General features: G+C 45.0%; 1 long non-coding RNA gene and 1 pseudogene across 1 annotated transcript; both read left to right on the top strand.

The window, feature by feature from the left end:
• Nucleotides 1-47,984: 47,984 nt before the first annotated feature.
• On the top strand, nucleotides 47,985-50,618 carry LOC126991527 (uncharacterized; annotated as a pseudogene).
• A 96-nt stretch (nucleotides 50,619-50,714) lies between these two features.
• LOC126991529 (uncharacterized) lies at nucleotides 50,715-51,161 on the top strand. Its single transcript, XR_007745628.1, has 2 exons — nucleotides 50,715-50,896; nucleotides 51,129-51,161. It is a non-coding gene; the product is annotated as an uncharacterized LOC126991529 (long non-coding RNA).
• The last annotated feature ends 93,018 nt before the right edge of the window (nucleotides 51,162-144,179 follow it).

Raw genomic sequence — 144,179 nt, 5'->3', positions numbered from 1 at the left:
CGCGTTAGTTCTGGAGGATAGTGGCCATTTAGCAATAAATATTGCACAGGGCATATTTCATCCCTGTACTGCCGTAGCCTCTCCTCCAAAGACATTTCAGTGAGTTTTGACATGCTGGGGGCGCGGACGGATAGCTGTGTTGATAAACAATCCTTTGTTTACAAACACCAGCTTCTGGGCATGCGCACAGCGCGCGGGACCTCTCAAATACAGGGGGGCACGGACGGACACTACACCGGTGTTGGTCAGCTGACACGGGCATCTCGGAGTGTCCCGGGGCGTCCAGTGACTGTGTAACCTGCACGTTGATGGCGTGACACAGCAGCAGCCTTTGAACTCTAATGACACCTCGTGAGGCGACACACACACACACACACACACACACACACACACACACACACACACACACTGTGCCCATCTCCGCCACACTCTTCAAAACGGACGGAATAGTAATAACAATAATAACAGGAAGTATGCCTTCGAACAGCCTGTGCTTAAGAAGGGTGACCGCTTCAATCCCTCAAACTACCGTCCTATAGCTTTACTTTCTTGTCTATCTAAAGCTTTTGAATCAATCCTTAACCGGAAGATTAAAATGCACCATTCCACTTCTGACCTTCTATCTGATCGCCAGTATGGGTTCCGCAAGGGGTGTTCTACTGGTGATCTCCTTGCCTTCCTAACGGACTCTTGGTCATCCTCTGTATTCTCTGTTTATGCCTCTGTGGTCCACTAAACCTATTAACAGTGGTGTCCTCCTCTACTATTCCTTCCTATTCCCACCTCCCACATACCATCCCTCCTCATTGATGATCTTCTTTCCAAATAACTGTCCTATCACAGCACCCTTAGCTCCACTCTGTGTGTATTAACAATATATATATAATATATATATAATATATATATATATATATATATATATAATAACAATATATATATATATATATATATATATATATATATATATATATATATATATATATATATATATATAGTAATATATAGAGAGAGAGAGAGAGAGAGATTAGATGAAAGAGATTAGGAAAGTTTTGAGAAATGGAGAGAGGGAAAGAAGGAGGCGGAGGAGGAGATAGAGGGGAGGAGGAGGATGAGGAAAAGAAAGAGTAGGAGGAGGAGGAGGAGGAGGAGGTAGGAGCAAGGAGGTAAACTAAACATTTGTTTGTCTACTTGTCTTTGCTTCCGGACGTTTCCACTCTGTTGTTTATACACACACACACACACACACACACACACACACACACAAGCGCACGGCCCGGTAGCTCAGTGGATAGAGCGTCTGGTTCACAACCAGAAGGACTGGGGTTCGATTCCCCGGCCGGGAGATGATAAGTTGGGTTTATCTTCTTTCACGTGTAGCCCATGTTCATCTAGCAGTGAGTAGGTACGCGACGTCAGGCGAGTAATTGTGACCTCGCTTTAGCTGTGTGTTGTGTGTGAGTGGTCTCAGTCCTACCCAAAGATCGGTACTATGAGCTCTGTGCTTTTCCGTAGGGGACCGGCTGGCTTGGCCTGAGAGAGCCCTGCAGACCAAGAGGAGAATTATACACACACACACACACACACACACACACACACACACACACACACACACACACACACACACACACACACACACACACACACACACACACACACACACACACACACACACACACACACACGAGGGCCGCCATTCATCATCATAATATTGGTTCATAATGCGAGGTATATGGATTAATATGATGCTAATATGACGAGTGTTTTAATATTCTGAAAATGACTTACTGGGAAGGTTATAATGAAGAGGGCAATGATAGTGGGATTGACGATGATAGTGATGATGTTGATGCTGATAATGATGATGATGATGCTGGTGATGATGGCAGTAGTGTGAGTGGTGCATGTGATGCTGCTAGTAGTAACAACAGTAGTGGTAGTGATGGAGATGATGTGTCCAATTTCCAAGAAGGTTCGTGAAAGCTTTAACTTTTTCTTCTCTCTCATTTCCTGCCTCCCTCTTCCCTCTCTGTCTTCCTCCTCCACCCCTGTCCTACCCTCCTCCACCCCTGTCGTACCCACCACCCCCCCAGTCGTACCCTCCGCCTCCTTCAACAAATCCTTCCTGAACTTCCCACCCTCCCACATACCATCCTCCTCCTTCCTCCTTTCCTCCTACACTAACACACTAGTACACACAGCACCTTAGCTTCGTCGTGTGTGTAATAATAATAATAATAAAAATAATAATAATAATAATAACAATAACAATAACAATAATAATAATAATAACAATAACAATAACAATAACAACAACAACAACAACAACAACAGTAACAACAACAGTAATGATAGTAATAATAGTAATAATAGTAAAGTTTTATCCATGGAGCTCACAAGCAATGATGTACCCATGGAGCCAAGCTGTAATTTATCTCCACGTGACAGAAGGTCCACAAGGTACACCTTCATTTTATAAGTCACCTTCGACGTGGCTGGCGGGACGAAGTGGAGGTGCTAGAGCCTATTGCGAACCCAATGAGTGCCAGGACTCGAACCCGGGCCTTTGAGTAGGTCAGCAGCAAACCAACTACGCCACCGATGAGCTAAGAGATCACCGCGCCAGAAGCCACTTCTGCGGCCAATACCTGACGCCCCAGCCCCGCACTGTGGACATGAAGGTGACAGTGACGCCGCTCATTCTCGTGACTTGTTGGGAAACGCTTTAGAAATCAACCCAATATGGCATATAGGTGAACACTGAGTGCCAGATTCGAACCCGCCTTCTGGTTTGCTGCCCTGACTTTTGCTCAGAAGGGCCGGGTTCGAATCTGGCACTCAGTGCGGTGTTCATTATGGGACATTTTCACTGTGTTAATACAGTTTCTCAAAGGAGGTGCCACATCACCGACGCCACCTCTCTACCTCAAATTGTTAACTGTTAACTAATTGAATAGGCTCTAAAGACTCTGTACTTAACTATATGATACAGTCATGTAGTTCTATGACGGATTTTTTTTTTTTAGGACAAAAGAATGAATTTGTACACATCCCTATACACCCAGGCCACGGACCTGGACAGATATTCCTGGGTGGTGTGGGGAGTAGATCAAAGCATGATAATTTATAATGGAAAAACGTCGATTGAGTGAAGGAGGAAGGAGACAGGAGTGAGGAAAGGAGGGAGGGAGGGAGGAGGAGGATGAGGGTGAGCGAAAGAGGGAGGGAGGGAGGGAGTGATGAATGGGTGAGCGAAAGAGGAGGAGGGAGGATGAGAGGGTGAGCGAAAGAGGGAGGGAGGGAGGAGGAGGGAGGATGAGGAGGGTGAGCGAAAGAGGGAGGGAGGGAGGGAGGATGAGGGTGGAGGGAAAGAGGGAGGGAGGGAGGGAGGATGTGGGGTGAGAAGAGGGAGGAGGGGGAGGGAGGGAGGGAGGAGGATGAGGGGTGAGCGAAAGAGGGAGGGAGGGAGGAGGGAGGGAGGAGTGATGAGGGGTGAGGTGAAGGAGGGAGGGAGGGAGGAGGAGGAGGGAGGGAGGTGAGTGGGTGAGCGAAAGAGGGAGGGAGGGAGGAGGGAGGATGAGTGGGTGAGCGAAGGAGGGAGGGAGGGAGGAGAGTAAGAGCAAAGAGGAGGAGGGAGGATGAGGGTGGAGCGAAAGAGGGAGGGAGGGAGGGAGGGAGGGAGGATGAGGGGTGAGGGAAAGAGGGAGGGAGGGAGGGAGGATGAGGGGTGAGCGAGGGAGGGAGGGAGGGAGGGGAGGGATGAGGGGTGAGGAAGGAGGGAGGGAGGGAGGGAGGATGAGTGGGTGAGCGAAGGAGGGAGGGAGGGAGGGAGGAGGTGAGTAAGGGGGAAGGAGGAGGGAGGGGAGGGGAGGAGGAGGGTGAGGGAAAGAGGAGGGGAGGGAGGGAGGAGGAGGAGGGTGAGCGAAAGAGGGAGGGAGGGAGGGAGGAGGATGAGTGGGTGAGCGAAGGAGGGAGGGAGGGAGGGGAGGATGAGGGTGAGCGAAGGAGGGAGGGAGGGAGGGAGGAGGAGGGTGAGCGAAAGAGGGAGGAGGGAGGGAGGGAGGATGAGTGGGTGAGCGAAAGAGGGAGGGAGGGAGGAGGGAGGGTGGAGGAGGGGTGAGCGAAGGAGGGAGGGAGGGAGGGAGGATGAGGGGTGAGCGAAAGAGGGAGGGAGGGGAGGGAGGGAGTGATGAGGGTGAGCGAAAGAGGGAGGGAGGGAGGGAGGGAGGATGAGGGTGAGGGAAAGAGGGAGGGAGGGGAGGAGGGGTGAGTGAAGGAGGAGGATGAGTGGGTGAGGGAAGGAGGGAGGGAGGGAGGAGGGAGGAGGTGAGCGGAGGAGGGAGGGAGGAGGAGAGGGTGAGCGAAGGAGGGAGGGAGGGAGGAGGATGAGGGTGAGCGAAAGAGGGAGGGAGGAGGGAGGATGAGGGGTGAGCGAAGGAGGGAGGGAGGAGGGAGGAGGATGAGTGGGGTGAGCGAAGGAGGGAGGGAGGGAGGATGAGTGGGTGAGCGAAAGAGGGAGGGAGGGAGGGAGGAGGAGGATGAGGGAGAGGAGGGAGGGAGGGAGGAGGGAGGATGAGTGGTGAGCGAAGGAGGAGGGAGGGAGGGAGGGAGGATGAGTGGGTGAGCGAAGGAGGGAGGGAGGGAGGGAGGGAGGATGAGGGGTGAGCGAAGGAGGGAGGGAGGGAGGGAGGATGAGTGGGTGAGCGAAAGAGGGAGGGAGGGAGGGAGGATGAGGGTGAGCGGAGGGAGGGAGGAGGGAGGATGAGTGGGTGAGCAGGAGGGAGGGAGGGAGGGAGGATGAGGGTGAGCGAAAGAGGGAGGAGGAGGGAGGGAGGAGGATGAGGGTGAGCGAAGGAGGGAGGGAGGGAGGGGAGGATGAGGGTGAGCGAAAGAGGGAGGAGGGAGGGAGGGAGGATGAGGGTGAGCGAAAGAGGGAGGAGGGAGGGAGGGAGGATGAGGGTGAGCGAAGGAGGGAGGGAGGGAGGGAGGATGAGGAGGTGAGCGAAGGAGGGAGGGAGGAGGGAGGATGAGTGGGTGAGCGAAGGAGGAGGGAGGGAGGGAGGATGAGGGTGAGCGAGGGAGGGAGGGAGGGAGGGAGGATGAGGGTGAGCGAAAGAGGGAGGGAGGGAGGAGGGAGGGAGGAGGGAGGGAGGGAGGATGAGGGTGAGGAAGGAGGGAGGAGGGAGGGAGGATGAGTGGGTGAGCGAAGGGGAGGGAGGGAGGGAGGGAGGATGAGGGGTGAGCGAAAGAGGGAGGGAGGGAGGAGGGAGGATGAGTGAGCGAAAGAGGGAGGGAGGGAGGGAGTGATGAGGGGTGAGCGAAAGAGGGAGGGAGGGAGGATGAGGGTGAGCGAAGGAGGGAGGGAGGGAGGATGAGGGTGAGCGAAGAGGAGGGAGGGAGGAGTGATGAGGGTGAGCGAAGGAGGGAGGGAGGGAGGGAGGAGGAGGGTGAGCGAAGGAGGGAGGGAGGGAGGGAGGATGAGGGGTGAGCGAAGGAGGGAGGGAGGGAGGAGGATGAGGGTGAGCGAAAGAGGGAGGGAGGGAGGGTGTGATGAGGGGTGAGGAAGGAGGGAGGAGGGAGGGAGGGAGGAGGATGAGGGGTGAGGGAAGGAGGGAGGGAGGAGGGAGGTGAGGGTGAGCGAAAGAGGGAGGGAGGGAGGGAGGGAGTGATGAGGGGGAAGGGAAAGAGGGAGGGAGGGAGGGAGGGAGGGAGGGAGGATGAGGGGTGAGCGAAAGAGGGAGGGAGGGAGGGAGGGAGGATGAGTGGGTGAGCGAAAGAGGGAGGGAGGGAGGAGGGAGGATGAGTGGGTGAGCGAAAGAGGGAGGGAGGGAGGGAGGGAGGATGAGGGTGAGCGAAAGAGGGAGGGAGGGAGGGAGGGAGGATGAGTGAGCGAAAGAGGGAGGGAGGGAGGGAGGATGAGGGTGAGCAGGGAGGGAGGGAGGATGAGGGGTGAGGGAAGGGGAGGGAGGGAGGAGGAGGGGTGAGCGAAAGAGGGAGGGAGGGAGGGAGGATGAGGGTGAGGAAAGAGGGAGGGAGGGAGGAGGAGGGGTGAGCGAAAGAGGGAGGGAGGAGGGAGGATGAGGGGTGAGCGAAGGAGGGAGGGAGGGAGGATGAGGGTGAGCGAAGGAGGGGGGGCGGGAGGGAGTGATGAGTGGGTGAGGAAAGAGGAGGAGGAGGGAGTGATGAGGGTGAGCGAAGGAGGGAGGGAGGAGGGAGTGATGAGGGTGAGCGAAGGAGGGAGGGAGGGAGGAGGAGGATGAGGGGTGAGCGAAGGAGGGAGGGAGGGAGGGAGTGATGAGTGGGTGAGCGAAGGAGGGAGGGAGGGAGGAGGAGTGATGAGTGAGCAAGGAAAGAGGGAGGGAGGGAGGGAGGGAGGATGAGGGTGAGCAGAAGGAGGGAGGGAGGGAGGGAGGAGGAGGAGGATGAGTGGGTGAGCGAAAGAGGGAGGGAGGGAGGGAGGAGTGATGAGGGGTGAGCGAAGGAGGGAGGGAGGGAGGGAGGATGAGGGGTGAGCGAAGGAGGGAGGGAGGGAGGGAGTGATGAGGGGTGAGCGAAAGAGGGAGGGAGGAGGGAGGATGAGGGGTGAGCGATGGGGGGCGGGTGGGAGGGAGTGATGAGTGGGTGAGCGAAAGAGGGAGGGAGGGAGGGAGGGATGAGTGGGTGAGCGAAGGAGGGAGGGAGGGAGGGGAGGATGAGGGTGAGCGAAGGAGGGAGGGAGGGAGGGAGGATGAGGGGTGAGCGAAAGAGGGAGGGAGGGAGGGAGGATGAGGGTGAGCGAAGGAGGGAGGGAGGGAGGGAGGGAGGGAGGGAGAGTGGGTGAGCGAAGGAGGGAGGGAAGGAGGGAGGGAGGGAGGGAGTGATGAGTGGGTGAGCGAAAGAGGGAGGAGGGAGGAGGGAGGGAGGGAGGGAGGATGAGGGTGAGCGAAAGAGGGAGGGAGGGAGGGAGGAGGGATGAGGGGTGAGCGAAGGAGGGAGGGAGGGATTGATGAGTGGGTGAGCGAAAGAGGGAGGGAGGGAGGGAGGGAGGGAGGATGAGGGGTAAGCGAAAGAGGGAGGGAGGGAGGGAGGGAGGAGTGATGAGGGTGAGCGAAAGAGGGAGGGAGGGAGGGAGTTATTGATGAGTGTGAGAGCGAAAGAGGGAGGGAGGGAGGGAGGGAGGGAGGGAGGGATGAGTGGGTAAGCGAAAGAGGGAGGAGGGAGGGAGGAGGTGATGAGTGGGTGTGCGAAGGAGGGTGGGATGGAGGGAGGGAGGGAGGTATTGATGAGTGGGTGAGCGAAAGAGGGAGGGAGGGAGTGATGAGGGAGGGAAAGAGGGAGGGAGGGAGGAGGGAGGAGTGATGAGTGGGTGAGCGAAAGAGGGAGGGAGGGAGGGAGGGAGGTGATGAGGGGTGAGCGAAAGAGGGAGGGAGGGAGGGAGGTATTGATGAGTGGGTGAGCGAAAGAGGGAGGGAGGGAGGGAGGGAGGATGAGGTGAGCGAAAGAGGGAGGGAGGGAGGAGGGAGGATGAGTGGTGAGCGAAAGAGGGAGGGAGGGAGGGAGGGAGTGATGAGTGGGTGAGCGAAAGAGGGAGGGAGGGAGGGAGGATGAGTGGGTGAGCGAAAGAGGGAGGGAGGGAGGAGGGAGGATGAGTGGGTGAGCGAAAGAGGGAGGGAGGGAGGATGAGTGGGTGAGCGAAAGAGGGAGGGAGGGAGGGAGGAGGATGAGTGGGTAAGCGAAAGAGGGAGGGAGGGAGGGAGGGAGTGATGAGTGGGTAAGCGAAAGAGGGAGGGAGGGAGGGAGGGAGGGAGTGATGAGTGGGTGAGCGAAAGAGGGAGGGAGGGAGGGAGGGAGTGATGAGTGGGTGAGCGAAAGAGGGAGGGAGGGAGGGAGGGAGGGAGTGATGAGTGGGTGAGCGAAAGAGGGAGGGAGGGAGGGAGGGAGGGAGTGATGAGTGGGTGAGCGAAAGAGGGAGGGAGGGAGGGAGTGATGAGTGGGTAAGCGAAAGAGGGAGGGAGGGAGGGAGGGAGGGAGTGATGAGTGGGTAAGCGAAAGAGGGAGGGAGGGAGGGAGTGATGAGTGGGTGAGCGATTACAGAACAACTCCACGAAGGGGATATTGCAGATGAAACAAACATCGAATATAGGGAAAATACACTAAAAGAACATCAGAAAAAAGAACATAAGAACATAAGAACGCAGGAGTCTACAAGAGGCCGGTAGGCCTGTACGAGGCAGCTCCTTTGACCCTAAGCTCCCGTGTATCTAACCCCACCTAATATCGCTGTCCATGAATTTATCTAGTCTATTTTTGAATGTGACAATTGTATTGGCACTCACCACATGACTGCTAAGCCTATTCCACTCATCCACCACCCTGTTAGTAAACCAATTTTTGCCTATGTCCCTGTTGAATCTGAATTTATCCAGTTTAAACCCATTACTTCGTGTCCTTCCCGGCTCTCTTACCAACAAAACCTTATGCATCTCTCCCGTATTAAAGCCCTTCATCCATTTATAAACCTCGATCATGTCTCCACGTACTCTTCGCCTTTCTAGAGAATGCAAGTTTAAATGTTTGAGTCTTCCCTGGTATGGCAAGTTTCTCAACCCCTGAATCATCTTAGTCATCCTCCTCTGCACCGATTCTAACATTTTGATATCCATTCTATAGTAAGGTGACCAGAACTGAACCGCATAGTCAAGATGAGGTCTAACTAATGCTAAATATAGTTTGAGGAAGCCTTCGGGGCTTCTGTTGCTTACGCTCCTTGAAATAAATCCCAGTACCCTATTAGCTTGATTTCTAGCTTTAATGCATTGTGCCCTTGGACGGAGATCAGAGCTCACTAAGACCCCTAAATCCTCTCGCACCCAGACCTACTTATGAGAGTGTCATTTAAGCAATAGTTATGTGAGGGGTTGTTCCTACCACACTCAGAATACTGCACTTCTCACATTGAACTCCATCTGCCATTTATCCGCCCAGTCATACAATCTGTTGAGTTCACCTTGGAGAATACTAGCGTCCTGATCCGACTCGATTACTCTACCGATCTTGGTATCATCTGCAAATTTACTAACATCACTACTAATTCCTGTATCTAAGTCATTGATATAAATAATAAACAAAAGTGGACCTAATACCGAACCTTGTGGGACCCCACTGTAACACATCCCCAGTCAGATCTTTACCATTGATTTGCACTCTTTGCTTCCTATTGCTAAGCCACGCCTTGACCCAGCTCAAAACTTTACCCTCTACCCGTGAGCCTGTAATTTAAGCAACAGTCGTTGGTGAGGAACTTTGTCAAACGCTTTACTAAAATCAAGATAGAATACATCATAATTTTCTTCTCTGTCAACCGCCTCAAATACTTTATTGTAGAAGGACAAGAGATTGGTGAGGCATGACCTACCTTTGTGAACCCATGCTGCGAGTCGTGAATTAAGCTATGTTTCTAGATGCTCCTGAATGTTCCTGGCTATTATGGACTCCAGCATCTTGCCTATAACCGATGTTAAGCTAATTGGGCGATAGTTTGAAGCAACTGACCTGTCCCCTTTAAAAATCGGCGTCAGATTAGCTACTTTCCATAGGCTCGGCACATAGTTAGTATTTACCGACATCTTAAAGATGTCGGTTAGTGGGTTACTGAGTATATCGCTTAATTCCTTTAATACCCTCGGAAATATCCCGTCAGACCTGGCGACTTGTTCTTCTTAAGCTTATCTATCTCATCCTGAGCTACTTGCCTGGTAATGATTATATCCTCAATTTATCGCCATCCCCGCCCTCGTACACCTGAACTCTTTCCGGTATAGTCGCTCGATCCTCCTGTGTGAATACTGAAAGGAAGTAGTCGTTCAACAATGTGCTCATATTTTCGTAATTTTCTACTAGCTCCCCTGTGTTTGTTTTCAGCGGTCCAATTTTCTCCCGTGTTTTTGTTCTATACATCTGAAAGAAGCCCTTAGGATTACTTTTCGCCTCATTTGCTACTTTGATCTCATAGTTCCTTTTTGCTATCCTGGTGTTTTTCTTAACTAATCTAGATAGTTCGACGTACCGGCCCCTGAGCCCTGAGATAATGCAGGAGAGAAATTCCAGGAAATAGATAAGATGGAAGCACACCCTGAAAAAATGGGAAAAATGAGATAAAACATATACAAAAATCCAGCAAGAAGGCCTTTGGTGCCGTATATTGGTACGGGTGAGCCTTCTCTGGGGTGAAGGAGACTCAGCTGTGGCAAGATACGGCACCAGGTGGAGGCAATACAGGTGTTCTACACCACTCCAGCGCACTACAAAAATGACACCGGAGACAGGGTAATACAGAATAAAGAATACCAGGAAAAAGAAACACAACATCAACAAAGGGAAAACAACAGCAGTAACAATAATAACAACAACATCAAAATATATAAATAAACTAGCACCCAGGCGTCTGGTGTGGTATGTTGGTACGGGCGAGGCTTCTCTGGGGTGAAGGAGACTCGTCTGTAGCAGGGTACGGCATCACCAAGAGAAGCCGATATAGAAGCAACACCAGGTAAAGGAAAATGAAGAACGAGAACACAAGGGAAATACAGTAACAGGAACAGCAGGAAAAAGATAAGATGATAAACCAACATTTAAATAAGGAAATGGTCATCATCCTCATTTTCGGCTCCAAGTAACATCAAGAAAATGACGAGTCGTCTCTTGCGGGGTGAGACAGGCTCACCCGGACCAAAGGACATCACAAGAGGAGGATAGAAATAAGAACAGCAAGAGAAGAAAATTATATGAAAGCGGAAAAGAACTTTAAGAAAACATAAAAGAAGAAAAGAAATAGAAAAAAGGAATAGAATAGAAAGAAAAAAATTAGATAAAGTAATAAATAATTAAATAATTCAATTAATAAATAACCATACAACTAACTATTTAACCAGCTCCTTCACTAATTAACTTTTTGTCTCATTAAGGAGAAGAGAGCTGTAAGACCCAAAATTAAGAGGAAAGAGATAAAGTTTAACTAAAACACCTGAACATTTCATGAAGAACAGAAGGAAATGAATGTCACCCTAAACACACTGGCATGTTTCATGTTTTCTTATAATGCTTTGACCTTGACGACAGAAAACTCTCTCTCTCTCTCTCATTTATCTCTATATCACTTTCTCTGGCTCCATGTTTATATACGTAAAATGTATGTGCACTCCAGCATCTCGTTTTTCATGTAAACCTGTTTTTGTATGTGAACATTATTAAAGTAATATTTAGTAGTCCGCCCACACCCACACACACCTACACCCATACCCCACCCACATCCACCCACAAACCCACACCCATAACCCACCCATACCCACCCACAAACCCACACCCATAACCCACCCACACCCACCCACAAACCCACACCCATAACCCACCCACACCCCCACCCACACCCACCCACAAACCCACACCCATAACCCACACCCATCCACCTACACCCATAACCCACCCACACCCACACCCACACCCATAACCCTCACCCGATTTCCCATGGAATGGTTACTGCTTCCAGGAGAGAGACCCCTCTGTGTGTGCCCAGCGCATCACAGAGGTGATGTTTCTGGAATGGAGGCATACATTCCACGTTCTTTCTCTACTCCTCATGCTAAATAGCCTTAGTTTAATCATGCTTGTTCTCATGCTATTAAAGATAGAGAGGCAGCTCACAAAAGGTTCCAGAGCCTTCGAACTCCCGTTAACTATGACCTTTACATTTCAGCCCGGAATCGTGACAAATCCATTCTCCGATTTACCAAAACTTCTTTTATGAATAGAAAATGTCAACACCTTGCTTCTTCTAATTCTTTCCGTGACTTCTTACATCTAGCCAAAAATATCTTCAATTTCACATCTTCCTCTTTCCCTCCTCTCCTTAACCCTGACGGCAGCACTGCCGTCTCATTTTTTTTTTACAGCTACGGATACAGTTCAAGGGCGTAGTGAAAAAATAAAAAGAGGCCCACTACTTACTGCTCCCGAACAGAGGTTAAAGGAGTGTTCAAAATCAGAGGTCAATTTCGGAAGGAGAGGTGTCCTGATACCCTCCTCTTGAAAGAGTTCAAGTCATAGGCAGGAGGAAATACAGATGAAGGAAGATTGTTCCAGAGTTTACCAGCGTGAGGGATGAAAGAGTGAAGATGCTGGTTAACTCTTGCATAAGGGGTTTGGACAGTATAGGGATGAGCATGAGTAGAAAGTCTTGGGTAGCGGGGCCATGGGAGGGGAGGCATGCAGTTAGCAAGTTCAGAAGAGCAGTCAGCATGAAAATATCGATAGAAGATAGAAAGAGAAGCAACATGGCGGCGGAATTTGAGAGGTAGAAGACTATCAGTATGAGGAGGAGAGCTGATGAGACGAAGAGCCTTGATTCCACTCTGTCAAGGAGAGCTGTGTGAGTGGACCCCCCCCTACACACATGAGATGCATACTCCATACGAGGGCGGACAAGGCCCCTGTAAATGGACAGCAACTGTGGGGAGGAGAAGAACTGGTGGAGACGGTACAGAACGCCCAGCCTCGAGGAAACTGATTTAGTAAGAGATGAGATATGAAGTTTCCAGTTGAGATTTTGAGTTAAGGATATAGCGAGGATGTTTAGTGTTGAGGAAGGTGATAGCTGGGTGTTGTCAAAGAATAGGGGATATTTGTTTGGAAGATTGTGTCGAGTGGATAGGTGGAGAAACTGTGTTTTTGAGGCTTTGAAGGACACCAGGTTCCTCTTGTCCCTATCGGAAATAATAGTAAGGGCTGAGGCTCAGCGTTCTGCAGCCTCCAGCCTTGAGTCGTTAAGCTCCTGTGGGGTGGGTCTTCTATTAAAAGAAGTTGAGTAATGCAGAGGAATCATCGGCATAGGAATGTCAGGACAGTTCGTTTTGGAAAGAAGATCATCAATGAACAAAAGAAAGAGAGTGGGAAATAGGACAGAACCCTGTGGGACACCACTGTTGGTAGGTTTAGGGGAAGAACAGTGACCGTCTACCACCGCGGAGATAGAACGGCCGGAAAGGAAACTGGAGATAAAGGAGCAGAGAGAGGGATATAATCCGAAAGAGGACCGTTTAGAGAGCAAAAACTTGTGCCATACGCTATCGAAGGCTTTCGATATGTCTAGCGCAACAGAGAAAGTTTCACCGAAACGGCTAAGAGAGGATGACCAGGAGTCAGTTAAGAGAGCAAGAAGATCGCCAGTAGAACGCCCCTTGCGGAACCCATACTGGCGATCAGATAGAAGGTTAGAATTGGAAAGGTGCTTTTGAATCTTTCGGTTAAGGATTGATTCAAAAGCTTTAGATAGACAGGACAATAAAGCTATAGGACTATAGGGATTGGAACGGTCACCCTTCTTAGGCACAGGCTGTACAAAGGCATACATGCAGCAGGAAGAAAAGGTAGATGTTGATAGGCAGAGACGAGTTTGACCAGGCAGGGTGTCAGCACGGAAGCACAGTTTTTAAGGACAATAAGAGGCACTCCATCAGGTCCATAATCCTTCTGAGGATTGAGGCCAGAGAGGGCATAGAAAACATCATTTCGAAGAATCTTTATAACAGGCATAAAGGAGTCAGAGGGGGGATGAGTAGGAGGAATATGCCCAGAATCGTCCAGAGTGGAGTTTTTGGAAAAAAAGTTTGAGAGAAGAGTTCAGCCTTAGAGATAGATGAGACGGCAGTGTTGCCGTCAGGACTGAGGAGTGGAGGGAAAGATGAAGAAGTGAGGTTGGAGATATTTTTTACTAGATGCCAGAAGTCACGGGAAGAGTTAGAGAAAGCAAGGTTTTGGCATTTTCTATTAATAAAAGAGTTTTTGGTTAGTCGGATAATAGATTTGGCACGATTCCGGGCATAAATGTAAATTTCATAATTAGCATTAGTTTGAAGGCTCTGATACCTTTTGTGAGCTGCCTCTATCATTGACAGCACGAGAACAAGCGTGATTAAACCAAGGCTTTTTAGTGTGAGGAGTAGAAGAAGAACGAGGAATGTATGCCTCCATTCCAGAGCCAATCAGCTCTGTGATGCGCTGAGCACACACAGATGGGTCTCTATCCTGGTAGCAATAATCATTCCACGGGAAATCGGAAAAGTACATCCTCAGGTCGTCCCACCGGGGTGAAGCAAAATGCCAGATGCATCGCCTCTTCGGTGGGTCCAGAGGATGTACAGGAGCGATAGGACAGGATGCAGAAATAAGATTGTGATCGGAGGAGTCCAATGGAGAGAACAGTTTGACATAATAAGCAGAAGGGTTAAAGGTATGGAAGAGGTCTAGAATGTTGGGCCGGTCTCCAAGACGGTCGGGAATACGTGTAGGGTGCTGGACCAACTGCTCTAGGTCGTTGAGGATAGCAAAGTTGTAGGCTTGTTCACCAGGATGAAAGCCAAAGCTGGTGGTGAACATTGAAATCTCCTAGGATGGAGATTTCAGCGAAGGGAGAGTGGGTCAAGATGTGCTCCACTTTAGAGTTCAAATAGTCAAAGAATTTTACATAGTTAGTAGAGTTAGGTGAGAGATAAACAGCACTGATGTATTTAGCAATAGAATGACAATGAAGTCTTAGCCAGATGGTAGAAAATTCAGAAGAGTCAAGGTTGTGGGCACGAGAGCAAGTGATGTCGTTGCGCACGTAGGAGCAACATCCAGCTCTGGATTGAAATTTAGGATAGAGATAGTAGGAGGGAGCAGAGTAGAGATTGCTGCAAGTTCCCTCAGAAACCTGTGTTTCGGTAAGGAAGAGAAGGTGAAGTTTAGAGGAGGAGAGATAATGTTCCACAGAATGAAAATTAGAACGAAGACCGCGAATGTTGCAGAAATTGAGAAGAAAGAGGTTCGAGGAGTTAACAAGATACCTCTCGGGTCGGCAGCCAGAAGGGGAGTCCTCCCTGGGGGATTTTGTGGTCCCCCCCCCCTTCCAGGAAGGGACTCCGAGGCTTGATGTAAGTGCGACTTTTTGAAATTTGAATTTTGGGAAAAGGTGTAAATGTTGTGTGAATGTAGTGTGGTGTGGATAGAGAGAGGATCTGTCTTTAGAGATCATGCTGAACTACTCTCTGGTGTTGGTGAGACAATAAGGAAACGGTTAATGAGGACATGGGAAGGGTCTTTGGAGGGCTTCAGCTCCCTTCTCACCTCCCATATCTACCTCACCGGAAGTGGCTTCCGCCCATTCGGTAGGTGTCTTCCTACCTACTCCAGCCAAGTCATCTGTCTCTAAGGCTGAACCCTTCGCTCAGACTTTCCGTAGGAACTCCACCTTGGACGATTCTGGGCATATTCCTCCTACCCATCCCCCCTCTGACTCCTTTATGATTGTTATTAAGATTCTTCCAAATGATGTTTTCTATGCCCTCTCTTGCCAAAACTCTCAGAAGGCTTATGGACCTGATGGAATGCCTCTTATTGTATTTAAAAACTGTGGTTCCGTGCTGACACCCTGCTTGGTCAAACTCTTTCGTCTCTGCCTATCAACATCTACCTTTCCTTCCTGCTAGAAGTATGCCTTTGTACAGCCTGTGCCTAAGAAGGGTGACCGTTCCAATCCCTTAAACTACCGCCCTATAGCTTTACTTTCCTGTCTATCTAAAGCTTTTGAATCAATCCTTAACCAGAAGATTCAAAAGCACCTTTCCACTTCTAACCTTCTATCTGATCGCCAGTATGGGTTCCGCAGGGGGCGTTCTACTGGCGATCTTCTTGCTATCTTAACTGACTCCTGGTCATCCTCTCTCTGCCGTTTGGGTGATACTTTCTCTGTTGCGCTAGACAAATCGAAAGCCTTCGATAGAGTCTGGCACAAGTCTTTGCTTTCTAAACTGCCCTCTTTCGGATTCTATCCCTCTCGCTGTTCCTTTATCTCCAGTTTCCTTTCCGGCCGTTCTACCTCCGCTGTGGTAGACGGTCACTGGTCTTCCCTAAGCCTATCAACAGTAGTGTTCCACAGGGCTCTGTCCTATCACCCTCTCTCTTCCTGTTATTCATCAGTGATCTTCTTCCCGTAACAAACTGTCCTGTCCACTCATACGCCGACGACTCCACCGTGCATTATTCAACTTCTTTCAATAGAAGACCATTACAACAGGAAGTACACGACTACAGACTGGAGGCTGCAGAACGCTTAACCTCAGACCTTGCTATCATTTCCGATTGAGGCAGAAGGAACCTTGTGTCCTTCAATGCCTCAAAAACTCAATTTTTACACCTATCAACTCGACACAATCTTCCAAACACCTATCCCCTATTCTTAGACAACACTCAGCTATCACCTTCTTCAACACTAAACACCCTCGGTCTATCCTTTACTCAAATTCCCTACTGGAATCTTCACATCTCTCTCGGTAAATCAGCTTCCTCGAGATTGGGCGTTCTGTATCGTCTCCGCCAGTTCTTCTCCCCCGCGCAGTTGCTATCCATATACAGGGGCCTTGTCCACCTTTGTATGGAGTATGCATCTCACGTGTGGGGGGCTCCACTCACACAGCTCTTCTCGACAGAGTGGAGTCTAAGGCTCTTCGTCTCATCAGCTGTCCTCCTCCTACTGATAGTCTCCTATCTCTTAAATTCCGTCGCGATGTTGCCTCTCTTTCTATCTTCTATCGATATTCCCACGCTGACTGCTCTTCTGAACTTGCTAACTGCATGCCTCCCTTCCTCCCGCCGCCCCGCTGCACACGACTTTCTATTCATGCTCATCCCTATACTGTCCAAACCCCTTATGCAAGAGTTAACCAGCATCTTCACTCTTTCATCCCTCACCCTGGTAAACTCTAGAACAATCTTCCTTCATCTGTATTTCCTCCTGCCTACGACTTGAACTCTTTCAAGAGAAGGGTATCAGGACACCTCTCCCTCCCGAAATTGATCTCTCTTTCGGCCACCTCTTATGATTCTTTTTTTAGGAGCAGCGAGTAGCGTTTTTTATTTTTATTATCGTCTCCATTTTTTGTGCCCTTGAACTGCCTCCTTTGTTGTAAAATAAAAATAAAAACACACACACCCATTACCCACCCACACCCACACCCACACCCATAACCCACACCCACCCACATCCATAACCCCACCCACCCACCCACCCATAACCCACCCCACCCACCCAGACCCACACCCATCACCCCCACCCACCCACCCACCCACCCACACACACACACACACACATACATACATACATATATACATACATACATAAATACATATATACATACATACATACATACATATACACACAGAGAGAGAGAGATATTGATTTGATTTGATTGATTGATTGATTTATTTACCTCAAGGTTGTTACATATAATATTTTACATTGTCTTTAAGTAATAGTTATGTGAGGGGTTGTTGCTACCTACACTGAGAATACTGCACTTCCCTACATTGAACTCCATCTGCCATTTATCCGCCCAGTCAAACAATCTGTTTAGTTCATCCTGGAGAATACTAGCGTCCTGATCCGACTCAATTACTCTACCGATCAGGTCTGACGCGCTATTCCAGCTATTTCAATGAAACGACAGTTAATAGATGGCGCACAGTCGACAAATAAATTAAACATCTTTTATGTAAATGCCCGTAGCATCATTCAGAAGCGTAGCCATTTGATAATACATGCAATTACTGAAAAACCTGACTTCATTTAGATCACGGAAACATGGCTGAATATGCGCGATAAACATCACTTAGGTGAAGTAGCTCTAAATGGTTACAATGCGTTTGCTAAATGTCGTCTACACAAAAAAGGAGGAGGTGTAATAATATATGCGAAAAATAATTTAGAAGTCATTCAGATAAACATAGCCAAAACAGAGGCTTATGATTCATTGTATGTACAAGCAACGATCAATAATTAAAAGTATGTTCTGGGCGTAATTTACCGACCTCCTATATCAAATGAAGATATTGATGGAAATCTCTACGCAGAGATAAATAGTTATCAGAAATAAAAATGCAATAATTTGCGGTGACTTCAGTAACCCCTCCGTTAACTGGAATGCACTTTCTGGCGACAGAGAAGGAGAGATATTAATTAACTTTGCACAAAATTCATTTCCTAATCAAACAGTTACCATGCCGACACGCGGAAATAATATTCTTGATTTAATCCTCGCGACCGATAGTCATCTCATAACTGCCTGTGAGGTAGGCGAGCAATTTGCAAGCAGTGACCACAACATAATAGTATATGCTTTGAATATTGAAACAAAAGCACGAGCAAACTCACTCTTAATACCTAGTTATAGTAAAGCAAATTTTACCTTCGTAAAAAGAGAACTGGCTTCAGTAAATTGGAATCATTTGCTCAGCAACGTCACCGTTCAAGAAATGTATAATCGTTTTACTGCACGAATCACAGCGAGCGTTTTTCGATTCATTTTACTCAAGCCACGAAGGACTGATAATCAAAAACCGTTATGAATGAATAATTAGCTACAAAAAATCATCGTCGAAAAAAGAAAACCTTATAAGAAATATAAACTGACATAATTCACAAGATCATACTAATTACATCAATGTCAAGAGAGAGTGCGAAAGGAAAATCAGAAAACAGAAACACGAATATGAGATGAAAATATCACTTGATGCCAAGACAAATCCTAGGCTTTCAGTTACATAAGAAACAAACAAAAAATAATAATAATAACATCGGCCAACTACTATTAAGTGGCAATACGATTAGTGATGATAAAGACATGGCGTCGGTCCTAAATTCAACCTTTAGTAGCGTATTTACAAAAGAGAACATGACATCAATTCCAGCCCCGAAGAAAAATTTTCAAGGCCCTGAAGAACATAAGCTTGCATTGACTGAAATTAATATCAGCGAAGTGCGTGCGTACCTGCAGAAAATAGATCCAAATAAATCTCCGGGCCCCGATAATTTATCTCCTCGCGTGTTAAGAGAATGTAGTCAACAGCTAGAATTACCCAAAACATTAATATGCAACAAGTCATTAGCACAGGCCAGTGTGCCTCTCGAGTGGAAAAAAGGCCAATATTACCCCGATCTTTAAAAAAAGGGAGACTAAAAACAAGTCAGTAATTATCGTCCTATCAGCCTTACGTCTGTCCTAATTAAACTATTCGAAAAAATAATCAGGGATAAAATGATCACTTTCCTTGAAACAAATGAATTGATAACTGATAGTCAGCATGGACTTCGTAGTAATCGGTCTTGCCTTACCAACCTATTAACCTTTTCAACGATGTTTATACATGCTGGGACGCCTTGAAGCCCATATGACGTAATTTACCTACATTTTCAGAAAGCGTTTGATAAAGTTCCTCACGCTAGGCTTATTTCAAAACTGCGTTCCCACGGTATTAACGACCATCTATGTGCGTGGATTCATGACTGGCTCACCGACAGAAAACAACGTGTAGTTCTTAATGGTGGAGCATCGGATTTGCAGCCCGTCACCAGTGGCGTGCCCCAAGGTTCGGTCCTGGGGCCAACATTATTCATAATTTACGTGAACGACTTATAAACTGATATCCTATCAAAAGTAGCCAAATTCGCCGATGATACCAAATTAGGAGGTACGGTAATGATCAGTCAAAGTTGCGAGAACATTCAATCAGACTTAATAAGACTGGAGCGACAAATGGCAAATGAGTTTTAACGTAGATAAATGTAAAGTAATGCACATAGGTGAAAAAAAATCCTAACTTTAAATATCAGATTCAAGGACATGAGCTCAGCGAAGTAAAACAAGAAAAAGATCTTGGTGTCATTATCAGTAACACTCTTAAAATGAGTGATCAATGTTCTGCAGCGAGTAAAAAAGCCAATATGATGTTGGGATTCATCTCAAGAAACTTTGATTATAAATCACCCGAACTTATGAAGAGCTTATATCTAGCATTTGTAAGACCACACCTAGAATACGCCGTTCAGCTCTGGTCACCGAACGTCAAAGATCAAGTTTTGCTAGAAAAAGATACAGCGACGAGCAACCGAACAAATTCCAGCGCACCGAAACTTGCCATATGGCGAGCGTGTACAGCGTTTAGATATGTTTTCTCTAAAAAAGCGAAGGATAAGAGGAGACTTAACTGAAGTGTTCAAAATCCTTAATGGATTCGACAACATTAACCCAGATAGTCTATTTCAGAGAGACACCAACACAGGAACACGCAGCAACGGTATGAAGTTAAAGGGAAATCGATGTAACACATTGGTGCGCAGAAGTTTTTTTCAATAACAGAGTCGTCGATCACTGGAATAAACTACACCTCACCCATCGTGGGTATTAGGGGGGGTTGTGGGGCTGCCCTGTGTATGCCACTCGTACTCTTCCAGTCTCCCTGTATTTCTATGTTCTTATTTTCTTATGTAATGAAGTCATTTTCCCCCACAGCCTAGGTTACTAGTAGTGTAAGTTAAGGGTAGTAGTTTCCTCTTATTTCTCTCTTTACTGTAAAATTTCCTTGTCCCTTTCTTCCTTAAAGGTACATGGTATTCTCTTCTAACTATTTCCTGCCGGCACGTTGCCGGGGGGAGAGGTGGGTGGGGAGGAGTCTTCATCTTTTCTGTCCTGTCCTGCCACACGTAGCCTACTAGTAGTAGCGGTAGTAAACAGACACCCTCGCCATAGACCGATGGGTCTTCTCGTGTTTGCTCTTCCTATGTATATTCCTATGTGTATTCCTATGTATATTCCCCTTCCTCTTCCTCTTCCTCCGTCCACCTTCTCATTTATCTTTCTACTTCTTTTCATATTGTCTTTCTTCTCTTCTACCTCATCCTCCTCCTCCACCCACCCCTCCTCTGTCCACCCTCGCATTTACCTTTCTACTTCTTTTTCATATTGTCTTTCTTCTCTTCTCCCTCCTCCTCCTCCTCCTCCTCCTCCTCCTCCTCCCCTTCCTCCATCCACCTTCTCATCAATCTTTCTACTTCTTTTTCATATTGTCCATTTGAGGTTGTACCTCTTGGCTTCTATGTGGAGTTTCTGAAGGTTTTTCTTATACTCAAGGAATATTTCAGCTTTTTGGTCTCTCAGGAAGGGCGTCTGATACTCTCTAGAGTTGGTGCGAAACACCTGGTGACAGATGCCACTGGCCAAGCCTCGCAGCTCAGGCTCAGGACAAGCGATTGGTCCTTAAGGCGTTTTCAAGACCCTATGAGCAAACTCCCAGTGTTGGAGGCATCTAACACAGCAGTATCTAATTTCCATGTGTGTATTTTTCAAAAGGATTTGGTGTGTGTGTGTGTGTGTGTGTGTGAGAGAGAGAGAGAGAGAGAGAGAGATTTAGATTTACATAGAAAATTAGACCACACAGACCCCATGGTCCAGACTTGGTGGTCTGTCCTTAAACCTAAGTGATTTTACATTAATCAGAAGACTCCAAAACGTCGCATTTCTACTCTAGTTGATATTAAGTTGAAGGAAGTGACGGTCGAGCTTATTTTTGAAGGAGTCAATCGTGTTACACTGGACCACTGACGGTGGAAGCTTATTCCATTCTCGCACTACAACGTTGGTGAAGAAAAATTTGGTGCAGTCTGAATTTACTTGTCTCCATCGGTGGTTTACGCCATTGTTCCTCGTGCGCAAAGTGTCATCGATCATAAACAATGTTGATCTGTCTACATTCGTGAAACCATTAAGTATTTTAAAACATTCGATCAGTTTTCCTCAGGCGACGTTTCTCAAGAGAACATGTTTAGGGTAGAAAGCCTTTCTTCGTAGGATTTGTTGCGCAAGGAAGGGATCATTTTCGTTGCCCGACGCTGAACACCTTCTAATTTAGCAATATCCTTTGCATGGTGGGAGACCAAAACTGTACCGCATATTCCAAGTGGGGTCTGACTAAACTGTTGTAGAGCGGGAGTATTACATCTTTATTCTTGAATACAAAGTTTCTTTTAATGAAGCCTAACATTCTGTTCGCTTTATTTGCTGCATCGATGCATTGCTGTGAGAATTTGAGGTTTGACGCGATTTTGACCCCCAAGTCTTTGACGCATTGAACGCTTTTGAGTTTAACGCCGCGCATTTCGTATTCGAACTTCTTATTCCTCGTTCCAACTTGAAGGACCTGGCACTTGTCTACGTTAAGGGCATCTCCCATCTATCCGACCAAGCTGAAATTTTGTGCAAATCCTCTTGGAGGCTTTGCCTGTCTTCGTCAGTGAGAACCGAGTTGCCAATCTTTGTGTCGTCTGCAAATTTACTAATGCGGTTATTGAGTCCAACATCCACGTCGTTGATGTAAATAATGAAAGCACTGGGCCAAGGACCGAGCCCTGAGGGACGCCACTAGTGACAGGCGCCCACTCTGAGTTAAATCCGTCAATCACTACTCTTTGTTGTCTGTTGCTCAACCAATTCGCGATCCATTGGTTTACTTGACCGTCAATGCCTATTTGCTTTAATTTGTAAAGTAATTTATGATGCGGGACTTTATCAAACGCTTTCTGGAAATCAAGATAGACTACGTCCAGTGATTTGGTTACGTCATAAACAGTGAAGAGGTCGTTATAAAAGGTTAATAGGTTTGATAGGCAGGATCTTTTGTTACGGAAGCCATGTTGTGAGTCCCCAATCAATGAGTGGCTTTCAAGGTAATTCACAATTTTGTCTCTAATTATGCCCTCAAGTAGCTTACCTACAACCGAAGTTAGACTAATGGGCCTGTAATTACCTGGTACTTTTTTGTCTCCTTTCTTGAAAATCGGTGTCACGTTAGCCTTTTTCCAATCTGAAGGGACGATGCCTTGTCGCAAGGACATATTGAATACGGTTGTGAGGGAGGAAAGTATTTCGCTCTTTGTTTCTTTCAGCAGAGTTGGATATACTTTGTCAGGTCCAGGACTTTTATTTGTTTTAAGTGAATGGAGAGCTTTAAGGACTTCATCGGTTGTTATTTCAAAATTAGGCAATGCATGCTCGAGATTTACAATAGTACTGGTGTTGGTGGTAGCGAGAGGAAGACTGTTAGTATTAAACACCGAGGAAAAGTAATTGTTTAAGAGGTTTGCAATGTGTTGGCTGTCAGTCACTAGTGCACCGTCGCTGTTTGTTAAAGGTCCAATACCACTTTTGATCGCCTTTCTGTTGTTTATGTAACTGAAGAAAGATTTCGGATTATTTTTACAGTTGGCTGCAATATTTTCTTCGTATCTACGCTTTGCCTGACCTACTAGTCTTTTTACTCGTCGCCTGGCATCATTATAAAGTCTAATGTTTTCGGGCGTGCTTTGTTCTTTCTTTAACCTGTAAAACAATTTTCTCTCATTGACTGATTGTTTAATTTCGCTATTAAACCACGGTGGGCTTTTATTAGTGTTAATTCGCTTCTCGCACAAGGGACGAATGTGTTCTGCTGAGTGAGTAAGTGATTTTAAAACTTAGCCAGGCTTCCTCTACGTTGCCGTCATCTGATAGTTGTATTTCTGTTAGTTTTGTCGGTTTCTACAAAGTTAGCTCTTTTGAAATTGGGCACCTTTACTTTATTTTCAGTCACTGATGATTGAGCTTTAATGTCGACGCGCACTAATTTATGATCGCAAGAACCGAGGTGTTCTCCTACCGTGACACTACTGATTAGGTTATCTTGGGTCGTTATAACAAGGTCGAGTATATTATTTTGTCGAGTTGGCTCCAAAACCATTTGGCTTAGATAATTTTCTTCTAGAAATTCGATCATTCTATGTGACTCGCCTTCTGTACCTGACAGTGTCGCCCAGTCGATATGGGGGAGGTTAAAGTCTCCTAATATCAGTGAGTCGCTGTTATTAAGTGACTGCCTTAAGACGCTGTACATTTCAAGGTCGTCATCAGTGATTGCCAGGAGGTCTGTAGGTGACAGATATATTTAAGTTGACTTTTGTAATGTTTACTCGCACGCACAAATGTTCAACGTTACTGTTTCCCGGTGTTTTGTCAGTGGGTTGCAAATAGCTTTTGACATAAAGGGCGACGCCACCGCCTCTACGGTTTACACGATCTTTGTTGAAGAGTCTGTAGCCATCTATGTTGTATTCGGAACTTAAATCAATATTTGTGGTGTCGATAAATGTTTCGGTTATAGCAATTACGTCAAAATTTTCTGTTAAAGCAAGACATCTCAGTTCATCAAATTTGTTTCTTAGGCTACGCGCATTGAAACTAAGGATTTTTAATTTATCTAGAGTCTTAGTAATAGAGGTGGTGGTACTTGCGGGATCACGGTTACGGGTTTGTCGCGATGCACGGCGTCTATTTACACGGGTGGGGTGGAGGGACGTGGCCGTGACTCGTTTTTTGTTCGGATGACACGCACTGCTTCGTTGAGGAGCCTTCCGAGTCTGGCTGCCCCGATGGGAGAAAGGTGCAATCCGTCCCTGTGGAAGAGAGAGAGAGACAATGGTCTTGTCACGTGTTGGACTTGTAATTTCTAGCCAATTCCCTCATTTTGATCTTTGGGCTACAAATTCACTGATCTCTGGACATGGCTGGGATCTCACTGCAAACCCACGCACACTCTGAAGAGGCACAACCTCCTGATCTCCTGTCTGATAAGTATTAGAATGATCAGCACGTGAGATGGATTTCTGTGGTGCGAGAAGTCTTATGTGATTCGCGTTAGTCTTTTCGCTCCCAAAGTTCCTGCATCATTGATAAGGTCAAGAGGCAGCCACGTCTGCCTCAACAGTTGGGGTTACTGCCGCTCGACCTAACTTCCCGCAACTTTTCGCCAGCCAAGGCAGGCACAACCGTTGCCGAGATGTTGGGGGGAGAGCCGGGCGCGGTGTGTTGCAGAGGGTCACGCGACTTATTCTTATTGCTACAACTTGGGTACAAAAAGATAAAGCTCATATTTGTAAATGTGTTGCTATTCCTGGTTGATTTTGTTCCAGGAGCTCTGGACTTTTGTTTCCTTCAGACGCCTCCCACTTTCGAAAAAAAGAAATGTGGCTGATCAGGATTTCAGCGTCTTCAGGTAGTGGGAGGGGCTTGTGGACGTTTTCAGGTAGTGGGAGGGCTTGTGGACGTTTTCAGGTGGTGTGAGGGGCTTGTGGACGTTTTCAGGTAGTGTGAGAAGCTTGTGGACGTTTTCAGATGACACAGACTATACTAACTACGCCATTCCATGAAAAGGACTTTGGAGTAGTAGTAAGGCGCGCCATTCAACAAGGGATTCGCGCACTAAGTAAACTTTTAGGATGACCACAGCTCCTATTGCTTATGCTCCTTGAGATGAAACCCAGTGCCCTGTTTGCACGATTTTTAGCCTGAATGCATTGAGCTCTAGGACGGAGGTCAGCGCTCACTGGGACTCTCTCACACCCAGACCTGCTTAGAGGAGTGTCATTTAATTAGTAAGTTGTGGACCCAAATGTGGACCCTTAAGATAGAAAAAAAATAGCGCTGATGATGCGTGTGAGATAGATTCTAAGTACTAAGATCTCACCTGGATTAATTAAGCAGATTTGTTATACGGCCTGTCATATCCTGGATGGCGTATTGTAGAGAGGGCAAGTTAGGGTGTCTGCAGCTGTGTTTGAGATGGGAGCATATGTGTATTATTCAAAAGTGATTTAGGTGTGTGTGTGTGTGTGTGTGTGTGTGTGTGTGTGTGTGTGTGTGGTTTCATAGAGTACGTACATACAAAGTGGGACGCTTCAAAGATGGAGTAATTTTATTCAGTATGAAAAAAGGCTAAATCATCGGTATTTGCATTTCATTCATTAGCTTACGGTACGTGATTAAGGTGTTTAAGGAGTTTAAGGTTTTAGTCACAGGTGATACATAGGTGAAACGCTTATCGCAGAAAAGCAGCTTAGGGCGCTTAGTATACGGCAGGAAGTAGTGAAGTTCATGCCACGCAGCGCAGGTCATATTCTTAAACCTATTTTAGGGTCGTATTACAAGACGTATCGCCACCCAAGAACACATATTTGACAAGGCTTTCATAGTTGTGGGCATTTCCAGGGGTAGTTTTATGACCCTGGTGGTAGTGTTAGTCTTCTGTACCATGAACCTGCAGAAACACTCACTAGAACCCGACTGACCCCCTCTTTGACCTTTAGAGATAGGTGATGTGAGAAGCGAGAGTGTCTTATAATACCAACCTAAAAAAAAGAGTCGGTCATATTCCTAAACATTTCGGCGCGCAAGAACACATATTTTACTTGGCTTTCGTAGGAGTTTGGGGTATTTCCAAACGTTTCGGCTCCCAAGAACACATATTTTACTTGGCTTTCGTAGGAGTTTGGGGTATTTCCAAACGTTTCGGCTCCCAAGAACACATATTTTACTTGGCTTTCGTAGGAGTTTGGGGTATTTCCAAGGGTAGCTTTATGACCATTTTGGTAGTTTGACTCTTCTTCTGTACCGTGAACCTAAAAAAAGCAATCATTAGAACCCGACTGATCTCCTTTTCGGCCTTTGGGAATAGTTGATGTGAGGGGCGTGAGCGTCTGATAATACCGAGCTGGAAGCTGTTTTCATAGCGGTGGACAAATACAAGGATGAGGATGTTAGAAAGTATTGGACTACGGGAGATACAAGAGTAGATCAGTGATGCTTGTGTGGACAACTTATTATCGTAAAAGTGATAGAACATGTCGTAAAAGAAATCTTCACGTAAATTACCAAAGCTTATTCTCTCTCTCTCTCTCTCTCTCTCTCTCTCTCTCTCTCTCTCTCTCTCTCTCTCTCTCTCTCTCTCTCTCTCTCTCTCTCTCTCTCTCTCTCTCTCTCTCTCTCTCTCTCCACGATACAAAGGGAAGCAGTACAATATTTCATCCGTTTTCTGTCTCGTCTTAGCACCTCGTCTCCCATTTTCTGTGAAGCCTTTGACAGCTTCCCATTTTTTCTTCCATGCCGATAAATATTTTTTTAGGGGGACTGATGTATATTTTTGGCCAACAGTTTTCTTTGAGGTAGCTTCTTTGCGTTTTTACATGCTTCCTGGCTTTGGAGAAACTGTCACATTGGCTCATAGTTAACGTAGGCAAAGGGCAAATGATTATAGAAAATGAGGACCCATGTGTGAAGAGAGAATATCACCGTATTGTTTGTTTCATAAGACAGGAAGTAAGTGAAGGGAAGGAGAAGGAGGTGGAGAGAAATGGCTAAGAGAGGAGAGGGAGGAAAGGAGGAGGAGGAGGAGGTCAAGGTCATAAGGAAGGCATAAAGAGAAGGAAGACGGAAAGGGGAGAAAAATGAGGTGGCGGAGAGGAGGCGAAAGGGACGAGAAGGAGGAAGAAAGGAGAAAAGAGAGATAATTAAGGTGGAATTTTGAGAAGAGGATTAAATGTCTTGGTAAAGTTTCTAATAGTATCCGGGACGCTTCTGTTTATATTTTCTTTTTATCATTGTATATTTTTTCTATTTATCTTCTCTTAGTCTGAATGCCTTTTTTTTTTGTTTTTTGTTATATAGCACCCGTAGACTTTAATTATGAGGGCTGTTGATTTGCTCCAGGCTCGTTAGTGACGCAGGTAGGTTTAATATAGGTAAATGTAAAGCTTCCATCAAACTGCTCTCTCTCTCTCTCTCTCTCTCTCTCTCTCTCTCTCTCTCTCTCTCTCTCTCTCTCTCTCTCTCTCTCTCTCTCTCTCTCTCTCTCTCTCTCTCTCTCTCTCTCTCTCTCTCTCTCTCTCTCTCTCTCTCTCTCTCTCTCTCTCTCTCTCTCTCTCTCTCTCTCTCTCTCTCTCTCTCTCTCTCTCTCTCTCTCTCTCTCTCTCTCTCTCTCTCTCTCTCTCTCTCTCTCTCTCTCTCTCTCTCTCTCTCTCTCTCTCTCTCTCTCTCTCTCTCTCTCTCTCTCTCTCTCTCTCTTTCTCTCTATCTCTCTCTCTCTATCTCTCTCTCTCTCTCTCTCTCTCTCTCTCTCTCTCTCTCTCTCTCTCTCTCTCTCTCTCTCTCTCTCTCTCTCTCTCTCTCTCTCTCTCTCTCTCTCTCTCTCTCTCTCTCTCTCTCTCTCTCTCTCTCTCTCTCTCTCTCTCTCTCTCTCTCTCTCTCTCTCTCTCTCTCTCTCTCTCTCTCTCTCTCTCTCTCTCTCTCTCTCTCTCTCTCTCTCTCTCTCTCTCTCTCTCTCTCTCTCTCTCTCTCTCTCTCTCTCTCTCTCTCTCTCTCTCTCTCTCTCTCTCTCTCTCTCTCTCTCTCTCTCTCTCTCTCTCTCTCTCTCTCTCTCTCTCTCTCACGATTTCAACCTTATTTCTGTATTCCGTCCAATCGATCCTGTAGAATATTTGGACTCACGGAAGAGGCGGTGTTTCTGGCGTTATGCTTCAACTCGGTGGGATGACCTGAGAATATACTTTCCTATTTCTCTATGTAAATATATGAAATATACATATGAATGACCCTTCTGTGTGTCCCCAGCGCATTACAAAGGTACTCTCTCTGGAATGGGCACACATTTCACGTACTTTCTCTACTCCACACGCCAAAAAGTCCTGGGTCTGTCTGTCTTGTTCTCGTGCTGTAAAAACTAAAGAGGCAGCTCACAAAAAGTACCTGAGCCTTATATATATATATATATATATATATATATATATATATATATATATATATATATATATATATATATATATATATATATATATATATATATATATATATATATATATATATATATATATATATATATATATATATATATATATATATATATATATAACTCAACAAATCACAATCTTTATATTTCGGCGTCAAATCTCTTCCTCGACTCACCAAAAACTCCTTGATTAATAAAAAGCCCAAACCTTTTTTTTTTTTGAGAGAGAGACTTCCGGCACCTAGCCCAAAATATCTCTTAATTATACTTCCTCATCTTTCCCACCTCTCCGTAGTCGTGATGGCATCCCAGCTATCAAATCTGTTTCTAAAGCTGAACTGTTCGCTCGAACTTTCTCCGAAAATCCAACTGCTGATGATTGAGAGAATATTCCTCCTACTTATCCTCCGCTGACTCCACTAAGTCTACTGTTAAACCTCTTAAGAACGATCTTTTCTATGCCTTCTCTGGAAGCTTCTGAAAATCAAGGTTGTGAACACGTGAGGAAATGATGGGTCGTTGCGTACGCAGGTGTAGTTTCAGTTTTAGACTGAAATTTAATATAGATGTATAGTAGTAGGATGCAAATCCAGTGTTGGGGTGTGTGGGGTGCTTTTTCCAGAACACGGCGGGCTGTATGTTACGTATTTGTTTTTATGTATCAGTTAGCAGAGTAGTCAGCGTCTCAAATGCTAAAAAATATTTACAAACTGGCTTAAAAGTATACATCAATGGAACTGCTTATATTTCACAAATTGATAATAGCAAAGTCAGGTATGTATTTCGCGGTATCGTATTTTGGCAGCGGACCACAGGTCAGGCTATGTTAGGTTAGGTGATTGTATTTAGTTTGGTCAGCTTACTTAATTTGAGCTGTTTTCGATAAATACCTATTCTACGCCTCGTGCTGCGCCGCACCGTTATTGTCACTGACGGTCGGGGTCAGGCTACGTCAGGTTAGATAAATACTGTAACTAACTCACGGGGGGGGTCGAGGGGGGCGATCCTTGACGGGGATCCCGTGCATAGAGGCACTTAGGTCACTGCACAAAGAAAAGTGATTTCGATGCTGTGCCCGGCGGGGCGGGGCGCGCTGCGGGGAATATTTCCTCAACATAATTACCAAAAAAATAAGTTTTTGCGGATTTGGACAGAAAAAAATAACTCCACAGAAAATCATATTTTGGCCATGAAAAAAGTTAGTATCTTAAAAAGTAGCACGCCTGCTTGTGCTGCTTAATACCCACAAACCTGATTTTCTGAAAGAGAGCTGGTACTCCACAGAATGGAAATTAGAGCAAAGACCCGGAACGTTGCTGAGGTTAATGAAGAAACGTTGGAAATGCTGGCAGGACACTTCTTTGTGTCATTAGAAGTGGAGTCTGTCCCGGGTGCATCTAGTGCCCCCCCCCTCCCGAGTCTGTATTTTGATTAGCCATAAATTCTGATAAATATTGAGGAAATGGTGTGTGTGTGCCGCGTGAATGTAGTCTGTTGTGGAAAGTATGAAAATTTGTCTTTAGAGAACACGTGAGCTACTCACTGGTATCCAAAAAGTTGGAATAAGTAGCACAATTATTTTCAAGCTCCTGTTTTTCTTTGCCTCTCCATCAATAAAGTTAAAATAGATACCCCATTATTTCCAACTCCCTCTTCTTCTTACCTTCTCTATCCAAAGAGTTACAAGACCGTTAAACAAGGAACCACAAACCACTTCTTTTTCCAATTCCATCCCCCTCCTGCTTTCCATTCGCTTTTTTCCACTTCCCTTCCTCCAGCTCGCCATTCCCTTCCCTTCCTCCAGCTCTCCATTCCCTTCCCTTCCTCCAGCTCCCCATTCACTTCCCTTCCTCAACTCGCATTCACTTCCTTCCTCAGCTCTCCATTCCTTCCCTTCCTCCAGCTCATTCCATTCCCTTCCTCCAGCTCCCCATTCACTTCCCTTCCTCCAGCTCGCCATTCACTTCCCTTCCTCCAGCTCGCCATTCACTTCCCTTCCTCCAGCTCTCCATTCCCTTCCTTCCTCCAGCTCCCCATTCCTTCCTTCCTCCAGCTCCCCATTCCTTCCCTTCCTCCAGCTCCCCATTCACTTCCCTTCCTCCAGCTCGCCATTCCTTCCTTCCTCCAGCTCGCCATTCCCTTCCCTTCCTCCAGCTCGCCATTCCCTTCCCTTCCTCCAGCTCGCCATTCCCTTCCCTTCCTCCAGCTCGCCATTCACTTCCCTTCCTCCAGCTCCCCATTCCCTTCCCTTCCTCCAGGTCCCTATTCCCTTCCCTTCCTCCAGCTCGCCATTCACTTCCCTTCCTCCAGCTCGCCATTCCCTTCCCTTCCTCCAGCTCCCCATTCCCTTCCCTTCCTCCAGCTCGCCATTCACTTCCCTTCCTCCAGCTCGCCATTCCTTCCTTCCTCCAGCTCCCATTCCTTCCCTTCCTCCAGCTCCCATTCCTTCCCTTCCTCCAGCTCGCCATTCGCGTCCCTTCCTCCAGCTCGCCATTCCTTTCCCTTCCTCCAGCTCCCCATTCCTTCCCTTCCTCCAGCTCCCCATTCCTTCCCTTCCTCCAGCTCGCCATTCCTTCCCTTCCTCCAGCTCCCCATTCCTTCCCTTCCTCCAGCTCTCGCCATTCCTTCCTTCCTCCAGCTCCCCATTCCCTTCCCTTCCTCCAGCTCGCCATTCCCTTCCCTTCCTCCAGCTCCCCATTCCCTTCCCTTCCTCCAGCTCCCCATTCACTTCCCTTCCTCCAGCTCGCCATTCCCTTCCCTTCCTCCAGCTCTCCATTCACTTCCCTTCCTCCAGCTCCCCATTCACTTCCCTTCCTCCAGCTCGCCATTCCCTTCCCTTCCTCCAGCTCCCCATTCCCTTCCCTTCCTCGCCTGACCTCCTCAAAGGGACAGACGTTGACCTTGCTGCTGCTGCGGCATCAAACCTTAACCTTGCTTTTCACCTCGTCTGGTGAAACGACACTTGTTATTTTGTGTGTGAATCGACTCCGTGTGTTACATTTTAACGTCACAACTTTTGAAATCCGTTCATCCACGTTTTTAATTAACCGTTACTTAAATAGGCCCGTACGCCTTCTCAGAAATCGAACGACTAACTGTGCTTGTTTACTTTTCTGATTTAGCACCACTCAACTTAATTAATTAACGTCTAACTCAGTGCTGTGACGCGTCTAACTAGTGTTTGAAGTGTTGCGAGGATTACCTTACAGTGAGAGGACTTCCCTGCTGAGCTGAGCGGTTAAGTTATATATCGACTTTTTTTGTGTTTCCTGTCTTTCCTCAGTAGGATTACAACTACACGACCTAACACAGCACCCAGTGAAAGACAGTGAGCTTCTTGTGTCTAACTAACGTAGAAAATCTGTCACTAACGTAGAAGTACAAAGCTTGACCCGTATACCAGCACACCTGTTTTGAAAAGGAGGAAAAGTTTAATCCCCCAGAGAATTTTAATCCCGGAGGGAAAACACGTGTGGGCCCTCATAGACGCCACACCTCAAACTCTCCCGCGTGACTCGACCGATTTAAAGCCGCCTCCTTCCAGGTGTTGACCTTAGTCCACGCGGATACAAAATTCATCTTAACTGTAAAGCACACAATTATATCGTCTTGCAACAGTAAATAAAAATTTAAAAAAAGAAGTAATCATGCCGTCCAGCTATTTCAATTGCTGTAATTGTTCAAAGAAATATGCTGCGATTCATTACCAAACCAGCGACTCGATGTGTAGGTACTGTGTCTTAGACTTACGTATTCAGGCACTACAAACAACCAACGAGGATCTACAACGCTCCAATGCGTTGATCTGGGACACCATGATGGCCTTCCCTCAACTCCCTACTCCTCATTCTTCTTCTTCTTCTTCTTCTTTCCCCGCCCTTCCTACTCCAGCTTCCTCCTCCTCAAACTCATATTCTGACGTTCTGACCCAATTACATACCTCCTCCTCCTCCTCTGCCTCGCCTGAACCCGCCTCCATCCTTACTATTCCTTCCGCCCCATCCACCTCCCTTGCTACCTCATCCACTCCCACTCCCTCTTCTCCCTCCACCACCCTTGACTCCTCCCCTATCCTCATCACCACTCCATCTTCCCCTTCCACCTCCAACACGATCTCCTCTGCCTCGCCTCAACCACCCCACTCCTCTGCAACGCCTGATCCCGCCGCCACCCTTACCATTCCTTCTACTCCATCCACCTCCCTTCCTACCCCATCCACCTCCATCCACAGTACCACTCCCCTTTCTCCCTCTCCTTCCTCTCCCTCCCCCCCCCTTGACACCTCCCCTCTCCGCATCACCCCTCCAGCCTCCACTTCCACCTCCCACACGAACTCCACCTCCGCCTCCTCCTCCACTTCTGATACCACATCTCCCTCCATCCACACCTCACCCTCCACCCTTTCCCAACCACCCACTACTATCACCACCACCACTTCCAAACCCACCTTAGCCCGCGCTCCCTTGTACCTCGCGCCCTTCAGAAGAAATCACAAGACCATTCTACCAGCTGTCACTTGTACGAACCAGACGCTGTTTCCTGGTATGGGCAAACTAACTACTAGAGTCAATTTAGTTGGAGACAGTGTGGTGAGAGGCCAACTTACTGAGTTTTGTGGTCGGAATACGTTGACACGGCAGCGTTTCTGTATCCCCGGAGCCAAACTGGACGATATTGAATCAGCTGTCGATGCAGTTTCAGTAAATGAGAAGTACGACACAGTGTATCTGATCCATGCAGGAACCAACGACCTTCAGTCAACTCAAATTCAGGACCTGTTAGCAAAATACCGTCAAGTCATTCGGAAATACAAGACCAAGTCCCCTCACATCATCGTCTCTGGAATTCTACCGAGAGTCAATACGTTCGCCGGATACAACAACAGTAAAGCGTACGGCGTCAACACTAGTCTAAAGCAGTTATGTAACGATGAAGGCGTAGGGTTCACGAACGCATGGCATCATTTCAACCAGCGCCCAGATTTGTTTTGGGAGGACGGACTCCACTTGAACGAGGTTGGTTCGGCGCGGCTAGGAAGGCTCCTGAACGATGCGGTTGAAAGCTTCTCGAAAAGCTATTCAAAAACTGGAGGCGAGGGCAAGGCAAAGGCAACCCTTGATCAACCGAACCGTAGCGTCGATGCGGCTTGCAGAAACTGTGTAACCAACGACGCCTCCGACAAGCGAACTCATTCAACACGACGCGGCCAAACCAGTAGTCACATTTCCATTTTGTACACAAATGCACGCAGTCTATTACCCAAAAGGACGAAATTAGGGCGTATATTGCAACTGAGAAACCAGATGTGGTAGCCATCACAGAGACTTGGGCCAACTCTGCACATCTAGTATCTGAACTGTCATTTCCCGGGTAAAGCTTCCAAAAAATCGAATGCACAAGAAAGGAGGAGGTAATTTGCTACGTAAAAGTACGCTCCCTGCCATAAAAATAGACAAACAGGATGCAGAGAATTACGACTCCGTCTATGTGGAAATAACTGCGAATAATAAGAAACTAACACTTGCGACCGTATACAGGCCTCCAAAACAACAAGCAGCCGATGACACTGCCCTGTACGAAGAGCTTCACTCTTTAACACAAAGTAAACAAGCAATAATAATTGGGGACTTTAATTGCCCTAACATTGACTGGGGACAATTGACTGGAGATCAAGAGGGTAACAGGCTTATAGAAATGGTGGAGGATTCGTTCCTCACTCAAGTTGTAACTCAACCAACAAGAAAACAATCTGCTGGATCTGGTATTAGTAAGCGACCCCGACCTCATTCGCGACTGTGAAGTTGGTGAAAAAATTAACGGTTGCGATCACCACTTAATCCGTTTCAATGTCAACATAAGTCACAAACTCGTAGACAATCCGTCAGTGATACCAGACTACAAAAGCAAATTTCAACCTAGCCCGTGAGCTGCTTCCCTCTGCGACCTGGGACCAACTTCACCTAACCGACAATACAATCGACAACGTGTGGAACAACTTCAAAGATAAGCTTTTGGGAGTAGAAAAGGCTACAGTGCCGACGAAACCCAGGCGAGTAAATGGTGCCGTAGATCCACCGTGGATGACATGAGAAATAAAAGGGCGGTAAACTTAAAAAAGGAATTATAACCTAATGAAAGAGAATGACACGGCCGAAGCCCGTACTCAGTACCACAACAGCCTCAGAGCTTGTCGCACCCTTATTCGGAGTAGTAAACGCAACTACGAAAACAAATAGCGCGTGACATCAAGACAAACTCAAAAAATTCTTCACATACATCAGATCGAAAAGAAAGTAAAATCAATATTGGTCCCCTGACAGACGAGACTGGAGCTGCAACTCAGGACAGTAAACAGATGGCCAGAATCCTCAACAGTAACTTCACATCCGTATTCACAGTCTAGAACATCGAAACCATGCCCGAGAACCCTGACCCGCCGAGGGAATCACGCCCCTGAAAATTGACTCAATATGCGACCAAGAAGTGAAAGAGTATTTGGATAAACTCGACACGAACAAGTCAACAGGACCTGACGGTTTGTCCCGCGGTTATTAAAGAGCTTAAACAACAAATACTTCAGCCACTCACTAACATATTCAACCAGTCTGTTCAATTGAAAAAGGTCCCGGAAGACTGGAAGATGGCGAACGTAACACCAATTTTCAAAAAAGGAGACAAAAGCGTTGCATTAAACTACAGGCCCATAAGTTTGACATCAGTGGCAGGAAAAATACTCGAAAAGATTATTAGAGACAAACTTGTTAAGTTTCTAGAAGACAATAATGTAATCTCCGACACCCAGCATGGCTTCAGAAACAAGCGCTCCTGCCTAACGAATTTATTAGACTTCTTCCAAGGTATATATAAGAACTGGGATGCCCACATCCCCAGTGATGTTATAATTTATACCTGGACTTTCAGAAAGCCTTCGACAAGGTACCGCACGAGCGACTCCTTAAGAAACTGCACTCGGCGGGCATTGGAGCCAATCTGATCGCGTGGATAAGAGATTGGCTCACCGACAGAAAACAACGAGTACTACTCAACGGACAGCCTTCCGATTGGCTTCCAGTCACTAGTGGAGTGCCTCAAGGGTCAGTGCTGGGACCCATTCTCTTCATCATATATATCAACGACCTCGAATCAGGACTGAAATCCACAATATCGAAATTTGCTGATGACACTAAGGTGGTGGGAAAGGCCCTCACAAAGACCGACTGCGAAATCATTCAGAAAGACCTCAATCACATTATCGAATGGTCGGAAAAATGGCAAATGTCCTTTAATGTTGACAAATGCAAAGTCATGCACATTGGGTCCAGAAATAGTAACCACACATACATCATGAATGGGAGACCTCTGCAAGCGATGCAGGAGGAAAAGGATCTTGGAGTCACTATCAGCAGTGACCTGAAACACGAGAATCACTGTAAAAAAGCATACAACAAAGCCAACACTATGCTCGGGTTCATAGCGAGGAACTTCGAGTGTAAAACGCCAGACGTGATGCTATCCTTGTATAATTCCATGGTAAGACCGCACCTCGAGTATGCACTGCAGTACAGTTCTGGTCTCCTAATTACAGAAAGGACATTGATTTACTGGAAAGGATTCAACGACGCGCCACGAAAATGATACCAACCTTAAGGGCTCAACCGTACGAGGAACGACTCAAGCGACTCAATCTCTTTACATTAGAGAAAAGACGCCTACGAGGAGATATGATTCAAGTCTTCAAGTATCTAAAAAAATTCAATAACGTCGATTACTCCAATTTCTTTGAATTGCAAACCAACCTAAGAACTAGAAATAACGGTTTACCCATTCAGTCTAGTCGATGTAACACAGACATCGGAAGGAGTTTCTTTTCAAACCGAGTCATCCGTCACTGGAACAATCTTCCTTCAGAAGTAGTAAATGCGAATACTATCAACTCCTTCAAATATAGAATCGACCGTCACTTCGCTGCGTCGGGAGTAAACTGAATATTGAGTTGCTTTCATCTGCTCCTCAATATCGAGGCGCTTTCATCTGCTCCTCAATGTCGAGGTGCTTTCATCTGCTCCCCAGGCCCCAGGCTGTCGAGCAGATTAAATCACCAAAGCGGGCAACCTCGTAATGAGCCAATAGGCTTTATGTTGCCTGCGTTTCCATGTTTCCATGTTTCCATGTTTCCAGCTCCCCATTCCCTTCCCTTCCTCCAGCTCGCCATTCACTTCCCTTCCTCCAGCTCGCCATTCCCTTCCCTTCCTCCAGCTCCCCATTCACTTCCCTTCCTCCAGCTCCCCATTCACTTCCCTTCCTCCAGCTCCCCATTCACTTCCCTTCCTCCAGCTCTCCATCCCCTTCCCTTCCTCCAGCTCTCCATTCCCTTCCCTTCCTCCAGCTCCCCATTCACTTCCCTTCCTCCAGCTCCCCATTCACTTCCCTTCCTCCAGCTCTCCATCCCCTTCCCTTCCTCCAGCTCTCCATTCCTTCCTTCCTCCAGCTCCCATTCCTTCCCTTCCTCCAGCTCCCCATTCCTTCCCTTTCCTTCCTCAGCTCCCCATTCCTTCCCTTCCTCCAGCTCCCCATTCACTTCCCTTCCTCAGCTCCCCATTCCCTTCCTTCCTCCAGCTCCCCATTCCTTCCCTTCCTCCAGCTCCCATTCACTTCCCTTCCTCCAGCTCTCCATTCCTTCCCTTCCTCCAGCTCTCCATTCCTTCCTTCCTCCAGCTCTCCATTCACTTCCTTCCTCCAGCTCTCCATTCCTTCCCTTCCTCCAGCTCTCCATTCACTTCCTTCCTCCCGCTCTCCATTCCCTTCCCTTCCTCCAGCTCTCCATTCCCTTCCCTTCCTCCAGCTCCCCATTCCCTTCCCTTCCTCCTGCTCCCCATTCACTTCCTTCCTCCAGCTCCATTCCTTCCCTTCCTCCAGCTCCCATTCCTTCCTTCCTCCAGCTCCCCATTCCTTCCCTTCCTCCAGCTCCCCATTCCTTCCTTCCTCCAGCTCCCATTCCTTCCCTTCCTCCAGCTCCCATTCCTTCCTTCCTCCAGCTCCCATTCACTTCCCTTCCTCCAGCTCCCCATTCCTTCCCTTCCTCCAGCTCCCATTCCTTCCTTCCTCCAGCTCCCATTCCTTCCTTCCTCCAGCTCCCATTCCCTTCCCTTCCTCCAGCTCCCCATTCCTTCCTTCCTCCAGCTCCCATTCCTTCCTTCCTCCAGCTCTCCATTCCTTCCCTTCCTCCAGCTCTCCATTCATTCCTTCCTTCCTCCAGCTCCCCATTCCTTCCCTTCCTCCAGCTCCCATTCCTTCCTTCCTCAGCTCATTCCATTCACTTCCTTCCTCCAGCTCCCCATTCACTTCCCTTCCTCCAGCTCTCCATTCCTTCCCTTCCTCCAGCTCCCCATTCACTTCCTTCCTCCAGCTCCCCAGTCACTTCCCTTCCTCCAGCTCCCCATTCACTTCCTTCCTCCAGCTCTCCATTCCTTCCCTTCCTCCAGCTCCCCATTCCTTCCCTTCCTCCAGCTCCCATTCCTTCCCTTCCTCCAGCTCCCATTCCTTCCCTTCCTCCAGCTCCCCATTCACTTCCCTTCCTCCAGCTCCCATTCACTTCCCTTCCTTCCTCAGCTCTCCATTCCTTCCTTCAGCTCCCATTCCCTTCCTTCCTCAGCTCCCATTCCTTCCCTTCCTCCAGCTCCCCATTCCTTCCTTCCTCCAGCTCCCCATTCCTTCCCTTCCTCCAGCTCCCCATTCACTTCCCTTCCTCCAGCTCCCATTCCTTCCTTCCTTCCTCCAGCTCCCATTCCTTCCTTCCTCCAGCTCCCCATTCACTTCCCTTCCTCCAGCTCCCATTCCTTCCCTTCCTCCAGCTCCCCATTCCTTCCCTTCCTCCAGCTCTCCATTCACTTCCCTTCCTCCAGCTCCCATTCCTTCCTTCCTCCAGCTCCCATTCCTTCCCTTCCTCCAGCTCCCCATTCCTTCCTTCCTCCCTCCATTCACTTCCCTTCCTCCAGCTCCCATTCCTTCCCTTCCTCCAGCTCCCATTCCCTTCCCTTCCTCCAGCTCCCCATTCCCTTCCCTTCCTCCAGCTCCCCATTCCTTCCCTTCCTCCAGCTCTCCATTCCTTCCTTCCTCCAGCTCCCATTCCTTCCTTCCTCCAGCTCCCCATTCCTTCCCTTCCTCCAGCTCCCATTCCCTTCCCTTCCTCCAGCTCCCCATTCCTTCCCTTCCTCCAGCTCCCATTCCTTCCTTCCTCCAGCTCCCCATTCACTTCCCTTCCTCCAGCTCTCCATTCCTTCCCTTCCTCCAGCTCCCCATTCCTTCCTTCCTCCAGCTCCCATTCCTTCCCTTCCTCAACTCCCCATTCCTTCCCTTCCTCCAGCTCCCATTCCTTCCCTTCCTCCAGCTCCCCATTCACTTCCTTCCTCCAGCTCCCATTCCTTCCTTCCTCCAGCTCTCCATTCCTTCCCTTCCTCCAGCTCTCCCTTCCCTTCCCTTACTCCAGCTCCACATTCACTTCCTTCCTCCAGCTCCCCATTCACTTCCCTTCCTCCAGCTCCCCATTCCTTCCCTTCCTCCAGCTCTCCATTCCTTCCTTCCTCCAGCTCCCCATTCCTTCCCTTCCTCCAGCTCCCATTCCTTCCCTTCCTCCAGCTCTCCATTCACTTCCCTTCCTCCAGCTCCCCATTCCTTCCCTTCCTCCAGCTCCCATTCACTTCCCTTCCTTCCTCAGCTCTCCATTCACTTCCTTCCTCCAGCTCCCCATTCCTTCCCTTCCTCCAGCTCTCCATTCCTTCCCCTTCCTCCAGCTCCCATTCCCTTCCTTCCTTCCTCCAGCTCCCCATTCACTTCCTTCCTCCAGCTCCCATTCCTTCCTTCCTCCAGCTCCCATTCCTTCCCTTCCTCCAGCTCCCCATTCCTTCCTCCAGCTCCCATTCCTTCCCTTCCTCCAGCTCTCCATTCCCTTCCCTTCCTCCAGCTCCCCATTCCTTCCTTCCTCCAGCTCCCCATTCCCTTCCTCCAGCTCTCCATTCCTTCCCTTCCTCCAGCTCCCCATTCCTTCCTTCCTCCAGCTCTCCATTCCTTCCTTCCTCCAGCTCCCCATTCCTTCCCTTCCTCCAGCTCCCATTCCTTCCCTTCCTCCAGCTCCCATTCCTTCCCTTCCTCCAGCTCCATTCCTTCCTTCCTCCAGCTCCCATTCCTTCCTTCCTCCAGCTCCCCATTCCTTCCCTTCCTCCAGCTCCCCATTCCTTCCCTTCCTCCAGCTCTCCATTCCTTCCTTCCTCCAGCTCCCATTCCTTCCCTTCCTCCAGCTCCCCATTCCTTCCCTTCCTCCAGCTCCCCATTCCTTCCCTTCCTCCAGCTCCCATTCCTTCCCTTCCTCCAGCTCCCATTCCCTTCCTTCCTCCAGCTCCCCATTCACTTCCCTTCCTCCAGCTCTCCATTCCTTCCTTCCTCCAGCTCCATTCCTTCCCTTCCTCCAGCTCCCCATTCACTTCCCTTCCTCCAGCTCTCCATTCCTTCCTTCCTCAGCTCCCATTCCTTCCCTTCCTCCAGCTCCCATTCACTTCCCTTCCTCCAGCTCCCCATTCCTTCCCTTCCTCCAGCTCCATTCCCTTCCTTCCTCCAGCTCCCCATTCCTTCCTTCCTCCAGCTCTCCATTCCTTCCTTCCTCCAGCTCCCCATTCCTTCCTTCCTCCAGCTCCCCATTCCTTCCCTTCCTCCAGCTCTCCATTCCTTCCCTTCCTCCAGCTCCCATTCCCTTCCTTCCTCCAGCTCCCATTCCTTCCCTTCCTCCAGCTCCCCATTCCTTCCTTCCTCCAGCTCTCCATTCCTTCCCTTCCTCCAGCTCCCATTCACTTCCCTTCCTCCAGCTCCCCATTCCTTCCCTTCCTCCAGCTCCCCATTCCTTCCCTTCCTCCAGCTCTCCCATTCCCTTCCCTTCCTCCAGCTCCCCATTCCTTCCTTCCTCCAGCTCTCCATTCCTTCCCTTCCTCCAGCTCCCATTCCTTCCTTCCTCCAGCTCCCCATTCCCTTCCTCCAGCTCTCCATTCCTTCCCTTCCTCAGCTCCCATTCCTTCCTCCTCCATTCCTTCCCTTCCTCAGCTCCCATTCCTTCCTTCCTCCAGCTCTCCATTCCTTCCCTTCCTCCAGCTCCCATTCCTTCCCTTCCTCCAGCTCCCCATTCCTTCCCTTCCTCCAGCTCTCCATTCACTTCCCTTCCTCCAGCTCCCATTCCTTCCCTTCCTCCAGCTCTCCATTCCTTCCCTTCCTCCAGCTCCCATTCCTTCCCTTCCTCCAGCTCCCCATTCCTTCCCTTCCTCCAGCTCCCCATTCCTTCCCTTCCTCCAGCTCCCATTCCTTCCTTCCTCCAGCTCCCATTCCTTCCTTCCTCCAGCTCTCCATTCCTTCCCTTCCTCCAGCTCCCCATTCCCTTCCCTTCCTCCAGCTCCCCATTCCTTCCCTTCCTCCAGCTCATTCCTTCCCTTCCTTCCTCCAGCTCCATTCCTTCCTTCCCTTCCTCCAGCTCCCATTCCTTCCTTCCTCCAGCTCCCCATTCCTTCCTTCCTCCAGCTCTCCATTCCCTTCCTTCCTCCAGCTCCCCATTCCTTCCCTTCCTCCAGCTCCCCATTCCTTCCCTTCCTCCAGCTCTCCATTCCTTCCCTTCCTCCAGCTCTCCATTCCTTCCTTCCTCCAGCTCCCATTCCTTCCCTTCCTCCAGCTCCCATTCCCTTCCCTTCCTCCAGCTCTCCATTCCTTCCCTTCCTCCAGCTCCCCATTCCTTCCCTTCCTCCAGCTCCCATTCCCTTCCCTTCCTCCAGCTCCCCATTCCCTTCCCTTCCTCCAGCTCCCCATTCCCTTCCTTCCTCCAGCTCCCCATTCCTTCCTTCCTCCAGCTCCCATTCCTTCCTTCCTCCAGCTCTCCATTCCCTTCCCTTCCTCCAGCTCCCCATTCCTTCCTTCCTCAGCTCCCATTCCTTCCTCCAGCTCCCCATTCCTTCCTTCCTCCAGCTCCCCATTCCTTCCCTTCCTCCAGCTCCCATTCCTTCCCTTCCTCCAGCTCCCATTCCTTCCCTTCCTCCAGCTCCCATTCCCTTCCTTCCTCCAGCTCCCCATTCCTTCCTTCCTCCAGCTCCCATTCCCTTCCCTTCCTCCAGCTCCCCATTCCTTCCCTTCCTCCAGCTCCCATTCCTTCCCTTCCTCCAGCTCCCATTCCCTTCCTTCCTCCAGCTCTCCATTCCTTCCTTCCTCCAGCTCCCCATTCCCTTCCCTTCCTCCAGCTCCCCATTCCTTCCCTTCCTCCAGCTCCCCATTCCCTTCCCTTCCTCAGCTCCCCATTCCTTCCTTCCTCCAGCTCCCATTCCTTCCCTTCCTCCAGCTCCCATTCCTTCCCTTCCTCCAGCTCCCCATTCCTTCCCTTCCTCCAGCTCCCATTCCTTCCCTTCCTCCAGCTCCCCATTCCTTCCTTCCTCCAGCTCCCCATTCCTTCCTTCCTCCAGCTCCCATTCCCTTCCTTCCTCCAGCTCCCATTCCCTTCCCTTCCTCCAGCTCCCCATTCCTTCCTTCCTCCAGCTCTCCATTCCCCTTCCTCCAGCTCCCCATTCCCTTCCTTCCTCCAGCTCCCCATTCCTTCCCTTCCTCCAGCTCTCCATTCCCTTCCTTCCTCCAGCTCCCATTCCTTCCTTCCTCCAGCTCCCCATTCCTTCCCTTCCTCAGCTCTCCATTCCTTCCCTTCCTCCAGCTCCCCATTCCTTCCTTCCTCCAGCTCTCCATTCCTTCCTTCCTCAGCTCCCCATTCCTTCCCTTCCTCCAGCTCCCCATTCCTTCCTTCCTCCAGCTCCCCATTCCTTCCTTCCTCCAGCTCCCCATTCCTTCCTTCCTCCAGCTCCCATTCCCTTCCTTCCTCCAGCTCTCCATTCCTTCCCTTCCTCCAGCTCCCATTCCCTTCCTTCCTCCAGCTCCCATTCCTTCCCTTCCTCCAGCTCCCATTCCCTTCCCTTCCTCCAGCTCCCCATTCCTTCCCTTCCTCCAGCTCCCATTCCTTCCCTTCCTCCAGCTCCCCATTCCCTTCCCTTCCTCCAGCTCCCCATTCCCTTCCCTTCCTCCAGCTCCCCATTCCCTTCCCTTCCTCCAGCTCTCCATTCACTTCCCTTCCTCCTGCTCCCCATTCCTCTTCCTTTCCTTCACATTCCTCATCTCCCACTTGCTCCCCATTCACGTTCCTCTTTCTTCCAACCACCTTCTTCCTCTTCCATTTGCCCCCATCCACCTCCCTATAGGTACCCCATTTTTTCCAACTACCTTTTTTCTAACCTTTTCCATCCAAAAACTGAATAAGTATCGCTTTTTTTTCAAGACTTTTATTTTTTCACTCTTTCTCCATGACAAAAGTACCACTATTTATTTCCAAAGCCCATTTTTCTTTCCCGCTCCATCAGTAAACAGTAAAAACAGGCACGAGTCAAACACAATGATAAATAGCTATAAAAACAAGCTATATTTTTACCGGAAGGCACGACATACCTTGCCTTGGACCGACTGTCAGGATCTACTGGGAAGAACCTGCTGGCCCTACCTACCAGCGCAATTGGCCAAGACGTAAAAAAAAAAAAAAAAAGATATATATATATATATATATATATATATATATATATATATATATATATATATATAAATATATAAATATAAATATATATATATTTATATATATATATATATATATCTATATAAATTTATCTACTTTTTTTTGTTCATTTAACTACATTTTTATCTTATCTCCTTACAGTTCTATTTTCTTGGCAACTCTATCTCCATATAACTTTATCTTATCTTATCTTATCTCATCTCTATATTTATAAGTACTCATTTAACCTCCAGCCGATCAATCCTTAAACAATACATTAAATAAGTAATAAGATCATAGAACAAGAAAAGTAATAAAAATAGACTATGACAAATAAGTTAATGACGAGTAGGTACAGTATATAAGAACATAAGAACGTAAGGAGTCTGCAAGAGGCTGGTTGGCCTATACAAGGCAGCTCCTGTACACTCAACCCCACCTTACCTCACCATCCGTGGTTTTATCTAACCTCTTCCTGAATGTATCTACGGTATTGGCACCCACAACATGGCTCCCAGGCCTGTTCCATTCATCTACCACTCTTTTGGTGAACCAGTTCTTGCCTATGTCTTTGTTGAATCTGAATTTGTCTAACTTAAAACCATTGCTACGCTTCCTACCTGGCTCTTTTACTATCAAAATCTTATTGACATCCCTTTTATTAAAGCCCTTCATCCATTTATAGACTTCGATCAAGTCTCCTCGCAACCTTCGCCTTTCTAGAGAGTGTAGATTTAAATGCTTCAGCCTATCTTCATAAGGCAAGTTTCTCACCCCCTGAATCATCTTTGGCATCCTCCTCTGTACAGATTCTAACATCTTGATATCCATTCTATAGTAGGGGGACCAGAACTGAACTGCATAATCGAGATGAGGTCTAACTAATGCTAAGTAAAGTTTGAGGATGACTTCAGCGCTCCTATTGCTTACGCTCCTTGAGATGAAACCAAGTACTCTGTTTGCCCGATTTTTAGCCTGAATGCATTGAGCCCTAGGACGGAGGTCAGCGCTCACTAGTACTCCTAAGTCTCTCTCACGCCCAGACCAGCTTAGAGGAGTGTCATTTAAGGAGTAATTGTGTGAGGGATTATTCCTACCTACACTCAGAATGCTACACTTCCCGACATTGAATTCCATCTGCCATTTCCCCGCCCAATGATATAGTCTGTCAAGCTCATCCTGGAGAACGGTAGCGTCCCTGTCTGATTGGATTACTCTACCGATCTTGGTATCATATGCGAACTTACTGACATCACTACTAATTCCTGTGTCCAAGTCATTGATGTAAATAATAAAAAGCAGAGGACCCATCACCGACCCTTGAGGGACTCCAACATCTTTTCTACAACTGATGTAAATGTAAATGTAAATGTAAATTCCATTGATTGGGCACATACCCAGAATTTACCGACATATTAAAGATATTGGTAACTGGACCACTGAGGACCTCCTTGCACTCTTTCAGAATCCGTGGGAATACTTTGTCCTGCCCCGGCGATTTGTTTTCTTCAACCTACCAATCTCATCCTGGACTACTTGCCTAGTGATGATCACATCCCTCAACTTGTCGTTCTCTTCGCCCTCATAAACCTGAACTCTCTCTGGAATGGTTGTTAGATCTTCCTGCGTGAAAACTGAGAGGAAATAGTCATTCATCATTTGACTCATATCTTTTCCATTCTCAACGAGCTCACCTGTGTTTGTTTTCAACGGTCAAATCCTGTCCCTTGTTTTCGTTCTGTACCTCTGTAAGCTGAGATATAACAAAGAAAAATAATGTTATAGAAAGTAATGTTTGGGACAAATAGTATATACATAAACTTCGACAATGGTTCTTATTTAACAAGCAGCCAAGTCAAAAGTTGCTATAATGTTACTTGATTACTGAATTTGTTGAAGTACGTAGCAATATTTATGTAACTTTCTAAACTTAATGAACACCCCAAGAGACTCTAGTGAAACGAGAAAGTGTGTGTATGCCGTTTCATATCTTGTCCATGTAGGAGAGCACGTAACTTCTTGTAAAGCTTCTATATACGTATATCTTATGGACCATTAACCCGGTAGCAGCGACGGGACAAATTTGTGGCTTTACCGTGTAGCAGCGATTGTTATAGTAGGATATCAATGTATTATTATTATTATTATTTAGTATCACCACGAATTAGGCATACAATTGTCAATGGAAAAAACCCTCGACAGATAGATCACGCCACCTTATAGGAATGTCGTCCGTCAGTGTTTACCGTCTCAGTTTGTATACAAAGCATTTCATCAAGCTTGAGTCACCTTGACGTACGTGACCAATTGTAACAATTATTTTCCAACCTGTAACTCGTCACTCCTTCACGAGAGTCCGACTGACACACAACGGCAGTCGCTCTCGCTCCGACGCTCCTTGTACATAGGCTACGAATATATTCGCCTTAAGGAAGCTGAAGTCTTAATCAACGCCCTTTAAACGCCCCCGGTAACCCGTTACACGATAGGCCAAATTTCTGCCATGATATGAACCTCCCAAAATAGACGATGTATTCACTGATCACAAATGCGTTGATATATATTATGAAATGGCTTGTACTAATGATGTTTCTGTCTCATTATTTTGCTTAGATGGGACCTTTAACCTAACCTAACCTAACCTAAGAAACATGACCCCCGCAGCTACCGGGTTAAATGAAGTTTATACACTTAATTAAGTCAACAAAGCAGCAGTCTTACTCACCCATTGGTCCAGCACCCTCAGGCCCTCCACACAGCCGAGGCAGCTCACGGGCCGAATCGGAACGCACCCACGCCCTGGTCCTGGCCTGCTGCACGAGATCCACGGACGCCTGCATGTGGTCGGGGAACCTGGTCCAAGAAGCGATCTGAAGGACTTCACCGAGGTCATGGAAGAGCTACGGGTCATGGTAGACGGCCCTGCAGCGACCCCGGCAGGCAGCGTGTGTACCGAGCCATGCAGGGAGGGGGAGGACAGAGCGAGGCTGGATGGGGTGTCTGGAGGAGGCTGGAGGGATGGAAACGTGGGTCAAGGTCGTCGGGGAGTGTAGGAGGCCGGAAGGTGCACAAGGGGTATAAGGAGGGCCAGTACGGGGTCATGGAGACGGTGGAAAACTCAGGAAGACCAAACGAGGAAAAGGACTCGGAGGAAACAGCAGTGCCATCGAGAGCTTCAGCAGCAGGAGCGGTAGCAGATGCCTTCGTCTCGGCAGCACCAGTAGTAGTAATGCTGGAGGACGTCGTGAGGAAGGAGGTATACGGGTAGCGGGGGAGGGAGTGGACCCACGGTAGGGCCTTGGGTAGCCGACTTGCAGGACTCTGGTTATTCCGCGCCAGGGAAGGGGGCGCTCTAGTCCTCCTCCTCCACCGCCTCGCTTCCGCCGTCATCTATCGACTTCGCTGTGGAAAGAAGACGACGTTAGAATATTGGTATGAAGTGATAGTGACAGGTACACACGGAGCACACACTCACCCTGCAGCACACCTGCATGAACAAGCACACCAGCAGCGAGAGAGAGAGAGTCTAAATATTTGAATTAATGTCAGCCTATGTTATATTGTATAGATAAATATATAAAAACACACACAAACACACACACACACAAACACACACACACACACACACACATATATATATATATATATATATATATATATATATATATATATATATATATATATATATATATATATATATATATATATATATATATATATATATATATATATATATATATATATATATATATATATATATATATATATATATATATATATATATATATATATATATATATATATATATATATATATATATATATATATATATATATATATACATATACATATATATATATATATATATATATATAAATATATACATATTGGTCATTTGGGGGAAATGGGGATTTGGTCATTTTGGAGGTAAAAAATGATTTTGGCCTCAGGAGTGTTGGAATCACTATGGACAAAAATGAGTGCATAAACTATTAGAGCATTCATTTGCGGTCATTTCAGTGTGTGAATCGTTTTTCTACGTTAAAAAATGAATGTGTGACAGAATTGCTCCCAAAACCATGCAAAAAATGTTGCAAAAAACATTTGCAATGTTTCAGAAAATTTGTTATAATTCACCACACGGATAAATTTTGGGGGCAATTTGCGATGCTTGAAGAATTTGGGGCAATTGGCGATAGCTATCACTTCCATAGCATTTATATGCAAGTATTAAAGACACCACAGCATTCTGAAAGTGGGGCAGATTACGACTGGTGTGGGGGCAATTGAGGATCGCTACCCGATCGTTTATTGCCCCCACACCGATCGTAATATGCCCCATCCTGATTCTATTTACCCCATTATGATCGTCAATTCCCCCATGTTACTTAACCTTTTTTCTAGGTTTCAGAAGTTGTGAAAATGGTGCGAGATTATGTTAAGAAGGCTAAGCCATATAATGATGCCACCCTTAAACTCGCCCTGGAAGAAATTGCAAGTGGTGTTGCAATTAAGGAAGCATCGAGGAAGCACAAGATTGGGTATGGAAAGCTATGGAGTGAACATAAGAAGCACCAGGAATCTGAGGACTACCAACCTACAACGCACACAGGCAAAAGAGTGAGTACAAATATAATTTAGTACAATAAAGCCATTGTCACAGATGCATAAGATTCACGTTCGAGTCAGAGACGAATGCGAAATTACCATTTTTACACTGTTTAGTTTCAAAGTCTCTCATAAGTTTTGTTGTGTCTGTTTACCGTAGGAGTACATTTTCTGGGTTAGGCAGCAGTTTTTATAGTTTCTGCTCAATCAATTTTAAACTCAATAGCTTTAAAACTACATTGATTTCCATATTTTGTTTTTCTTTGTTTGCAGGGAAGGAAGGTTGCACTGTCCGCTGAGATGGAGGCAGAAATATTGAGATGCGTGAAGATCATGGAGCAAATGGGAATGCCTCCTCCCATTGCTGAATTCCAATCTCTCATACATGACTACCTGGAATTCAACCAATGTGTCACGCCTTTCAAAGACAATCGGCCAGGAAGGGACTGGGTGAGCAGTTTCTTGAAGCGCCATGGGCTCACATTAAAGAAAGGAGGCATGATGCAGCTGGCGAGGAAGAGTGTCACGTCAGACCCATTCGTTGTCTACGGATTTTACGACAAGTTAGGGAAGCTCTTCGATGAAATGGGACTAGCAGACAAGCCTAGTTCCATCTTCAATATGGATGAGACCGGTTTTCCTACAGACCCATCAAAGGCCAAGACCATCGGCACAAAAGGGGTGAAAACAGTAAGGATTACACATGGTGCCAACAGGGAAAACATCACTGTGTTAGCTACCTGCTGCGCCGATGGGACTGCACTACCACCTTTGATTGTATTCAAAGGCAAGAAGATGCAGACTACCTGGCGGGGTGATAATGCTTTGCCAGGAACTCAATATGCTGTGACTGATTCTGGGTGGATGACCACCTCTGTCTTTGAGGACTTCTTCGAGTCTTTTGTAGAAGTAGTGAAAGGAGAGGGCCAATTCTGGTGGTGCTATATGGTCACCTGAGCCACACATCCTTACGTACAGTAGATTTGGCAGTGAAAAACAACATCACCATCTTGAAGTTGCCACCTCATTGTACCGACCTCCTCCAGCCCTTGGATGTGGCTTGTTTTGCTCCCTTGAAGTCGTACTACGACTCCAAGTTGCTGGAGTATACTCAAAGTACAGGAGGCCGTGAGAACCTTCGTAAGGATCTCTTTGTGAACATGTTGTGTTCAGTTTGGAACACTGGGTTGTCAAAGGAGAACATTGTGGCAGGTTTCCGAGCAACTGGTATCCATCCCCTAGATAGGGTGAAGTATAACACTTCAAGGCTCGATACAATAAAGCTCAAAACCTATGATGACTGGGTGTCTGCAGGAAAGCCCACTGATGACGATGACCAGCCAATCCTGCCCACTGCTCGTACCCAGTCCCTAGACATACCTCCTCCTCCTGCACCTGAAGATGATGAAACCCCAGCAGCATCTACACCTACTGCTTCAACACCTAAGCGAACAGCCACTGCTTCTACATCCACGGATTCTCAAACAGCCCCCTCACAGGAATTGAAGAAGTACACGGACCAACAGCTGGTGGATGAGCTACTGAGCAGGGATGAGGCTGCATTGAGTCTCTTCTTCAAATGTCTCGTCTCAAGCATCTCTCAGCATGGTAAGAAACTTCCCCCAGCTTCCATAGAGGCTGTCCTACACTCCAGAGGACGTCGTGCTACCCCCCTCACAAAAAAGAGGAGAGTCATTCCCATGAGTTGCTCTGTAATAACTGATGAGAAGTGCCGCCAAAAGATTGCAGAAATGAACGAGTCTAAGGCAAGACCTCGGAAGAAGGGAGCTCCTACTCAAACTGAGAAGTCTACGAAGGAAGCACCAAAGAAAAAGGCAACAGGGAAGAAGAGAAAGTTGAAAGAGGAGGAGGATGAGGACTCGGACTCAACAGTTGTCTCCAGTGTCGCAATGACTGAAGCTAACACCTCCAGTGATTTATCTCTGGAGGATCTGCTGAGAGATGACCTTGAAGAGGTGCAAGACGACCTTGAGGAGGCTACAGAAGTGAGAATGGAGGAGGTGACACAACGAAGAGAAGAGACAGAAGCCAGAAGAGGAGAGACAGAAGACAGACGAGACGAGACAGAAGACAGAAGAGAAGAGACAGATTACAGAAGTGACAAGGACAGAGATTATAGGCATGATGAGGCCACAGCAGATGGAACAGAGGCGGTCACATCAAAGAATGGTAGGCCTACCATTGAAGACGCAGACACCTATAAATATGTCGCAGTGTACTTCTCGCACCCAAAGCCTCAGTACTTCTGGGGGAAAATTCTTAAGGTATTTTCAAGTGACGAAGAAACTGAAGTGACGCAGGTGGAGGTCGATTTTTTGCAGAAGAAAGCGATCTCCAGTGACCCTTCAGCATGGACCTGGGCTGAGAAGACGGTTAAAGAGGTCCTAATCATTGACACCAAATTCATCGTGTTTGGGCCTCTGGTCCCTGACGTAAAGAAGAACATATTCCGCTTTCCAGATGTTCAGGCCATGGCCTCTCTTCGAGAATTTGAACAGAGGGATGATTAAGGAAGAAAACACTATAAGGAAGAAAAACACTTTTATTTCTCCTAGAAAAACACTTTTAATTCTCCTAGAATACATTATGTATCAGCTTTAAGGCCAGGCTAAGTAAGCTAGCCTTGTAATGTGGGCTATATCATCTTTGTTTTTTGTTTGAATATATTTAGTTGATAATTTCTGTCTTTATCTATCCTATAGTATGCCAAATTACCTTCAAATAAACGAATTACAGACCGATAGTTAATTGCCCCACGAAAATCGTCATTTACCCCACTGGGGCAAATGGCGATTGCACCACTAAATTCGATCTCTATTTAAAACAACAAGATTTTCAAAATCTTTCAATACGGGGATAGAAGCATAATGTATCAACACACTGTGTGGTACCTAGTTTGTTTTTCAATTATTATTGTTTTATTTTTTGTGTGCAATAGAGCTGCCTCCTTTGTTGTAAAAAAAAAAAAAAAAAATAATAGAAATATAAAAAAAATGGAAAAAGAACAGAATAAACATCGAAAAAGAAAAGCAACAGAAATAAATGAACATCAAGAAAAGAGAAATACAAAGAAACATCATCCACCTTTCGGTCCCAAACAACATCACCAAAATTATGGATGGGTCTCTTCTGGGAGGAAAGCGGCTCATCCAGACCAAGGAACATCAACAAAAGGTTGATAGGAAAAAATAACAACAAAAAGCATCAATAAGAAGTAAAAGAAAAAGAACAGGAAAACATCGAAAAAGAAAACTAAAGCAATAAAAAGAACGAAAAACACGACATCAAGAAAATGAAATAAAACAAACATCATCCACCTTTCGGCCCTAACAACATCTCCAAAATTATGGGTGGGTCTCTTCTGGGAGGAAAGCGGCTCACCCAGACCAACGAACATCAACAAAAGGATGATAGGAAAAAAGAACACCAAAAAAGAAAACCAACACCGGGAAAACACAAAGGAAAAAAGAAAGAAAAAGAAAACAAATAGAAAAAAGAAAAGAAAGAAAGAAAAGGAAAAAGAAACAACGAAATAACAAAAAAAAAAAAAAAAAAAAAATAATATAAATAAATAAATAAATAAATACAGAATATAGTAAAATTAACTAACTGACTCTAGCTGCTTAACTAATTATCAAACTATCTATTTAAGTAACGTACCTAACTGACGGTAATACAGCTGTTTGACTACCCATTAACAAACAAACAAACAAACCACTTAACGATCTAACATGGATAGTGAGGTAAGGTGGGATTAGACTTACAGGAGCTGCCTTGTATAAACCAACCGGCCTCTTGCAGACTCCTGACGTTCTTATGTTCTTTTACGTTTAATAATATGGCCCTTAAACCCCATTCACACCTGTACTAATACCTGACTGGTTGGGTGACTCTTCTACCTCTGCCTGCCTCCCCTCCTGCTACTGTCTCCGCTATCAGCACACAATCTACGCTCCCCATAAAACCCACACCTAACCTAACTTAACCTTCCTGTATATCCCCTTCACACCTGTGCTAATACCTGGCTGGATGGGTGACTCCTTCTACCTCTGCCTGCCTCCTCCTGTTACTGTCTCCGCTATCAGCACACAATCTTCCCTCAACCATAAAACCCACACCTAACCTAACCTAACCTTCCTGTAAACTCCCTTCACACCCGTACTAATACCTGGCTGGTTGGGTGACTTTTTCTACATCTGCCTGCCTCTTCCTGTTACTGTCTCCGCTATCAGCACACAATCTTCCCTCAACCATAAAACCCACACCTAACCTAACCTAACCTTCCTAACCTAAGCTTACTGTATACCCCTTCATACCTGTGCTAATACATGACTGGCTCACTTCCCTACATTCAACCACTAACACCACTCACACCCAAACACACACACGCATAAAACTATCAAACCCTCATTTAAAACAATATATCAAACACTCACAAGAAAAAACACTAGGACGCAACACTGTATAAGGCAAAGATGATGGTGGGAAGAGGGGTAAAGGGGGGTGGGAGGTCGCACGATAACCTACGCATTACCCCGGCGCGCTCCTCCGTCCCCTTGGCTCGTGACTCCGCGCAGGTAACAGCAGACCCTCAGCCGGCGACACAGGACCGATTGTGACACGCAGGTTACCTCAGTTTACCTTTCCCAGGCATACCCATTTCACTGACCCACGCGTGAGGCGGAGGAGGAGGAGGATAAAGAGCAAGGGAAAAAGACGACGAGGTAGAGGTCAAGAAAGGGAGCTAGCGAGAGGGAGAAAAAGAGGAGGAGGAGGAGGAGGAGAAACCCAACGTGGCGGGTAAGGTAATGTAGGCTGCGGGTCAACTAAGCTCTGCACCATTATGCCCTATTTTCAGGAGTAAAAAGTCCTTGAAATGGATTTTCAAAGCGTTTCCATGACTGTTGAAGGTTTGTAGAAAAGATATATGAAGAGATAGTGATGTTTCATAAAGTAGATTATAAGATACTGGCACGGACATGAAACGAATCTTTACCCGAAATGTTTAAGAATATGGCTCCTTATGGTCTTACGAGTATAGAGGTTTTGCAGTGACGTCACGAAATAGCGTCGTCTGCACCTTGTGCGTCGTCTGCAGACCCGCTGGTGGTCACCTACCCAGCAGAGTGAGCAGACGGACCACGTGTGCCCCCTCCCTAAGTCACTACCCGCGGGCAAATGGCAGGAACTTTAGCATCATTTGTGTTAAGTGTTAAGATCGCTTGGGAATGCTGCGAAGCTAAGATACATCGAACAAATCAGTGCTTTTGGAGGAGGAAATGGTAGACTGGCTGTCTAGCTGGCTGGCTGACTGTCTGGCTGGTCGGATGACTGGCTGTCCCTCTGCCTGGCCGATCTCCTGTTGCTGACCAGTGATGCCCAGGTAGGCAGCACAGGCAGTCAAACAGGAGAGGGCAAGTGACGACAGGTGAGGGCAGGTGACGGCAAGTCACCTTACACTACGCACTCTTGGTCACTTCCTGCGTACACTTATATACTCCACCCAGCACTGAGCTCTGTCCCTCTGTGCATTTTGCCTCCACTGAGTTTCCTTTCCTATTTTCTTCCCTGCTTGAGCGCCGCCATGCGTGTTTACCTCCGCCAGCTTGTTTACCTCCGCCAGCTCATGGAAATCCTGTTCAAGAGTAATCCCCCGCCACACAATAAGCTAGGGGACCCGGGACAACACCTACATGAGTGATAGCTCATGTAATAATCTGATAAGTTTTGCCTGTAATATATCTTTGACAAAATGAGCACTACAGAGTCGAGGTGAAGCAGACGGCCGCCAGTTCTCCCTCCTCATAGCTGTTATCCACTTCCCCCACTGTCATGATTTTATTATTCAAGAAATAGGCTGTGGAAAAAAACGCGGGAATCCCCGCCATTTTGATTGAGAGAGCGGGAAGATGCATCACTAGAAGTCGGGAGCAGAGCGATATTTCAAATCATATTCGTTATTACTGCCATAGCTGAGCTATGTGTGGGATGCATGGCCCACTATTACTTACTGCATGTGTTAGGTTATTAATAAATAATAATCCATAGCCGTAGGGCGTTTAGCATAAGTGTTATGCAGAAAAAACGAGATGTCAGTGTGGCGAGACCTGACATCTTCTCCGCGGCCGGGGCGCTGAGCCTTGTGGGTCTTGCCGCTCCCCGCAGCATTCTTCCACCCAGACTCCAACGCAACTAGACGTCCCTCTACTTGTTACTTGTTACTTGTGTTTCTTATTTATCTGGTCCCACTTCCGCCGAAGCGCTCTGCAAGACCCACATATTTTAATTCATTAAATTTTCAATAATGATAACAGCTTATATGCCATGTTAATTGTCAATGTTTCCATGTCATAGCAGTCAGAGAACAGAAAAGTTTTTTGTTCTTTCTTAAATTTGGAGAGATCCTCTGTTCTTCTAATGTCAGGAGGGAGCTTATTGTACAGACTTGGGGCGGCAGAACTGAAAGCGCGCAATCCAACATTTGAAGAGTACCGCGGTTCATGAAGTGTGATTCCAGTAGTGGCTCGGCGAGTGTTAATGCCTTTACCTGGCTGTATTTCGTGTAATAATTCTCCCAAATACGGTGGACGGCCAGTAATCAAAGCTTAGTGTGTCTAAACACATAACTTAAATACTATCCTTGCTTTTATTGGCAACCAGTGGAGCTCTATCAGAACAGGAGTAATTCTCTCTCGTGGTGGAATTCCTTTGATTAATCTCGCTGCTCTATTTAAGACCATCTGTAATTTCCTTAATTGGAGCTTTGGCAGGTTATAGTAGATTGAGTTGCAATTATCCACTCTTGATATAATACTGTTAATCACCAATTTCTTGATAGAATCTTCATCCAGGTATTTCATGATAAAAGCAATATTTGTAAGGTGATATCCGGCAATCCTTACGACATTATTTATCTGACATTTCAGTGTCAAATTGTAATCCAACAACACTCCCAAGTCACGAACACTTTCAACAACATGAATTTTATTACCACTTATAATCATGTTACCGTCACCAAAATAACGTAGAGTGCCCTTCTTCCACAAGCATGAATTCAGTCTTATCATCGTTTAATTTCAATTGCTTATAATCCATCCAGTCCTTGACTGAATTAATAACACTATTGATCTTAGCACTTGTATTTTCAATATCAGTGATGGAAAAGTAGAACTAGGTGTCATCAGCAAACACCTTGAATCCTACATCATGTTGTTGTAGTATCCTGAATAAACTAATTGTGTATATACAAAATAAAATAGGTCCCAGCACACTTCCTTGTGGAACTCCTCTTGTCAGAGCTTCATATGAAGAAAAACAATTTCCAATTTGAACACAATAACTTCTGGTTTGTAAATAACTCTCAAGATACTTTAACGCATTGTCTACCACTCCAATGCTCCTTTAATCTTTTACAAGCAATTCATGAACAACCGTATCAAATGCTGCACTAAGATCTAGAAGAACCAATATAGCACATTTACCCCATCCATCATTTCAAGTAAATCATTAACAACAGAACAAATAGTAGCCTCAGTAGAAAATATTGGCCTATATGCAGACTGACTATCAGGCAAGACATGGACCTTTTCCAAGTGTTCCATCAACTCTCAATAATTGCATACTCTAATAACTTAGACAAAAGGCAAATTTGATACTGGTCTATAAGAGCTTACATTTTGATAATCAAGTTTTCCTTTAAGACTGGTTTTATAACAGCTCGCTTTTCAGAATCCGGAAATTTACATGAAGAAATACTAGTACTGACAATTCTTAGCACCATATCCATGAAACTAGGAAAATTATCTGCATCCATGATATCCAATACAGGCAATGGGTCACTGGCACAATATGTTTTCTTAGCTTTCTTGAAAAGTCGAACAAGATCATCCTTCCTAATGATTTTAAAACACTGCAATCTACAATCCACCTCAACATCAGCAACAGGCATAAAAGGTGTTTACACAAATTCCGATACAATATTCATAATCTTACTCTTGAAAAAATTACAAAGTTATACGCTAAATCTTTATCACAGAAACCATCGGGAAGCTTTCTTCTCAAAGTAGTACCAGTAAGACTATTGAAAAGTTGATTTAATTTGTTCATATCTGATCCTGCCTCAAGAATTTTAGTATGATAATAGTTTCTTTTACTCCTACTTATCAAGTCATTATAGCGATTTCTCACATTTTTATAATCCTCCCAGGCCACAACAGATCCCTCATTTCTCCATTTACATTCCTTGCGTCGTTTCTCTTCTCAGAGTCAAAATTTCACCATTAAATCAGGGCGATCTATCCTTGACAGTAATGACCTCTAGGATCGGACACACATTGTTATATTGTGTCTTAATCACCTCATTATAAGTGTCAGTAAGACAATTCACAATTTGATTTAAATTACAAATCATTGTGAACACACTCTCCAGTCATATCTTCATATAATTCTGACTAATTTCACTGATAAATGTAGCAGCAGAGAAACCCATCTTATTCCTATAATAAATTTTCTTAGTTACCTTACATATTGACAATAGTAATTTAAATGTTATGAGCCTGTGAACTGGGGAAATAGTAAATTCATGTTCAACATCCACCCTACCTATGAGATTGTTTACATCATCACTAATGACTAAGTCTAACACATGGCCAGTTGATGAAGTTATTATGCTCACCTTGTTTGACAACTGATAAGATTCAAGAAGCTCACAGAAAGAAACTGTGTAATGGTTTTCATGATCATCCATCCATATATTGAAGTTACCAACAATAAAAACTTTAAAAGAAACCATATCAATTGAGTCCAACAATGCACCAAATTCATCAAATAAGAGATTAACACTTGACCAAGGTGGCCTATATATAACAAGGTATGCTACCCGCTGGTTTTGATGCTTAAAACTAACCTCAATATATTCAAAACTTGATACTTTCACTCGTATCAACACCCTCAGGTGAGAAAAAAATATTCGACAAGAAAATGTCTACACCACCCCCTCGTCTGCCCTCTCTGGGGCTATGACAGAAAGTGTGAGTAGCAGGTTTCATCTCAGTAACTCTACTTGTGTCATGCTCATTCAACCAAGTCTCAGAAATAGCTAAAATATCAAGTGATTGCTCATTTAACATTTCCCTAATTTGAATAGTCTTGTTACCCACAGATTGAATATTAACAAAAGCACAATTTAAATATTCAATAGTAGACCTAGACCATACTCTAAATATTCAATAGTACACCTAGACCACACTTTAAATATTCAATAGTAGACCTAGACCACACTTTAAATATTCAATAGCAGACCTAGACCACAATTCAAATATTCAATAGTAGACCTAGACCACAATTCAAATAGTCAATAGTAGACCTGGACCACAATAAATATTCAATAGTAGACCTAGACCACACTTTAAATATTCAACAGTAGACCTCACCATCCTTCCGTGCCACGTGTCCGTCGTGGTGGTTTACCTGCCTTTGTAGTATCCACAAGTCAGGGTGATTGTGTACTGCAAGGCGAGGGAAGCATTTGGAAGGTCGAGAGGCGGCGTGTTGCAGAGAGGAACGAGAGAGGACTGAAGGAAGACTCCAAGACTCCAGACCACGAGGTAGACCAGGTGTGGTTTCGGCTTCGCCCATCTCCAGCTAAGTACATATTTTGCTAAGGATGTTTTAAGATAGTTAGCTAGGTAGATGTGTGCCTGGAATTAGCTTATTCCTTATTTTCCAGCGAGTTTCTTTGTTGCTGTAAATAAACTTGAGAGCAGGTTCATTTGGCCTTTGTTTGTCCTATGGGACAAATAATAAAGACGAGAAGGGCTGTTAGTCTGAGAACTCAATTTTCAGATACTTTATTTTTTTTTTTTTGCTGATAATTTTTCGAGATCTCAAGCAGTCCAGACCTTTCAAGAACCCCACACCCGCTCTACTGGATTCGCTGGAAATCTATAAAATGACACAGCATCTCTCCCGTGTCGGTTAGAACATCCAACCGCACAGCATACGTATCCCATGACGAACACAGAGTACTTGTGCTGCAGGTTCTGCAGCCGCCACCAAGGTTTGCTTTGATAACTGACCACCAAGATGGCCGTGCAGGCCCGCGCGACCCCCGCACCCCCACTAATGACGTCAGCTGCAAAACCTCTAATGCATTCACTAAGTCTTCCCGATCGTTCTTAGGGGCTGAACAATGAAGCAGAGGCGAGGTGATTTAGTTCGGGTCAAGGTGAGGCTGCAGGTTCTTAAGAGGCTTACGTGATGGTGCAGAAAGTCATGGAAGGAAAGTCTTTCAGGTTTAAGATCTAAAGGTTATTCACATCATTCGGTAACTCAGCAAATACTCGTCTGTGTGTGTGTGTGTGTGTGTGTGTGTGTGTGTGTGTGTGTGTGTGTGTGTGTGGAGGCGGGTGAATATGTGTGTATGTCTGGGGGGGAAGAGGGTGTTAGTGTATGTGTGTGTGTGTGTGTGTGTGTGTGTGTGTGTGTGTGTGTGTGTGTGTGTGTGTGTGTCTAAGCCATCTATCTATATTTATCTATCTGCACATTACGTCGATATCTGAATCTTTTTATCTATCTTTCCATCAGCCTATTATTCTATGTATTTCTATCAGTCTATGAGATGGAAGAGGCAGGAATTGGTTGTTTTTTTGTGGGTGTCATCACTAAAAATTATTATCCAAGCTTATGACGATTAAAAAATGTACAAATTGCAAATATTAACCTCGCCCTGATCCTCTTGTTTCAATCACATACAGAAGGAGATCTAAGTTATTAAGCAATAGAAACTCCACCAGTAAACGCAAGAAAGTGTAAATACTGACCTCTTCCTGATGCTCCAATTTCTTACATGTACAGAGAAATCTTAGGTCGGCACTGTCAGACCCTTCCACACCTCACATCAACAATTTCCAAAGGCCAAAAAGGAGGCAAATCAGGTTCTAATGAGTGTTTTAGGGTTCTTGGTACAGAGGAAGGGCCAAACTACCACCAGGGCTTTAAAGCTACCCAAGGAAATGCCCAAAACTCCTAGGAAAACCGTGTCAAATATGTGTGCCTGCGCCGATATGTTTAAGAGTATGGGCCTAAGTTATTAAGCAAGACAGTTCGCGAGTGACGGTTCAGTAACTCCTGCTACTCTTCCTATTCCTCCGCCTCTTCAGCCCACGTGCCGCGCCGCTAAAGCCTCTGAGCCACGGTTTTTACACGCGTAAAACTCAGCGTGATCAAAGCGGACACCTACTGTTTGATATCTATTCTTTGTTCCTGTCATTACAAGCGAGTCAGTACAGCCGCCGGCATCACAGTGAGCACGGCGGGATATTATTCATCAAGGGGCTGAATTCCGCGAACTTTAATGGATTATACACACACACACACACACACACACACACACACACACACACACACACACACTCAGTAGCACACCACGCCACACGTTTCATAACTAAGCGAATCCAGTCAAAGCAAACTTAATTAAAATTGTTTCTTTGTGAAGAGTGGAACAGACGCGCCCTCGCCCCGGTGAAAAAACGTGGGCGGAGTGGTTACCCCCGCGACAATTATCCGCGGCAATAACAGTCTGGAGACAAATGATTCCCCTGGACGTGGGGCGGCGGAAGGCAGGGAAGGGAAGGAGGGGAAGGAATAGCTACAGGAAAGGAACACATAGGGATAGGAAGCGGAGAGATAGGACAGTAGGCTGGGATTTGGTTGTACGAGGGGCGGCGTGAAGCAGGGAAGGGAAGGAATAGAGCCAGTTAGGGATAGAAAGGCTAGGGATAGTAAGCGGATACAAGTCAGTAGGATGGACAGGCTGGTGGACCTTAGTTGATGATTCGGCTGCACGAGGAGTAGGGGGGCAGGAAAATAGGGAAGGCAAGAGCACCAGGACAAGCAAGGGCAGGAAAGTTAGGGGCAGGCAGCGGGGATAGGACAGTAGGCAGGGGGGACCGGCGAGCCTCAGCTGTTCACAATTGGCTTGCGGACTGGCTCTCTGAGCGGAAACAGAGAGTAGTTCTAAACGGTAATACATCTAACTGGCTCGATGTCAAAAGCGGCGTACCTCAAGGATCAGTGCTTGGCCCCATGCTCTTCTTAATTTATGTTAATGATATCGATGATGGGCTCACTTGCAAAGTATCAAAATTTGCTGATGAAATGAAATGCAAATGAAATTTAACGTTGACAAATGTAAAGTGTTGCACATCGGAAAAAATAACAATCGCGTTCGGTACGTAATGAATGGCCAACAACTTTCTGCAGTAAGTAAAGAAAAGGATCTTGGAATCACTATATCAAGCGATTTAAAGCCCGGTCAGCATTGTTCAGAGGTAGTTAAAACTGCAAACAAATTGGTTGGCTTCATCGGACGAGTCTTTAATAATAAATCGGAAAAAGTAATATTAAAACTGTATAATTCGTTGGTTCGACCCCGTCTAGAGTACTGTGTACAGTTTTGGTCTCCCTACTACAGAAAAGACATAGAAAAGTTGGAACGGGTCCAACGAAGAGTAACAAAGATGATTCCTAGGTTGAGAAATTTGTCATATGAACAAAGGCTTAAAGAAGTAAATTTATTCAGCCTATCAAAGCGAAGAATGCGAGGCGATCTAATAGAAGTGTTTAAAATGTTCAAAGGATTCAGTGATATTAATGCGGAAGATTACTTTACAATTGATCGATCAAATAGAACAAGAAGAAAGCACAATTTGAAGATAAGTGGTAATAGATTCTCGTCGCACGAAGCTAAACACTTCTTCTTCAATCGAGTTGTTAATGTTTGGAACTCTCTACCTTGTGATGTCGTTGATAGTACAACAGTTACGGCCTTCAAGAATAGATTAGACAAGTGTTTTGAATCCAACCAGCAACTTAGATATTACTCATTGTCGTAATAACGTTAAGTTCTTTCGAATACTGGTGTCCTTGTCCGCTTTTATCGCCCGGTTAGTGGTAGCAGTAATGGTAGTTCTTTCCTCTTTCCTACATAAATTCCATGCAGTTTTTCCATGGTTCTTTTTCCTTTCCTGCCAGCTTTGGCTGGAGGGATGGGGGGGTGGGGAGGAGCCTTCGCCTTTGCTGTCCTTCATCTTCCACCTTTGATTAGATAGTTAGTGTAGCTTGTCACAAACAACCTCGTAAGGACCAGCAGGTCTGCTGTTGTTTGTTCTTCCTTTGTGTTCCTTTGTGTACTTTGTGTTAAAGAGTGAAGCTCTTCGTACAGGGCAGTGTCATCGGCTGCCTGTTGGAGGAGGAGGAGGAGGAGGAGAATGCCGACGAGGAGGAGGAGGAGGAGGAGGAGGAGGAGGATATGGAAGTGAGGAAAGAGAGTGAAGAGATGGAAAACGAAAAGAGGGATGGGGAGAAGAGAATAACGAGAGGGAAATGGGTTTAGGGATTATATCAAGGGGAGGAGCAGAGTGGAGGACGCGAGAAAGAGGCGAGCTTGCCACACACACAAGGAAAAAATGGAAAAAATGAACCAGCAATATTATCATCCATGCTTTCATACACCAAACATAACTATACATACCAACTTTTTCGTGTCAATCATAACATATACATACGACAATAATTATATACTTTTGAACGGATATTATTTGTACTTGTATATAACATCAACGTGCACCAATATCTATACGAAGAGACATATATACCAATACAGAAAACAATATCCCTGTAGATCTTTGAATGAGTAAAAGGTAAGAAAAGTGGATGGTAGATAACTTAATATGTATCTCTCTCTCTCTCTCTCTCTCTCTCTCTCTCTATATGTATATATATATATATATATATATATATATATATATATATATATATATATATATATATATATATATCTCTATATATATATATATATATATATATATATATATATATATATATATATATATATATATATGTATATATATATATATATATATATATATAGAGAGAGAGAGAGAGAGAGAGAGAGAGATTATCATTAAGATAAACTCACCATTTATTATCATTTATCATTCAGCGTAGCTCCATCTACTTATAGGTATTAATTATGCATCTCCTATCTCCTTATGACTACGAGAATACTCCGGCACTAACATGGATTTTAGGACAGTGCGGCGAAAGATGGAACGGATCAAGCCACCACTGTAACCTAGCCTAACCTCATCACTTTGCATCTCCCTCTATCTACCACGCACGAGCATACCCTTACACAACGTATACTTTTGGGTGAGTGCAACCTAAGGAGGATCGGATCAAAACACCATCGAAGCCAAACTAATCACTATCACTCAACGTCTCCCTCTACCTGCCTTTTTAACGTGGCAGAAGGTGAGACTCATCTTCGTGTGCGCCTCAGTTCAGCTCCCCATCTGCCTCCCGCACCATAGGCATTAGAATAAACCAATACAAACATCCTCTTATCCAGACACCACGTTATCACACGGCAACGCAGGTCCTCAAAGTCCACACAGCACACACTCGTAAGGGCAGCAGATGAACACTAGCGGCAAAGGGTCCTCGTGTGTGTGTGTGTGTGTGTGTGTGTGTGTGTGTGTGTTATCAATGGCACCTCCGCAGCCTAGTTCCGTCCCATCCTCGCCCAGCCAGCACCGATAAGGGGACCGTACACAGCGACAAAGCGTTAGCCGGGCATGCAAATGAGAGGCGGCTGAGGGGCGGACGAGGGAAGGCAAATCACGGCGGCCCAGCGAGAGAGGGAGACTGGTGATACTTTAATTGAAAGACTGCCGCTGGGTGATGCCGGGATGGCGATGAATATAGGCGTCGGTATGTATAGGGAATGGATGGTCATGAAGGATTAAGGAGGGATATTAGAACTCTCTTACTCTATGAATGAATGAAGAGAGGAAGGAAGGAAAGAAGGAGGAAGGAAGGAAGGAAGGAAGAAAGGGGAATTAGACCTCTATTACTCAATGAATGCATGAAGAGAGGAAGGAAGGAAAGAAGGAAGAAGGAAGGAAGGAAGGAAGCAAGGGGAATCAGAACTCTCTTACTCTATGAATGAATGAGTAGTGAATGAAGAGAAAGAGAGAGAAAGAAGGAAAAGATGTAAGCATTTGAATATAAACTGCCAGGGCGTGCCAGGATGATGCTATATGAAGGCGTTGTTATGTATGGAGTGGGTGGCCATGCTGGATTACGGAGGGAAGACACACTTATATTACTCCATGAATGAACGAGGGGAAGGGAATGAAGAAAGAAAGGCAGACAGAAGAAAAAGAGATGTACGCATTTACTTATAAACTGTAAGAAAGCGAGCTCAGAACTATTAGTCAATATATGAAGGAAGGAATGAAGGAAGGAATAGGGATGGAAAAATTAAGGAAGGAAAGAGAAAGAATGAAAGAAAAATATGTAGGTACGTATATATCTATGAAGTATAAAACCAAAATCAGACCTCTCAATCCACAAATCAATGAATGAAAGAATGAGGAAGGAAAGAAGGAAAAAAAGAGGAAGAAATAAAAAAAAGAAATACGCATTAACCCATAAACTATAAAAAGCGAATTCAGACCTCACATGATCCATTTACAAAAGAATGAAGGAATAAATAAACATATAAGTAAAGGATCATGAAAGAAAAAAGGGAAAGAAAAGTGATGAATGAAGAAATATAGAAGGAAAGAAACTGAAGAAACAAACATAGGAATTTACCTATAAAATCTCAGAACCCCAAAAACATGAATAACCCAAAACAGGCAAGGAAAAACTCACAAAACAAAAGAATAACGGGATTGAGTGAATAGATAAATAAAGGACAGAAGGGAAAGAGAAGTATATAACTGGTGAATGAAAAAAAAGAGACGGCAAAGAAAAGGGGGAAGAAGAGGAAGAAAACTAAAAAAAAGACATACGAATTTATATTATAAAACATCACACCCCAAAAAACTGACTGAAAGGAAACGGAAGAAACAAGCAGAATAAAAGAAGAGAAAAACGGAACTGTATTTCATTTTCATTTTTATTATTTTTTTATTCTTTTTTGTGTGTGTCTGTAAGGTAAACACAAGCCACAAATTTATCCTGCAAGATCAGCAAACCAAATTCTTACTTCCGGAGGTGCGGCGCGGCGCCATACATATACATTAACTTTCTTCTCGCCTCCCAACCTGATGCGAGACTCCTGCGCTTCGAGGTGAGGGAAGACCAAGGGAAGGTGTGATAAAAGGTCTACCAAAACAAAATCCAGCCACGTTATTTGTATTTGGGAGCAAGAAAAAGATAATAAGTTTTTGGTCCATATTCCGACCTTCTGAATCTGTCTCGAGGTGAGGGAAGACCAAGGGAAGGTATATTGAAAGGTCTAAGAAAACATAATCCAGTCACGTCATCTATCTAGTTGGAAGCAAAGCGAAAAAGAATATGTTTTTAGGCCAGTATTCCAACCTGATATGATTCTTCTGCTTGTGTCCCGAGGTGAGGGAAGACTAAGGGAAGGTATGCTATAAGGTCTGCCAAAACAAACTCCAGGCAAGTCATTTATAGTAGCAAGGCGAAGATAATGAGTTTTAGGCCAATATCCCAACCCCACTTCTACGCTTCTGTCTCTAGGTGAGGGAAAGACAAAGGGAAGGTATAAAATAAGGTCTAGCAAAATAAAATCCAGCAACGTTATTTGTAGTAGGGAACAAGACAAAAAGAAACAGTTTTAGGCCCATATTTCAAGATGGTACGATTTTTCACCTTCTGTCCCGAGGTGAGGGAAGACAAAGGGGAGGTATAATATAAGATCTAGCAAGACAAAATCCACCCACGTTATTTGTATTTGGAAGCAAGACGAAAAAGAGTAAGTTTTTAAGGCCAATATTCCAACCTGATACACTTTTCCTCTTTCTGTCTCGAGGTGAGGGAAGACCACGGGAAGGTATCATACAAGGTCTGGGAAAGTAATATCCACCCACGTTGTTTATAGTTTGAAGCAAGATAATGAGTTTTTGGCCCTTATTCCAGCCTGATATGATTGTTCTGCTTGTGTCTCAAGGTGAGGGAAGGCCAAAGGAAGGTATATAATAAGGTCTAGCATAGCATAATCCAGCCACGTTATTTATAGTTTGAAGCAAGACGAATATAATTAGTATTTTGGCCATTATTCCAACCTGATATGATTTTTCCCCTTCTGTCTCGAGGTGAGGGAAGACCAAGGGAAGGTAAAATATAAGCTCTAGCAAAACAAAATCCAGCCACATTATTTTTTGTAGCTAGAGGCAGAAAGAAGAGGATGAGTTTTTTGGGTCCATACTCCAAAACATTTCTGGATTTACACATTTCCCCGAAGTTGGTAAGGCTTTCCAAGAGGCTGTTGTTGTCTTTCCATGGGTAGTTTTATGAGCCTTGTGATAGTCTGACAAGGCCGAACATGAAAACACTCATGAGAACCTGACTAATCTTGTTTGTGGCCTTTGGAAACAGACAAAATAACAAACAAACACATATAGATAGACTGATATACTGATAGACAAACTGAGATAGATAGATACAATTACAACTATCCCAACAGCTTTCAATGCAAAAATATCAAACAAACACACATATAGATAGACTGATATACTGATAGACACACAGAAATAGATAGATAGATTAAATCAAAACTATTTCAACAGCTTTCAGTGCAAAAATATCAAACAAACACACATATAGATAGACTGATATACTGATAGATACACACATAGATAGATAGATGGATTAAATGAAAACTATCCCAACAGCTTTCAATGCAAAAATATCGAGTGTTTCTTAACTAGTTCCAGAAGAAAAGAAGAGAATGTCGGAAATGGAAATTCAAATGTAATGGAAAAAGTCTCGGCCACACGGAGGAGGAGGAAAGAAAGAAGGTCGGGTAAGGATTCTCCCTCACGCTCCCCCCCTCCCCCCTTGTTTCCCGCCAAAAAGTTAGTTCATAGCTTTTTTTCGTACCCTGTGACTGTGTGTGGCTGCCTTTCTTTTACGTATAATTGTTATGCAGGAGTTATAACGTTATTTTTTTACAGTAAAGGAAGCAGCTCGAAGGAAAAAGAATAATAAAAAAAAGCCCGCTAAACACTGCCCCTGTAAAGACTTCAGAAGAGTGGCCAAAAGAGAGGTCAATTTCGGGAGGAGAGGTGTCTCAATACTCTCCTCTTAAAAGAATTCAAGTCAAGCAGGAGGAAATACAGACGAAGATAATTTGTTCCAGATTTTACCAGTGCGAGGGATGAAGGAATGAAGATGCTGGTTAACTCTTGCATAAGGGATTTGGACAGTATAAGGATGAACTAGAGTAGAAAGTCGAGTGTAGCGGAATCGAAAGAAAAAGACTACTCCAAAAAGGTCGAGCTTCTTAGAGACAAACGAAAGGCATATTAACAAAACGTCGTGGGGGAAAGATCACTTCAATAACGTCGAGTTTCTTACCGAGATAGACAATAGATATATTAACGAAACGTCGCAGGAGAACAAATACTTCACTATCGTCGAGCTTCTTAGACAGACAAAAGATATATTAGCAGAACGTCTTGAGAGAGCAACTACTTCCATAACGTCGAGACTCTTAACAAACAATAGATATATTAACAAAACGTGGTAGGAGAACAAATACTTCACTAACGTCGAGATTTTTAGACAGACAAAAGATATCTTAACAAAACGTCGTGAGAGAACAACAACTTCATTAATATCAGGTTTCTTATGCAGAGAGAGAGAGAGATGGAATTGGAAATTTTTCTTTGGCAATAAACTGGAAAAAAAAATCCGTTACCCACACGATGAGATGATGCATAGCCAACCTTAGTACATCGGAGTTGAAGAAAAATTATTGCAATGTTCATAAATCAATATGTGTTTACCCACTCTACTTATACTCTCCTAATAACATGAATGAGCTACAGTCAGCCATGCAGCAACACACATTCCCTTCGCCACACGCTTGTCATGCATAGAAGAGCGGCTGGATATTGTTTTCTTTGACCTTGTAATATATGATATACCTTCCCATGGTCTTCCCTCACCTCGAGACACAAGCAAAAGAATCGTATCAGGTTGGAATAAAGGCCAAAAACTCATTATATTCGTCTTGCTTCAAACTATAAATAACGTGGCTGGATCACGTTTTCTTTGGCCTTTCAATATACCTTCCTTGGTCTTCCTCACCTCGAGACACAAGCAGAAGAATCATATCAGGTTGGAATAAAGGCCAAAACTCTTTATTTTCGCGTTGCTTGAAACTATAAATATCGTGGCTGGAGTTTGCTTTGCAGACCTTATTTTATACCTTCCTTTGGTGTCCCAGAGCCACACACACACACACACACACACACACACACACACACACACACACACACACACTAACAGCAGCCTCCCAGGAAACATATGGCAGGGCATTAGTGGGTGGCGTTGTTAATCCACGCTACGCAAGGATTAATGGGCCCCTAGAGTGAGTGCCTGCTCTTCCACCTCAATCCGTTGTATTGGCGTGCATCATGTCTTTTATATTACCTAACTCAGCAAGGGTAAATGGACCCCTATAGTGAATGCTTCCTCCTCCACCTGAGTCTCTTTTGTTTAATCCAGGTTACAAACATGAATAATGGACCCCTATAGTGTTTCCTCTTCCCTCTGAATCAGTTATGTTCGTGTGAGTCATGTCTGTTCATTACCTAACTCAGCAAGGATCAATGGAGCCCTAAAGTGAATGCCTATTCCAGACTTCTTACGTTCTTATTTTCTTATGTAACCCTGTAATGCCTCCTCTACCATATTTCTTTGTTCACCTATATCACGCCTTTATCGTTCCCCAGCTCATGTTAACCTTACCATATAAGCAAGTTAGATGTATAGTAATAGAAAGTAGCAGTAAGGTAGCAGCGTAGGTCTTGTATAACTCATAGAGGGCATACCAAACACGCGAGTTAGATGTATAAGTAATAGAAAGTTTAAGTCAGGTAGAAGCGTAGGTCTTGTATAACTCATGAAGGGAAACAACAACTCCGAGACATAAATATTCGTTCTTGCTTGATAGAGAAGTCTTGTAGAGGTCTTGTATATCTCATAGACTCAAATATCTCGGAAACAAATATAATCGACATCAAAGCATAAATGGAAGTCGTGTTTACTCATATAGTGAAGTATCTCGGAAACATTTATATTCATTCCCGCTTGATAAGCTAAAGTGCGAGCAAAGTATTTATCGAAGTCTTGTGTATCTCGTAAAGTGAAATAATAACTCGGAAAACACTAATATTCGTGCTTGTTTGATAAAAGAAAAGCGAAACTAAAGCATAAATATGACTCTTGAATGTCTAATAGAGTGGTGGATGAGTGTAACAGGCTTGGCAGTCGTGTTGTGGATGCCAATACAATAGATACATTCAAGAAAAGGTTGGTTAAATTTATGGATAGTGAGGTTAGGTGGGGTTAGGCTTACAGGAGCTGCCTTGTATAGGTGTATATAGGTATATAGTAGACTCCTTACGTTCTTATGTTCTTATGTTCTTATGAAACATTTATATCTCTGTTTCCTCGATAAAGACAAAAATAGAGATACCAAAACATATATATAAATCTTTTACATCTCAGTGTAAAGTATTTAGTAAACATTATTATTTCTGCTCACTTGATAAATAAAGCGATACCCAAACATAAACAGAAATCTTGTATATCTCGAAGAGTGAAAAATAGGTATAGGAAACACTAATATTTCTGCCTCCTCGATGAAAAAAGTGATACCAAACCATAAATAGAAATCTCGTACATCTTAAAGAATGAAGAATTTAGCAAACATTAATATTTATGCTTACCCGATAAAAAAAAAAAAAAGCATCCACAATTTCAATACATGCGCTAACTGCAACAAATCTTCGTAACCTTGCAACCTTGAACAAACCTCACACACAATAATCAGGACAGCAAACATTCTCCGCGCCAAAGTACATTAATTAAAGACTTACAACCAGGAATTCGCTACGCCTCCTCTCTTTTTTTCTGTTCAGCGCGGACTAAACCAATACCGCCGAGCTGCAGCAGGAGCCAGGTGTAGCGAGGGTAAGTTAGTCACACAATGGTATAACTATTTACTGTTTATTTTCACCTCCTTAACAAAACAATAAGAGAAAGACGCAAAAAGAAACACCATCTCTCACCTACACACCAAACAAAGCATATGAGTTGGGTCCTTCAGAAATGGATTACACACTTTTTCATTCCTCTGTTTACTTTCACCTTCAAGCAAAAAGGAAGAAAAACATTGCCTCACCTGGGCACACCTAACAAAACGTATAAGAGTTGGCTGTTCCGGAAAAGGCACACACACTACTTTTCATCACTTTTCATTCCTCTTTCTGTTTATCTCCTCAACAACAACAACAACAACAACAACAACAACAACAACAACAACAACAACAACAACAACAACAAATAAAACTAAAGAAAAAACAATTCCCACTTATGTACACCTGACAAAGCAGTAACATCCGGGAAAGGTTTACAGGCACCATTCATCGGCCAGCGGGTGAGACAAATAACACAGCAACACGCGGCACGAGGGCACGTGTGGGGGACAGGGAGCCGGAGAGGAGTCCAGCCAGTCAGAAGAGGCCTGACAAACGGCGCCCAGGGTAAGAAGAAGACTTCGTTTGGACAGCCTGTAATAATTCTGGATGTGAATCTATTTATGAGTTTTTTAAGACAAACTGACAAACACCCGGGAGGACGGTGAAGGAAATGTTGTTCACTTCCTCGGGCGATAAAAACAACACAGCGTCGATCACACTCGCGTCACACTCAAGTCCTTTCACGGGTTCCGGAGAGAAGATTCCTCCGCCGATGAAAGTAACGCAACGCAAAAACTTGTCCTTTCCTTGTTCATAAATGTTGATTCCTTTGTCCGAAAAATAAACCGTCGCAAAAACCTAGATCCTTTTTTTGTTCCTAAAAGTTGATTCATTTTTTGTTCCTTAAACTTAGGTTTTTGTTACTAAAAACTTGAATCCTTTCACTGTTCCCATATAACTGATTCCTTTTTTGTTCCTAAAACTTTTTTTTTTTTTGTGGTAAATTTCTAGATTAGGCCCCACAAGACACTGGTGGACGAAACTATTTTTTTTTTTCTGGTAGTTTTCGGTGTGCTGTGAAATATTCTGCTGACTGTTTCTGTCGCAAATCATTAAATCAATGAAAAAAAGACTTTCCAAAGCCTGTTGAACACCAGCCGCCGCAGCCGCAAAATAACTCGCAGAGTTATTACATACTATAGAGCCAAAATTCAATATAATAATATTATTCAAATTGACACCACCACCACCACCACTTATTCAGTTCAAAGTCCAGAGCTGGATACACAGGCCTGAGCTGGGTCTCTTCCAGAAGACTACTGGGAGTTACTGTGAGTTACTGTGAGAGGTTCAACGCGCACTGCTTTTTATATATATATATATATATATATATATATATATAGATATATATATATATATATATATATATATATTTATATATATATATATATATTTCTTTTTTTTTTTTTTTTTTAACTCACCGCACCGCACCGCTCACAAAGATTACAAGTGGACAAACAAAACACAATCAGGCAAATTAATGTTTCCCTGCTGTGTATTCCCCCAGCGCTCATACGTGGTGGACAGCAGAGCGACTTATTTCAGCGAGGAGGTATTTCTCGCAGCATCGGCCGCCGCCGCCGCCATGTTTTTGTCTTGGCGCCAGGATCCTTGCTGGCGATACGATATTATGCCTCCATATTATAGTTAAGGGACGAAACACATGTCCCTAAATCATAATATGAAGGCGCAAGTACTTAAAAGCAAAGAAAAAGGCCTAATCCATTTCCCCTAACGATCTTGGGGACTCGTGGGAAATCGGAGTATTTGGGTGGGGGAGCATATTTAAACTACTCAAACCGAACTTTACATAACCTAACCTCTAGCGGGGGGGCTTCGCCCCCCTCGACCCCCTTCTAACCAAGGGGGGCTGCTCCCCCCTGGACCCCCCCACATGTATGATGCGCCGGTAAATTAGAGAAGTACAACAGTTTCCCTCCTTCCCTCTCACACTACCATGGCGGTAGCGACTGACGTAAATATTTACGAAAAAAAAACATATCACAAGAACAAATGATTTACGGCGGCAAAGCAATACGGCAATGTGTTGTATGGACACTGAACCCTTCATGGAGCACCAAGGCGTTCGTGGCTGTGAGTTGGGCCCTAATCTAGAATAATACCTTTTTTTGTTCCTAAAACTTAAATTCCTTCTTTGTTCCTAAAATTTGATTCCTTTTTGTGTTACTTAAACTTAAAAAAATATTTGTCCCTAAAATTTGATTCCTTTTTGTGTTCCTTAAATATAAAAATTTATTTGTCCCTAAAATTTGATTCCTTTTTGTGTTCCTTAAACTTAAAAATTTATTTGTCCCTAAAATTTGATTCCTTTTTGTGTTCCTTAAATTTAAAAATTAATTTGTCCCTAAAATTTGATTCCTTTTTGTGTTCCTTAAATTTAAAAATTCATTTGTCCCTAAAATTTGATTCCTTTTTGTGTTCCTTAAACTTAAATCCTTCATTTGTTCCTAAAATTTGATTCCTTTTGTGTTCCTTAAACTTAAATTCTTCATTTGTTCCTAAAATTTGATTCCTTTTGTGTTCCTTTAACTTAAATTCTTCATTTGTCCCTAAAATTTAATTCCTTTTTGTGTTCCTTTAACTTAAATTCTTCATTTGTTCCTAAAATTTGATTTCTTTTTGTGTTCCTTTAACTTAAATCCTTCTTCGTTCCTAAAATTTGGTTCCTTTTTGTGTTCCTTTAACTTAAATCTTTTATTCGTTTCTAAAATTTGGTTCCTTTTTGTGTTCCTTTAACTTAAATCTTTTATTCGTTCCTAAAATTTGGTTCCTTTTTGTGTTCCTTTAACTTAAATCTTTTATTCGTTCCTAAAATTTGGTTCCTTTTTGTGTTTCTTTAACTTAAATCTTTTTTTGGCCCTAAAATTTGATTCCTTTTTGTGTTCCTTTAACTTAAATCCTTCTTTTTTTTGTCCCTAGAATTTGATTCCTTTTTGTGTTCCTTTAACTTAAATCCTTTTTTGTCTCTAAATTTGATTCCTTTTTGTGTTCCTTTAACTTAAATCCTTTTTTGTCTCTAAATTTGATTCCTTTTCTACCTAAACCTTAATTCCTCTGATTTTTTTTGTTCCTTTTTTGTTTGTATTTTTTTGTTCCTTTTTCCTTTTTGTATTTTTTTGTTCCTTTTTCATTTTTGTATTTTTTTGTTCCTTTTTCGTTTTTGTATTTTTTTGTTCCTTTTCGTTTTTGTATTTTTTGTTCCTTTTCGTTTTTTCTATTTTTTATTCCTTTTTGTTCCTAAACCTTAATTCCTTTCTTTGTTCCTAAAACTTGAATCCTTTTCTCGTTCCTTAAACTAAAATCCTTTTCTTGTTCCTTAAACTTAAATCCTTTCTTTCTTTTCCAAATATCGATTCCAGTGTCCGTAAAGCAAACCGTCGCACACTGCTATTGTCCTCCCTCGCTGTTTTCCTCGGTATGTTCCTAAATCAGTCACTCCTTCGCGTGTTGCGCTAACACGCACACACGCTTCAATCCCGGCGCTGTTTGGCACCGGCTGTGACCTGCGCGGCGACAGTCATAGGTCACCTCCGCCTCACCACTAGGCGGTGTCCTGTGCCTGCCACTCCGCCAGCAGCGCCCTCACGACCTCGTAACAGTCAAGGCAGGGAGGGCGCCCCTGATCTGCATTTTCTTTTTGACGGGGTTCGTGAAGACAAGGACACCGTACTGGCGCCCCAGGTGCTCCAGGGAGCTCCCGTTAGGTCCCTCAAGGCGCAGCCGGAACCTCGGGGGCACGTACAGGCAGCGGCGCACCACTGAGGAAGACTCGTGCGCCTCCTGCACGGGCGGGGGCTTGCAGGACTCCTCTGAGGCAGGAGTCTCCCTTCCCTGGTCCTGGGAAGATGGACCAAGGCCTCCTGCCTCGTGAGGAGGGGTGCCAAGCCCTGGGAGCTCCTGGAACTGAGCGGCCTGGACCAACGATGGTCCTGTGACCTGCGACAGCCCGTCCGTTACCAATGGGCCAGGCGTGGCCTCCTCCTGGCCTCGCCCAGTGGCCTGGGCAGCAGGGCCACAGGCAGCGTCTCCCGTGCTGCTGACTGGCGGGGGTTGGCACCCCAGGGCCATGTCGGCCACAGGAAGGGCCATGTCGTGGCACTCCCGGGCCATGTCGGCCACTGTAGAGGCTACGTCGGTCACAGGGGAGGCCATGTCGTGGCACTCCCGGGCCATGTCGGCCACTGTGGAGGCCACGTCAGCCACAGGGGAGGCCATGTCGTGGCACTCCCGGGCCATGTCGGCCACTGTGGAGGCCACGTCAGTCACAGGGGAGGCCATGTCGTGGCTGGAGTAGGTAGGAAGACACCTACCGAGCGGGCGCAAGCCACTCCAGGTGAGGTATATATGGGAGGTGAGAAGGGAGCTGAAGCCCTCCAAAGACCCTTCCCATGTCCTCACTAACCGTTTCCCTATTGTCTCACCAACACCGGAGAGTAGTTCAGCATGCTCTCTAAAGACAGATCCTCTCTCTATCCACACCACACTGCATTCACACAACATATACACCTTTTCCCAAAATTTAAATTTCAAAATGGCGCACATACACCAAGCCTCGGAGTCCCCGTCTGGGGGGGGGACCACAAATTCCCCCAGGGAGGACTCCCCTTCTGGCTGCCGACCCGAGAGGTGTCTTGATAACTCCTCGAACCTCTTTCTTCTCAATTTCTGCAACATTCGCGGTCTTCGCTCTAATTTTCATTCTGTGGAACATCATCTCTCCTCCTCTAAACCTCACCTTCTCTTCCTTACCGAAACACAGGTTTCTGAGGCTACTGACAGCAATCTCTACTCTGTTCCATCCTACTATCTCTATCCTAAATTTCAATCCAAAGCTGGATGTTGCGCCTACGTGCGCAACGACATCACGTGCTCTCGTGCCAACGACCTTGACTCTTCTGAATTTTCCACCATCTGGTTAAGACTTCACTGTCATTCTATTACTAAATACATCTGTGCTGTTTATCTCTCACCTAACTCTACCAACTATGTAAAATTCTTTGACTATTTGAATTCTAAAGTGGAGCACATCTTGACCCACTCTCCCTTCGCTGAAATCTCCATCCTAGGAGATTTCAATGTTCACCACCAGCTTTGGCTTTCATCCTCTTTCACTGACCATCCTGGTGAACAAGCCTACAACTTTGCTATCCTCAACGACCTAGAGCAGTTGGTCCAGCACCCTACACGTATTCCCGACCGTCTTGGAGATCGGCCCAACATTCTAGACCTCTTCCTTACCTCAAACCCTTCTGCTTATTCTGTCAAACTGTTCTCTCCGTTGGGCTCCGATCACAATCTTATTTCTGCATCCTGTCCTATCGCTCCTGTACACCCTCTGGACCCACCGAAGAGGCGATGCTTCTGGCATTTTGCTTCAGCTCGGTGGGACGACCTGAGGATGTACTTTTCCGATTTCCCGTGGAATGATTATTGCTTCCAGGATAGAGACCCCTCTGTGTGTGCTCAGCGCATCACAGAGGTGATTGTCTCTGGAATGGAGGCATACATTCCTCGTTCTTTCTCTATTCCTCACGCTAAAAAGCCTTGGTTTAATCATGCTTGTTCTCGTGCTGTCAATGATAGAGAGGTAGCTCACAAAAGGTACCAGAGCCTTCAAACTAATGCTAATTATGAACTTTACATTTCTGCCCGAAATCGTGCCAAATCTATTCTCCGACTAACCAGAAATTCTTTCATTAATAGAAAATGTCAAAACCTTGCTTTCTCTAACTCTTCCCGTGACTTCTGGCATCTAGCCAAAAACATCTCCTCCAACTTCACTTCTTCATCTTTCCCTCCACTCTCAGTCCTGACGGCAACACTGCCGTCTCATCTATCTCTAAGGCTGAACTCTTCTCTCAAACTTTTTCTAAAAACTCCACTCTGGACGATTCTGGGCATATTCCTCCTACTCATCCCCCTCTGACTCCTTTATGCCTGTTATAAAGATTCTTCAAAATGATGTTTTCTATGCCCTCTCTGGCCTCAATCTTCAGAAGGCTTATGGACCTGATGGAGTGCCTCCTATTGTCCTTAAAAACTGTGCCTCCGTGCTGTCACCCTGCCTGGTCAAACTATTTCGCCTCTGCCTGTCAACATCTACCTTTCCTTCTTGCTGGAAGTATGCCTTCATACAGCCTGTACCTAAGAAAGGTGACCGCTCCAATCCCTCAAACTACCGTCCTATTGCTTTACTTTCTTGTCTATCTAAAGCTTTTGAATCAATCCTTAACCGGAAGATTCAAAAGCACCTTTCCACTTCTGACCTTCTATCTGATCGCCAGTATGGGTTCTGCAAGGGGCGTTCTACTGGTGATCTCCTAGCCTTCTTAACTGACTCTTGGTCATCCTCTCTTACCCGTTTCGGTGAAACTTTTGCTATTGCGCTGGACATATCAAAAGCTTTTGATAGGGTCTGGCACAAATCTTTGCTTTCTAAACTACCCTCCTACGGTTTCTATCCTTCTCTCTGTACCTTTATCTCCAGTTTCCTTTCTGACCGTTCTATTTCTGCCGTGGTAGACGGTCACTGTTCTTCCCCTAAATCTATTAACAGTGGTGTCCCACAGGGTTCTGTCCTATCTCCCACTCTTTTTCTGTTGTTCATTGATGATCTTCTTTCCAAAACGAACTGTCCTATCCATTCCTACGCCGATGATTCCACTCTGCATTATTCAACTTCTTTTAGACCCACCCTTCAGGAACTTAACGACTCAAGGCTGGAGGCTGCAGAACGCTTAGCCTCAGACCTTACTATTATTTCCGATTGGGGCAAGAAGAACCTGGTGTCCTTCAACGCCTCAAAAACACAGTTTCTCCACCTATCCACTCGACACAATCTTCCAAACAACTATCCCCTATTCTTTGACAACACCCAGCTATCACCTTCCTCAACACTAAACATCCTCGGTCTATCCTGAACTCAAAATCTCAACCTGAAACTTCATATCTCATCTCTTACTAAATCAGCTTCCTTGAGGCTGGGCGTTCTGTACCGTCTCCGCCAGTTCTTCTCCCCTGCACAGTTGCTGTCCATATACAGGGGCCTTGTCCGCCCTCGTATGGAGTATGCATCTCGTGTGGGGGGGCTCCACCACACAGCTCTTCTGGACAGAGTGAAGGCTAAGGCTCTTCGTCTTATCAGCTCTCCTCCTCATACTGATAGTCTTCTACCTCTTAAATTCCGCCGCAATGTTGCCTCTCTTTCTATCTTCTATCGATATTTCCACGCTGACTGCTCTTCTGAACTTGCTAACTGCATGCCTCCCCCCCTCCCGCGGCCCCGCTGCACTCGACTTTCTACTCATGCTCATCCCTATACTGTCCAAACCCCTTATGCAAGAGTTAACCAGCATCTTCACTCTTTCATCCCTCACGCTGGTAAACTCTGGAACAATCTTCCTTCATCTGTATTTCCTCCTGCCTACGACTTGAACTCTTTCAAGAGGAGGGTATCAGGACACCTCTCCTCCCAAAACTGACTTATCTTTCGGCCACCTCTTTGGATTCGTTTCGGAGCAGAGTAGCGGGCTTTTTTTTTTTATTAATGTTTACTTTTTTGTGCCCTTGAGCTGTCTCCTTTGCTGTAAAAAAAAAAAAAAAAAATATTGCATCATCTCTCACTTGGTTACAACGTGTTTGAACCTGTCAAGCAGCCTAGTAGCCACTGACCAGGATTGCATCATCTCTCTCAGGCTCTGTCCTGTTCCTCTTACATCATGTTAGGACATAGCCGGACTTGTGCCACTGTGTGGTAGTTTGACTGTTTAGGTGTTACAGGCCAGCCACTCATTCCTGAGCTAACAGCAAGACCGTAGAGATGTCACTGACCACTAGGATTAATGTATCTCGTAGGAAGAGTGATCCAGTGTGGGAACATTTTAGCAGAATTCCTTCAAAGTCTGGGAAAGCAAGGAGAGCTATATGCGAACAGTGTAAACTGTGAGTTACAATAAATAGTAGCAAGACTGAAAAGAACCAAATTTATTGTCACAAGAATTAAAAACCTTATTTTTTAAAGATTTTGAATTTCAATTTCAAAGAATTTTTATGAACTACTTTCAAAGAAGTGTATCACTATTTTTCAAAGACTGCTTTTACAGTATAAATTCAATGTGCTTTTGATTTAAATACAAGCCATAATAATTTTCTTTTTTAAATTGATGACTTCAGGACTTCAGTTCATTATAAGTAAAACTCTTTGATTTCCTTTTTTTAATAGCAAGTGTATTTTTTTGTTATACTGTATTGTAAAAGGAGTTGCTTCAATATTCTACTCCTCAGAAATAAGTACAGTTCATTACAAGTAAAACCCTTTGATTTCATTTTTTAATGGAATTTGGATTTTTTTGTTGTATTGTAAAGGAAGCTTTTAGTGTTCTATTCCTCAGGAATATATAAAGCAGGTGTAAGTATGTGTTTGTTTTTATATTTTTCCTTTACATTCCATGTTGGTTTGGGCAGAAGTAAATTTTGATTTAAATCAATGATTTAAAAAAAAAAATCATTTGATTTAAATCTTGATTTAAATCATCATGATTTAAATCGGCCAACCCTGGTGTGTGTGTGTGCGTGTGTTTGGCCTTGTAGCAATTATTCTGAAGGCTGACGTCACTCTGGATATTCCTCATTAGGCGCCACTTGAGTCAAAGCAGCTGAGCGTGTCAATATATTTCATTTCTGGGGGAGGGAACTGATTGGGATGAGCGTGTCTGACTCACCCTTGAACACGGGACTGAAACACCAATATACATCATACCAACGTGAGCTAGACTGCTGAAAATGGGACCAGAACACTACTTTTCCGTGCCAACCTAAGATACTAATGAGCAGGGGCCCAAACACCATATTATGCCTAACCATTGAAGATAATTATACTGTTGAAAATGGGACCAGAACACTATTTTTTCGTGCCAACCTAAGAGATACTAATGAACAGGAGGTCAAACACCATATTATGCCTAACCATTGATAATTATACTGCTGACAATGGTACCAGAACACTATATTATTCCGTGTCAACCTAGGATACTAATGAACAGGGGGACAAAACACCATATTATACCTGACCATTAAAGATAATTATACTGCTGAAAATGGAACCAGAACACTGTATTTTTCCGTGACCACCTGAGATACTAGTGGACAGGGAACCAAAACACCTATACATCATCATTGATAATAATACTGCTGAATAGGGGACCAGAACGCCATAACATTTAGTGCCAATCCAAGGTACACAGCAGAACACATAAGCACCCCGTGACGACCCAAGATCAACTGCTGAATAGGAGCCAAAACACTAATATTCCTTGCCTCTGTGCTCACCTCCGTTACATATCATGAACTTGGTGCAATATGAGATTTGAGGAATACACACACACACACACACAAAAAAAAATTGTTAGTCCAAGTCACCTCAGAGAATATTTTTTGGAAGGTTATGATTCTGATACAAGATACACCGCTGAACAACATTAATAGTCAGTGCTAACCTGAGATATACTACTGAACAAGGGGCTAAAACAATATAATATACCTTGCCAACCTGAGAAACCTGAGATACATTACTGAACAATATGCCAAAACACTGTAATATTCTGTACTAACCCAAGATACATTTCTGAACAAGGGGTTAAAACAATATAATATACCTTGCCAACCTGAGAAACCTAAGATACATTACTGAACAATATGCCAAAACACTAATATTCTGTACCAACACAAGATACATTTCTGAACAAGGGGTTAAAACAATATAATATACCTTGCCAACCTGAAAAACCCGAGATACATTACTGAACAATATGCCAAAACACTGTAATATTCTGTACTAACCCAAGATACATTTCTGAACAAGGGGCTAAAACAATATAATATACCTTGCCAACCTGAAAAACCTGAGATACATTACTGAACAATATGCCAAAACACTGTAATATTCTGTACTAACCCAAGATACATTACTGAATACGGGGCCGAAACACTGTAATATTCTGCACTAACCCAAGATACATTACTGAACACGGGGCCGAAACACCATAATATTCCGCGTCATTTAGGTCGGTATTGTAAGACAGTCTCGCTTCTCACATCAGCTATTTCTAAAGGTCAAAGAGAGGGTCAGGCAAGTTCTAATGATTGGTTCTTCAGGTTCATGGTACAGAGGAAGGGTCATAAAACTACTCCTGGAAATGCCCACAACTCCCACGAAAGCCTCGTCTAATATATGTTTTTGGACGACGCAATGTCTTATAATACGACCTTTAGTTATATTCCGGTGGTAATAAATATCCAGAGGGGTAAAAAAAATATATATCGCGAATGTCGAATCCAGGAAATGCACATACATCATAACCATAAATATAAGTAAAACACAAATCAGAGGTCATAAACTGTTCTGACCCAAGACTTGTTCCAGAAAGGTAAAAATTAACCTGGGAACTGTCAAATTCAGGAAACACATATAAATCGCAACACTGAATACGAAAACAGGTCATGAAAAGGTAAAGTTATGGGCGTACACTAAAGATCCGCGTGGCCTCAGTGCTCATCTCCGTCACAGGTCATAAACTTAGTAAAATAATCAGATTTTTTACAGTCAACAGCTCAAGGACAAAAAAAAAAGAAACAAAACAATAATGAAAATAATGCTCGCAAATCAGGAGGAACACAAACAAATAAATATGAATTGAAATCACCCCCGAGAATGTTTTTGTTAGTGAGGCCTAAATGTCTATGTAAATCTGTGTAATTATATTCCTTCTCCCTCCTTCAGCCCGTAGCCAGCAGCACTCCATCAGTTAATGAGGCTTAGAGTGACTGCCCAAAACTTGCCTTCCTCTCTTGTGTATAACGTATGGACCATAGGGTTTATGAGGTCTGAGTATCTATGTAAACCTATGTAATCTTCCTTCCTTCACTCCGTAGCCAGCAGCACTCCATCAGCTCAGTTAATGAACCTTACAGTAACTGCCTCAAACTTGCCTTATTTCCTTCTATTGAGTGTCACGTCTGAACCATAGGCTTTGTGAGGTCTGAGTATCTATGTAAACCTATGTAATTTTCCTGCCTTCATCTTCCATCACCTCTGTTAACGAAACTTAGAGTGACTGCCCAAAACTTGCCTTCCCTCCTTCTATTGAGTGTCACGTCTGGGGTTTATGAGGGCAAAATATCTATGTAAACCCATGTAATCGTCCTCCCTTCAGCCCATAGCCAGCAGTACTCCATCACCTCTGTTAATGAACCTTACAGTGACTGCCCCAAACTTGCCCTCCTCTCCTGAGCGTCAAAACGGTAACTTTGCCTGACGTGGAGAAGCCCTCGCCCGCCCCTCCCCGCGCCCTCCTCCATACGAGCTGTTGATTAAGCTGGCTGGTGAAGAATCTCTCATGTGTTGGGGGTGAGGGGGGTGAGGGAAGGAGAGGGATAGGGAGGACGTAGGTATGGTTCAGAAATTAGATCATTGTTAAAAGTATATCTATTTTGTTTACTGTGTTTGTGTGTTTTTTTCTATTATTCTGGTATTATTATTGTCTGAGTTAACATCCCTATTCTCTTTTTTTTGTCTCCCTCCTCCTTCTTCTTCTTCTCTTCTCTCCTTCTTCTCTCCTCTCTCTCCTCTCTCTCTCTCTTCTCTCTCTCCTCTCTCTCTCTCTCTCTCTCTCTCTCTCTCTCTCTCTCTCTCTCTCCTATCCTCTTCTATCCTTCCTATCCCCTCCTATCCCTCCCTCCCCTCTTATCCCCATCCCCTTATCCTCCTATCCCTCCTATCCCTCCTATCCCTCTATCCTCTATCCCCCCTATCCCCCTATCCTTCTTATCCCTCCTATTCCTACTATCCTCTATCCCTCTAATTTCCTACTATCCCCTCCTCCTCCTCCTCACACTATTCATTTATATTTACTTCTGACAGACATTTTTATATGTATTACGAAACCCCAACCTAATATATCAAACCTTACCTTTACCAAATCCAAAAATATATATACAAAAATGATGAAAAGACTACATCAAAGTAATGCTGCGAGCTTATTATTATGTACGGGTTAATCATTTACAGTGACCTTTTTTCTTTCTTCTGCCGTAAACATTTAAAATATAACAAAAAAACGTCATCGTAAATATACTTTTTTTTTTCCTGCGCTGCTAGGAAAAAAAATTGAGTATAAAATTATTGGGTCAAACAATTATAATTCTTGCCGCTCCTTGGAAGCTGATAACGGGCGAACTAATTTGTTTATGTGCGCAAAATTGTCGAATGATAAAAGGTTAAAAGGTGATGCATTATTATTGATATTATTACTATTATTATTATTATTGACATCCATGAAAGGGCAGCAAGGGGTGGGGGAGAGAGAGAGAGAGAGAGAGAGAGAGAGAGAGAGAGAGAGAGAGAGAGAGAGAGAGAGAACGGTAAAAAAAACCATTGCCTGACACTTCTTGAAAACTCACATGCAGCAAACTGACAAAAAGACTTACAACACAATCTCCAGTAAATATATCACCGTGTTAAGTGAAGATGAAGGTTTAGCCGGACCCAGTATTCCTGCAGGCACTAAAACAAAGCATCAAGCGTGACAAATATGTATTATATTTACGCGCACATTAGTTCAGAAAGACAAAGGCTCGTTTAATTTCAAGTGATAATATGAATACGCGTTCTGCCCACTTCTGCACGACGGTATTTTATTTTTTACCCTTTGACTGCGGATTTCCTACCACAAGACTCACCAAGCTACAGGAATGGAACAAAAAGTGGCTGTTAAAATTCAATGAAGAAAAATGTGAAGTCATGCACCTTGGGAGAGGAAATTCAGTATACCAATACCACATGGGAAACACTCCACTATCCACCACAGAGGCAGAGAAAGACCTGGGAGTGTATTACCAGGCTACCAGTGAAGGGATATCCAGCACACCAATACCACATGGGAAACACTCCACTATCCACCACAGAGGCAGAGAAAGACCTGGGAGTGTATTACCAGGCTACCAGTGAAGGGATATCCAGCACACCAATACCACATGGGAAATGCTCCACTATCCACCACAGAGGCAGAGAAAGACCTGGGAGTGTGTTACCAGGCTACCAGTGAAGGGATATCCAGCACACCAATACCACATGGGAAATGCTCCACTATCCACCACAGAGGCAGAGAAAGACCTGGGAGTATATGTTACCAGGCTGCCAGTGAAGGCGAAATCCGTGCCAATCGCAGCGGAAGGGTTGAAAAGGAGACAGCTCAAGGGCAAAGGACATAAACGAGGCAACAAAAAAGCTCGCCGACGCTGCTCCTGCAAATAGTGAAGCGTAGAATTCCAAAACAGGGGCCATGTTCTCAAACCTTTCCCCCAGCACACATATTTGGCACGCTTTTTGAAGAGTTGTGGGTATTTCCAAGGGTTGTTTAATGACCTTGGTGGTAGTGTGACCCTTCTTCTGTACTATGATTGTGAAGGAGTTCTCATGAGAATCCGATTGATCTCCTTTTTGACCTTTGGAAATAGTTGATGTGAGAGGCGGAAGCGTCTGAGAACAGCGACCCAGAGAGTGACAATCATTTGGTGAGGTGTCTTGTTACGGGAGAACTACGTATCTATCATGGGCAATACTGGACGGATTTCTAGTATGGCAACCTTGACTCCCTGGACACTGTTGTACTATGGCCGCCAACCCTTCTGAATGTATTTATCATACTCATCACCATCAACATCACCCTAACCCCAACAGGCAATAAACTTCTACCCAGTGTTTCCAATCGTCTCTGTCCAGTATTTCTAATTACCAGTATCAAGCTATATTCTCGGTAAAATTCTTAATTTCATCACGCCGTCTACTGAAGGAGAGGAAGGAAAGGAGTGAAGAGAAGAAAGGAGAGGAGAAAAGAAGGATAAGTAGGAGGAAAGCAGCAACAGGAGGAGGAGGAGGAGGAGGAGGAGATAACGAACTGCAAGCGGTTATGGGAAGGACGTCTACTGAACAACTCCTAGTTGGTCTTTATATATCAGTTATTTCCCAGTCTATCACTCTTTTGGGTTCTATGAAGGTATTTGACGGAGTACTGGAGATTCTGCTGAAGGATACTGGACGAAAAGAATGGGAAAAGAAACCACTTGAGCAACACTGCACACCTGAATCCTGCAATGTTCAAGTTGTTATAGTTTCCAGTAATCCCTGCAGGGCCCATATTGTCAAACGTTTCAACGCCTTAACATATCTATCTAAAGAGGCTCTTGTAGGAGTTGTAGGGATTTCCATAAAGGGTTTAATTTCTCTGGCAGTAGTTTTGCAAGACCTCTGCGCCATGAACAAGTAAAACACTCTTGAGAACCCGCCGTGTCTTTTATGTCGCTTTCAGAATTTAACGCAACAGGAGCCCGAAGCGCCTGAGAATACGAGTCATGTTCCCCACCCATCATGTCTTCTTGTACACTTCTTCCTCTTCCACCAATCCTTAATATACAGTTTTCAAGGCATTCTGTTTCTTATTCCCCTTTCTTCTTTTTCCTTTTTGTTCTTCATTCATCATGTCTTCTTATACAACTCATCCTCTCCCTCCTCTCCTTCATGTATAGTTCCCGATGCATTCTGTTTCATATTCCTCTTTCTTTTTCCTTCTTGTTGTTCTTCACTTATCATATCTTCTTACACAATTCTTCCTCTTCCAGCTCTCCTTCATGTATAGTTCTCAATGCATTCTGTTTCTTATCCCCCTTTCTTCTTTTTTCTTGTTGTTCTTCCTTAGTCATGTCTTCCACAATTCTTCCTCTCCCTTTTCTCCTTCATGTATAGTTCTCAATGCATTCTGTTTCTTATCCCCCTTTCTTCTTTTTTCTTTTTGTTCTTCACTAGTCATGTCTTCCACAATTCTTCTTCTCCCTTCTCTCCTTCATGTATAGTTTTCAATGCATTCCGTTTCTTATTCTCATTTCTTCATTATCCTTCCTGTTCTTTGCTCACCACTTCCCTAACGCCCCATCGCCACCTTCGCCGCCCCTCCCTGAAGACGTGTTTTCCGCCCCTCGCCTGTCAGTCACTTCCTTCAAAACCTTCCTCGTCGCTTTTCACAGCGCACCCAACCGACAGCTTCTTTGAACTGACATTTTATTTATTCTCTCTCTCTCTCTCTCTCTCTCTCTCTCTCTCTCTCTTTCTTCGTCTCCTTCCTCCTCCTCCTTTCTTCTTTTCGTCTTCTTTCTCCAGCAAGAAAAGCAACCACAGCAAACAACAAGAGGAGGAGGAGGAGGAGGAGGAGGAGAACGAAGACGAGGAAGAAGAAGAAGAAGAAGAAGAAGAGGAAGAGGAGGAGAAAGAGAAGGAAAAGGAGGAGGACGAGGACAAGGAAGAGGAAGAAGAAGAAGAGGAAGCAGAAAAGGCAGAGGAGGAAGAGGAGGAGGAAGAAGAGGAAGAGGAGGAGGACGCCACAAATTATGGATAAAAAATAAAAGATTGAAGAGAGAGGGAGGCATTCTGATGACGGCGCCTGACAGTGGTGGGTGGCCGGCGCCGGGGACGAGACACGAGGAGGAAAAATTGGCCGGAGAAAGAATGGACGGATGATGACTGTGAATATGAATGACTGAAGAAAGAGTTAGATAGATAGATAGAGAGAGAAGGGGGTGTTGAGAAAATGGAAGAATGGATTGAAGATTGTGAATTTGAATGACTGAAGAAAGAGTTAGATAGATAGACAGAGGTAGAGAGAGAAGGGGTGGTGAGGAATAGAAGAATGGATAGAATATTGTGAAACTGAATGACTGAAGAAAGAGTTAGATAGATAGAGATAGAGAGAGAAGGGGGGGGTGAAAAAATGAAAGAATGGATAGAAGATTGTGAAACTGAATGCTATGATGTACAATAGATAGATAAATAAATAGATATAGGTGGATAGATAAGTAATTAAAGTTAGGGGCATACGACATAGCTGCGCGTAGCCTCGGTGTTTATCTCAGTTGCATACACAAATAAATAGATAGACAGACAGATGGCCGATAGATAGAAAGATGGAAAGAGTATTTACAATGGAAATCTGAAAGAGAAAGGCGACTTAGAATTCAGAGATACAGACAGACGAACAGACAAATAGACAGACAGACAGACAGACAGATGGATAAATAGATAGACAGACAGACATGGAAATAGAGAAGGCATGAAAAACGGAAAACAGAAAGCAGGAGGAGGAGGAGGCAAGACGAGACTCAAGATTCAGGGAGGCACCGTCGGGAACACACAGAGACCGGCTGCAGCTTCAAGAGAGTAGCCGCGCCGGGAGCCTCGGGACTAGGAGGAGGGGCCGCAGGGGACGCAGACGGCGAGCCCACCTGAAGATTGACTCACAGCTGGTGCGGAATACAGATGGTCGACCTAAAGAGGGAATGCTTGAGCGGGAACCAGGTCGGGTGGAGTCAGTGCTTGAGAACAGTGTGGGGAAAGAAAGGGAAGGAGAGGAGAGGGAAAGAATGGGAAGGAGAGGAGAGGGAAAGAATGGGAAGGAGAAGGAAAGAAAGGGAAGGAGAGGAGAGGGAAAGAAAGGGAAGGAGAGGAGAGGGAAAGAAAGGGAAGGAAAGGAGAGGGAAAGAAAGAGAAGGAGAGGAGAGGGAAAGAAAGGGAAGGAGAGGAGAGGGAAGAGGAAGGAGAGGAGAGGGAAAGGAAGGAGAGGAGAGGGAAAGAATGGGAAGGAGAAGAGAGGGAAATAAAGGGAAGGAGAGGAGAGGTAAAGAAAGGAAGGAGCGGAGAGTGAAGAATGGGAAGGAGAGGAGAGGGAAAGAAGGGAAGGAGAGGAGAGGAAAGAAGAGGGGAGGGAAGGGAAGGAGAGGAGAGGAAAGAAGAAGGGAAGGAGAGAGAGGGAAAGAAGGAAGGGAAGAAAGGAAGGAAGGAGGAGAAGGAAGAAAGGGAAGGAGAGGAGAGGGAAAGAAAGGGAAGGAGAGGAAAGAAAGGGAAGGAGAGGAGAGGGAAAGAAAGGGAAGGAGGAGAGGGAAAGAAAGGGAAGGAGAGGAGAGGGAAAGAAAGGAAGGAGAGGAGAGGGAAAGAAAGGAAGGAGAGGAGAGGGAAAGAAAGGAAAGAGAGGGGAAATAAAGGGAAGGAGTGGAGAGGGAAAGAAAGGAAGGAGAGGAGAGAAAGAAAGGGAAGGAGAGGGAAAGAAAGGAAAGGAGAGGAGAGGAAGAAAGGAGAGGAAAGGAGAGGGAAGGAAAGGGAAAGAAAGGGAAGGAGAGGAGAGGGAAAGAAAGGAAAGGAGAGGAGAAGAAAGGAGAGAAAGAGGGAAAGAGGAGGAAAGGGAGGAGGAGGAGAGGGAAGGAGAGGAGAGGGAAAGAAAGGGAAGGAGAGGAGGAAAGAAAGGAGAGGAGAGGGAAAGAAAGGGAAGGAGAGGGAAAGAAAGGAGAGGGAAAGAAAGGGAAGGAGAGGAGAGGGAAAGGAAGGAAAGGGAAGACGAAAGGGAAGGAAAGGAGAGGGAAAGAAAGGAAGGAGAGAGGAAAGAAAGGGAAGGAGAGGAGAGGGAAAGAAAGGGAAGGAGAGGAGAGGGAAAGAAAGAGAAGGAGAGGGAAGGAAAGGGAAAGGAGAGGAGAGGCAAGGAGAGGAGAGGGAAAGAAAGGGAAGGAGAGGGGAAAGAAAGGGAAGGAGAGGAGAGGGAAAGAAAGGGAAGGAGAGGAGAGGAAAGAAAGGAAGGAGAGGAGAGGAAAGAAAGGGAAGGAGAGGAGAGGGAAAGAAAGGAAGGAGAGAGAGGAAAAGACAGGGAAGGAGATGATACGGAAAGAAAGGGAAGGAGAGGAGAGGGAAAGAAAGGGAAGGAGAGGAGAGGGAAAGAAAGGGAAGGAGAGGGAACGAAAGGGAAGGTTAGGAGAGGGAAAGAAAGGGAAGGAGAGGAGAGGAAGAAAGGGAAGGAGAGGGAGGAAGAAAGGAAGAAGAGGAGAGGGAAAGAAAGGAAGGAGAGGAGAGGGAAAGAAAGGGAAGGAGAGGAGAGGAAAGAGAAAGGGAAGGAGAGGAGAGAGGAAGAAAGGAAGGAGAGAGGGAAAGAAAGGAAGGAGAGGAGAGGGAAAGAAAGGAAGGAGAGGAGAGGGAAAGAAAGGGAAGGAGAGAGAGGGAAAGAAAGGAAGGAGGAGAAAGAAAGGAAGGAGAGGAGAGGGAAAGAAAGGAAGGAGAGGAGAGGGAAAGAAAGGGAAGGAGAGAAAGAGGAGAGGAAAGGGAAAGAAGAAGGGAAAGAGGAAGGAAAGAAAGAAGAAGGAGAGGGAAAGAAAGGGAAGGAGAGGAGAGGGAAAGAAAGGAAAGAGAGAGGAAAGAAAGGAAGGAGAGAGAGGGAAAGAAAGAGAGAGAGGAGAGGGAAAGAAAGGGAAGGAGAGGAGAGGAAGGAGAGGAGAGGGAAAGAAAGGAAGGAGAGGAGGGAAAGAAAGGGAAGGAGAGGAGAGGGAAAGAAAGGGAAGGAGAGGAGAGAGGAAAGAAAGGGAAGGAGAGGAGAGGGAAAGAAAGGAGAGGAGAGGGAAAGAAAGGAAGGAGAGGAGAGGAAAGAAAGGGAAGGAGAGGGAAAGAAAGGAAGGAGAGGAGAGGGAAAGAAAGGAAGGAGAGGAGAGGAAAGAAAGGGAAGGAGAGGGAAAGAAAGGAAGGAGAGGAGAGGGAAAGAAAGGGAAGGAGAGGAGAGGGAAGAAAGGAAGGAGAGGAGAGGAAAGGAAAGGAAGGAGAGGGAAGACAAGAAGGAGAAGAGAGGGAAAGGAAGAAGGAAGAGAGGAAAAGGGAAAAGAAAGGGAGGTAAGAGAGAAAGGAGGAAAGAAAGGGAAGGAGAGGGGAAAGAAAGTTAAGGAGAGGAGAGGGAAAGAAAGGGAAGGAGAGGAGAGGGAAAGAAAGGGAAGGAGAGAGGGAAAGAAAGGGAAGGAGAGGGAAAGAAAGGTTAGAAGGTTAGAGGAGGAGGCAAAGAAGATAGGGTAGGTTGGACAGATAGAGGTTAAGTTAGGTTAGATTAGGTTAGACAAGAGGAGGCAAAGGTTAGATAGGGCAGGTTGGACAGATAGAGGTTAAGAAAGGTTAGATTAGGTTAGACACGAGGAGGCAAAGGTTAGATAGGGCAGGTTGGACAGATAGAGGTTAAGTTAGGTTAGATTAGGTTAGACAAGAGGAGGCAAAGGTTAGATAGGGTAGGTTGGACAGATATATGTTTCTGCTGGGAATGGTGATTTGTTCGTCTCTGAGAAAACCTTACAAATACAATGAACCAGAGGAGTGACATTTGTATCAACAGTTTAGTGAAGTTAAATTCGGTATAATAGTAGCCTCCTCAAGTCCTCACTGGCCGACGCGACGCTCCTTCACAAGTTACGTTCTCAACAAGTCTTGGCGCTAACTTGGTTCCGAACTCGCTCATTGCAAACTTCAATTAGTTCGTCAGACACTCTTCGTAAGGTCCTCGACTCATTCTATCATTATTTCGTCCCAATCAACTCAGCGGGTTTGTAAGCTGCCAAAACATACACAAAACACAACGACCATTCCCTGTGTAGTGTTTGGCGTTGATAGATAAAGAAGCAGGAGGAGGAGCAGGCGCGGAATCAGGAACTGAGGCAGGAGCTGAAAATAACGTGTGATAGAGAAAGGAAGAGCAGCAGCAGCAGCAGGAGCTAGAAATGATACGAGTAACTTCCCTTGCCAATACCTCTCGCCTGCCTCCCTACACAAAGACTGCCAACACTCCCGATGGTTATTATTATTGTTATTATTATTATTATTATTGGTTATTATTATTATGTAAGAGACGAGCAAGGCAGAGAGTGAAGTGCGGAAACAGTAACCCGCCTGTTCAGCTGCACCCAGTCACCAGAGACGCAGAAAAAGAGAAAATGAGAGTTGATAGAGAAAGGAACAAGAACAGGAGGAGGAGATAAACATAATGACAAACTTCTCTCGCCAATGCTTCTCGCCTCCAGCCTTCAGGGACACCACCACTCTGCCTGCCGAGCTGTCTCCACTTCCTGCAATCAAAGTTTTCACGAAGGAAGTGTTGGGACAGCCCGGGAGCTAATTGGCCTTTGCATCTTAAAGCTTCTCACTGTATTTCTGGACTATTGCTTTTGGAGGCGTTGAAATGCATATGTACAAAGAGGAAACGGATGAAAAACGGAAATAGAGAAGTAGAGGGAGGGAACAACAAGATAGAAAGGGGGAAGGGAAGGAGAGAAGGGAGATGAGAAACGGAAGGGAAGGAGAGAAGGAAGAGAGAAGAAGAGGAAGGAAAAAAGATAGAAAGGGGGAAGGAAGGAGAAGATGAAAAACGGAAAGAGAGAAGAAGATGATGGGTAAAAAAGATAGAAAGGGGGAAGGGAAGGAAAGAAGGAAGATGAAAAACGGAAAGAGAGAAGAAGAGGGAGGGAACAAAAGATAGAAAGGGGGAAGGGAAGGAGAGAAGGAAGATGAAAAACGGAAAGAGAGAAGAAGAGGGAGGGAAAAAAGGATAGAAAGGGGAAGGGAAGGAAAGAAGGAAGATGAGAAACAGAAATAGAGGTAGAAGGAGGGAATATATCTTTAGAACTCCTCACTACATTTATTACCTTTAGAAGCGTTGAAACTTAAATAATATACCAAGAAGAAAACGAATCTCGAGAGCGCCTTTCTATATTTCAGAAGCACTACTTTTGGGGCGTTTAAATGTACCTCCACAAAGAAGACAACGAACCTTAAGGACTTCTCACCACACTCTAGGAGCAATATCTTTGGAAGCGCTGAAACATAAGTATACGAAGAAAGAAACGTAAGGGAGAGGAGGTGGTGTCAAGAGGAGGCTGGAGGATAAATTGACACCTTGACGCCTTGACACTTCTCCCAATCTGTCAATAAGGAATTTACACAGGAAAACATACCTTCAGAATTCTCTACAGTTTTTGGGCATTACCTTTAGAAGCGATGAAAAATAAATATGCAAAGAAGAAAACGCATATCTAAAACTCATGACATCTTTGAGGATTTGGTTAAAGATTTGGTTAAGGATTTGGTTAAAGATTTGGTTAAAGATCTGATGATGAATTTGGTTAAGGATTCGGTGATAGATTTGGTTAAGGATTTAGTTATGGATTTGGTGAGGGGATTGGTAATTTTTTGTGAAGGATTTGGTTATGGATTGAGTCAAGGATTTGGTTATGGATTTGGTTAATGATTATCTTTAGAAGTCATCTTCAGACGTCATCTTTGGAAGCGTTGAAACTCAATACATACACGGAAGGAAACGCATCTAAGCCTTATCACTACATTTTAGGAGCATTTGATTTCATATAATTTGACTTGAGTATCTTCGGAAGCGTTGAAACAAATACACAGAAGCAGAAAACGTATCTTCAGACCTCCTCACTACAGTTTTGGGGCGATACCTTTGGCAGCCTTGAAACTTATATAAACAAATAAGAAAGCGTGATATATTGTGGCCATGAAAACCTTGGCGTGTCCGTGTCCCCGAGGCAAGACGCGGAAAGTTTGGCCCCACTCCCCTCGTAATGCAGGACACAGTTTGGGGAAATGTTGCCTGCAGACTGACCCCTTCCCCTTACCCCAGCCCTCCCCCACCCCACCACCCACCCCAAGGCACCAGTCAAAACACACACCATTTCACACACACACACACACACACACACACACACACACACACACACACACACACACACACACACACACACACACAGATTAACCCCCTTCCCCCCTCTCACGTCACCTTTCAAAACACACACACACACACACACACACACACACACACACACACACACACACACACACACACACACACACACACACACACACACACACACACACACACACACACTCCTTTCCCTTGACTACTTCAATCAGGCATAGTTTGACTGCGCATAAACACCACGCCACGGCCATCGTTATTTTTTTTTTGTTGTTGTTGTTGCTGCTGCTGTTGTTATTACCTGATTATCAAATCTCTCTCTCTCTCTCTCTCTCTCTCTCTCTCTCTCTCTCTCTCTCTCTCTCTCTCTCTCTCTCTCTCTCTCTCTCTCTCTCTGGTTTTCCTTTTATTTTTTTGTTTTCTTCTTGTTTTCTTCTCTTCTCTCCTATCCCCTTCTTTTCGGTCTTCATTAGAACAACAAAACAGATTAAAGGAGACACAAATACACTTCTATCCCTTGCCAAACACAGGCTCAACGGCTAACGCAACGGAACTGTGCACCGAGGCCACGTGCAGCTATATGGTATCCCCAAAACTTTATCTTCTGAGATCTACTACTGACGGCGGCAAACTAATTCTGTCCCTGCTTACCTAAATCATGACGCAGGCAAGCCAATTCCATCCCTTCTTACCTTAGATATGGACAGCGCCAAGCCCAAGTGGTGTTGCAGTAGTTAAGAAGAGGAAGTCAAGTGACGCGAACCGCCAAGGTACAGAAAGAGAGCTCTCATTCGTGCTTACCTGAAAGGACAGAGAACAGTGTTAGAATGCTCTTGAGGGTATATTTGAGTGGGCGTTGGGAGAGAGGATGCTGTCTGTGTATGGGTGGGGTGGAGGCGGTCTGTGTGTGTGTGTGTGTGTGTGTGTGTGTGTGTGTGTGTGTGTGTGTGCGTGCGTGCGTGCGTGCGTGCGTGCGTGCGTGTGCGTGTGTGTGTGTGTAATAATAATAATAATAATAATAATAATAATAATAATAATAATAATAATAATAATAATAATAATAATAATAATAATAATAATAATAATAATAATAATAAATGGTTTATTCATTTATTGGCAGCCATAAGGCTGAAAATACACAAAATACAAAGATATTTATGTGATGAGTAATGGGGGAGGTGGAGAAGGGTGGTTGGTGTGTGTGTGTGTGTGTGTGTGTGTGTGTGTGTGTGTGTGTGTGTGTGTGTGTGTGTGTGTGTGTGTGTGTGTGTGTGGTGGGGTGTAGGGGTCATCTGATCCATAACCAAATCCTTAACCAAATCCATAACCAAAAACAACCAAATCCATAACCAAATCGTTCACCAAATCCATCAGCGAATCCTTAACCCAAATCCTTCACGCTGGGTCCAGGCAATCCCTCACCGCCGGGCGCCCACTCCTCGCTACTCTTTCCGCCGCGCCGCCCTCACGTGATGCATTAGGCCAAGTTATACAACAACGCGGGCGGGATAAATATTTGGTTAAGTTTAACTGAGTGTGGCGAAAAAAATTCCAACTTTTCTCATAATTAGTTTAGAAATGTGTAACGGCGTGTGAAGCTGTGAACCATATAGCTGCACGTGGCCTCGGTGCACAGTTCCGTTGCGTTAGCCGTTGAGCCTGTGTTTGGCAAGGGATAGAAGTGTATTTGTGTCTCCTTTAATCTGTTTTGTTGTTCTAATGAAGACCGAAAAGAAGGGGATAGGAGAGAAGAGAAGAAAACAAGAAGAAAACAAAAAAATAAAAGGAAAACCAGAGAGAGAGAGAGAGAGAGATTTGATAATCAGGTAATAACAACAGCAGCAACAACAACAACAACAAAAAGACCGATGGCCGCGGCGGGGTGTTTATGCGCCGTCTCTCTATGACTGATTGAAGTAGTCATGGGTTAGTGTGTGTGTGTGTGTGTGTGTGTGTGTGTGTGTGTGTGTGTGTGTGTGTGTGTGTGTGTGTGTGTGTGTGTGTGTGTGTGAAAAGGTGTGTGTTTTGAAAGGTGACGTGAGAGGGGGGAAGGGGGTTAATCTGTGTGTGTGTGTGTGTGTGTGTGTGTGTGTGTGTGTGTGTGTGTGTGTGTGTGTGTGTGTGAAAAGGTGTGTGTTTTGACAGGTGCCTAGGCGTGGGTGGAGGGGAGGTGGAGGGCTGGGGGAAGGGGAAGGGGTCAGTCTGCAGGCAACATTTCCCCAAACTGTGTCCTGCATTACCAAGGGAGCGAGGGGCCAAACTTTCCGCGTCTTGCCTCGGGGACACGGACACGCCAAGGTTTTCATGGCCACAATATATCACGCTTTCTTATTTGTTTATATAAGTTTCAAGGCTGCCAAAGGTATCGCCCCAAAACTGTAGTGAGGAGGTCTGAAGATACGTTTTCTGCTTCTGTGTATTTGTTTCAACGCTTCCGAAGATACTCAAGTCAAATTATATGAAATCAAATGCTCCTAAAATGTAGTGATAAGGCTTAGATGCGTTTCCTTCCGTGTATGTATTGAGTCAGGCCGACTTTGTGCCCGACGGAATGTGCCGCGCCGGAACACACTCGGCGAGGGAAGAAATAATGAAAATAGAAAAGCAATGACAATAATAATAATAACAACAACAAAAATAGTAGTAGTAGTAGTAGTAGTAGTGAGTAAAAGTAGTAGTAGCAGTGGTGGTGGTGGTGGTAGTAGTAGTAATAGTAGTAGTAGTAGTTGTAGTAGTAGTAGTAGTAGTAGTTAAAAGTGTTAGTAGCAGTGATGGTGGTGGTGGTAGTAGTATGCAGTAGTAGTAGCAGTAGTAGTAGTAGTAGTAGTGGTAATCCAGCTGTGGATCTTCGCGACGCAATAGCCGCCCTAGCGAGAAAATTGGCGTCAGAGAATTGCCAACACCTCGAGCCTTTGATGGCCTGCCGGCTCATCCCGCTGGATAAAAAACCAGGCTGTCGCCCCATCGGGATGGGGGAGGTGCTCAGGAGGATCATAGGCAAGGCTGTCATGGAGGTGGTGAAGGACGACGTGAGGAAGGCGGTGGGAAACCTCCAAGTGTGTGCGGGTCAGCAGGCTGGGTGTGAAGCTGCCATTCACGCCGTCAGGAAAATGTTCGAAGACCCAGAATGCGAGGCGGTGCTGATGGTGGACGCTGCAAATGCGTTCAACAACATCAATAGGGAAACAGCACTGCACAACATCAAAATCAAGTGCCCTATATTCGCCCAATATATTGAAAATACATACAAGGAACCTGCCAGACTGTTCATCAGCAGTCATATTGACCAACGACTTGGAGACCCGGTGGCCATACAATCCTCAGAGGGCACCACCCAGGGGGACCCAGTGGCCATGGCAATGTTTGCCCTGGGAATGATGAAGCTGCAGGACATCATCCGCCATGAAAACACCAACGTCAAACAGGTGGCGTATGCGGATGACCTCACCGGGGTAGGAAAGTCTGCAGACCTCAGGAAATGGTGGGACCTCGTCAATGACCACGGCCCTAAAATAGGGTACCGTCCCAAAGCCACGAAGTCTGTGGTGATTGTAAAACCAGAGGCATACGATCGGGCCATAACCGCATTCCAGGGCAGTAACGTGAAACTGTCAGTTACTGGTGAAAGACACCTCGGGGCAGTCATTGGAACAGCTGATTATAGAATCGAATATGTGAAAACAGCTGTAAAGGCGCTGGGAGTCCGAACTGCAGAGGCTGAGCGAGATCGCCAAAACGGAACCGCAAGCAGCCTACGCAGCATTTACGTACGGTGTCAAGCATAAATGGAACTACCTCATGAGGACAGTTCCTGATGTTGCTCCGTTACTAAAACCTCTGGAAGATGCTATCAGAAACACCTTCATACCGGCGATAGCAAATGGGAGATGTCCCAGTGACCAGGAGAGAAGGTTGCTGGAGTTGCCGCCAAGAATGGGTGGGCTCGGTATCACCAACCCGCAAAATCTGGCAGAGTCTGAATTCGAGAACTCACTCCGAATCACAGCCTCCTTGACCGGATATATTACCAATCAAAATGAAAGGGGAGAAGACAACGCTCAAGATATTAGGTCACTAAGGAATGAAATCTCCAAAAACAGAGAAGAAAAACAGAGAGACACTCTGAGTGACCTGATGAGAGAACTCCCAGAAGACACAAGGAGGAGGACAGATATTGCACAGGAAGTGGGCGCCTCAAACTGGCTAATCACACTACCAATCAGGGCAAAAGGCTTCAACTTAAACAAAAAAGAATTCACTGATGCCCTTGCCCTCAGGTATGGCTGGCCAGTGGATGGGCTCCCAAACATGTGTAACTGTGGCTCACCCTTCAACCAAAATCATGCCATGACATGCAAGAGAGGAGGTTTCGTCTGCATGAGACATGATGAAGTAAGAGACGTAACAGCTCAGATGCTGAAAGAAGTCTGCCACGACGTGACTGTGGAACCCATGCTGCTCCCTCTGCAAGGCGAACACCTCGCCAGACGCACCGCTAATGTTTCGAACGAAGCACGAGTGGATGTTAGCGCCAAAGGGTTTTGGACTCGTGGACAAAGGGCATACTTTGATATAAGGATCTTTGATCCCATGGCCCATTGCCACAGAGACCTGACCCTTGATGCAGCCCACAGAAGAAACGAACAAGAGAAGAACAGAGCATACACAAAAGAACACAAAGGAAGAACAAACAACAGCAGACCTGCTGGTCCTTACGAGGTTGTTTGTGACAAGCTACACTAACTATCTAATCAAAGGTGGAAGATGAAGGACAGCAAAGGCGAAGGCTCCTCCCCATCCCTCCAGCCAAAGCTGGCAGGAAAGGAAAAAGAACCATGCAGCATGGAAAAACTGCATGGAATTTATGTAGGAAAGAGGAAAGAACTACCATTACTGCTACCACTAACCGGGCGATAAAAGCGGACAAGGACACCAGTATTCGAAAAAACTTAACGTTATTACGACAATGAGTAATATCTTAGTTGCTGGTTGGATTCAAAACACTTGTCTAATCTATTCTTGAAGGCCGTAACTGTTGTACTATCAACGACATCACAAGGTAGAGAGTTCCAAACATTAACAACTCGATTGAAGAAGAAGTGTTTAGCTTCGTGCGACGAGAATCTTTTACCACTTATCTTCAAATTGTGATTTCTTCTTGTTCTATTTGATCGATCAATTGTAAAGTAATCTTCCGCATTAATATCACTGAATTCTTTAAACATTTTAAACACTTCTATTAGATCGCCTCGCATTCTTCGTTTTGATAGGCTGAATAAATTTACTTCTTTAAGCCTTTTCCGATTTATTATTAAAGACTCGTGCGATGAAGCCAACCAATTTGTTTGCAGTTTTAACTACCTCTGAACAATGCTGACCGGGCTTTAAATCGCTTGATATAGTGATTCAAAGATCCTTTTCTTTACTTACTGCAGAAAGTTGTTGGCCATTCATTACGTACCGAACGCGATTGTTATTTTTCCGATGTGCAACACTTTACATTTCTCAACGTTAAATTTCATTTGCCATTGATTGGCCCAACGTGCAAGTCGATCTAGATCTGATTGTAAAGCTTCTTCGTCGAGTGTCGCAGTTACTTTACTAGCAATTTTTGTGTCATCAGCAAATTTTGATACTTTGCAAGTGAGCCCATCATCGATATCATTAACATAAATTAAGAAGAGCATGGGGCCAAGCACTGATCCTTGAGGTACGCCGCTTTTGACATCGAGCCAGTTAGATGTAACACCGTTTAGAACTACTCTCTGTTTCCGCTCAGAGAGCCAGTCCGCAAGCCAATTGTGAATGTTACCCGAGATACCGTGCGCCAGTAGTTTGATGAGCATATGAAGAAAGAATACAGAATGTGGACCAGGGCTCCTTCACCCCATTAGTGTTCACGACGTCAGGACGGATGGGACCAAGGGCGCAGAGCTTCTACGCAAGACTCGCCGAAACACTCGCGGATAAGAAACAACAGCCAAGAAGCAAAGTGGTCGCCTGGATGAGATGCAGGCTGTCCTTCTCCCTCCTGAGGTCAGCCTTGGTCTGCCTGAGAGGAACCAGGTCACCTGCACCCAAAACCACCCACATTGCCGACCTGGACTTTGAGGCGACGGTGGTTGACAGTCGTATCAACCACAAGCTCTGTTAGCTTAAGAATAATATGTTTACTAAGGTTTGTAATGCTAAATAAAGATGGTTGTCGGCCACAGTAATTGGCGGGGTGGGGCCAATGAATTGCTTTGTGAAAGGATATGAGAAAAGATACCGCTCACAACGCAGCCCTAATGGATGGAGGCCCGTAGTAGTAGTAGTAGTAGTAGTAGTAGTAGTAGTAGTAGTAGTAGTAGTAGTAGTAGTAGTAGTAGTAGCAGTAGTAATATTAAAAATCATCACCAGGTTTTTATTTATTCTCTCTCTCTCTCTCTCTCTCTCTCTCTCTCTCTCTCTCTCTCTCTCTCTCTCTCTCTCTCTCTCTCTCTCTCTCTCTCTCTCTCTCTCTCTCTCTGTGTGTGTGTGTGTGTGTGTGTGTGTGTGTGTGTGTGTGTGTCAGCCTCCTTCACAAGAGCTCCCTAGTACTCTCCAGGCCATCTTAAGCACCCTCCGGTAAAGCCGTTCATAGATGGGAAGACAACTCAGGCCAACACATCGACCAGTTCAAGGGTCTCACGAAACTTGAAAACTGGTCCCCTATTCTCAGACGCTTTCGGCTCTCACGACAAATATTTCCCGAGGCCACGAAGGAGATTAGTCGGGTTCTCGTGGTGCAGAAGCCTTGCCAAGCCATCACTAGGCTCACAACACTACTCATGAAAATACTAACACAACCTCTACGAAGGCCCGTGTTCTCAGACGCTTTCGGCTCCAACAACAGATATTTCCCAAGGCCACAAAGGAGATTAGTCGGGTTCTCATGAGTGTTTTTTTCCACGTTCATGGTAAAGAAGCCTTGTCAAACTATCACTAAACACACACTACGCATGAAAATACAACACAACCTCTACCAAAGCTTTTTCAAATGTGAGTGTGTGAGTCCCGGTATGTTTAAAAATATGTGCCTGACATTAGTTTGCATAGCTACGGCGTGCTGTAGAGATTAATTCACGCTCAGAAAACACAAATTTATCGACGAAAATCTGGAGGAATACATTTTATGGCGTGACGTGCCGAATATGATAAATGATGGAGAGGGAGACCGAGGAAGAGGCAGAATTATTGTATAGAGGAAGACTCTTTTTTACAGTCAAGGAAACAGCTCAAGGGCAACAAAAAGAAAGTGTAGAAAAAAGCCCGCTAATCGCTGCTCCTATAAAAGAGAAAAGAACAGAGTGGCCAAAAAACATGAAACAAAAATATCAATTAACAAATAGTACAAAACATACCACAGTGGAGGACCAGCTAATTTGGGGTAATACATTTTTTTACAGTAAAGGAAGCAGCTCAAAGGGAAGAATAATTAATAACAAAAAAATTAAGGCATAGAAAAAAACGCTAATCGCTGCTCCTACGAAAGAGAGAAATAAAGAGTCGCCAAAAGACATGAAACAAAAACATCAACTAACAAACCGTACAAAACATACCACAGTGGAGGACCAGGTAATTTGGAATAACACATTTTTTTACAGTAAAGGAAGCAGCTCAAAGGGAAGAATAATTAATAACAAAAAAGGCCGCTGCTCCTGTAAAAGAATGAGGAGATGAGTGGCAAAGTAAAAAGTAGAACGTGCTACAAATACTACACGTGGCTGACCGGCGCTGTAGCTGAGAACACAACACTTGCTAAGGTGGGGAAGCAAGACCAAAGAGAATACCTTTTCTTCACCTTCTTCCTTCTTCTTCTTGCCCCTCCTCTTCTTTTTCAACTTCCTCTTCATCTTCTTCCTCTTACCTTTGAACTTTTTTTATTTTTCCTTCTCTTCTTTTTCCATTTCCTCTTCATCTTCTTCCTCTTACCTTTGAGCTTCTTTTTCTTCTTCCTCCTCTTCTTTTTCCATTTCCTCTTCATCTTCTTCCTCTTACCTTTGAACTTCTTTTTCTTCTTCCTCCTCTTCTTTTTCCATTTCCTCTTCATCTTCTTCCTCTTACCTTTGAACTTCTTTTTCTTCTTCCTTCTTCCAACTTTTCACTCATCTTCCTTCTCTTCCATTTCTTATTTTCCTTTCTCCCTCTTCTTCTCCTTCTCGTACCTGTAAACTTTTATTTTTTCCATCTCATCATCTTCCTCCAGTCTTCTTCTTCCTCTTACCTCTTCTTCTACCTCTCCCTCTTCTTCTCTTTTTCCTCTTGTTCCTCTTCATTACGTTTTAACTTTCTTGTCTCCCATTTCTTCACCCTTCGTCTCTCTCTCTCTCTCTCTCTCTCTCTCTCTCTCTCTCTCTCTCTCTCTCTCTCTCTCTCTCTCTCTACTGGATAACTATATTGACCATTAGCTTAAGAGTGGTGACTGACTCTCTGTTGGAAGTTGGGTATTAACAAACAGACATCTACGGTATACAAAAGGACGTGAATGCAAAGCGAAAGAGAAATGTATAAACAGATATTTTTGTGGTCTGGCCGGCACGAAAAATGCGTTCCGTCACCGTTTTCACGACCCTAAAACAGAGTGGGATCAGCGGCGTTCCATCGTAGCGGCGGCGAGAGGGATCAAAACAGCCCAATTATAAAAGTATTAGCGGCGGAAAACGACGTGGCAACTATTTCCACCATTCAACAAGCCCGTCACTGGTCTCGCTGCACCACACGGCGACAACAAGGGCGTGGAGGAAGCAGAGTAAGGACGTGTAGGGAGGTTTAATTAAGGAGACAGAACATGAGGGATTGATGGACTTTCTGCTAAAACAATAATAATGAACGAGTCACCGCCCTCCATTCAGTCTGTTTTCATCTTTTCAATTTCAATCCCGCACCAGGAGACGCTGAAGATGCACTGTGTAAGACGAATGAGGACGTTTAAGGAGACAAATCATGAGGATTGGTAAAGTTTCTCCTAATGACGAATGACTTCCTTCTCCATTCAGCTTGTTTTCATCTTTTCAGTTTCGATCCCGCACAGAGAACAAGGACTCTATGGAAGAAAAATTAGGGCGTATAAGGACGTTTAAGAAGGCGAAGCATGAGGGATTGACAACCTTTCTGCTAATGGACGAATCACCGCCCTCTTCATTGTCTGTTTCATCTTTTCAATTTCAATCCAGCACAGAGAACAAGGACGCTATGGGAGAAATATTAGGGCGTATAAGGACGTTTAAGAAGGCGAAGCATGAGGATTGACTACCTTTCACTTAATGGATGAATGCACTAAGACTCCCTAAACTTTCCAGCTCACTTCATTCATTCTATTGTTTAGGTCGTTGCCACTTCAACCTCGCTCCGAGAAACAAAGACCCTGAGGAATCACTGTGCAAGGAATGGTTTTCAGGAGGCTAAACAAGGAGATTACTAACCTTTCTGCTAATGAACGAATGCCTGAAACTTCGTATCTTTTCCAATCTTATCCTTCCAGTCGGTTGTTTTGATCGTTTCCACCCCAACCTCGCACCGAGAAACAAGGACGCTGAAGAATCACTAAGGAAGGACATTTTAGAGGGCAAAACATGAGGAATTGATGACCTTTCTGCTAATGGACGAATGCAAGATACCTACGTAGCCTTTTAAACCATCTCCTTCCAGTCGGTTGTTTTGATTGTTTCCACTTCAATCTCGCACCGAAAACAACGACGCTGAGAAAGAACTGCGTATAGAAGGGCGTCTCAGGAGGACAACATAAGACATTTGATATCCTTTCTGCTAATGAACGACTGCACTGAACCTACTTAACCTTTCCACCTGGTGTTTTGATCCTTTGCACTTCAATTTCGAGCGCCGAGAAAGCTCTCAGAAAGGAAGGACATCTGAGGAGGCAAAAACTAAGGCATTTGATATCCTTTCTGCTAATGAACGAAGGCACTAAACCTGCCAATAGCCTTTCCAAGCCTCTCCTTCCAGTTCGTTGTTTTGATCCTTTCCACTGAACTCCCGCGCCGAGAAGGGAACAAGACGGTCTAATAAGGTGAAAAAAGTGACCTGAAAAGACCTGACGTTGAAGCTATTTTGAGTTAGCTTGAAATACCGAGAGAGAGAGAGAGAGACAAGTTCAAGAAATTAGGACTGATTAGGTTAGTTGAGAGAGAGAGAGAGAGAGAGAGAGCGAGACGAAGGGTGAAGAAATGGAAGGCAAGAAAGTTAAAAGGTAATGAAGAGGAACGAGAGGAATAAGAAGAAAAAGAGGAGGAGGTAAGAGACAAGACAGACAGACAGGAGGAAGAGGAAAAAACGGAGAAAATGAGAAGAAGAAGAAGAAGAAGAAGAAGAAGAAGAAGAAGAAAGAAAGGAAGGAAAAAGAAGAAATGGAAGAGAAGGAAGATGATTGAAAAGTTGGAAGGAGAAAAAAAAGAAGTCAAAAGGTAAGAGGAAAAAGATGAAGAGGAAATGGAGAAGGAAGTGGAGGAGGAAGAAGAAGGAGGAGGCAGAAGGGCCCATCTCGCGCTCCTCGACAAGATCCAGGAGAGGGCGTGGAGGATCATCACGGATCGACAACCGGAGCACCTACCGACCCTGCAGACCCTCCAACACCGGCGAGATGTAGCCGGCCTCACCACTCTGTACAAAATACAGCAGGAGGGAGTGAAGCACCTGAGGACGCTGCGCCAGCCAGGCAGGAGGTGACAGCCAACACCCGGTCAGCGGAGGCGGCTCCCACGGCTCTGGTGGTACAGCGATGCCGGACGACTCACTACCAGAGGCAGTTTATAAACACTTACGTGCAGATATGGAACCGTCTCCTTGCGTCCGGTCAGCTGCCTCAGCAGTTCACACACCGGCAACAATATAAACGTTTGTGAACCAGTGGCTGAACAATTTGTGAACAGGTTAGGCTTTCAGATAGGGGATACCAACTATGTTCCCTTTAGCCTAGAAAATAGTGTCGCCATATAATGTAATGTTATAGGTACTAGGCCCTGATGTAACCAAGTGTCTGTGTAAATAAAAAAAATAAAAAATAAAAAATGGGGGAAATAAAGGAGGCTCATAGTTAAAGGAAGAGGAAGAAGATGAATTGGAGAGGGAAAAGAAAGAAGAGGAGGAGGAGGAGGCAGAAGAAAGAGGAAGAAGGGGGGTAGGAGAAAGGAGAAAGAGGAAGAGAAGGAAGAAAGAAACGTCAAAGTTAAATGAAAAGGAAGAGGAAGAAGATGAACAGGTAAGGTAAAGGAAGAAGAGGAGGAGGAGGAGGAGAAAGAGCTCGAAGTTAAAGGAAGAGGAAGAGGAAGAGGAAAGCAGAAACGAAAAGAAGTGGAGGAGGAAGGAGGAAGAAATGGATGAAAATAAAGTTAAAGGTAATAAAGCTAATGGAAGAAAAGAAGATTAAGAGGAAAGGGAGAGGGAAAGGAAAAGTGGGGAGATGGTGATGGCGGTGGTGGTGGAGGAGGTGGTGGAGGTGGTGGAGAGGCGCCGGAAAGTTTATGTGCTGGGCAATGTTCCAGAATGCTTGGGACAGGAGGCCAGGCGTGAAGGCAGGAACAACACGACAGGACAGCAGGAAGGAAACAGCAAGAAGCGGCGGCCGGGCTCAAGGAGGAAGGGAAGGACTATTAGCCGCTAGGACACACTAAACAGGCCACCAGGAATGCATACACCACCCCATGACGATAACACGGACTATTGTGGACATGGGTGGGGTGTAAAAAGAGATTGTAAAATTGATATTAGAATGATCTCTGTGTCCATTAGTGCTTTATTAGGCCTGGGTTCAAGGAGGAGGTAGTGGAGGATTAGCAGCTAAGGCACACTGAACGAAGCCAGAAGGAAATGTATGCACCATCTCCATGAAGATTACACGGACTATTGTGGCGATACTTAACTTCTGGAGACATAGGAGTAAAATAGATGAGAGAATAGATAATAAATTGGTCTCAGAGTAAGAAAGGAGTGGAGTATTAGCAACTAAGAGGAAGAAGATGAAGAGGCGAGGGAAGAGGAAAGGGTGGAGGAGGAAGGAGAAAGAGGAAGAAGAGAGGTGAAAGAGATAGAAGAAAGGGAAAGCTCGAGGTTAAAGGAAGAGGAAGAGGAAGAGGAAAGGGAAAAGGAAAGGGTGGAGGAGGAAAGAGAAAGAGGAAGAGGAGAGGTAGGAGAAAGGAGAAAGAGATAGAAAAAAAGGGAAATCTCGAGGTTAAAGGAAGAGGAAGAGGAAGAGGAAGAAGATAAAGAGGAAAGGGAAAAGGAAAGGGTGGAGGATAAAGGATAAAGAGGAAGAAGAGAGGTAGGAGAAAGGAGAAAGAGACAGAAAAAAGGAAAGCTCGAATTTAAAGGAAGAGGAAGAGGAAGAAGATGAAGAGGAAAGGGAAAGGAAGAAGAAGAGGAGGAGGAGGAGAAACAATAACCCCAACACACACCAATCACAGTCATAATACCAATACTTTCCGTGAGCGACCCTGGCATTTCCTGAAGCCTCGACTATTGCCGCACACGCGAGCCTCGTCAGAGCAAACACCGAGAGCAATGAGAGGCGGGATACATATATTAAAAGCGGACAAAACACTGCAAAGACTCTCACACTGGTAAACTCTCGTCTCAAGCTGGTTAATATTTTTTTTTACAACAAAGGAGACAGCTCAAGGGCACAAAAAGAAACAATAATAAAAAGCCCGCTGCTCGCTGCTCCTATAAAAAGAATCAAAAGAGGTGGCCGAAAGAGAGGTCAATATATAGTGCCGTATTTTTAAACGCTACAGATTCTCACAGCAACTATTTCTAAAGGCCAAAAAAACAGGTAAAATGCGTTCTCATGTGTGCTTTTGGGGTTCATGGTACAGAAGCCTTGTCAAACTCCCACTGTGGTCAAAACACTACCCCCAGGAAACGCCCTTAACGCCTACGAAAGCCATGTCAAACGAATGTGCCTGGGCGACGAAATGTTTATTAATAATGAGTGTTTTTTAGAGTTCATGATACAGAAGCCTTGTCAAACTCCAACTATTGTCAAAACAGTATAATAATGAGTGTTTTTAAGGGTTCATGGTCAAACTCCAACCGCGGTCAAAAAGCTCCTCGGAAAAGCCTACAACTCCTACGAAAGCCATGAACCTAAAGACACACTGCTTAGAACCCGATTAATCCCCTTTTTGGCCTCTGGAAATAGCTGATGTAAGAGGTTGAAGCGTTTAAGAACACTGACCTACGGCCCTCTGATCCAGCAAGGCGGAAAACAGTTTGGCGGCACCCTTCCTGCCTTGATGGGTGGGTGGCGGCGGCCGGTGACAGGGCGGACAGCAGGACTCACGCCGGCACGCACTGATGCCCAAGATATGGCTGCGCGAGGGCCGCCATTGCTGATGCTTGAGATAGGGCAGGAAGGGTAACTAGGGGATGACGGGTCCACGACGCGGCGCTTGAGGACAGGACGTGCGGCGACGGGCTCTCGAGGGGAAAAGGAAAAAAGGTCTGGCGCGTGAGAAAAGTGTTGAGGTGCTCGAGTTAGTGACAGCTCTGGACGGCTTCTCAATGTGAACTGTTGCCATAAACGAGCAGGAGTGTTTGTCACGTTGTGCGCGTCACTCCTGTTAGCACTCCTGTCAGGGGCATGAAGGCAGTACATAATAGTGTGAAATTAAACCTCTGAACAAAATATAACCTGTGAGTAGTTGAAATAGTGTCCACCATTCTTTACTTTGACAACAGTTATTTCTTTACAGCAGCTCGGTTTTCAAGGGTAGATTTCATGAGTATGAATTGGAGAGTTGCGTACGAATTGGCGAGCCTACCCGGCTACGTAAATTTATTTTTATTTATCTATATGTTTTTATTTTTACGTTCGGCCTGTTGCGCCGGTAGGCTGTCTTGATGGGGCCTGGTGGTCGGCCCCAGCCCGTTCGTGTTGCAGGCAAGAGTTTATAATGTGGTCATCTTGTCTGGCTCATGCTGTCCCCCGGAACTCATCTTTGCTCCACTGTAGAGAGTTTCGCTAGAGTCCGGGTTCATGGGTGGTCTTCAGGACAGCCTGTGCGTAGTTTTAAGCCACTCGGCGATGACTGAAAATTGTCAGCTTGTAAAGGCAGGCGAGACTTTAACCCGAATTCCCCAGGACAACACGCCCGCACGCTGACCACTCAGCCTGTGTTAACTAACTGGTTCACGGTCAGCACACCCAGCGCATGAGGAAGGAAAGCCACGTCATTATAATCAGACAACAGGAGTTAATTATAATTATTAATGGGAGACATTCAGGAGAGCAGGCGGCGGTAAACACGGAACAGGAGGGACAGACGAGAGGAGGAAGCTAAGAAGAGGAAGATGAAACCGGAAATAGAGAGGAAGAAGAAAGGAAGAAAAGATAAAACGAAGAGAAGGAAATTATTCAGCTCACCAGGAAGAAAGTCACGTTGATTGGTAAAGAATTATGTTGTAATAAAAGAACAATATCGACATTTAGTTTTCATTCCATTGCCTCAAAACCCGATACACACACACACACACACACACACACACACACACACACACAAATAGAGTCAACCGAGAGAGGGTGTAGCCGTGTAAGCCTCCCCCTCCGGGCCTAAGTACTAGAGTGAACCTAAGAGAGGAAGGGAGGGGAATAGGCCAAACGAAACCTTTTAACCTCGATCTGCAAGCACGCTAACGCTGTGTCCTCGGTATTGGCAGGAAGTCTCATGGTGGTTGGTGTCTGGAGAACCTTCAGGCTGCTATTAATAAAAGCTTCTGGTTCTTGTTGCCATTTTTTAAGGCCAGAGAGAAGCTGCGTTGGGTTGTCTGAGTGTTTTCCCCGTTCACAGCGCGGAAGCCTTGCAAAACTACCGCCAGGCTAAGGAAACCACCCTTGGAAACCTTATAGCTCCCGACTGGTATTATCAAACGTTTCGGGTTCTTGTTACTATTCTTAGGGGCAGGGAGGAGCCACGTCGGGTTGCCATGAGTGTTTTCCCCGTTCACTGCGCGGAAGCCTTGTAAAACTACCGCCAGGCTCATGGAAACCCCTATAACTCGAGATTGGTATAAACACAAGCTTCTGGTCCTTGTTACGGCTATTTTTTAAGGCCAGTGAGGAGCTACATTGGGTTGACATGAGTGTTTTCCCCGTTCACTGCAGCGCGGAAGCCTTACAAAATTACCACCAGGCTAAGGAAACCACCAATGGAAACCCCGACAACTTCCGCGAGAGCCTTTTGAAACATGTAGTTGGTATGGGGGCCAGAAATGACATGCTTGGTATTCGTTGGTGTCAGGTGAATGATAGATCGGTATTCTCAGAGACTTGAAAAGATCACTGACTTTCTTTTCGGTATAAAATCAAAGAACAAAACGGCGCAGAGTTACTGGGATCGTATTCTTAAACATGTCAGTCCCCAAGCACACACATTTCACAAGGCTTTCATAGGAGTTTTGGGCATTTTCAGAGGTACTTTTATGACCCTGGTGGTAGTTTGACCTCTCTCCTGTACCGTGAGCCTAAAAAGCACACATGAAAATCCGATTTATCTCCTTTTTCGGACTTTGGAAATAGTGGACGTGAGCGGTAGAAGCGTCTGAGAATACCCCTGCAGAAACAGTCCAGCGTGCTTGTTTCATTCACGGGTTTGTTTACACGGTACAAAATTCCACTGACCCCTGTGAGCGAGCTGACAAGGAAGCTGGAGCAGAGTTCACAGTTTGGTATTAGCTCATGAAGGGGACGGACGGCTCTGGCAAATGTAACACGCAGCTGAAAGTTTGTTTGATTCGTTGCGTTTGCCAATGCGAAGGAAGAAAACGAGGCCCATATATACGTTGCTGCCGCCCTCGTGTATGTAGCAATCATAGGACAACGACATGAGGAGTTGAATGAACGCACGGGCACCATCGAGCCGCCTCACAAGTAGGGAATAGTATTGTAGATATATAGCAAGATCAATGAAGTTGCTTACGGTATAAAATAAAATCATGCAACACACTTCACGGCCTCGCAGCTATAATCAATCTCACATATACATCCTTCCAGCGATTATGTCTATGGTATTAAAACATACGGATACCTGTAAGTGGCCGAGTGATCAAAGCTTCAACATGATGATCCCGAAGACCCAAGTTCGAATACAAAACGTTATAACTTCTCTATCATGCAGAACAACAGTGTCAGTATCTGCTATGACATCGAACCCAATAACCAGCCACTGAGGGAGAGAAGGATCTGGAGGTCGGGAGGTTCACATGCTTGACTTTCCAGCGAGCAGCGAACGTTTTTTTGGAAGTGTAACATATGGATTTACCTTCGTCATAGCTATTTCACATCGGGCCCAATAGCCAACCACTGAGAGGGAGAAGGAACTTGGGGTTGGGGGCTTTGTGTTGGGGTTGGGCGGTTCACATTCTTGACTTTCCAGCGAGCAGCAAATATTTCTGGTGAGTGTAACAACTGTGTCTCTATCGCCCGCCTAAACCAATGAAGATGCGATAGTGTTTTCCTATTGGCCGTCCTTTCAGCCTTTCCTTCCCTTACCTGCTGTCCCTTCGGTCCTCTCCACTTAAGAACATAAGAACATAAGAACGCAGGAGTCTGCAAGAGGCCGGTAGGCCTGTACGAGGCAGCTCCTTTGACCCTAAGCTCCCGTGTATCTAACCCCACCTAATATCGCTGAATGTGACAATTGTATTGGCACTCACCACATGACTGCTAAGCCTATTCCACTCATCCACCACCCTGTTAGTAAACCAATTTTTGCCTATGTCCCTGTTGAATCTGAATTTATCCAGTTTCGCAAATCCCTGTCCCACAGTTTGCCCACATCACGAGAAGGTCAACTGTTTTTCTATCGTCCGTCTACCAGCGAAGATACGATCATGCTTTGGTTGTCTGTCTTTTCAGCCTATATCCTTAACTTGTCAGCCATTGCGTCCACTCCACTCCGCTCGCTGTCCCATATTTTACCCAGATCGCAAGGAGGTCGACTGTCTCTATCGCCCGCCCGTTTTGGATGTTGTCCGTCTTTACATCATTTCTTCCTCTCACTTCTCGGCCCTTGCGCCCATTCAGCTCCGCATGGTGTTGTCCCAAGGTTGACCCACATAAGACGAAGCAAGGCAGCAATGCGTCCCTCGTTTTCCTCCTTTCTCACTGGCAGACGCAACAAATCGAACACAAACTTTCAGCCTCGCCGTCACTGGTCCACGGTCGCCCCTCTTTCAGGCTGTCAATGCGTTCGTCACCATGAGAGATTCTTCCTTCATTCCTTCCTGCGGTGATGTATAAATAAGATCCCAGCAAAATTATTATACACACGATCATTATTCGCGGTAAAGAACCCAGTGGAAAGTTTTCAATAGGAAGACTAAAACAAATAACATAAATTTAGTTCCACGGTTGTAGGAAAAATAGAAAAAATAAAAAAATAAACACTGGAAAACGAATCTAGACAAACAAAAGTGAAAAAAATAAGAATGAATGCATCGTGGTGTGTGTGTGTGTGTGTGTGTGTGTGTGTGTGTGTGTGTGTGTGTGTGTGTGTGTGTGTGGTGAGAAAGGAAGAGACTCGGCTCAGGTAGTGTGTGTGTATGTGGTGATGGGAGGGGATGGTGGTGGTGGTGGTGGGGAAGGAGCAGGGTGGAGGGGGGTAGGGGCTGGTGATTGTTGCAGGCCATCGATTCCTGGTGACGAGTGGGCGGGGAGGAGAGACAAACGGCGGGACAGGTGACAACGAGCGGCCCTGAGTCTGAGTCCATCGTGAAAAGTGTACGGCGGCGATACGTTACCGTGGTGGATGTGTGTGTGAGGGAGGGGGAAGGGGGGGAGAGGAGGCGTGAGGAGAGGTAGTAAGGCCCATTGTAGTAGTAGTAGAAGTGTGTTAGTCGGGGTGATGGTAGTGGTAGTAATTGTTGTTCTTACAGTTTTTAGTAGTAGTGGTGGTGATAGAGGTAGTAGTAGTAGTAGTAGTAGTAGTAGTAGTAGCAACAAGTTTATGATAACGATGATAATGAAAAGGAGGAGAAGGAAGAGAAAGAGGAGGGCAACAACAACAACAACAACAACAACAGCAGCAGCAATAATAATAATAATAATAATAATAATAATAATAATAATAATAATAATAATAATAATAATAATAATAATAACAACAATAAAGAAGAAAAGAACAACAAGAACAAGAACAACAAGAACAAGAAGAAAATTAAGAAAACAAAAGCACAACAATATACAGACAACATCAACAAAAGAATCCAGCAACAAGACAAACAGCAACAGCCGCCAGTGTGTAACAATTATAACGTAAGTCACACACGCAGCACAATCAGAGTCAGTCCTCACTAAGGCGGCCGCTGGGTGAAGGCGTGCCGGGATGGCGATGAGGGGGAGGGAAAGGGAGGACAAGAGAATGTAGAGGAATATAAAGATGGAGGGTCAGGGAGATAAAGTAATAGAGAATGTAGAAGAATATAAAAATGGAGGGTCAGGGAGATAAAGTAATAGAGAATGTAGAAGAATATGAAAATGGAGGGTCAGGGAGATAAAGTAATAGAGAATGTAGAAGAATATGAAAATGGAGGGTCAGGGAGATAAAGTAATAGAGAATGTAGAAGAATATAAAAATGGAGGGTCAGGGAGGTAGAGTAATAGGCATTTAAAATACATAACAAACAAACAAACACAAGAAACCAATAATCAAGAACAACAAAGATAATATAAACAAGACTTCACTGTATATGCCTACGGCAGAACCTGATGTGCTCGCCGTGAACCCGCTTGTCGTATGAACCAGGAAAGTCCGCTCTCCTTTTCCTTCACATCTGGAGCAAACGGCGGTATTGTTAGACGCTGCCACCCCGCACATCAACTATTCCCAAAGGCCAAAATCGGGAGATTAATCGGGTTCTATCGAGTGTTTTTAGGTTCACAGTACAGAAGAAGGGTCAAACCACCACCAGGCTGATACAACTACCGTTGGAAATGCCCAAAACTCCTACGAAAGCCTTGTCAAATATATGTTTCTTAGGTTCATGATACAGAGGAAGGGTCAAACTACCACCAGGCTCATGCAACTACCGTTGGAAATGCCCAAAACCAATACTTTCCCGTGAGCGACCCTGGCATTTCCTGAAGCCTCGACTATTGCCGCACACGCGAGCCTCGTCAGAGCAAACACCGAGAGCAATGAGAGGCGGGATACATATATTAAAAGCGGACAAAACACTGCAAAGACTCTCACACTGGTAAACTCTCGTCTCAAGCTGGTTAATATTTTTTTTTACAACAAAGGAGACAGCTCAAGGGCACAAAAAAAGGAAACAATAATAAAAAAGCCCGCTACTCGCTACTCCTATAAAAAGAATCAAAATAAGGGTCAAACCACCACCAGGCTGATACAACTACCGTTGGAAATGCCCAAAACTCCTACGAAAGCCTTGTCAAATATATGTTTCTTAGGTTCATGATACAGAGGAAGGGTCAAACTACCACCAGGCTCATACAACTACCGTTGGAAATGCCCAAAACTCCTACGAAAGCCTTGTCAAATATGTTTCTTAGGTTCATGATACAGAGGAAGGGTCAAGCTACCGCCAGGGTAATAAAACTACCCCTAGAAATGCTTAAACTGCTACGAAAGTCTTGTCAAATAGGTGTGCTTGGGCGCCGAAATGTTTGAACACATGACCCATAGGCGATCGCTCTTTCCTTTCCTTCCCTTTTCTTTCTCTTCTCTTCTCTTCTCTTCTCTTCTCTTCTCTTCTCTTCTCTTCTCTTCTCTTCTCTTCCCTTCCCTTCCCTTCCCTCTCTCTCTCTCTCTCTCTCTCTCTCTCTCTCTCTCTCTCTCTCTCTCTCTCTCTCTCTCTCTCTCTCTCTCTCTCTCTCTCTCTCTCTCTCTCTCTCTCTCTCTCTCTCTCTCTCTCTCTCTCTCTCCCTACACCTGTTGCGTTGGCCCAGACGAGCACGCACCGCCGTCCCCTTGGCAGACTGACACACTCACACACTCCCTGGCAGACGCTGTTGCTCGTTATCCCAAAGAATGGCGCACCTCGTCCAGCCCGCCGCCAGTGTTTGTCATGCACACCGAGGCCACGACATCGCCTGCCAAGGGCCGTCCGCTGAACACTGCGAGGCGAGGCTGGGCTGAGGATGACGGACATTTACACTCACGCCTTGCACTATCACTCCCTGGCCATTCACCCCCTCCCTCCCCCTCCATCCTTACCCTTCCACCCCGGCAACTCCACCTAACCCCACCTTTCCTATCCTTATTCCCTTGATGATATGGATAATAGCTTGATGGAAACAGATGGATAGATGTAATATTGATGGAGAGATGGAAAGATAAATGGAGATAATAGAGTAATAGATTGATAGATAGATGCAATACTAAAGGAGATATAGTAAGATGGTTGGAGATAGATAGATACAGGTAGAGTAATAGATTGAGAGATAGACAGATAGTATATTGGATAGATACAAAAATTGTAGACGTATATAGAGAGGTAATAAGACAGATCACACACACACACACACACACACACACACACACACACACACACACACACACACACACACACACACACACACACACACACACACACACACACACACACACACACACACACACACACACACACACACACACACACACTCACACACAACACACACAGAAACTACTACTACTACTATTACTACAATAATGAGAGAGAGAGAGAGAGAGAGGAATATGCAAAATAAGCAAAAAGGGAAGCAATAAGGATAAGAGGCAAACGGATGCTGCCCCGAAAACCATCCCAAGGTCATTCTTAGGATGATCTGTCACGTTCCTTCGGCCCTTCGTTCGGCCATCCCGGATCCGACAAACTCCGTGATCGGCGCCTTCACGGTAGTTTCGATTAACTTAATATTCTCGTCTGGTGGTTTAAGAGTCAAGTCTTGCTCCAACCCCCCTCGCGTCAGGGGGCCCAAGGTCTCCCTGGCGAGCTCAGGGCCCAGGGGTCCCGGCATGCAGAGCGCCTCGGCTCCCCCGGGGCGTTCACGGCGGTGCTGGAGATCCCGAGGGTCCAGGGGCGCGGGGTGGTGCCAGCAAGATAGTACTCTTAATAACCAGATGACCTAGGTAACAACACGTTCATTACACGTTGTAAAAGGAAGGTATACTGAAGCCAATCGTGTCATCTCTACAAAAACAACAGAAAACAGGTAAGAAAAGACAAAATCTAGGCTGGGTTCACACGAGACATGGTCAGTGGCCGCCACAAAAAGTGGCCACCAAAAAAATGGTCCCCACGAAAAATGGTAAGTAGTGCACCCTGAACAGTGTGCACACGAGCCACTCGGTGGCGGCCACCAATGAGGTCAGTACGTGGGGTTATGGATCTCGTAGAGGTAGCAGCTGTCTGTGCTCTCTTGGCAAAAAGCGCAGAAGAAAGTACTGGGTTCACCCCATAGTTAGGAAATAAAAGATTACTGCGTGTTGCATTCCACACATCATTTACAGAGCTAAAAGAGCACCCTGATATTTTTTTCACTGCTTCAGGAAGTCACAGGACAGCTTTGATCATCTTATGACAGTAACTGGTCCACGTATAACACGGCAGGACACCAACACGAGGAAGTGTGTGCCAGTAGAAGAGAGACTTGCGGTAATCTTAATGTAAGGCTGAACATGCAGAATATAAAATCACATTAGATGTAATTGTTTTACCTAATTCAGCAGTCTTTGTGGTTACATAACATTTCCACTTTCTACTTCCGGGTAAATAAAACTACCACATTCAGTAGTTAATCCACACCAGAATCTATTAATATGTAAAACTGTAAAACGAAATGAAACCTTAATTCTGTAAGCATGTAAGAGCTTATTCATCATGTCCTGAACACGTTATGCGTGAAGGTTATACTTATACATTATTGTGACAGTTAAAATTCAAAAAGGTCAGTGTCAAGACAGAGGGAAAGCGGCGGGTGGCAGGGTGGTGGCCACCGATAGTGGCTCGTGTGCACGCTGCCATTTGAAACAACGGTATCTATCGCTGGCCACAGTGGCGTGGTCGGAAAAATGGCTCCGCCCGCCACAACTCGCCACTGTTTTGTGGCGACCACAAAAAAAGTGGACCGTGTGCATGCACCCATAGAGATGTTGAGTGTATAGGAGCTGCCTTGTATAGGCCAACCGGCCTCTTGCAGACTCTTTACGTTCTTATGTTCTTATGTTCTGTTTTGATCATTATTTTGTGGCGGCCACTGACCACTAAAAAGTGGCTCGTGTGAATCCAGCCTAAGGCTCTTCGTCTCATCACCTCTCCTCCTCTTACTGATAGTCTTCTATCTCTTAAATTCCGCCGCCATGTTGCTTCTCTTTCTATCTTCCATCGTTATTTTCATGCTGACTGCTCTTCTGAACTTGCTAACTGCATGCCTCCCCCTTCCCACGGTCACGCTGCACACCACTCTCTACTAAAGCTCATCCCTTTACTGTCCACATCCCTTACGCACGAGTTAATCAGCATCTTCACTCTTTCATCCCTCACGCTGGTAAACTCTGGAACAATCTTCCTTCATCTGTATTTCCTCCTGCCTACGACTTGAACTCTTTCAAGAGGAGGGTCTCAGGACACCTCTCCTCCCGAAGTTGACCCCTCTTTCGGCCACTTCTTTGGATTCTTTTTAGGAGCAGCGAGTAGCGGGCTTTTTTATTATTGTTTCTTTTTTTTTGTGCCCTTGAGCTGTCTCCTTTGTTCTAAAAAAAAAGTATGTGATTATTTTTCAAGGGCTCCCTAAAATCAGCCGCTGGAAATGCCTCTTGTGAGCAGATGGTCGGCGTGAGGTATGATTGATCGAGTCTTCTTTGTGGCCTTTCTCCAGAGGTCAGTAGCCCGAGAGATGATTCTGGAGGTGATTTTTTTTTTTTACGGCAAGGGAGACAGCAAGGATCGAAAAAAGAGCAAGAAAAAAGGCCGTGTTACATGTTATATTTCGATAAGTTTACAGGTCTGTACAAGGTAAATGAATATCGTAATTTATCTGGTAAACGTTGTGGCCTAAATATTACTGCTTCGGTGACAGACTAAACACCAGGGTGACAAGTTAGTGCAGTGTGCAATACGGCTTTCATTGGTTGGCTTGATCAGTGTCGTGAACATTTGGGTCTGTGGTGTCTTATTACCTTGAGTGTCCACTAGTTTAACGAATACTGCTTTCCTTCTTAAAAATATAAACAGTACAATAAACACATACTGCAGACTAATGTATTTGTTACGATATCAGCCTTACATTACTACGGATGAAACAACAGTGAAGTTAAATGTAAGTAAAAAAAATAATGTGCTGTAGGCAAGAGCACACGTCACCTCCACGTTCATCCCCGTCACTAGAGCCTCTGAGTCTGCGATGGACGTGAATTCTATTACCCTGTAGACACTAGCATGAAAGACCACATTTTTAAACCTTTCAAGGCCCAAGAACACATCTCTGACAACGCTTTCATAGGTGGTTTGGGTATTTCCAGGAGTAGCTCTTTGACCTTGGTGGTAGTCTGACAAAGCTTCTGTACCATGGACGTGAAAAAACACTAATCAGAACGCTATTAATGTTCTTTCCGGTCTTTGGAAATAGCTGATGTGAGAGGCGGGAGCGTCTGAAAATACCGACCTCAGCGTTAAGGAGGGCGCGAGCCTGTCCGGCACGCGGCTCTTGAAGCAGTGCAGCGAGGCGGAGTAATCGAAGACCCGGAAGTGTGGACCGCGGGGAGGGAAGGCTGTGAGAACGGCGGTGAACGACAAGCAAGGACCCAGCCCGGAATGCACACACACACACACACACACACACACACACACACACACAGAACAAAAATACCCATAAAATAACAATTCTGGGAGATGGGGGAGATGTCCTCGTGCATGGGTGGGACCGGAGGGCGGGGAGGAGGAGGAGGAGGAGGAGGAGGAGGAGGAGGAGGAGGAGGAGGAGGAGGAGGGAGACAGTATCGACGGTCGGCCACCCAAACAACATGAACTGCGGCCACGAATCACAAGCCCCGAGTCGTGCCTCTCCTGCCGAGGGTCTCAGCTGCGGCCAGGTCACCAGGGACAAGAGTGCCCAGCAGCCTGACACACACACACACACACACACACACACACACACACACACACACACACACACACACACACCGCACTTCCAGGACACACAAATCACCTCGTTTGTTTTTGCTTTATTGTTGTGGCGATAACTAAAGTCTAAAGAGCTTTTCACTGTTTGTAGTGCTCAGTAAAGTCTAAGAGGTTTTCAGGACATTGTATGAATTCGAGGTTTACGTCTAACTCGCAGAGAAAGCTATTTTAATATTGCATGACTTATAGATAGACGATGATTGATACGAGTGAATGTGTCTCAATCTGTGTTTATCTGTTTTAGCGGTTTTCATAATTGTAAGTCAACTTGATCGCTGCCAACCTTAGTCCCACCAGTGCCACAGCCACAACTAACGTAACTGTCACAAACTGTTTCAGCTAATCAGTTTCGGTAAACTCAGTTCCCACGCATATAAAGTATCGTGGCTCCACCTGTGAACACTAACCACACTACTCGGCTGTTATTCCGTGTCGGCGTTGACCAGTAACACCCCATAGCTATACAGGAACACGCGGCTCCCCTCAGCCTAACACAGCTTTGGACACATTAAGTCATTCCTAACGTCCTATCATTGTTACCATCATCACTAGGTCAAATCGATACCACAACCAAGTAACCTGTAGCCACCACAAACTATCAGCAAACCAGTTAAGGTACAATGATTTCCGACACATATACAGTACAGTAACTCCACCTTAAAACACTTATCAGCTATTCCGTGTACACCAGAGAAAGGAATGGCTCACGAAACTAACTATTCCGTGTAGTAGGCGTTGACCAGTAAATACCGCGATAGTTATACAGGAACACGAGTCTCCCTTCAGCCTAACACAGCTTTGGATACATTAAGTCCTTCGTGGCGTCTCTTTCAGCGTAACGAGGCGGCCGCAGCGCCACCCACGGCAGGAGACAATGAAGCGGCGCGTGCCCTCATATACCCTGCTCCGATCACAACAGCCCCGGAGAATCAAGCACCTCTCGCTATGTTGACAGATGAGTCGGTAAAGCGCTGCGCTGCTGCTTCACGGCCTGACAGGCGGCGGTTCGAGCCCGCTCAGTACGGGATTTTTCCGCTGACTAGGAGTGATTACTGTCCCCTTGAGCAAGGGAGATGGAGTGTGTGGTGTGTGAGGTCCTGGCAGTACCCAGAGATCGACTAATGACCCTTGCAGTTGCTCTAATTTGGAGGGTACTTGCTGGCGATTGCGAGTCCAACTCGTGATCAGGCCTTGGTGGTGAAAACACACACACACACACACACACACACACACACAAACACAAAAAATCAAATACATACAGCACATATTAATTCATGCATCGTTTAAATTAAAACAAGGACCACTACCCTGGAATCATAAGCAATTGTAAAATAAACGGGTACCATTGAGATTCACGTCCAAACAGTGCACACCCGTAACACCTGCGGACACTGGAGGCGCCGCGCACGCCGTCTTGCCAGAGGTTTTCAGTGACGTCGCCTTTATTCCTTTTTTTTTGAAGGACTGAGTAGAGTACAAGAGGTTTAATTAGGCGTTCCCATTCGCACAGTTAGCACTGAATGAATTCTGGGTGTTCAAGAGGAAAGTATCGAGACACCTTTATACCCTAAATTGACCTCTCTTTTGTCCACTCGTCTATACTCTCTCTTACAGAGGCAGTGATTGGAGGACTTTTTCTCAGTTATTTTTTGCCCTAGAGCTATTTCCTTTACTGTGAAATAAAAAAGGTGATTGCAGCTGAGAACACTAACCACACTACTAGGCTGCCCTGAACATCCCTTGCCCTGTACTTAACATCACTGATTCGGTTAAGACTGTTTATCCGTTTACTGAGAACATAGCACATCACCGATAAAAGGCGATCTTAGGAAAGGCTTCGTGACTGACGAGGGGACTGAGAGTCATATTATTAAACATTTCGTCGCCCAAGCACACACATCTGACAAGGCTTTCGTAGGAGTTGTGGGCCTTTCCAGGAGTACTTATTTGGCCGTGGTGGTAGTTTGATCCTTCTTATGTACCATGAACCTAAAGCAACACGCATTAGAAACCAACTGACTACTTTTTGGCATTTATAAATAGTTGACGTGTGAGTCGGTGGCGTCTAAGAATACCGACCTGGCAGCCTTGGGACACTGATTGGTATTTATACACGCTTCGGCCTCTCACATCAACTATTTCCAAAGGCCGGAAAGGAGATTAATCGGTTTTCATGAGTTTTTCACGTTCACGGTACAGCAAATGGGTCGAACTACCACTAAGGTCATTAAAGTACCCGTGGAAATGCCCAAAACTCCTACAAAAACCGTGTCAAACATGTGAGCTTGGACGCCGAAATGTTAAGAATATAGACCCAGCTTTAAACCATCCCAGACCTTCCTGCGCCACCTGTTGTCGGCCGCCTCCCGCTAGCCCGGCGTTAGCGTCTCCCGATGGCCTGTTTTTTCCTCGTTAAGGCTTCTTGCTATCTGAACGGCCGTGAGTTTAATCAGCGAAGGATAAAAGCACCCTGCATTCTTTTCCTACAAGGTCTTTGCTAACGTAACTACCGCCGGGGTGATGTAAAAAAATTAATGAATTCTGGCGTGGAGGGCGTCGTTTAGGCCGCTCCTTTGACCCGGCATTCCTGATGAGGCGACGGCACGCTCCCTCGGGCCGCGAAGCATCAGTCAGGGGCCATTGCGGCGGGAGGGAGGCAAGGCGGACTGTTAAGGTGAGGCGCCTCGTATTGCCAGGCGCGACCGTCCCCACCGGCGCCGCCCGCACATGTCCTGCACCGCGTACTGTCTGGCGTGTGTGTGTGTGTGTGTAATAATAATAATAATAATAATAATAATAATAATAATAATAATAATAATAATAATAATAATAACGTTGAAAACTTAAACAGCTGCGTCCATTCAGTGATGAGGAGGATGACAACAGCTGGTGGCGGCACACGTACCTACACAACTGTCCTTCAGGAAAAGAAATATGAAGTTAAGAGACAAGAATCAAGGTAGTAAGTCGGAGTACTATTAACAACCTAAACAGCTGCGTCCATTCAGTGATGAGGAGGATGACAACAGCTGGTGGCGGCAAGCTTGAGGCCTCACACACATACCTAACAACGTGCCTCGGATAGAGAACGCTTAGACGCTATACGCTCCTTCACACCCGATGCGAGGGAAAGGAAGATATCGCTTGTGTTTACAGCTTATGAGAGCTGTCTTACATTTTTTTTACAGCAAAGGAAATAGCTCAAGGAAAAAAAAGGCCCGCAAATCACTGCTCGCATAAAAAGAGTTAAGACGAGAGGCCAAAAGAGATGTCAATTTCGGGAGGAAGGATGTCCTGATACTCTCTTGAATGGTCCATAGACCCACTAACTTTTGAAATATATCCCTTTGTCGTTAATCCCATATTCGACGCTAGAGAAAGGAAGATATCACTGGTATTTATAGTTTACGGGAGCTGTTTTTTATAGGCCGACCTACTTCTGTAATGTATCCCTTTGTTCTTAGTCCCGTATTCTCAGACGCTGGCTCTCGTAACTACTATTTCCAAGGTCAAAAAGGTGATTAGTCGGGTTCTCATGAGTGTTTTTCTTGTATCGGAGACTGTCTTCTGTAATGTATCCCTTGTTCTTAGTCTCGTATTCTCAGACGCTTTCGGCTCCAAAAACAACTTTCCCAAGGCCACAAAGCAGATAAGTCGGGTTCTTATGAGTGTTTTCCCGTTCATGGTGCAGAGGCCTTGTCAAATTATCACTAAGCTCATAAAACTGTACATGGAAATATTAACACAACCTCTACGAAAGCCTTAACTAATGTGGATATGTAAGCCCCGAAAGGTTTTAGTATATGAGACTTATATTAACGCACACACACACACACACAAGAAGAGGCTGCTGATCGGAGGGCGTCTTTCGTACCTTTGTGTCGGTTCTTAGCATTACGAAGCAAGCAAAGATAAGTCAGTGGACGTCTGCTTTCCTTCCCACAGTGTCCCGCAGCAAGGCATCACACCTACCTACCTACACCCGCATCGACTGGTTACCGAGAGCTTGGGAACAATAAGACCTGATTCCACGGTGAGAGAAAGAGAGGGATGACGACACAGTGAGAGAATGATGACACCACAGGGAAAGAGAGGACACCAGAGAAAGGGGAATGACAACACAGGGAGAGATGGAACAACAGAGAAAGAGATGAAACCAGAGGAAGAATTATATGACATCACAAAGAGATTTAACACAACAGAGAAAGATATGACGCCACAGAGAAAGAGAGGACACCAGAGCAAGGGGAATGACAACACAGGGAGAGATGGAACAACAGAGAAAAAGATGAAACCAGAGAAAGAATTATATAACATCACAGACATTTAACACTACAGAGAAAGATATGACGCCACAGAGACAGTGATGACAGCACAGAGAAGGAGGTGAAACAACAGAGAAAAAGAGAGATGACACCACAGGGGAAGGAAAATATGACACCACATAGAAAGAGATAAATGAGAGTGAAAGAGAGAATGAGAGAGAGACCATTACAATACACAAGATCATCAATACAACACACTCGCCAATCAGCAAAGCAAAACAAATGAACGTGATGAAGAAAACGAACGAAAAAGCAAGACACGAGGAGCTGCAGGGACACACTAAGGCCGGGAGAGGGTCGCCCAATGTAGAGGTTCAAGAAAATAGAGTGGAAGAGAAAGGGGACGAAGAGATAAAAGAAAGCATGAAAAAACATGACGTGAGGAGCTGCAGGAACACACTAATGCCGGGAGAGGTGCGCCCAATGTAGAGGTTCAAGATAAAGAGATGGAAGAGAAAGGGGACGCAGAGAGATGAGAGAAATAGTGAAAAAAACAAGATAAGAGGAGCTACAGGAACACACTAATGCCTTGGAAGGGAGTTGGATATGTTGGGAAGGAGAAGAGGAACGAGATGCAAAGAGACGGATAGAAAAACCGCGTGAAAAAGAAAGCCACGAAGCGCTGCCAGGAACATACTAAGATCGTAGAAACGGGTTGGATAAGGGAGATGGAAAGGGAAGGGGAAACTTGGGCAGTGGTAGGGGGGTAAGATAAGGGAGGTGGTAGGGGAGGGAGATGCAGGGACGGAAGACAACCGCGTGAAAACAAAGCCACGAGGAGCTGCCGGGAACATACCAAGATCGTAAAAAGAGGTTGGATAAGGGAGCTGGAAAGGGAAGGGGATACTTAGGCAGTGGTAGGGGGGGTAAGATAAGGGAGGTGGAAGGGGCGGGAGATGCAGGGACAGAGGACAACCGCGTTGAAATACAAAGACGCGAGGGGCTGCCAGGAACGCACTAAGGCCGTGGAAGGTGCGCCCACATTGGAGGTTCAGGGAAAACAGAGCAAACTTGATAACAGGAGCAGAACTTAATCCAAACAAAGACCATGAAAACTGCGATGCCGGGGGAGCAGCAGAGGCAGCCCGTGAGAATTAAGAGTGCGGAAACTAGGGAGGAGAGTTTTGCATGCGTGCGGCGTTGATGTGTCCTGCGGGGAGGTCGCTGGGAACACACGGACGGACGCGGCAAAAATAATACCTATATAAAACATTTTCCAGAGAAGGTCATTACGTCAGGATCAAAGAAAATGAGACAGCCGAGTAAGAATTAGAGGACGAACACGTGAGGGAATGATGAGGATGAGGACGATGTGGCCCGCGTGAAGGTTAAGGAAAAAAAACGTACGCTGACCAAATATTGCGTTATAGCGGGGCACCAATATTGCAACACAGAGTTAAGTTCGTCACCCGCACAGACCAGCGAGGCAAAGGCAAAGTTGGGGCACACGATACAGCTGCGCGTGGCCTCGGTGCTTATCTTTTTTTTTTTAAGTTCCGCCTATGGCTGGGGTAGGCTTTTATGGCGGGGCCTGGTGATCGGCCGCAGCCCGTTGTGGCGCAGGCAAGTGTTTATAGTGGCGTCATCTTGATCGGCTCATGCTGTCCCGGAGCTCATCTTTGATCCTCTTTTAGAAAGAGAATCTAGACTCAGGGTTGAGAGCTGGCCTTCAGGACAGCATGTGGTAGTCTTCGGCCACTCGGCGGTGACTGAAAAATTGCCAGTTTGCGTGTGGCGGCGGGCGGACGCGAGCCTGCATTCTCCAGGATGCCGCGCCCCACGCTGACCACTCAGCCACTGCCTCCCGGCGTGATAAATAAACACACTTACTTTATTGTTGTTGTTTTTTTTTCAGGAACATCAGCCATCAGCGTATTAACAACTTTTCCTTAGAGAGAGAGAGAGAGAGAGAGAGAGAGAGAGAGAGAGAGAGAGAGAGAGAGAGAGAGAGAGAGAGAGAGAGAGAGAGAGAGAGAGAGAGAGAGAGAGAGAGAGAGAGAGAGAGAGAGAGAGAGAGAGAGAGAGAGAGAGAGAGAGAGAGAGAGACCTATACCATAAATTATAACTGTGCACTCCCACTGTACTTCCTTTCTCTTCCAATTCCTTGTCTTACTATATCCTTAAATAAAAAGATAGATAGATAGATAGATAGATATGGAGAGAGAGAGAGAGAGAGAGAGAGAGAGAGAGAGAGAGAGAGAGAGAGAGAGAGAGAGAGAGAGAGAGAGAGAGAGAGAGAGAGAGAGAGAGAGAGAGAGAGAGAGAGAGAGAGAGAGAGAGAGAGAGAGAGAGAGAGAGAGAGAGAGAGAGAGAGAGAGAGAGAGAAATTAAACCTTCACCTTACCTTAGTCTTCCGTTTCCATCTCCATTTCTCTTACCTGCAAAAAAGAGGAGAAAATAATAAATTAATAAACAGTAAAGAAAATCACGTAAATAGATAGATACTCGTAGATAGATTGATAGATACAGACAAAGAGACACAAACAGGTAGATAGACAGACAGATAGAAATACAGACAAACAGACAGAGACAAAAAAACAGACATAGAAGGACAAAATCAAACATACAGTAAAAATAGACAAAAAAAGCAGAAAAAAAACAGACATGGTTACACTCAGACAAACACACACACACACACACACACACACACACACACACACACACACACACACACGAATGGAACTAAGTATGATATGTATGTACGTATGTATGTATGAATGTATGTATGTATGTATGTATGAATGTATGTATGTATGAATGTATGTATGTATCAAGCAGGCAGGCAGGCAAGCACGGTAACCCTATATGAGATTAGGAAGGTAAGGAGGCAAGGAGACGAGGAGGGCGAGGGGGAAAGTTATGGCGCTGATAGGGGCGGGTTTTGAGGACACGCGATTATAGGCAAGAAGGCTGCTGGGGAAAGGAAACCACGAGGAGGAGGAGGAGGAGGAGGAGGAGGGTGCTGGAGGGATGAAAACGGGACACGTTGGGCTGATGGGGAGGGGAAAGGAGAGTTGACTAACGAGTGCTGACAAGAGTTGTGATAGAGGAAGAAAGTGCTGAGAAGAGGAAGGAGTGTTGGTGCTGAGGAGAGGAAGGTACTGTAGTGCTGACAGTGGAATAAATAGTGTAGTGGTGCTGATGGGGAGAGGAGAGGAATGCTGATAGAGGAGTGCTGACTAACAAGTAATGAAAGTTAGTGCTGAGAAGAAGGAATGTTAGTGCTAAGGAGAGGAAGGTACTGTAGTGCTGACAGTGGAAGAGATAGTGTAGTGGTGCTGATGGGGAGATGAAAGGAATGCTGATAGAGTGCTGAGAAGAGGAAAGAGTACTAGTGCTGAGAAGAGGAATGAATTGTACTACTAAGAAGAGGAAGGCAGTGCTGGCAAAGGGAATGTTCACAGAAGAGTGCTGACAAAAAGAGGAATGCTGTACTGACGGTGATGGGAAGAGGAGGAAAGTGCTGACAAAGGAGTGCTGGCAGAGGAAGGAATGTTGGAGTGCTGACAGAGGAAGGTTTATTGGCGTGATGGGGAGAGGAAGAAGGGAAGTGCTGGGAGGGAAATACTGACATGAGTGCTGAGAAAGGAGGAATGAAATAAGTGCTAACAGAGGACTACTGATATAGGAGTGCTGATAGAGGCAGAGAGTGCTGATAGGGTAGTGCTGACAGAATGTTGGACAAGGAAGAGGTGGCAGAGGAAGGGGAAGGAGAGTGTTAACCGGATAGTGCTGGAAGAGATGTGCTAACAGGGGAATGCTAACAACGGTAGTACTGGTAAAGGAGTGCTGAGAGAGGAAGGGAGTGCTGAAGGGGAAGTACTGACAGGTGGAGTGCTGATAGAGAAAGGAACATGTGCTGAGAGGGAGTGCTGAAGAGTAACGATATAGGAGACTGACAAGGGGAGTGCTGACAGGGTTGTGCTGATGGAGGGTTCGACAAAGCAGGTGAAGGGAAGGGAGGGGAAGGGATGGCAGGTGCAGGGAAGGGAATTGGAGGCAAGGGAAGGGAAGGGAAGGGAAGGGAAGGCAAGGCAAGGGAAGGGAAGGGGATGCAGGCAGTGTAGGCTGTCCCCGGAAGTGTCGGGTCAGGCAGGGCACGCCCCGCCTCGCTCCCTTGACTCACCGTCCACCACACATCCGCCCTACACGACGAGCCCCTGCTGGTGCTGGTGGTGGTGGTGAGGGGAAGGGAGAGACTGTAGTGGTGTTGGTGGTGGTGATATGGTGATTCTGATGATCGTAAACAAGAAGGAAAAAGATGAAGAAAAAGAATGAGGAAGAATAAGAATAAGAATAATAAGAAGAGAAAGACGAAGACGACTAAGAAGAACAAGAAAAAGTAAAAAAAGAAGAACAACAACAACCACGAGAACAAGAACAATGATAATAACGAAGAACAAGAAAAGAACAAAAAGAACAATAATATCAAGAACAAAAAGAATGTGATGACAAACATGATGATAATAATGACGATGGTGTATGTGTATAAATGTGTGTGTGTGTGTGTGTGTGTGTGTGTGTGTGTGTGTGTGTGTGTGTGTGTTTGCTGCGTGTCCAGAGCCACGAGCCAACGCGTGTTAAACCTGTGACGTACTGGCCGAGTCTATATGATTAAGTACACGTAAACTCATGTCTGTACTGTTATCATGCACACACACACACACACACACACACACACACACACACACACACACAGAGAGAGAGAGAGAGAGAGAGAGAGAGAGAGAGAGAGAGAGAGAGAGAGAGAGAGAGAGAGAGAGAGAGAGAGAGAGAGAGAGAGAGAGAGAGAGAGAGAGAGAGAGAGAGAGAAATATAATCACTAATAGAAAAACAAAATGATCCAAGAATAGACGCAAACTTGAAAACACACACACACACACACACACACACACACACACACACACACACACACACACACACACACACACACACACACACAAACAAACACGCGTATGTAAAAAAAGAAAGGCTAATCAGTAAGAGTGAGGGAGGAGGAGGAGGATGAAAAGAAGAAGAAGAAGAAGAAGAAGAAAAGAAGAAGAAGAAGAAGAAGAAGAAGAAGAAGAAGAAGAAGAAGAAGAAGAAGAAGAAGAAGGAGGAGGAGGAAACATGGAAACGCAGGCAACAGAAAGCCTATTGGCTCATTACGAGGTTGCCCGCTTTGGTGATTTAATCTGCTCGACAGCCACTTGGGGCCTGAGGAGCAGATGAAAGCACCTCGACATTGAGGAGCAGATGAAAGCACCTCGATATTGAGGAGCAGATGAAAGCAACTCAATATTCAGTTTACTCCCGACGCAGCGAAGTGACGGTCGACTCTATATTTGAAGGAGTTGATAGTATTCGCATTTACTACTTCTGAAGGAAGATTGTTCCAGTGACGGATGACTCGGTTTGAAAAGAAACTCCTTCCGATGTCTGTGTTACATCGACTAGACTGAATGGGTAAGCCGTTATTTCTAGTTCTTAGGTTGGTTTGCAATTCAAAGAAATTGGAGTAATCGACGTTATTGAATTTTTTCAGATACTTGAAGACTTGAATCATATCTCCTCGTAGGCGTCTTTTCTCTAATGTAAAGAGATTGAGTCGCTTGAGTCGTTCCTCGTACGGTTGAGCCCTTAAGGTTGGTATCATTTTCGTGGCGCGTCGTTGAATCCTTTCCAGTAAATCAATGTCCTTTCTGTAATTAGGAGACCAGAACTGTACTGCATACTCGAGGTGCGGTCTTACCATGGAATTATACAAGGATAGCATCACGTCTGGCGTTTTACACTCGAAGCTCCTCGCTATGAACCCGAGCATAGTGTTGGCTTTGTTGTATGCTTTTTTACAGTGATTCGCGTGTTTCAGGTCACTGCTGATAGTGACTCCAAGATCCTTTTCCTCCTGCATCGCTTGCAGAGGTCTCCCATTCATGATGTATGTGTGGTTACTATTTCTGGACCCAATGTGCATGACTTTGCATTTGTCAACATTAAAGGACATTCGCCATTTTTCCGACCATTCGATAATGTGATTGAGGTCTTTCTGAATGATTTCGCAGTCGGTCTTTGTGAGGGCCTTTCCCCCCACCTTAGTGTCATCAGCAAATTTGGATATTGTGGATTTCAGTCCTGATTCGAGGTCGTTGAGGAGGGGGGCAGCGCAACCCTTACTGGCGAAGAAGCATTTCCTGGATTGGCTTCGTGTCGTTTCCATAACACACAACAACACCGCCGCCAGAGCCTCCCAACGGCGACTCACTACGGGAAGACCAAACTACAGCAAGGGCTATAAAACTACCTGTGGAAATGCCTCAAACTCGTACGAAAGCCTTATCAAATATGTGTGTTTGGGCGACGTAATGTTTAATAATATGACCCTTTAGACGCATTTTAAGGGGGTTTAACACGCCTTGGGTATATTCCTGTCCCTACTACCAATACTACTACTGCTCCTCCTCCTACTACTACTAAATAAGGTGAATAATAAGGTGCCCGTTATGACAGGAAGGCGGGAAGGAGGGAGTGTTATCCTAGGTAGAGGACACACAGACATTGGTTTACTAACAGGGTTGTGGATGAGTGGAATAGGCTTAGCAGTCATGTGGTGAGTGCCAATACAATTGTCACATTAAAAAATAGATTAGATAAATTCATGGACAGCGGTATTAGGTGGGGTTAGATACACGGGAGCTTAGGTTCAAAGGAGCTACCTTGTACAGGCCTACCGGCCTCTTCCAGACTCCTACGTTCTTATGTTCTTATGTTCTGTTGCAGGGGTCGAGCACGCCAAGGAAATAAGAACATAGAAATACTATAAGGAATCTGCAAGAGGCCGATGGACCAAAACAAGGCAGCTCCTGTGATCCTAACCTCACCTAACCTCACTATCAATGAATTTATCTAACCTCTTCTTGAATGTATCCATCAAACTGGCACTCACAACATGACTCTCCTGTTCCACTCATCCACCACTCTACTAGTACACCAATTCCTGCCTGTGTCATTGCTGAATGTGGATACATCTAACTTATACGTAAAAGGTCTCCTTCTTTACTCTTTTACAGGATCGACGTTTGGCGGGCTTTTGTTTTTCTCTATTTACTATTTGCTGTGTTATGTTATGTCCGTTAGCACTGTTATGTCTTTCTCTGACTTTTTTTCATTTCTGTGCTTTAATTCGTTCACAATTTCCCTCGTCTTAACTCTTGCCTCCATGCTCAAATTTTCCCTTATATATGTTTCTTTATACTGTTATATGCCTTTTAGTATTCCACTTCGACTTATGATCATCTCAGCTTCCATTTGTGACCTTAACTACAAGAAGGTCCCCAAAAACCATTCCTGCATCAGTTGACGAGCCTTCACTATATAACTGTGCACTCCTACGGTCTGGCCCCTTCCCCCGCCTGTACCCACTCCATGAATCCACTTCCCATTCTTGCAATACTCCTGATGAAAAAATAACATCACCACCGCCAGCACTTGGAACCCGACTATATGGACGGAAAAGAATGTGTGTGTGTGTGTGTGTGTGTGTGTGTGTGTGTGTGTGTGTGTGTGTGTGTGTGTGAAAGGTAAAGTGCCGAAATATAAAGGACTAGAAACACAAAACTAACTCTCTCTCTCTCTCTCTCTCTCTCTCTCTCTCTCTCGCAGGCAACATCCATTTGTGACAATCTGGCCCTGTTCCTCTTGTTCTTCAGAGGGACACACACACACACACACACACACACACACACACACACACACACACACACACACACACACACACACACACACACACACACACACACACACACACACACACACACACACACACACACACACACATACACACACCTTCCCCCTCTCCTTCTCACCCTTCCTCAACCCTCGCATTCATCGTCCCTTCAAATTAACCAGTCCGCCTTTCACCAATCGCCTCGCCCCATTCACGGCCTTCAGTGATCCGCTTGAGAGGGTTAGCCAGGTCACGGCGGCGCCCTCACACGGCTTCCTCTCACTTGCCTCTCAAAGCGCTCACCACCTAGACCGTAATCACTTTTTTGTCCTCTTTTTATGTAGGAGGGGGGGGGGGGGGGGGATTTCTTGCTGGGTGTTCATTTTCTCGGTTTTCCTTTTCTCTTTACTTTATGCCTCTCTCTCTCTCTCTCTCTCTCTCTCTCTCTCTCTCTCTCTCTCTCTCTCTCTCTCTCAGTAGTAGTAGTAGTAATAGTAGTAGTAGTAGCAGTACAGGTAACTCTCGATTTACGCGAGTTTGGTTTACGCGTTTTTTTAAATAACGCGGGGTCCAAAATCCAAATAAATGTTTAATTTAGGCTTTTTTTTCACTTATACGCGATATTTTATGAAGTGGCCACCAGTTGAGTAATGCAGACTGGAGTCATCGGCGTAAGAATGGATAGGACAGTTCGTTTTGGAGAGAAGATCATCAATGAACAACAGAAAGAGAGTGGGAGATAGGACAGAACCCTGTGGGACACCACTGTTAATAGGTTTAGGGGAAGAACAGTGACCGTCCACCACAGCAGAAATAGAACGGTCAGAAAGGAAAGTGGAGATAAAGATACACAGAGAAGGATAGAAACCGTAGGAGGGTAGTTTGGAAAGCAAAGATTTGTGCCAGACCCTATCAAAAGTTTTTGATATGTCCAGCGCAATAGCAAAGGTTTCACCGAAACGGCTAAGAGAGGATGACCAAGAGTCACTTAAGAAGGCTAGGAGATCACCAGTAGAACGCCCCTTGCGGAACCCATACTGGCGATCAGATAGAAGGTCAAAAGTGGAAAGGTGCTTTTGAATCTTCCGGTTAAGGATTGATTCAAAAGCTTTAGATAGACAGGGAAGTAAAGCTATAGGGCGGTAGTTTGAGGGATTAGAACGGTCACCCTTCTTTGGCACAGGCTGTACAAAGGCATACTTCCAGCAGGAAGGAAAGGTAGATGTTGATAGGCAGAGACGAAAGAGTTTGACCAGGCAGGGTGTCAGCACGGAAGCACAGTTTTTAAGGACAACAGGAGGCACTCCATCAGGTCCATAAGCCTTCTGAGAGTTGAGGCCAGAGAGGGCATAGAAAACATCATTTGGAAGAATTTTAATAACATGCATAAAGGAGTCAGAGGGAGGATGAGTAGGAGGAATATGCCCAGAATCGTCCAAGGTGGAGTTCTTACAGAAAGCTTGAGCGAAGAGTTCAGCCTTAGAGACAGATGAGACGGCAGTGCTGCCGTTAGGGTTAAGGAGAGGAGGAAAAGAGAAGGAAGTGAAATTGGAGGAGATATTTTTGGCTAGATGCCAGAAGTCACGGGAAGAATTAGAAGAAGCAAGTTGTTGACATTTTCTATTGATAAAAGAAGTTTTGGTAAGTCGGAGAATTGATTTGGCACGATTCCGGGCTGAAATGTAAAGGTCAAAGTTAGCGGGTGTTCGAAGGCCCTGGAATCTTTTGTGAGCTGCCTCTCTATCTTTAATAGCACGAGAACAAGCATGATTAAACCTAGGCTTTTTAACATGAGGAGTAGAGAAAGAACGTGGAATATATGCCTCCATTCCAGAGACAATCACCTCTTTGATGCGCTGGGCACACACAGAGGGGTCTCTCTCCTGGAAGCAGTAATCATTCCACAGGAAATCGGAAAAGTACATCCTCAGGTCGTCCCACCGAGCTGAAGCAAAATGCCAGAAGCAACGCCTCTTCGGTGGATCCAGAGGATGTACAGGAGCGATAGGACAGGATACAGAAATAAGGTTATGATCGGAGGAGCCCAACGGAAAAAACAGTTTGACAGAATAAGCAGAAGGATTAGAGGTAAGGAAGAGGTCTCGAATGTTGGGGCTGTCTCCAAGACGGTCGGGAATACGAGTAGGGTGCTGAACTAACTGCTCTAGGTCGTTGGGGAGAGCAAAGTTGTAGGCTTGTTCACCAGGCTGGTCAGTGAAAGAGGATGAAAGCCAAAGCTGGTGGTGAACATTGAAATCTCCTAAGATGGAGATTTCAGCGAAGGGAGAGTGAGCCAACATGTGCTCCACTTTAGAGTTCAAATAGTCAAAGAATTTTACATAGTTAGTAGAGTTAGGTGAGAGATAAACAGCAAAGATGTATTTAGTAATAGAATGACAATGAAGTCTTAGCCAGATGGTGGAAAATTCTGAAGAGTCAGTTCACTCCCGATGCAGCAAAGTGCCGATCAATGCGTTTCTTGAAGGAGTTGATTGTCTCTGCGCTAATTACTTCTGCAGGAAGGTTGTTCCAGTGGCGAACAATTCTATTCGAGAAATAACTCCTGCCGATGTCGGTATTGCTTTTCTTGAACTGTTTTTCCATTGTTTCTTGTCCTCGGGTTAGTTTGTAGCGTGAGGAGTTTGGAGTGATCAACATTGCTGAACTTTTGCTAAGGAGGAGGAGGAACAAAAGGAAGAATTAGGACCAGAAAGATAAAACAAATGAGACAAATAGGAAGTGTGTAGTGGCGGGCGACGGACGGCACTCGTGGGAACGGCGGCCCGCACCTCAACCCTGCTGGCAACGTGACCAGCGGACTACCTGACGCCGCTACAGGAAGGGCCGCTGAGGGACGATGATGATGACCAGTGCTTTCCTGCTGCATCCTCGTCGTCCTCCTCCTTCTCCTCCTGTCTTGTGTTGTTGTGTTGTACCTACATATCGGACACTATCACCATCACCATCATCACCACAAACCACCACCACCATCATTAAAACAGGAAGGGGCGCTGAGGGATGATGATGACGAGTGCTTTCCTGCTGCATCCTCGTCCTCCTGTCCTGTCCTGTGTTGTGTTGTGCTGTGTTGTGTTGTGCTGTGCTGTGTTGTGCCTACATATCGGACACTATCACCATCACCATTGTCGTCACCATCACAAACCACCACCTTCATCAAAACAGCCAAAACATTATAGTCTTTTTGTTTCTGTTTGCGACGAAAGTTGCCCAAAACAAACAAATATTGCTGTTGGTAAAATAGTCAATGCCTTTCAATCTTCTTATTTATTTTTTGTTGTGTGGGGAAAATTAGGAAAAAAAAAAAGATTCCCGCTGGAAAAATAGTTGATACATTTTAATCTTTATGTTCTTTTTGTGTGGGGGGAAATTACCGCGGAACGAGACCTTGATGTTGTTGTTGTTGCTGTTGTTATAGTTACAAAGTGTTGCCAAATATGTACTAGAGAACACAGAATAAGGGCAGAAATCTATAATCCTGTCAGTAGAGAAACGTTAACGTGCGCGATTCAACCACATAACCCAACATAACACAGCATAGCATAAAATAACACAGCATAACATGAGATAACCTAACCTATCCTAATCTAACATAACGTAAGATAACCTAACCTAACATCACATAGCATAACATAACATACAAACATAACATAACACAGCATAACACAGTATACATACCACCGCCGCAACCCCACATTACTTACTTCCAGCACCTTTTGACAGCCTCGTATTTACCCCTGACAACAGTACCACCACCACCACCACTACCATTATTACCTCCACCTCCATCACGCCTATACAGCACGTTCACCCGGCACCATTAACAGGGCCAACAACACCACCACCACCACCACCACCACCACCATACACAACTACTTTCATCACCATCGTCACCACTACTAGGCTAACGTCATCAGTAGGGCTAATAACATCACTTCATCACCAAGAGCACCACCACCACAACAGTCATCACTACCACAGTCACCACTTACCTTCCCGCATCACCACCACCACCACCATCACCACAACCCCCACCACCACCATCCTCTTCTCCGACACAGAAAAAAATGGGAGGATAAATTCATTGCTCCTCCTCCTCCTCCTCCTCCTATTCATTTTATTCCTCTTATTCCACCCTTCCATTATTGCCTGCCTCTCTCTCTCTCTATTACCAAGCTTCAAGATAACCTAAGAGTCCTTAGTTTCAATGCGCGTAGCCTAAGAAACAAATTTGATGAACTGCGATGTCTTGCTCTGACAGAAAACTTTGACGTAATTGCTATAACCGAAACATTTATCGACACCACTAATATTGATTTAAGCTCCGAATACAACATAGATGGCTACAGATTCCTCAACAATGATCGTAAACCGTAGAGGGGTGGTGTCGCCCTTTTGTCAAAAGCTACTTGCAACCTACTGACAAAACACCAAGAAACAGTAACGTTGAACATTTGTGCGTGCGAGTAAACCTTGCAAAAGTCAATTTAAATATATCTGTCACTTACAGGCCTCCGGGGCAATCACTTGATGGCGATCTTGAAATGTACAGCGTCTTAAGGCAGTCACTTAATAACAGCAACTCACTGATACTAGGAGACTTTAACCTCCCCCATATCGACTGGGCGACACTGTCGGATAAAGAAGGTGAGTCCCATAGAATGATCGAATTTCTAGAGGAAAATTATCTAAGCCAAATGGTTTCTGACCCAACTCGACAAATTAACATACTTGACCTTGTTATAGCGACCCAAGATAACCTAGTCAGTAATGTCACGGTAGGAGAACACCTCGGTTCCTGCGATCATAAACTAGTGCGCGTTGACATTAGAGCTCAAACATCGGTGACTGAAAATAAAGTTAAGGTGCCCAATTTCAAAAGAGCCAACTTCGTAGAAATCCGACGAAAACTAATAGATATGCAACTATCAGATGACGGCAATGCAGAGGACGCCTGGCTAAACTTTAAAAATCACTTACTCACTCAGCAGGACACATTTGTACCCTTGTGCGAGAAGCGAATTAACACTAATAAAATTCCACCTTGGTTTAATAGCGAAATTAAACACTCAGTCAAGGAGAGAAAATTGTCTTACAGGTTAAAGAAAGACCAAAGCACGCCCGAAAACATTAGACTTTACAATGATGCAAGGCGACGAGTAAAAAGATTAGTGCATCAGGCAAAGCGTAGATATGAAGAAAATATTGCAGCCAACTGTAAAATAATCCGAAATCCTTCTTCAGTTACATAAACAACAGAAAGGCGATCAGAAGTGGAATTGGACCTTTAACAAACAGCGACGGTGCACTAGTGACTGACAGCCAACACGTTGCAAACCTATTAAATAATTACTTTCCCTCGGTGTTTAATAATAACAGTCCTCCCACCATCACCACCAACACCAGTACTAATGTAAATCCCGAGCATGCATTGTCTAACTTTGAAATAAAACCCGATGAAGTCCTTAAAGCCCTCAAATCACTTAAAACAAATAAAAGTCCTGGACCTGATAAAGTATATCCAACTCTGCTGAAAGAAACAAAGAGCGAAATACTCTCCTCCCTCACAACCGTATTCAATATGTCCTTGCGACAAGGCATTGTCCCTTCAGATTGGAAAAAGGCTAACGTGACACCGATTTTTAAGAAAGGAGACAAAAAGTACCAGGTAATTACAGGCCCATTAGTCTAACTTCGGTTGTAGGTAAGCTACTTGAGGGCATAATTAGAGACAAAATTGTGAGTTACCTTGAAAGCCACTCATTAATTGGGGACTCACAACATGGCTTCCGAAACAAAAGATCCTGCCTATCAAATCTATTAACCTTTATAACGACCTCTTCACTGTTTATGACGTAACCAAATCACTGGACGTAGTCTATCTTGATTTCAGAAAGCGTTTGATAAAGTCCCGCATCATAAATTACTTTACAAATTAAAGCAAATAGGTATTGACGGTCAGGTAAACCAATGGATCGCGAATTGGTTGAGCAACAGACAACAAAGAGTAGTGATTGACGGATTTAACTCAGAGTGGGCGCCTGTCACTAGTGGCGTCCCTCAGGGCTCGGTTCTTGGCCCAGTGCTCTTCATTATTTACATCAACGACGTGGATGTTGGACTCAATAACCGCATTAGTAAATTTGCAGACGACACAAAGATTGGTAACTCGGTTCTCACTGACGAAGACAGGCAAAGCCTCCAAGAGGATTTGCACAAAATTTCAGCTTGGTCGGATAGATGGGAGATGCCCTTTAACGTAGACAAGTGCCAGGTCCTTCAAGTTGGAACGAGGAATAAGAAGTTTGATTACGAAATGCGCGGCGTTAAACTCAAAAGCGTTCAATGCGTCAAGGACTTGGGGGTCAAAATCGCGTCAAACCTCAAATTCTCACAGCAATGCATCGATGCAGCAAATAAAGCGAACAGAATGTTGGGCTTCATTAAAAGAAACTTTTTATTTAAGAATAAAGATGCAATACTCCCGCTCTACAACAGTTTAGTCAGACCCCACTTGGAATATGCGGTACAGTTTTGGTCTCCCCACCATGCAAAGGATATTGCTAAATTAGAAGGTGTTCAGCGTCGGGCAACGAAAATTATCCCTTCCTTGCGCAACAAATCCTACGAAGAAAGGCTTTCGACCCTTAACATGTTCTCTCTTGAGAAACGTCGCCTCCGAGGAAAACTGATCGAATGTTTTAAAATACTTAATGGTTTCACGAATGTAGACAGATCAACATTGTTTATGATCGATGACACTTTGCGCACGAGGAACAATGGCGTAAAACTCAGATGTAGACAAGTAAATTCAGACTGCACCAAATTTTTCTTCACCAACGTTGTAGTGCGAGAATGGAGTAAGCTCCCATCATCAGTTGTCCAGTGTAACACGATTGACTTCTTCAAAAATAAGCTCGACCGTCACTTCCTTCAACTTAATATCAACTAGAGTAGAAATGCAACGTTTTGGAGTCTTCTGATTAATGTAAAATCACTTAGGTTTAAGGACAGACCACCAAGTCTGGACCATGGGGTCTGTGTGGTCTGATTTTCTATGTAAATCTATGTAAATCTCTCTCTCTCTCTCTCTCTCTCTCTCTCTCTCACTCTCTCTCTCTCTCACTCTCTCTCACTCTCTCTCTCCATTACCAACTCTATTATCTCTACAACTCTATTACACACCCGGCGCCTTTATCTCCCTAAATTTACTTACAGGACATGAAAAGCGCCCGTGCATCTTTGTTTCCCTGGTGCTGGGATACTATTTATATTTTATTTTCATCGATACAAAACATGGAGTAGTGTTACGTGGTTGTTGTTTTTCATTATTCTCATTTTTGGGGGTCATTCTGTATTTTTTCGTGTTTTTTGTCATTCTGTGCTTGTTTGTTTGTTTTTGTCTGATTTTGGGGGTTAGTGCTCTTTTTTTTCTTTTTTTTTCAATGTTTTTTTTTCGTTTTTGCCATTGTTTTCATTTTTTTCTTATTTGTGTTTCTGTTGTTTTTTTGTTTGTTTTTTGTTCTACATTTTTTTTCTTTTTTTTTTTGTCATTGTGCTTTTTTCGTGTTTTTCTGTCATATTTTTTTTTTAGTTTTTTTACGAACACTTTTCTTGACGTTTTTTTTCACTATTTTTTTGTCGTCGCGTTTCTTTTGTGTTTTTTTTTTCCTCTTGTCATGATCTATTTTCATCATTTTTTGGTGTGATTGTGTTTTTTCGTGTTTTGTCATGTTTTTTGTAGTTTTTGTGAGTACTTATTTCTGTCCTGTTTTTCTCATGTTTTTTTGTCATCGTGTTTCTTTGTGATGTTTTGTTTTTGTTTTTTCCTCTTCTGTCATAATCTATTTCCATCATCCTCATATTTTTCTAGTTTTCTCAGCACTTTTTTTTCCTTTTTTTTTTCCTTATACTTTTTTGATCAACACTTCTTTTGTGATGTTCTGGTCGTTTTTTTTCCTCTGTCATAATATATTTTCATACTCCTTTTTTCCTACGTTTATCCGTCGCCCGAGTCATCGATAATTACTGCATTAGTTTCATCACCATCAGCCAGTCACATCACCGCACTATACATCCACTCTTTGTCATCACGGTATATTTTTTTTTCGGTGAGCAGTGGCGCAGTGGTTACCGTCCCTAACTACGAATCTGCTGGTCCGAGTTCGAATCCCGGCTTGGGCAGTCGGCGTGCAACCCACCCAGCTGTTCACCCTTCCTTTCGGGGCGGTGGGTAAATGGGTGCCTGGGGAAACCTGAGGAAGGTAAACTGTGGTAACCTGGATGTCACACTGGCCCTGTATTGTTGCCACATCCCTTAAATAATCGTCCTTTTCCACCCGTGTTTTCAGTATTACCAGATCACTTTCATATACACACCTCTCTGCCCTCAACATGCTTCCACTATTGCCACATCTCTCCCTCCATCATCCACTTCCCCATCATCTCCCTTCATGTTCTCTCGCAACACAGGCGCAAAGGGACAATGGAACGGAGATGAGCACAGCCGCCACGCGCATTTATTACGTATCCTCCCAACTCTACAGCCTTTATCTTATGCCTTTTCTTATTACATAGGGTAAAGAAAACAAACAAAGAGCGAAAAATAAAAGATAAGAAGCCCATCAGGAAAACAACACGAGGCCAAAAAAGTATTACCAATTTAGGCTGTCCTGGGAATTTCTCCTTCACTCGACACCAGATATATGGTCGCTGAGGAAGGCGTCTATGGAGGAGGAGGAGGACGAGGAGGAAACTGCGGTGGTGATGGAGGTAGTGATGTAATATTGATGACACGATGAGAAAGAATGATATGAAGGGACCGATGCGACGATAGTGGAAACATATTCAGGACAAGAAAGGAGGTAAAGAGAGGTGAGGAGAGGAGGAAAAGACGATTAACTAAGGGAATGATGTGGTAGGAGTGGAGGGCGAGAGGGTGTGGATGTGGAAGTGATGTGGTAATACTGTGGTTAGTGTTGCTGTTGTTGTTGCTGGTGGTGGTAATAGTGGTGGTGATGGTTATGCTGGAGGTGGTGATGCTGGTGGTGATGATGGTTATGCTGGAGGTGATGCTGGTGGTGATGGTGTTTGTGGTGATGCTGGTGGTGGTTGTGGTGATAATGCTGGTGGTGGTCGTGGTAGTGGTTATGGTGGTGATGTTAGTGGTGTTGGTTAAAGTAAATTTACACACACACACACACACACACACACACACACGGCTCCTTCGCACGGCCGCACACACACGTCGAAACAGATCAGGCAGAAGGCGGATCAGGAGCCCTAATCACCCAGACAGACCAGAGACCGACCACTACACTGTGCCGGGCAAACTAACAAGTGATTTGCAGGACGCTGGCAGAGTGTGGACCAGTGGGAGACGGTACAGAGGTGGGGAATTTTTTACAGCAAAGGAAGCAGCTTAAGGGGAAAAAAAGCACTGCTCGTATAAAAATGAATAAATATGACCAAAGAACAATAGACAAAGGAACATGCGTGGAGGTAATGGCTTATAGAGTAAACATTTCGGGGCTTACACACACACACACACACACACACACACACACACACACACACACACACACACACACACACACACACACACACACACACACACACACACACACACACACACACACACACACACACACACACACACACACACACACACACACTTGATAAGGCTTTCCTAGAGTTTTTTTTAAATATTTACATGGGTTGAAGTTTTATGAGCCTAGCAATAGTCTTACAAAGTGTCTACACCATGAACGTGAAAGAAAAAAACACTCAAGAGAAAGCATTCGTAGAGGTTGTGTTAGTATTTCCATGGATAGTTTTACGAGCCTAGTGATAGTCTGACAAGGCTCCTCCATCACAAGAACCCGACTAACCTCCTTTGTAACCTTTGGAAATAGATGCTGTGAGAGAGAAGCATTGGAGAACACGAACCGAAGGAATATAAGCTGACAAAGGGGTATTACATGCAGATAAAAGACATGACTGATGAGGAACGAGAGACTTTTAAGTGACTGTGGACGTGAGTGAGCAAAGGGTGAAGGAGGAACAAGGACTTTAAAAACAGGGACAGTTACTGATGACTGGATGATGGCTGACGAAGGGACGGACGGAATGCAAGTGTGGAGAAGGAGGAGGAGGAGGAGAGAACGGAGGTAATGTCATTTTAAAAGGCGAAGGGGAAAGAGTACTGACAAAGGGGACGAGAAAAGAGAGAGAGAGAGAGAGAGAGAGAGAGAGAGAGAGAGAGAGAGAGAGAGAGAGAGAGAGAGAGAGAGAGAGAGAGAGAGAGAGAGAGAGAGAGAGAGAGAGAGAGAGAGAGAGAGAGAGAGAGAGAGAGAGAGAGAGAGAGAGAGAGAGAGAGAGAGAGAGAGAGAGAGAGAGTGTGTGTGTGTTCTATGGGGCTTGAGAGTAACGCCAAAGAAGTAAACTCCTACGACACAATGCTAAGAAATAATTGCCAGAGGAAGTACACAAAGAAGGAGAAAGGAGACAAGAAAAGAAGGGACAGGATGCAGGAGGGGACAGGGAAGTGTGTGGGTCTGAATATAGCGTCCAGAATATTGCCTCCCTCCTCTCCCCTCCTTCCTTCTCTCCTCCTCTCCTCCTTCCTCCTCCTCCTCCCTCCCTCTATTCCTCCTTACCTCCGTCCTTCACTCTCTCCTCTCCCTCTCCCACTTCCAAGGTCGACGGAAGAGCATCAAGGGTTGGTAAAGGTGTTACATATATTATACAAGGAGGAGGAAGGAGAACAGAAGATTAGAAAGGAAGAGAGAAGACACAAGAATATAAGGAAAGAGTACGTGTTATGCGTGGATGAAGAGCAACAGCAGGAATAAGCCGCCTCAGTCCACACCAGAGCGTGAAAGGGTTGGTGACGGTGACAGACACATGAGAACACGCAGGAAACAATGAAGTATATAAGCATGATCTATGTGGGTGAAGAGCAAACAAAGAGATCCGTATTCTCAAACATTCCGGGGCTCACACACCCACATATAGTAAGGCTTTCGTAGAGGTGGTGTTAATATTTCCATGGGCAGACCGATTAATATTTCTATGGGTAGTTTTTTTGAGCCTAGCGATAGTCTGACCACACTTCTGCACCATGAACGTGAAGAAACACTCACGAGAACCCGACTAATCTCCCTTGTGGCCTTTGGAAACAGCTGTTGTGTGAGTGCCGGAAGCCTCTGAGAATATGGGCTTAGTATTTCCAAGGGTAGTTTTATGAGGCGATTGATAGTTTGACAAGGCTCTGCACCATGAACGTGAAGAAACACTCACGAGAACCCGATTTACCTTCTTTGTGGCCTTTGGCAATAGCTGTTGTGAGAGTCGAAAGCGTCAGAATATGGGCCTAGTATTTCCAAGTGTAGTTTTATGAGCCTAGCAATAGTTTGAGAACCCTTCTGCACCATGAACGTGAAAAAACAGCTGTTGTGAGTCCCGAAATCGTCTGAGAATACGGGCTTCGTTACACTAAACTTCGAGACTATACAAGAATACCAACAATGACGAACGACTCTACCAACAACGCTATAGAGAGTACAACGACGTGGAAAAGAAGCGTGTGAAAGGGGAAAGCAGGTGAGAGAGAACGGTAGACAGACAAAGGAAGACGAGAAGAATGGACGCAAGGAGTGAGTAAAGAAAGAGATGACAAAGGAGAGGAGAGAATAATGGTGGTAAGAAAGGTGTAAAGAAGAACATGGGACAAAGAGAAGGAAGACGAATAGAGGTGAGACGTGAATACAGAAACAGATGATGACAAAGGAGAAAAAAAGAATAGGAGGAAGAAGGGAATATAGAAACACGAGAAGAATAAAATCAAAGAGTAAAGAAATGGTAGATAACAAAGAAAGTGAAAAGAAGAAGAGATTAGAAGGATGGAGAAGAAACAGATGATAATGGAGAAGAGAAAAATAGACTTGAGGCAAAAAAACGAAGATGACAAGGAAGAAAAGAATAAATAAAGGAGTGACGAAACAAAAATAACAAAGAAGACGAGAAGAGAGGCAAGAGAGGAGAAAAACAGTAGATGACGAGGAAGAAGAGAAGAATGGAGAAAGGAATGAAGGAAGGAACAGAAGAAGGAGAAAGAAGGAGAAAGATAAGAAGGTGTAACGAAACAGCAGATGACAAGGAAAACGAGAAGGATAGAGGTAAAAGGGAATAAATAATGAGTAAAACAAAGGACAAGAGAATAACAGAGGCAAGAAGTGTGGAAAGAAACAACAGGAAGATAAAGGAAGAAGATAAAGGAAAAAGAAAGACAAGAAGATAAAGAAGAAAGAGGAAGAGAGAGAAGCAAGAAGTGTGGAAAGAAACAACAGGAAGATAAAGGAAGAAGATAAAGAAAAAAGAAAGACAAGAAGATAAAGAAGAAAGAGGAAGAGAGAGAAGCAAGAAGTGTGGAAAGAAACAACAGGAAGACAAAGGAAGAAGATAAAGAAGAAAGAAGCTAAATAAGAAAGAAGAAAGAAAAGAAGATAAACAAGAAAGAAGAAAGAAGAAAGAAAAGACAATGAAGAAAAGAAAGAAGATTAAAAAGAAAGAAGATAAAGAAAGAAGAAAAGAAGAAGGAAGATCAAAAAATAAGATGGCACAGAAAGGCGTGCAGTGTAGCGGCCCGAGAGAGGAGAAAGAAAACAAGAGTAACAAAAGGCGACTGGATTCGATCGGGTTGACTGATCAGAGAAGCTTGGCGCCGCGGCATCTTGAGTCACGAGGCGCTGAATTCCTTTAGAGGAGAGAGCAAGAGGAACTAATACTACAGAGGAGTAGACTGTGTGAAGAGAATAACGTTAAGAGTACCGGCAATATAAGAACGAGTTGGTTAGTGAACTTAAAACACTTAAAATCCAACGCTATAGCCAGAGTAACATTAGACCGTTCCTTCTCTCTTTAAAGAACACGATGATGGTAGGTCAGTAAGCTTATACATTTAAATCCCAGCGCTGTAACCAGAGTATACAATTACACAGCCCCTAATTCCCTTCCCGATACGAGCACGTTAATGGCTCGTATATATATGCTTTTGACACTCCCGTCCCGTCCCTTTACCCTTCAGTATGGTCACAATAATGGTTGGTTAGTGGCCATAACACGAAGGACCCAACGCTGTAACTAGAGTAATGTTAGATCGCCCATTCCCCTTATTAAAGTACCGCTCGGGACGCGAACTAGATGACGAGTAGAATAGTGCCAACAGGAAAACAAGGAAGGAGAATCGTAACAATGGAATAACGTCAAAAATTGAATGGTGGCAACAGATAAACGCCAAGAATTACCAGTGGCAACAGAATAAGACATAGTGGGATACAGAAAATCGTCGAAATAGAAGTGGGTGAAGGGAGAATGCTGGCTGGAGAGAGAACGTTGGGCGACAAGATGAAGGTTTAAGTGATGGGGGAACATTGGGAAAGGAGCAGATGGGCGAATGATTGGGGGACGCTGAATGAAGGGACACCTGGTAATATGAAGGGACAAAAAGGGGAGAAGGGAAAGAACATTACGGGAAGGGAAGAAAGTTGTGTGAAAAGGAGCGTCGACTGATAAGAAAATGTTGGGTGGGTAAAGAGGGGAACGTGGGTGAGTGAGGAGAGAGAGGAACGTTGGGTGAAGGGAAGAGGGGAACCTTGAGTGGGTGAATGAAGGGAAGGAACAGCTGGGTGAGTGAAGGAAGGGAATGTCGGGTGAAGGGAAGGGATACTTGAGTGAGTGAAGGGACAGTTAGGTGGGTGAAGGGAAAGAACGCTGGGTGAAGAAACAACTGGGTGAAGGATGGGGGAGGGAAGGGTGACAGGGAAAGCTGGAACGTTGGGTTAAGGGAAAGAACGTTGGGTAAAGGGAAAGAACGTTGGGTGAAGGGAAAAAAACGCTGGGTGAAGGGAAAGAACGTTGGATGCAGGGAAAAATGTTGGGTGAAGGGAAAAACGTTGGTTGAAGGGAAAGAACATTGGGTGAAGGGAAAAACGTTGGGTGAAGGGAAAAACGTTGGATGAAGGGAAAGAACGTTGGTTGAAGGGAAAGAACGTTGGGTGAAGGGAATGAACATTGGGTGAAGGGAAAAAACGTTGGGTGAATGGAAAAACGTTGGTTGAAGGGAAGGAACGTTAGGTGAAGGGAAAGAACGTTGGGTGAAGGGAAAGAACATTGGATGAAGGGAAAACACGTTGGTTGAAGGGGAAAACCGTTGGTTGACGGGAAATAACGTTTGTTGAAGGGAAAGAACGTTGGGTAAAGGGAATGAACGTTGGATGAAGGAAAAAAACGTTGGGTGAAGGGGAAAAACGTTGGATGAAGGGAAAAAACGTTGGATGAAGGGAAAGAACGTTGGGTGAAGGGAAAAACGTTGGGTGAAGGGAAAAAACGTTGGATGAAAGGAAAGAACGTTGGATGAAGGGAAAGAACGTTGGGTGAAGAGAAAAAAACGTTGGGTGAAGGAAAAAAACGTTGGATGAAGGGAAAGAACGTTGGGTGATGATAAAAAAACGTTGGGTGAAGGAAAAAAACGTTGGATGAGGGGAAAGAACGTTGGATGCAAGGAAAGAACGTTGGGTGAAGAGAAAAAAACGTTGGGTGAAGGAAAAAAACGTTGGATGAAGGGAAAGAACGTTGGGTGAAGAGAAAAAACGTTGGGTGAAGGGAAAAAACGTTGGATGAAGGGATAAAACGTTGGATGAAGGGAAAGAACGTTGGGTGAAGAGAAAAAAACGTTGGGTGAAGGGAAAAAACGGTGGGTGAAGGGAAAGAACGTTGGGTGAAGAGAAAGAACATTGGGTGAAGGGAAAGAAACGGTGGGTGAAGGGAAAAAACGTTGAGTGAAGGGAAAAAACGTTGAGTGAAGGGAAAAAACGTTGGGTGAAGGGAAAAAACGTTGAGAGAAGGGAAAAAAACGTTGGGTGAAGGGAAAGAACGTTGGGTGAAGGGAAAAAACGTTGGGTGAAGGGAAAGAACGTTGGGTGAAGGGAAAAAAACGTTGGGTGAAGGGAAAAAAGCGTTGGGTGAAGGGAAAGAACGTTGGGTAAAGGGAAAGAACGTTGGGTGAAGGGAAAGAACGTTGGGTGAAAGGAAAAAACGTTGGGTGAAGGGAAAGAACGTTGGGTGATGGGAAAAAAACGTTGGTTGAAGGGAAAAAACGTTGGGAGAAAGGAAAGAACGTTGGTTGAAGGGAAAGAACGTTGGATGAAGGGAAAAAAACTTTGGTTGAAACGACATCTGAGTTAGTGAATGAAAAGAGGAACGTTGGTCGAAGGGAATGAACGTTGAATAAAGAGAAGGAACGTTGCATGAATTAAAGAAACGTTAAGCGAAAGAAGGGAACGATTAGTGAAAGCAAAGAGAAAGAAGCATCCCCTTAACAGCCCGGTCATCGCATCTCCTCACTATTGAATCTCTTTAGCGCAGCATCTTTACATTACGTCGCTATTCACGCCCGGAAATGAATACTGACGCACTCTCTCTCTCTCTCTCTCTCTCTCTCTCTCTCTCTCTCTCTCTCTCTCTCTCTCTCTCTCGCCCCACCGTCACAATTGCCTTCCATCCTTCCCCTTTTTTTCCTTCCCGGGGTCATATTCTTCAACATTTCGGTGCCCAACCACACATAATTTAACAAGGCTTTCGTAGGAGTTTGAGGCGTTTTCACGGGTAGTTTCATGACCCTGGTGATAATTTGACCCTACTTCTGTACCCTGAACTTAAAGAAACACTCATGAGGACCCGACTGAACTCCTTTTTGGTCTTTGGAAATAGTTGATGTGAGAGGTGGCAGCGTCTGAGAATACCGTCCCTGCTGGCTCGTTTTAGTGACAGTATCAGCGAGGGACGTAACTTGCGCTCCTTCACGCCTCCCTCCTCCTCCTTTTCCGGCTGCTTCCGCCACGTTACTCTTCTTGTTTAACACTGGACGGCTACCTTATCATGAGAGGCCCGTATTCTCAAGCATTTCGGGGTTTAAACACTCACACTGGATAAGACTTTGGTATACGTTGTGGGTATTTCCATGGGAAGTGATTGTTTTGATTTAATATTATACGGCTACCTAATACATGTGGCCCCATATTCTTAAACGTTTCGGGGCTCACACAAATAAATCTGATAAGGCTTTGGTAGAGGTTGTGTTAGTATTCCCATGGCTAGTTTTATGAGCCTATTGATAGTTTGATGACGCGGTGTAGGCGCGGCGTCCAGGAGTAGGCTCAGCGGGTTCGCGTCCCGCCCGGCGCCACAAGTTGGGATTTTTCAGTCACCGCCGAGTGGCCTAAGACTACCCACATGCTGTCCTGAAGACAAACCACCTATCAACCCGGACTCTAGATTCTCTCTCTAAAACAAAGGATCTAAAATGAGGTTCGGGGGGCAGTATGAGCCAAGCAAGACGGCGCCACTATAAACACTTGCCTGCGCCATAACGGACTGGGGCCGACCACCTGGCCCCGCCAAGAATGTCTACCGGTGCAACAAACAGAACCGTAAAAAATAGTAATAATAATATCTAATATAAAATATATATATGTAAAAATATTCTCAAACATTTCGTCGCTAATGTCCCGTTCACTATGATCTGGAAAGCCTTGTTACAATAGTGCATACACGTAACGCACGTTTAGAATTTGCTTTTCGAATAATATAATGTAAATAAATTCGTCTCTTTTTTTACCTCAGCCGCAATGAGAACATGATTGGCACTGTCGAGGGAAACTGAACACTAAAAACATATTGGAAAATCAGCCGGCGATGGAAATTCAACACACACAAAAAAGAGAAAAGTGCGAGAGCAAATATTCAACATAAATTGCCTGAAAAACACATTGGAATATCAGCCGACGAACAGAAATTCAACACACACACAAAGGGAAAGAATTAGAGTAAAGATTCAACATAAACTGAAAAACGTGACTGGCTGGCGTCTGATAACCGAACAGAATGAAGAGCCAGAGACGCAAAACACTACGAACGATCAGTGAAATCTAATTAAAAAACAACAGCGAGACAAGGAAAAGAAGGCAAGTCAACCGTTCGTGTAGCCTGATTAAAGCCTTGACTTAAAACCCGACCGACGCGAACCGTACAAAGGAAGATAGCGAAAGGAATGTGCACGAGTTAAGATATATAATCGTAAAACTGAGATTATTAAAAACGAAAATGGAAAGAGATACTAAAGAAAGAGAAATGCCCATCGTTAAATGTGAAATACAATAGACTATACGAGGCAAACTGTAGAAAGGAAAACTGACAACTGAAAATGAGTGAAAATATCTAATCATGAACGAAAACCTATTAAAAAAGAATAAAGGAAAAAAATGGAGCCATGTCAATCGTTAGCATGACTTTCAAAGTAATCGACATATCAAGGTAAACTATAAAAAAGGAGAAATGACAGCTGAAAATGCACGAGTTAAAACATTTATTCATTAAAAAGAACTTAGTGAAAAATTAATATAGAAAGGGAGCCCTGCTGAAAATAAATACACACATCGCCGAGGCTTGTACAAAGGAAGACATACGACTTAAAAA

Source organism: Eriocheir sinensis, unplaced genomic scaffold, assembly GCF_024679095.1.
Source record: "Eriocheir sinensis breed Jianghai 21 unplaced genomic scaffold, ASM2467909v1 Scaffold298, whole genome shotgun sequence".
Classification (NCBI taxonomy): Eukaryota; Metazoa; Arthropoda; class Malacostraca; order Decapoda; family Varunidae; genus Eriocheir; species Eriocheir sinensis.
The sequence above is the reverse complement of the archived record's forward strand: the minus strand, read 5'-3'. Positions and strand labels throughout refer to the sequence as shown.